The sequence below is a fragment of the Mobula hypostoma genome, chromosome 25 (genome assembly GCF_963921235.1).
Source record: "Mobula hypostoma chromosome 25, sMobHyp1.1, whole genome shotgun sequence".
Classification (NCBI taxonomy): domain Eukaryota; kingdom Metazoa; phylum Chordata; class Chondrichthyes; order Myliobatiformes; family Myliobatidae; genus Mobula; species Mobula hypostoma.
The window spans coordinates 23,938,267-24,082,445 of NC_086121.1; the positions used below are offsets into that span (position 1 = coordinate 23,938,267).

Consider the following 144,179-nt stretch of genomic DNA (forward strand, 5'->3'; position numbering starts at 1 on the left):
ATCCAGTTGTTCCAACATGGAATCCGGTGGTATGTTATCACTATTAACTCCTTACTCTTGTTTTTATTCAAAGGTTTATTTTATTGTCAAAGCATATATGCAGAATAGAACTCCATAAGATACAGAAAAACCATGGAATCCATTAATCTTGTTGGCCTTCTGATTTCAGTCAGTGTTATACCTATACCCAAGCTTTATCTGAATCACCAGAGCAGAGTTTTGAACTTATTAAATTGGGGGACCACTTCACAGGGCCCCTCCACTGCATCCGCCAAAAGTGGGACTTCCCAGCGGCCAAACATCCCATTCCAGCATTCTATTCCCATTCCAGCATTTTGGTCTATCACTCAACTTGTGCCATGATGAGGCCACCCTCAGAGTAGAGGAGCAACACCTTATATTTCGTCTGGGTAGCCTCCAAACTGACAGAATGAATATCGATTTTTCCTTCTGCTAAGAAAAAAAATTACTCCCCTCCCCCTTCTTCTATCCCCCACTCTGATCTCTTACTGCTTCTCAGCTGCCTATCACTTCCCTCTGGGTCCCCTCCTCCTTCCCTTGCTCCTATGAGCCACTCTCTTCTCCCAACAGGCTCCTTCCTCTCCAGTGCTTTATCTTTCCTACCCACCTGGCCTCACCTATCACCTTCTAGCTTTCCTCCTTCCCCTCCCTCAACCTTTTCAGTCTGACATCTTCCCCCTTCCTTTCCAGTCCTGAAGGGTCTTGGCCCAAAAATTCGATTATATATTTATTTCCATAGATGCTGTTTGACCTGCTGAGTTTCTCCAGCGTTTTGTGTGCGTGTTGCTTTGGATTTCAAGCATCTGCAGACTTTCTGGAGTTTATGAACTAAATGTAAAATAATGCTGCAGCAAAATGTTAGTAGCAGATGTAGCAAGTGTTAGGAAGACAACTGGGACATTGACCTAACTTGTAGGAGGGTCGGAACAGAGAAATATGGAAGTATTGTTCCAATTTTACAACATGCTGGGTGAAGCTACACCCGCAAAGCTGTACACAGCTTTGATCCCCTTATTGAAAAAAGGATATACTGATAATGGAGTCCAAAAGAGTACACTAGGCTAATTCCTGGGATAGGGGGTTAATTTAATGTAAGTATCTAATAAAATTTCTTAAGCTACTTACATTAGATTAACCCCAGGAATTAGCCTAGTGTACTTTTTTGAACTCCCTCCAGTGGAAGTAGCTTGACACGTACACTCATAAGTATATATATTTTTAGAGGATTTAGTATTTTTTTTGAAAGATCGGGGAATTTGTAAAAAGGGGCTGTCACCGTAGGGAAGATGAGGCCTGGAACAGATCAACTTAATCAATGTTTTTAAAATGAGAGGCCAAATGACTTATTCCTGTTACTGTTTCCTTATATTCCAATTTCTCCAGCAATTTATTTTCTGTGTTGGTTTTCTATGGAAGTCTGGCACCAATATCAGGATAAGTCAAAATTGAAATAAATGCTGTACCAAAAATTCTTTAAAGATCTGTCGGGATTTGATAATTAAATAAGATTGTCACTTTCTCAAAGGAAATTGATCAATAGGATTTTCACAATCTGCATCAAATTCTGATAACTAGATTGTTACTATACAAATAAAGAATTTTTTTAAAAAGTGTATGGAATTGATTGCAATTAAACCATAATCTTGTATTTCCTCCTCGCTCTGTATAGGAACTTTAGAGAAACCTAGGTTGTTCGGGGATCCTTTTCCTTGCTGCAACGGGTGTTAATGACAAGTTGGCCGCTGCCGATTGGTTAGCTTTGAGAACTTATGATTTTTGGAAACATATCGAAGCAACTGAGGGAACTAAAACAGACAGGAGTTGAAAATAATTGAACTGAAATAAATGTTCTGATCTGTTAGTAGTAACTGTAGGAGACGGGGAGAGCGGCGGTGACTGGGGGAAGTATTTCCGGATCCGGTTGGAGTGGCGGCTGGGTGGCTCTGGAGATGGCGGAGGGTCAGAGTAGGAGCTGGGTTGGGAAGGTTGGGAGCCGGGCCTCGCTGCCCGTATTTCTGCTACTCGCCTGCCTCCTGTCCCTGGCGAATGGAGCTGGACGGACGCTGGTGCTTCTGGAGAACATCAACATGAAGGAAACGCATTCGATATACTTCAGGAGCCTGGCGGGTGGGTGAGAGGGATACTTTGCTCATAGGGAGACGTGGAATTGCTGGAGTTGGGTGAGCGGGTCGGGAGGTGGCAGAGTGCGAGATGGAATGATCTGTAGGAACAATCAACCCACTAAATCTGCTTCACTTCATGGAATCATTATGGTTATGCCCTTTACTCCTTCTCCTTTATTCACTAAATCATCAGCTAGACAGTCCCGTGTGTTTAAAAAAAACACTCAAAAAAGAGAGGACAATGTTCTGCAGACTTCTTCGGGTTCCCCCGAGTTACTGAAAACAGTCCAAGAGGTCATCCGAAAAAGGACGCTTGCTTTTTTAAGGATGCAATCGATTCATCTCCAGCTGTGAGCAACCTCTCTTCCATTTTGAAGGCCCACACCTGGCATATCAGGTAGCAACTTGGGCGATGGTTCCGGAACTCTCATGGAACCCATCGGGTGAGGTTTGGAGAGATTGAGTGGAAATATACTCCAATGTTGCCTGCAATAGTTGAATGAGTGAAGAGAGGTTAAAATAATTTAAACAGTGTGCTTCAACATGAGCACAAGCGATTCTGCAGATGCTGAAAACACAAACTGCTGGAGCAAGTCAGGCAGAAAGCTCTCTGCCCACAACGTCAATTGTTTATTCCCCTCCGTAGATGCTGCCTGACTTGCTGAGTTTCTGCAGCTTTTTATGCGGGGCTTCAAAACGAACTGTTTTCTGCTACTGTATACAGAGGTTTAGGTTATTAATTCTGTAAGTATTGTCCTGGTATATTTCTGTGCTCACCTGTTGCTTTTTTCTTCTTCTCTTCCCCCCACCCCCCACCCCTGAAACCTCTAATTAGATCTTGGGTTCAATTTGACATTCAAGATTTCAGATGATCCTGGTCTGTCTCTAATTAAACATGGAGAGTTTCTATATGACCACCTCATAATTTTTTCACCATCTGTGGAAGGTAAGGATGTTTTCTTGTATGAGATTTTTACTTGTAAATTCAGTTTTGATAGAAGTATCAGTAAGAAAGCACTTGTGGTGTAAACGTTATTCAGTATATGTAGCTTTCTCAGAGCAGCAAGGTCATAAAAGGGAAGCCTGTTTGCTTTATTACTTCTTTATTTTTCTTGATATGATCTGAAACATCGTCTTTTAGCCAGCATTGCATGCTCTGCCCTCCATATACATTCAAATCTCTGCCACTCAGGTCCTGATGCACACCAAGTTATCATTCCTGTGTTTGCTGACCAGTCTTGGTCGCTGGTTATGCAATGTTTTTCCTCTTTCTTATCTTAGGTTTTACTCTTTCCCACCCCCATCACTCTAGAACATCAAAGCCTTACTTCCTCACTTTCTCTGCAGTCTCCTCCAGCCCTACAGTCTACTTCAGACATCTGCCTGTTCAGCTCTGATCACCCTGATCGTCCCTGAATTAAAGGTTCCTGGCACCCCAAGGTCCATTATATTTTTGATAACATCAATTGATATGTGCTGGCCAGTGCTATCATGTTTGCTGTTGTGTGCTTGGGGCAGCAGGCTGAGGGTAGCAGACACCAACGGAATCAACAAACTCATTCGTAAGGCCAGTGATGTTGTGGGGATGGAACTGGACTCTCTGCCGGTGGTGTCTAAAAAGAGGATGCTGTCCAAGTTGCATGCCATCTTGGACAATGTCTCCCATCCACTACATAATGGACTGGTTGGGCACAGGAGTACATTCAGCCAGAGACTCATTGCACCGAGATGCAACACTGAGCGTCATAGGAAGTCATTCCTGCCTGTGGCCATCAAACTTTACAACTCCTTCCTTGGAGGGTCAGACACCCTGAGCCAATAGGCTGGTCCTGGACTTATTTCCTGGCATAATTTACATATTACTATTTAATTATTTATGGTTTTATTACTATTTATTATTTATGGTGCAACTGTAACGAAAACCAATTTCCCTTGGGATCAATAAACTATGACAATGTATACAGTACACTTTGCTTTACTGCTACTAATATGACTTTGAAACATAATCCTTAAAATCCCAACTCTTTTGACTGAACAAGGGTTCCCCTGCCCTGATAGATACTTCATTGATCCGAAAGGAAATTACTGTGTCACAGTAGCATTACGAGTGCACAGATATTAGAAGAGAAGTAAGAAAGAATAAAAATGGGTCACCCCAAACAGTCTAACAGGAGGGGTCATCACTTCCTCTGCTATAGGTTGACTCATAGAATCTAATGACTGAGGGTAAGAATGACCTCATGTAGCGCTCTTTGGAGCAGCGCAGTTGTCTTAGATATTTACTAAAATTGCTTTGTTCAGCCAAGGTGGCGTGCAGAGGGTGAGAAACACTATCCAGAATTGCCAGGATTTTCCGTAGGGTCCTTTGTTCTGCCACAGCCTCTAGTGTGTCCACTTTCACTCCTATAATAGAGCCAGTTTATTGAGCCTGTTGGCGTCACCCATGTTGATGCCATTGCCCCAGCACAGCACCGCATAGAATGATGTACTGGCGACAACGGACTGGGAGAACATGTGAAGGAGAGGCCTGCATACTCTAAAGGACCTCAGTCTCCTCAGGAAGAAGAGGCAACTCTGGCCCTTTTTGTACACAGTCTCTGTGTTGATGCTCCACTGGAGTCTGTTATCCAAGTGCATTCCAGATACTTCTAGGTCCTCACCACATCCACGTCCTCGCCATCAATAGTAACGGAGTAGTGCAGTCTTAGACTTCCTAGAATTCGTCAACATCTCCTTTGTCTTACTGATGTTGAGCTGCAGATGATTCAGCCTGCACTGTTTGACCAAGTCCTCCACCAGAGCCCTGTATTCATCCTCGTGTCCTCCCTTTATACACCCAGCTATTGCTGAGTCATCAGAGAATTTCTGCAGATGACATGACTCAGTGTTGCATCTAAAGTCTGAGGTATGCAGGGTAAACAGGAGGGAGCCAATGCAGTCCCCTGTGGGACCCCCGTGCTGTTTATAGCCATATCTGACACACATCTCTGAAGCACACAAACTGTGGTCTGCCAGTCAGCTAATCCATTGTCCAGGATAAAATGGAAGTGCCAACCTGCATTGAACAGAGCTTTCTTCCCCCCCCCAAGCAAAGAAGGCCGTGTGGTATTGAGGCACTTGAGAAATCAAACAACATGATCCTCACAGTGCTGCCCTGCTTATCCAAATGGGAGTAGGTTCTGTTCAGCAGGTAGGTGACAGCATCGTCGACTCCAATGTGCTCCTGGTAGACAAACTGCAGGGGATCGAGGGCTAATTTGACCAGGGGTCGGAGGTGAGCCAGGACCACACTCTCTAGGCTCAAGATCTCATGATCTGTGAGGTCAGGGCCACTGGATGGTAGTCATTCAAGACTTTCGGTCGGCCCTTCTTGGGTACTGGACCACACGTGATGTTTTCCACGCTGTCAGGACCCTTTCCTGGCTGAGACTCAGATTGAAAATGCACTGGAGAACTCCACACAGTCGCTCAGCACACTCCTTCAGGACCTTGGGGTTCTCACCATCCAGTCCCAATGCTTTGCCGTGTCTGAGTTTCTCACCTGCTCAGTAGTGAAGGTGAGTCCATGATCACTGGGGAGGGGGTTAGTGGAAGCTGGGGGCTGGGGGAGGTGAAAATCGGGATGATAGCAGTTGGTATGTGGAGGTGTGGATGGTAAATGCAGGGCAAGGAAGGGATGTAGACAGTGGTAGCCTGTGTTGTTTGTCCACATGTTGAACTGGGGGGGGTGGACGTGGGGGGAGGCATTGGTGCTGAGGGAGTATCGGGTGCCTTGGTACCTGGACTGCTGTGCTGAGGGGGTGTGAACAGGAGGGAAATTAACTCATTAGCCCATTCATGGCTGCATTGAGACTCTACAACTAGGCTGGTTGAAGCCAATGATGTTCTTTATGTCTCTCCACTCTCCACACCTCCCATGAGCTACTCTGCCCAAGCTTGTTCTCCAGCTCTCTCCTCTATTCCTCTTTAGCCACCTTGACCTTCTTCAGCTCTCTCTGCACATGATTCAATCCCTCCCTGTCTCCTGATCTAAAGGCTCTCAGTTTGTGGTTGAGAAGAGCCTTTAAATTGATACTTGAGCATCAATTTTTGTTTTGGTTAAATTTAGCTGGCTTTTGAATGATGGAAGTAGCTTTAGGTTGTTTTATGTTAATATATGCTCCAGTAAGTAATGACTTCATAATGTGTTTAGAATATTATTTCTGTGGACGTTTCATAATTTTGAAAACATGAAACGTGACGATGGGCAGTTGTGATAATGGTTGGAAAAACTTAAGGAAAAAATAAAGCAAAAATTAAAATAGAAATTACTTACAGTTTGTGATTTAGGATTCTGTGAAATACTGAAGAAAAATCTAGCGTTGCAGTTGTAAATACATAATTGGAACTTTGATAATGAAATGACCCTTTATGCACAGCTTAGTTAATTTAAATTTAGTTCATAAGCAAGAGAAAGGCTGCAGATGCTGGAGATCCAAAGCAACACACAAAATGTGTGTTACAAAATGCTGGAGAAACTCAGCAGGCCAGGCAGCTTCTATGGAAATGAATAAATAATCAGTTTTGGGCTAAGACCATTCTTGAGGACTGGAAAGGATGGGGGAAGACACCAGAATAAAAAGGTGGAGGGAGGGGAAGGAGGATAAATAGAATGTGATGGGTGAAGCCAGATGGGGAGGAAAGGTAAAAAGCTGGAGAGGAAGGAGTCAGGTGGGAGAAGAGGGTGGATCATAGGAGGAGGGGACCCAGGGGGAAGTGATAGGCATCTGAGAAGCAGTAAGAGATCAGAGTGGGGAATAGAAGAAGGGGGAGGGGAGTAATTTTTTTTCGCAGAAGGAGAAATCGATACTCATTCTGTCAGTTTGGATGCTACCCAGACAAAACATAAGGTGTTGCTCCTCGATATGAGGGTGGCCTCATCGTGGCACAAGTTGAGCCATGGACCAAAATGTCAGAACAGGAATGGGAATTAAAGATGTTTGGCCACCGGGAAGTTCCACATTTGGCGGATGGAGTGGAGGTGCTCGACAGAGCGGTCGCCCAATTTACGATGGGTTTCACCAATGAGGAGGAGGCCGCATCGGGAGCACAGGAGACAATAGACGAACCCAGCAGATTTGCAGGTGAAGTGTTGCCTCACCTGGAAGGACTGTTTGGGAACTTGATTGGAGGAGATGGACAGTTGTAGCACTTTAGCCACTTGCAGAGATTAGTGCCGGGAGGGAGATTAGTGAGGATGGACGAATGGACAAAGGAATCACAGAGGGAGTGATCCTCGCAGAAAGCAGGGTGGGGTGGGGGAGGTAGGATCCCTTTGGAGATGGAGGAAGTTGCAGAGAATAATTTATTGGGTGCAGAGGCCAATGGGGTGTTAGGTGAAGACAAGAAGAACTCTATTACTATTAAGGCGGCTGGAAGAGTGTGTGAGCATGGATGTGTGGGAAATGGAGGAGATATGTGTGGAGGAAGGGAGGCCCATTCTTTGAAGGAAGATGACATCTCTGATGTCCTGGAGAGGAAAGCTGCGTCCTGGGAATTGATGTGGTGGACACAATAGCAAGGGAATAGCATTTTTATAGGTGACAGGATGGGAAGGGGTATCGTCAAAGATTACTGTGCGAACTGGTAGGTTTTAAAAGATGTTGGTTGAAAGCTTGTCTCCAGAGATGGAGACGGACATCAAGAAAGGGGAGGGAGGTGTCAGAAATAGTGGCTATGTTTATTTTTGGTGGCTTTTGTGGGCCAAGTAGGCAGCACTGCTATTGAGATAGACTAATGTCAGATAGCCTAGAAATTATATTGGACTAATAAATAGAGTTCTGAACCATGGGTCCAGGCAGGCAGGCAGGTGCATTTGGGTTCCACCATGGAAAATGGAATTTAGCTTCAATGACAAAATAAATCTGCAGATTTAAAAATTGCTAGTTTCAGGGATGGCACCCACAAAAACTACTGGATTGCCGTCCTTGGTCTGCCTTGGGAAACTCAGACCCACCAATGTTATTGACTAGCTGCCTCTCGTTCGGGTTCAATTAAACACGGACAATTAAAAAAAAGGTGTGTGTGTTGTATGGAAAATAAAATAAATATCCTGTGATTCATTGACCTTAAGCAGAGTGTGAACAAGTTGTTTAATGAGAGATTAGCACAAACCAATGTGACCCTTGTACAGTACTGTGGGTCTTGCAACAGTTTCTGAACAGTAAGACCTTCAGCCAGTTTTCCCTTCGTAAATGAAGGCGTGAAGATCTGTCAAGTGAATTGAAAGCAGCCAATTTAATGTTGACTAAAGATATGATCTGTCTTTGGTTTTCTATGGATTTGTGTAGCATTGAAGGTAAGTTTGATAGCGTAAAATTACTGATCAACCTTTTTTTGTGCAGTTGAACAGATTAAAAACATACGATAAACTTTTCATATGCTATTGCATTTTCCACCTTGCTCCAAACAGTCAGGAATTACATAAAATATTAGAGGCAAAGGCTTTGAACAGAGAAAGTGCAGGAACAACAGAGGATTTTAAAAGAAGTCATGTTGAAGTAGATTATATAAGACCATTGCCCTTAAGGAATTGTAGCTCTTTGTCTTGTGGTGCACATTGGCTGATAAAAGGATTATGGTATGTACACTGCCATGTATTGTCAGTGTATAAAATGTTGGATCAAGTGGAACTTCTGAAAGAAAAGACAGTTGAGAGCTGATGCATTGGAACAGGTGGGTGTTAGAGCTGTGTTTTACTTGTTACAGAACAGCTAGAAAGGATAAAAAATTGGGATTAATGGAAATTTGTTTTTGTTTTCAGATTTTGGAGGCAACATTAATGTTGACACTATTGCCACATTCATTGATGGAGGTGGAAATGTACTGGTCGCTGCGAGCTCAGACATTGGTAAGCATAAGGAATAAATACTACATCTGAAATGATCTTGGTCTGTTAAGTACTTCAACAGTGTAAATTTTCGGCTTGGTTTTTTAAAAAAAAGCCTCTATGTACAGTAAACATCATTACCTTGGGATGTTTCAAAGTTTTTGACAGTCATTAAAATACCTTCTGAGGTTTAGGCACTGTTTTAACATATGAAGCGTGTCAGCCAATTTGTGACAAAAAGGACCCACAAATGGTTTTTAAAAAAATGCTTGCTACTCACTGTTGGTTTTGACAGTGATGCACTTTGTCAGAACCTGTGGTGGTCAGTGAGATCTTTTATATCTGTTTTTTAATCAACATTTGGATTTAAATCAACATTTTAAATCCAAAGGAAAATATCTCGAACACTCTATCAAGACTGATGGTTTGCATTGAATTTGTGGGAATGTGTGTGCATACAGAAAAGGTTGCAGTTTTCCAAAAGATCAATATCTTTCTCAAATTTAAATTTATGAATTTTCAGGGTAAATGAGCTAAACTAAGGTTATAATCTTGCAAAAGGAAAATTCTGCAGATATGTTAATCTGAAATACGTAAATGCTGGAAATATTTAGAAGCTCAGAATGCATTTCTGGAGAGGGAAACAGTTGGTGTTTAATGTCAGTTATCTATCACCGGAGCATTTGACTTCTGAAATAAATATTTTAAGGTATAGAAAAAGGGGAACAGAAAAAGAGATTCTGTTACACAGTGAAGGGAAAATTACAGGACAAAAGGGTATAGTAATGGGTCAAGTAAAGAATTGAAAACATGGAGTAAAAGAAACAGCTGAAATCTTTGAACTCAGTTTTGCGATCACAAGGCTGTATTGTATTGTGCCCAACAAAAAAAGCATGGTTCTATAAACTTGCGTTAAGTCTATTGGAACAGTTTAGAAGGTCAGTGTCAGATAGGGATCTAGTTAGTGGCATGCAGCTGTAAGCTTGGGATTGCACTTATAGACTAATTGAAAGAATTCTGCAAAATAGTTACTTCAAAAAGGGGAATACCATTTTGAAAAGTGAAAACATACTAATGTGGAAGCACATGTAGGTTACTGTGTGATGTGGATGATGTCTCTGACTAGTGAAAAGGGAGGAGATAAAAAGGAATTTATTTCTTTGCTACAATTTTTATGGTAAGTTGCTCTGGGAAGAACTGGGATTGTTGGTGATTTGAAAAGTGAATCACACTGTCATAGGTCAGAATTAATTCAGATTGCTGAAGGGTGGCCGTGGTGGGAGGAAATGTGTGCTAAGTGATGGCATCTTGCTAATATCACAGAAATGGCAGACAATATGAAGACTGGTGAAGGGAAAGTAAGAACAAGGTGAATCCTGTAGGGAAGGAGTGGAGATATGGGAACATAATGGACATGGTCAAGGATGTATCACGGGAAAGGAAAGGATTACAACTTTTGGTTGCTCATTGAATAATGAAGTTGATGGTGTTGTGGAGATTGACCACAGGTAGAATTTTTAACTGAATATAATTGGAACTTGGGCTACATCGCTGATAGTGTATTTAATTTACATTTTTGTTTTTAGGGGATCCTTTACGAGAACTGGGTAGTGAATGTGGCATTGAATTTGATGAGGAAAAGACTTCAGTTATTGACCATCATAATTATGATGTTTCTGATCTTGGTCAGGTAAGGACCACTAGGGGAGAAATTTCATAATGAATAGTAGTGTCTCTCCAGCTAACTTGGTGAGATATCTGCTTGATAATAATAGAGCCCACGCTTGTGGTCATAAATCTTGGACATTTTTAGTGCACGTATGCTGAATTTTAGCTGTCAGAATAATGAATGTTACTGCTGAGGAATAGATACACTAGACCTGGGGTTCCTAACCCTTTTATGCCATGGATCAATACCATTAAGCAAGGGGTCCATGTACCCCAGGTTGGGAACCCCTGCACTAGACTGTTATAGAGTTAAAACTTGCGACTTTATTTAACACATATTTAAGATGACTTGCAATATAATTCTTAAAATCTTAATTTTGGATATTTTTAATTAATGTTCAAACAATGTTCAAAATATTAAATATTGTGAAACAATTCAAGAAATTTACAATGAAGATAATTTCATTAAGAACATTGTGTTCAGGCATATTGAGTTGATTAATGCTTTGTTGTTTCCAAAGCACACCCTGATCATTGCTGACAGTGATCAATTGCTGAAGGCTCCCACCATTGTGGGGAAGCGGCCAACAAACCCTCTTTTATTCCGAGGAGTTGGGTAAGTACTTTATTCCATTTACACCTTCTGTACAGCAAATCTGTAACAGGATCTATAAAACAGTTAGCTGCAAACTTGATCATTAAATACTTACAAATTGTGACTTGCAGCTCCAAATTACTGTACCTTTTAAGAGCTTAGTGATAAACTTGTGTTGATAAATAACTGGTTAACACTGGAATATCTAATTTTCCATTGGGAGAGACTCGTTTTTTTTTTCAAATTTAATAGTGTCAGGAATGGTGTCCGTGAACAGCTAATGTTTTCCCTCATCAATTTCAGTATCACACACTACCCAGTTCTTCTAAAGGATCTCTCACACATGAATGTTCAAAATTGAATACTTTAGCAGGGATTCTTGACAAGAACTTTAGAAAACATTTTAAGGGATTCACATTTGTGTCAGACTTGAGGAAAGATGCCCAGAGGCACGAAGGAGAGATGGATCTTGAAACTTCTGAAGGTGATTGGAGGGTTTAGGGAAATTAAGTCTTAAGAAACAGCGTGTATGGAGAGATGAGATGACTGAGAGGTCTTTTAGTAATGGAGTGTGTTGGGAATATATGGTATCTCAGAAGTAGCAGAAAACACATGAAGCATGTGTATAATGTGTTGGAAGTAGATAGGATATAGTACGTGAACCAGGGATGTAACAAGCAACAGCAACAACTAGGGAGGGGAAAATTCCTCACTTGCAGTTCAGGTGGCTAATATTTGCAAATAAATGAACATCATATGTTTTGATATATTACAGTAACTTTTCTCTAGAAAACCAATCAGAGTATTTGAATTTAAAACCTATAATAGGAGTAGATTATTCAATTATCCTTGTGGCTATATCTAGGCCCTTAACCATTTTATTCTTTTTTACTTTCCAGTATGGTTGCTGATCCTGATAATCCTTTGGTCTTGGATATTCTGACTGGATCTTCTAGTTCTTATTCCTTCTTTCCAGACAAGCCAGTCACGCAGGTAACTCTTGTGTGTGATCTTGAAGTTGTTGAATAATCTCTTTCCTTGAAGCCCTAAAGTGCTTAAAGACAGTTCTATAAGTATCCTGATTCCCTATTCAAGGTACCAATTTTTACATGAGAATAAAATTAAAGTGCGTGAGTATGTTATTTGATCAATAAATCACTACCAAGCTTAATTCTAGCATCTTTGGGCCATTTATAAAGGGTCAAAATTAGGGAAGGTAGTTGAATTGTTTCTCTGCTTAAGGCCAAAGTTGAATTATTTTGCTGCTTGTTTGAGGAAGGCTAACTCGACATACGAGACAGATTGAATGGGATTTAGGTCAAGAGAACTGCAACTTTCCTGCGTTTGGAGGATTTAGAGGAATGAACTCTAGGGAGATTGTAATTCTGAAAGCATTGAATCCACTGTAAAGTGCAGTAGTATCTGCACTTTGCTTTGTGTTTCAACCTTGGGTTAATTTCACTGCTCAATAATAAACATAGTGAGTGAAAGTGATGCAAATGTTTTCTGAAACAAATTGTGAGGCACCTTGAAAGTGTAAAGGTGGAGGGGATGTTTCCTCCCTATGGCACTCTAGAACCAACAGTCTCAAAAACATCGCTCATTTAAGACTGAGCCCGTTTTTTTCCCCCTCACTTGAGGTTTGTCAGTATTTGGAACTCTCCTGAAAGGACAGAGAAGACAATTCTTTGGATCTTTTTAAGGCAGAGGTGCATAGGTTCCTAATAAGCACAGGATTGAAAGGTTATCCCAGGTAGATTGGAATACAGAGTTGAGATTACAGTCAAATTAGCCATGATTTGAAAGGCAGGGCAAACTCTTAACGGCCAATGGCTTACTCTTGCTCCTACTTTTGTTTTTGTAATGTATTTGTAGTCTAGATGATGGGAACTAGTGAGATATGTATTAAGTGCTCTGGGTATTCTATCCTAATGCACTATAAAGCAAACTGGGAAGTTTGTGCACGGTCCAGTTAATCTCCTACTGAGTAAAAAAAAATTTAATGTTTTGGAGTTTATATTTTGAGCAATATTGCAACACCTGTTGTATAAATAAAATGCAAATTATATTTGCATGCATTTGTATATAAAATAGGGAATGGCTTAGTTATGATAAGCATCTGGATTTTCCACCTTTTGCTAGTATCCTCATGCTGTGGGGAAGAACACCCTGCTGATTGCTGGACTCCAAGCACGGAACAATGCTAGAGCTGTCTTCAGTGGTTCTATCGATTTCTTCAGTGATGCCTTCTTTGAATCTGCTGTGCAGAAAGCAGTCCCGGGCGCTGAACGGTAAGATCAGATATCAAAGGTCATGCAAAGTTTTTGTTTGCTTCTCTGACTACAGTTTATTAATTGTTTCTAGTTTGCAAAAAGGAAATGGCAAAGGCGTGTTTCTTTTATGTCCATCAGCTGTGCTGCTTGAACCATTGCAGTTCTGCAACTAACAAAATGCTTACAGTGGCATTTTGTCTAAATTATAACCATTGGCAATGAAGTCTAGTTCTTAACGGATGCTTGGAGATTACATTACTTTCAGGATTTTAATGTTCCTGTTTTGATGGTAGAATTCGATGGGAAGAGCAGTGCAGTTGAAAGCTTGCAGTATTCAGTCCTAAAAAAATAGAATGTGCTGCAGTCGCATCACACAAATGATCACTGAGTTCATGGCAAGGGCAGTAATCTGTGTCGTGTCCTGGTGATTTGATTCTGAGTTTAATTTGTTCTCTCGGTTGCCCTAACTAGGTGGGTGCTGTTTATTTCAATGAATTCTGACTGAAGCTTCATACAGTAAAACTGATTATTTTGGCAACCTTGGTATACTGGACAGGCAGATTTCATGGATTATTACATATTTCTTGTGTTAGTGCCCCAAACTTCATTTATTTACATACATGTTAGAGTAATATAATACCTTTTTCAGTGAACAAAATGAGTTTAAAGAGAGCTTAGAAGTGGAACCTGTTAAGTTCAAAGGGAGCACGGAAAACGGGACTCCGGTGAGTTTATAAAGACTGTGGGAAGTCTGGGCTTCAGTGAGTTTAAAGGGAGTGCAGGAAACGTTGGTGTGACACGAGTGGAGAGTTGTACAACATTTTTTGCTTGAATTCTTTGAATTCAGATTTCCAAAAACTGGGAATTTTGAACTGGCAATGGCACTGTCCCGCTGGGTATTCAAAGAGGAAGGAGTTCTCCGTGTTGGAAAGGTGTCTCACCACCCTGTTGGGGAAACCAATCCACCAAATGCCTATACCATAACTGATCTGGTGGTAAGTATTGATGAAAATTTATTAATTATTTAAACATTTTTTTTTCAATGGCTAACTTAGAAATTATATTGAATTAATTGCATGATACGAATTTGCAGGTACAAGTGTGGCACACAGAGGGTTCAACATTGCAAGAATTACCCAAGCAAATTCTAATTTTCTTGACTGAATTGGCAAAGGCGATATCGCACTTTGCCAGAAAGTTTCCACTCTGCCACTGTGCTGAGTTTATCTTTCTCAGCAGAGTGGCAGTACAATTGAACTCAGTGGCCTTATGCAGAACAACACCGTGCTTAAAGAATGGGAATTTCAATTGTTAAGAAAGAATTGGGAGAAGTTGAAGAATAAGGTTATAGGAGGTTTGTGTTTGTAGAGAGAGTTGCATTCTAATGAGGTTTAGTAGATAAGTAATGCACTATTACTAGGGAGTTTGCAAATTGAGTGAAGTGGAACTTCAAAAGAGATCATGGAGGGATTTGTGGGCGTTAGGATTTGCTGAGTTATGCAGCTGTTATTGTAATTTTCTTGCTGTGGACTTTATTGTGGGGAGGCTTGACGTTTGAATTATAGACTTAAGTGCAAAGAGGAAATTTTTAAATGATGTAACTGACACCATTTACCCATCCTCTTCAAGAGAGGGGATAAAAAGTTAGTTAAAGTTAGGATTGGGTGATGTCTTCCCGTTTACTTGGTGAATGTGTTTCAGCGATATCCTTGATGCTGGGACATCGCTGATGGAATTGACACTTACATTTGTGTCAGTGTTCACTTGACTCATCTTCCTCTTTAAGTTGTGGCAGCTAGAACATAAAACCCGCTTTCCCTCTACCAGTGATGATGTCAATTAACTACTCGAGCATAAAGTCAGCTTGTATTGGAAGTGCTTTCATGTATGTTTACTCGGTGGGATGGGAGCTAGTTTAAACAGTTGAAGTATTTTAAACAATTTATAAATCTTTCATAATTTCAATTATGGATCTAGTGTGGGGAAATGGTTTCATTACAGAGTGGTTTTGAAAAAAGGTTGGCATGGATGTGAGCCAAAAGGTGATTTTCTGTGGTGTAAAATTCAATGCTCTTTGACTTTGTATTGTTTCCCTTAAGATGATCTGTTAACACCTATCAATTCCTGCAGTATTTTTGGCTACTTACAGTTTGTATGGGGTCTGTTTAATTTGCTTGCAAATTGATATAATATATTAAAGTTTGCAAACCCAGATTATGCTTTCACTTCCTGAAGGTGTGCCACTCCCACCACTCGAAGATATCATGATATTCCTTGGTTTTCTTTTGAACTGTTACTTTTAGCCCATCTCTCACTGCCTTCACAGATCAAAGGATTAGTTTCATACTTAGTGACATAATCATATCCTTGGCTCATACTCTGAAACTAGAACGGATTTAGTTACAGCACTGTTGTTGTTAGGGAGTTTGGGTAAACTCTACTGTCATTTGTTTAGAATATAGCTTTACATTTTTAAGTGAGTGAAAATGGTGTGAGACAAGACCTAAATACTTCATAAAGAAATAGTACTAAGTGATGGAACATTAAAATAAATTATTAGATGCTGATTGAGTTCCTATTTAGGTCCCTGATTCTTTTATTAATTAAATATTCAATACCTGTTGTTTATTTCATTTTTTTTTGGAGGTCACATTCTGTTATCATTGTGGACTCAGCAGTAATGGTCCAAGAAATTTGTGATGATGGTAATGTTTTCTTTTGGTACAGGAATATAGCATTGTTATTGAAAAACTCTCCAATGGGGAGTGGATCCCATTTGATGGGGATGACATTCAACTGGAGTTTGTTCGCATTGATCCCTTTGTTAGAACCTACCTAAAGAAAAATGGTAAGTAGAATGACCTAATGTCAGGCAAAGTAACATGTTTCCATGCCTTTGAATTAAGAATATGATGGGTTATTGGCTGAAATGTGCCAATTTTTTTTCTGTGAGCATTTAATATCTAATTTGAATTGTTCCACCAGGATTTGCTGCTGCTCTGATGGGCCTGGGTGAATCATTCAAGAAATTTGGGAGGGGGAGGTTTGTAACCTGAGAATACAAGATGCTGAATGAGTTTCTACGTTCATAGATTACACTTCCTCGACAAAAATCCTTAAGTATGACAGTTTGGTTAAATTTTACTTGGATTGTTGCATGAGTAGTTAGGAAGCTGGAGTATATTTACATTTCTCTAGCAACACCCTCTCTGCACCAAGGAAAACTCATTCCAAGTTAAATGTGGTACTTTTGGAATTCCATCTGGGATTGGGAAATGGCTGTCATGATTTATCTTGAAGATAATGGTCACGATAGTTAACACTACCAGTAATCCAGAGACTTGCAAAGCAGTTTGGAAATTCTATAATTAGTGGTGTTTGCTTATGGAGATACAGAGTGGAATAGGCCCTTCTGGCTCTTTGACCCATGCTGCCGAGCAATTCCCTGATTTAATCCCTGCCTAATCATGGGACACTTTACATTGACCAACTAACCTAACAACAGGTACACCTTTGGACTGTGGGAGGAAACTGGAGCACCTGGAGGAAACCCATGCGATCACGGGGAGAATGTACAAACTCCTTACAGGCAGCAGTGGGAATTGAACCCGGGTCTCCAGTACTACTGTAAAGCATTATGCTAACGACTATGATATTGTGCTGTGATATTCAAAAAATATCAAAGACAGTTTTAATGAGAAGTTAGTTACTTTTGCACTCTGAGGATATATTACTGCAGGAAAATAGAGCTTTCTATTTTGGACTTTAGACACATCAACATAAAGCTCTTGATCTTCTGAATAGCTGTCTCTTTTTATGTAAAAAGGTTCCTGTTGTCCATCTCTGGTGAAGAGTTGTAATTTTAAGTTGCCTCTTTTCTAAAAGATGGGACAATGCATGAAGAGTTTCTTTAAAGCAAAAGGAAATAGGGAAAGTGTGTTGGATGGCAAGTAAGACTGAAATGCAGAGTGCTAAGACCTTCACACCCAACTATCCTGCTGGTGAATGTGCAGTGTCTGGAAAACAAAATGGAAGACCTCTGAGCAAGATTGCAGTACTGGAGGGACAGCAGCAACTGCTGTGTTCTTTGCTTCATGGAAACCTGGCTCACCCCTACCTAGGACACAGACTGCAGCCTGAGGATTTCACCATCCACCGCAAAGACAGGACAGTGGAGTCTTCAAAGATAAAGGGAGCAGTTTCATGATTAACCAATCATGGCGCACAGATGAGGCAGTTCTGTCTCAGTCCTGCTCACCTGATCTGAAACATCAGGTGGTCAAGTATCATCCATTTTATCTGCCGTGGGAGTTTTCCACCGTCATCCTGGTCGTGTTGTGCATTATACTCCTGGCCAACGTCAGGCAGGCACCGGATTTGCTGAGCACCATGATCATCAGTCAAAAAATAGCACACCCTGATGCCTTCCTGATCATTGTGGGTGATTTATAACCACAGCAGCTCGAAGTCTCTGACCAACTACCACCAATATGTCACCTGTGGAACCAGAAGAGCCAACGCACTTGACCACTGTTACACTATCATCAAGAGCACTTATGGTGTCATGCCACGTGTGCACTTTGGCACGTCCAATCACTTGGCTGTTCTTCTACTCTCAGTGTACGGGCAGAGACTGAGGACTGCAGCACCGGTGGTAAGGACCATGAAGGTATGGTCAGGGGAGGTGAGGCAGAAGAGTGCTTATAGGACTGTTTTGAATGGGTGGAGTGGATAATATTCAGGGATTCATCTTTGAATCCGAGTGAATATGCCACAGTTGTCACTGATGTAATCAAGATATGTGTACTGCACATAGCCAAAGCAAAAGCTGTGGATGAATCAGGAAATTTGCAGACTGTTGAGTTCCAGATCTGTGGCATTCAAGAACGGTGATACAGAACTATACAAGAAATCCAGGTAGAACCTACGGAAGGCTATTTTAAGAGCAAAAATCAATTCCAGTTGAAGTTGGAGATGGAATCAGATGAACATCAGCTCTGACAGGGTTTTCAAGCCATTACTTCCTACAAGGCGAAACCTAACATTGTGAGTGGCTGTGATGCTTCACTCCCAGAGGAGCTCAACACCTTTTATGCACACTTTGAAAGAGAATAAAACTGCTCCTGAGTGACCCTGTGATCTCTGTCTCAGAGGCTGATGTTAGAACATCTTCGAAGAGGGTGAACTCTTGCAAGCGTCAGACCCCAATAGTGTACTTGGTCAGGCACTGAAAACTTGTGCCAACCAACTGGCGGGTGTGTTCAAGGACACCTTCAATTTCTCAATTGGTAGTTCCCACCTGCATCAAAAGGCCAAAGATCATATATCAGTGCTCAAGAAGAGCAGGGTAAGCTGCCTCAACAACTGTCGCCCAGTTGCATTCACATCTGCTGTAATGGAAGTGCTTTGAAAGGTTAATCATGGCCAGGATCAACTCCTGCCTAAGCAAGGACCTGGACCTGCTGCAATTTGCCTATCGCCACAATAGGTCTAAAGTGGATGCTATTTCACTGGTTCTTCACTAGGCCTTGGACCACCTGGACAATAGCAATACCTATGTCAGGCTGCTGCAAATTGATAACAGTTCAATGATCAACGCAGTCGTACCATCAGTACTAATCAACCAGCTCCAAAATATGGGCCTCTGTACCTCCCTCTGCAACTAGATACTTGACTTCCTCACCAGGAGACCACAGTCAGTGTGAATCAGAAATAACAATTCCTCACTGACAATCAACCCTAGTCACCTCAAGGATGCACAATTAGCCCAGTGTTCTTCTCACTCTACACCCGTGACCATGTTCAAACACTCAAAAAAAAAGTCAACAACACAACTGATGGTTGAGGGGTAATAACTGTTCCTGAACCTAGTGGTATGAGTCCTGATGCTCCTATACCACCTTCCTGATGCCAGCAGCATGAAGAGAGCATGTCCTTGGTAGAGGGGGTCCCTATTGATGGATGCTGCTTTCCTGCAACTGTGTTTCATGTAGATGTGCTCAATGGTGGGAAGGGTTTTATCTGTGATGGACTGAGCCTTATCCAATAATTTTCAGAGGGTTTTCCATTCAAAGGCATGTTTCCATACCAGGCTGTGATGCAACCAGTCAATATACTCTCCACCACACAGCTATAGAAGTTTGTCAAAGTTTTAAATGTCATGCTTAATCTTCGCAAACTCCTAAGGAAGTAGAGGCACTGCCGTGCTTTCTTCATAATTGCCGTTACATGCTGGGCCCAGGACAGGTCCTCTGAAATAATAACACCAAGGAATTTAAAGTTGCTGATGCTGTCCTCTGATGACAGCTGTTTTGTGGACCTCTGTTTTCCTTCTCCTGAAGTCAATAATCAGCTCCTTGGTCTTGCTGATATTGAGTAAGAAAGAGGTGGTTGTTATGGCGCTGATCAGCTGGATTTTTTAATCATCCTATATGCTGATTCTTCACCACCCTACAACAGTGGTATCATCACTGCTAGCCTTGACTATTGCATTGGAGCTGTGCCTAGACACTCAATCAGAAGTGTAAAGCAAGTAGAGCAGTGGGCTAAGCACACAGCCTTGTGGTGCTGATGGAGATTGCAGAGGAGATGTTGTTGCTGATCTGAAGTGATGGGGGTCTGCAAGTGAGGAAATTGATCCAATCGCATAAGGAGGTATTGAGGCCAAGGTCTTGAAGCTTGTTGATTAGTTTTGAGGGGATGTTGGTATTGAATGCTGAGCTGTAATTGATAAAGGTCCTCTTGATGTATACATCTTTGCTGTCTAGATGTTCTAGGGTTAAGTGAAGAGCCAATGAGATGGTGCCTGCTGTGGACTGTTGCTCTGGTAGGCAAATTGGAACAGCAGATCCAAGTCACTTCTCAGGCAGGAGTTGATATGTTTCATCGGCAACCTCTCGAAACACTTCATCACTGTCAATGTTAGTGCTACTGGATGATAGTCATTGAGGCAGGTCACCATGTTCTTGGGCACTGCTATAATTGAAGCTTGCTTTAAGCAGGTAGGTGCGAAAGCAAGAAGTTAAAGATCTCAATGAACATTCCATCCAGCTGATCAGCACGGGTTTTGGCCAGGTACCCCATCTGGGCTGGATGGTTTCCCCTCCTGAAGGCTGCTCACGTGTTGGCCTCAGGAACTGAAATCACAGGATCATCAAGGACTGAGTGAGTTTGCGATGGTTCCTCCATGTTTTATGGATCATAGAGATCATAGAAGGCATTGAGCTCATCTGAATGCAAAGCTCTGTTGTCGCCCATGTTGCTTGATTTAACCTTATAAGATGTGATAATATTTGAGCCCTGCCACAACGGTCAAGAATCCTTTGTTGAGTCAAGTTTAGTTGCCACTTCACCTGTGAGAAGGTTTTCGGGTGATCATACCTAGATCAGTTGTAACTTTCTTGGTCAGCAGATTTGAATGCCTCTGATCTGGCTCTCAGCAGATTTTGGATCTCATGGTTCATCCGAGGCTTCTGGTTGGGGAAGATTCTGAATGATTTTGTGGGGACACACTTGTCTGCAACTGTTTTAATAAAGTCCGAGACAGCCATGGTGAATTCATTCAGATCTACAGATGAGCCTTTGAACGTGGCTTAGCCACCGACTCGAAACAATCCGTAGATGTTCCTCTTCCTCCTGCGACCACCTCTTTATTGTCCTAACCTCTGGAACTTTGCTCCTTAGCCTCTGCCTGTATGCAGGTAGAAGGACAGCCAGGTGATTAGATTTACGAAATGTTGTCTGGGCATGGAATGGTAAGCATTCCTTATTTTAGAATGACAGTGGTTTAGTGTGTGCAACCTTTGGTGCTGCAGGTTTGGTCTGCTGGTAACAAGCCTGGTTGAAGTCTGTGATTTGAAGCTTGTCAGGATGGCCTCTCTCTTGTTTGGAGACTGCGTCATGAAGTATCTGAAGTGCTTGATTATAGTCGAGTGCTGGTGGTATGTAAACTGTGGTCAGCAAAGTCTCGAGCAAATTGTCTGCAGATGTACCGTGGAGAGCATGCTAACTGGAGGGGCTGCTGCACAGGGTTGGAGAAAGCTGCACCGTGGACGCTAGCCTCTTCAGCATCGAGGCCTTCTTCAAAAGGCAGCACTTCAAAAAAGCAGCATCCATCATTAAGAACTTCCATCACCCAGGACATGTCTTCATCTTATTTCTACCATCAATGAGGAGGTACAGTTGCATGAAGACACACTCAAAGTTTTAGGAACAGCTTCTTCTTCTCCGCCATTCAGATTTCTGAATGGACAATGAATCCATGTACACTACCTCACTTTTTGCTCTTTTATTTGCAGTAATTTAATTATAGTTATTTTTGTAATTTATTATGTATTGCACTGCTGCTGCAAAACAAACTTCATGACTTATACCAGTGATATTAAATCTAATTTTGAGGTAATGGTTTGCTGCCTGTCTGAGCCAGTCATGTACTTTATACCTTTGATATTCTTGCCACACTGTCTTTTCAGTTTGAGAATTGCACAGTAATTAATTCAGAGCTTATTGACTTATTTTTGCAGGTGGTAAATATAGTGTGCAGTTCAAACTGCCTGATGTCTATGGTGTGTTCCAGTTTAAAGTGGATTACAACAGGCTTGGATACACCCATCTTTATTCTTCCACTCAGGTCTGTATCACATTAGGAACTTGTGCAAAAATATTACATTAAATTTAACTGTGGCAAAAGACTTTCAAGAATCAAAATTCATTTCTGGTATTGTTAGGACACTCCATTCAGCCTTTTCCTGTTTATCTTGAAGCTCATCTGCCATAAATTTGCCCCCAAACCCCTTCTGGTCTTGCACCCTTATCTTCTGCTGCAGTCCTACAGCCATCTTAGATATCTAGGCCTCCTTAATTCAGGTTGCGAAAGGAATTGGTCTCTTCCTGGGCACTAACTTCTGATATCTTCCCCAAAATAGTCATGCTCTCAACCTTTCTTCCTTTAAGAAATCCTTGTAACGAAGCTTCTCGCCATTTGTGGTATTATCACCTCAGGTAATTTGGTTTCACTTTTTGATAATCACTCCATTGAAGCACCTCAGGATAGTTCCCTTCATCCTGCTGTCACGTGTATTTTTGTTGTGATGTGTGCTAGGGCAGCAGTCTTTACTGATCACACCACCAAGAAATGCCCAGAGCAGATGTTGATGTAGATGTTTCTGTTCCTGGTCAAAGGCTGAATACAGTTTGTTCTGATTAGTATTTATTTTCTGTGATCGAACAACATCTTTGCTGTAGAGAAAGATGCACTCTTCTGGACTCTTTTTGGTTATTCCTCTACGTTCATTTCTGTGCTTTTGTCTGTAGTCTCTCCCGCCAATCATATGCAGTGAAAGGTGTGTGTAAATAGTTTAGGTACGTATGGTGGAATGAAGGTAGAGGAGTAACCAAAATGAGTCCAAGAGAGTGCATCTTTTCTCTACACCAAAGAAGTGGTCCAACCACAAAATAAATAGGACACACGTGAGTTCAGCCTTTGACCAGAAACAGAAACATCCGCTCTGGCCATTTCTTGGTGGTGTGATCAGTAAAGACTGCTGCCCTAGCACACATGACAACAAAAACACACGTGACAGCAGGCTGAAGGGAACTATCCTGAGGCGCTTTAATGGAGTGATAGCAAAAAGTGATACTAAATTACCTGAGGTTAATACCTCAAATGGGGAGAATCATCTTTGCATGCATTTCTTACCTTTTCATTGTGTGAATGGCAAGAAAAGTAAAAGTTAGTCAATTTCCTCTCAGGGATATATTTTTGCATTTATTTTAAAAAGCTGAAACATGCAACTCATTCAACCAGTTGCAATTGTTGCCGTGTTAGAAGAGTGTAAGTGCTTAGCTTTTCATTCTTTTCTTTACTTCACAGATTACTTCCCACTTAATCTGATCACAAAACTGGTTTTTGAGGATCTCTTTGAAAGATATCCAAATGTTGCCCTACTCGATTGAAACTTGGCCAAGTGACAATAAATAAAATTCTTTGTAGGGAAGGTTCATATTGATTTGAGATTACCGATACTAAAATAGAATTTAAAAAAAAGCTAGTTGAGTTGGCTCATTTTCACCCCCACAAACCCTGCCTCTGTAAAGTTGCTAACACAATAGTAGCTGTGTTACTGTGAATCTCACCAAATCTGTTTCTTTTTGTTCAAGGTATCTGTTCGTCCTCTTCAGCACACACAGTACGAACGTTTCATTCCCTCTGCCTATCCATACTACGCCAGCACCTTCTCCATGATGGTTGGCCTCTTCTTGTTCTCGGTGGTCTTCTTGCACATGAGAGAGAAAGAGAAGGCGGAGTGAGGGATTGGAGAGCGTTCTCTATTCTGGGTATCTCCAGTGCTGAGAGCTTTAAGTTGGTTTAAATTGGTGAGGGATGATTGCAAATTCTAGCCTTTCTGGAGCTTATGCCACCTCAGGAGCAACTAAACTACAAATCCCATTTATTGTGATCCCTCCGTTGATCAGAGGTTACCATGTGCTGCAGATTGCAGAAAGTGGGTGTATCAATTTGAGTGTTGATTTCTTTTGCACTGTAGAATAAATAACTTCGTTTTTAAAAAAAAAACTGCCAGAAGTGTCGGAGTCATTTTCCATTAAGAGACTAAAACCCTTGGTTAAAAATAATGGAGGAAACTGAAGAACTTCTGTTTCTTCAGCAGTTGCATTCAAAGTTCCAGAAACATAAGAACAACAAAATCTGCCAAGTTTTCCGACAGGCGAACTCCAGTTCAATTGGAAGATCTGAGTTAATAGAACCACTTGTGGTCTCTTTGGCGGGATCATATCATTTAGCAAAAGAGATTAAAATAAGTGAGCAAAATTTTATTTTCAGATCAAATTATGTTTTTTAAGAAAAATTCTCCCCAGCACTTAATTCTTGCACCTACATTGATGTAACTTCTCGATTTATGTTTCTTATCATTGGAAATAAAGTGAAACATTCCATTGATTGATGTTTTTGATTCTTTTAACATTAAAGCTGTTTGTAGTTAGGTTCATGTGTAAATCTAGTTTTACACTCTGGTTGGGGATCTGAGTCTTTCTTATTCATTGCTAAATGTGGAATTGATGGGTGATGGTATTTGTTTTCATTTGTATTGTTCTTACTGTATATCTTTGAAGTATACTGTATATCTAAAGTGTAAGCAAACACCATGAAAGACACTAAGACAGTGGATTACTGGCGGACAGCAGGAGAGGTGCATAGTCACAGCAGGAGTGAGGACTGGGCCTCAATCCTTGGTGTCCGCTGTTTACAACCACCCTGGAGAAAGGCTGTGTGGTGCGGCATCCAAGCTGGAGTCAGTTGATGTTTGCTCAGCAGAAGACAAGCCGTATTGTTTGACTACAGACTGCTGCAACATTCATGGCCTTGGGGATTTGGACTATTATTTTGTGTGTGTGACTGTATTTTACTGCTACCCTTATATGCGCTGTGTATGACAGTTTCTTTTGGCTGTATTCATGTATGGTTGAATGACAATCGAACTTGAACTAAAAACCCAATAAATTTTAAGAGTGGTCCAAGTTGAAGCCAATTGCGGGAACTTTAGAATGCTTAAAAAAAAACCGTAGGCTTATTTGTGGCGTGGTAGGCTACTTAAATCACCATTATTAGGCCGTATAAATATCGAATTATAGGGAAGCCCCGCAAAGTGTGTTTGGGATGTGATTATCCAATGAAGCACGTTTCTGTCCTGTACCTCACCATGATGGCGTGTCATTGTGACATTGAGTGTATGTCGTAAGCGCCAGTTTGCGGCGGTGTGGAGTTTTTCCGACCGTTTTGCGACAGTCACGCAAACTGCGGCGGCGCGGTCAGACAGCGCGGTGTTGGAGTGTGCTGGGGATCTGGGAAGGTGCGATCCAAGCCTCGTTTTCTGGCCGAGTTTCGGTTTCAGGCCTCGGCTGTCGGTTCGGTGCTGGGCCTCGCTGCGGAGAGCGGATCGGGCGCCGTGTCTCGGTGCTGCTGCCGGCTGTCGCCATGTTACTCACCGTATACTGTGTGCGGCGCGACCTGAGTGAGATCACCTTCACCCTGCAGGTGGACGGCAGCCTGGAGCTGGAGACCTTCCGGGCGCTCTGTGAAATGGAGAGTAACGTTCCCGCTGCCGAGAGCCAGGTGAGAGCAGGGGAGGCCTTCACAAACTGGAAGACCCAGGCAATCCCATATCCTGTTTGCCACACCCGGCTACTTATCCCGTTGAAGAGTCCCGGCCCGAAAGACTGAATGTTTATTCCTGACCAGCTGAGTTCCTCCAGTTTTTAATGGGTTGGTCTGGATTTCCAGCATCTGCAGAATCTCTTTGTGCTAATGATTTGCGGCTATACATCCTTCCTGACACCCTACTGAACGATGTCTGTGATTACACCCGCCCTGACCTCATAAACACGTAGCTCCAACTCTGTAAAGAACGATATCTATAAGCAAATGAATATATATCGGTAGGGATAACACAAATTGAACCCGTCTAAGTATCTGGACAGTTATGTAATAGAGTTGCGGAGCTATAAACTGCAGTATAAACTCCGATTCTGCTTTAGTTTCAAATGATGTGTCCGTTTTGACCCGCAGGGTGTATCTTGGCGCCCACTGCTGTGTAAATACTAATACACTTCCGCTATATAGTAATTATATTTAATACAACTCAGTTACTTAAAACCATTTTATGGGACATCTTTATATACGCATATGAGTGCAGAGGAGTGTGTGTTGATAGATAAACTCTATGTAGTAGTTGTAAGTACATCTACATTCACGAATACATATCCAGAAACCCAGATACACTGTACACAGCAGTGCTATATATACAACAGGTTTGCTATTTCTGGCTGTAATATTGGCAACATTACTCTTGCAGCCGCCACACGCTCCCTGCAGCAACATCCAATAGCTATCAGCTACAGACCGAGATACCACTGCACCTGTTTCTGCACATCCTGCATGGTGCATTTTGAAACAACAAAATGAAAGAAAACCATTCTGACTCTTAATTGACCTGAGGTTTCACTGACTAATATAGCCTGCATGTGAAATAAGAGCATGTAGTATAGGCTGTTTGGTAAGATCTTGGCTAATTTGAACCTTGGCCTCAGCTCCACTTCGTCACCATAATCCCCGATTCCCTTTTCCACCAAAAGTCTTATCTTGAATACAGTAAATGACCTGGTCTCCAAATTCCCCCGGAGTAGAAAATTCCAAAGAACCACAGTCTTCAAAGGGAAGAAAGTCCCCTGTTATATCATTTATTAAATTATTTAATAACACATAAAAAAGGAAATTATTTATTTGAAACTGTGCCCCCTACTGGTGGATTCTCCCACAAGCAGAAACATAGTTTCAACATCATCTCTTAAATCATTACACATTTCCACCTTTTATGACGGGGACGTAAGGTTAGACTTTGAAAGGTGGTGGGGGGGCGCGGAGGTGAACACTTGTTAATTGATGTTGATCCAACTGGAAGAGATGTAAGTAGAAGGGGGACTGGGGTGGTGGGATTAGTCAAGGGCCAGTTAGATCCAAATTGGAATGGCTGTTCTAGTTTAACGTTCCAGTTTAATCTAAAATTGCTGAATTCCATATTATGTCCTGATTGCTATAACTTTCCCATAGGTTTATTTCAGTAAGATCAGCTCTCATTCTAAATGAAGCATAACTACTGGAATATTTCTTTGGAAGATACCCATCTCATCTCAGGAATCAACCTTAACTGAATTGTCACTGTTCCACATATATTCCTTCTTTATCAGTAGTCCAAAACTGCACAGTAAACTACAGCATCATCAGCATCTCGTATTAAGCAGGAGCTCAGTCCTCTTTCATTAAAGGTCGACATCGTGTTTGTCTTCCTAATTACTAGTATATCGAACTCTAAATTTATGTTTTATGAACAAGGACACCCAGAGTGCTTCTACAGCCAGTATTCTGTAGTTTCTATTTAAACAATACTCTGCTTTTCTAACTTTAAAGTGAATACCTCATGTTTTCCTACTTTACATGACATCTGCCAGGTTTTTTGCCCACTCATTCAGCCAAACTATGTAGTTTTGCAGAGACAATGTATTCTCACAACCCTTAAGGAGTAGGTGCAGGATTGATGTTTATTCTGGCAGGGGTGTCCAGATAACAAACAACGGGAGTCATTTGCACTTTGGAGGTAGATTAGATTGAACTTTATTGTCATTTTGCTGAGTACAGATACAAAGCCAATGAAGTGCGTTTAGCATCTGACCAGAAATGCGAAGAATAGTGTTATTTATAAAATAACTACGAATAAAAAAAGTGCTACAGCACACAAATATAAAAGTACTGAGACAGTAAAATACGGATGCAATACCGCTTAGTGCTGTGATGAGAGATTCAGCAGTGTCACGTGAACCTTAACTGAAGCATCTGCAAAACATAAATTAGATCAGGAGTCCAGAACGCTACACAGTGCTCTGTGCATGACATGGTCTTGTCAACATCCAGTACAACTTGCATTGAGGGGTTAGGGGGTTAGTGGAGGAACATGATACTGGATTAAAACTTCACCTGTAATCTCATTGAATGTAGACAGGCTGAGGACCTGAATAACCTGTTATTTCTTGTCCTTATATTTTATCACATTGTCAGCAAATTTGGTTATGGTACACTGAGCCCATTCATCTCCATTATTAATATGTGTGGTAAATAGTTGAAGTTTCACTGAACCATGTGATACCACCTTAATTACATATTTTTCTAATGAAAATGACCCATTAATCCGGACTATTTTCTATTATTTAGCTAATCCTTTCTTCATGCTAATATATTGTATATCCCCAATAACATGCCCACTTCGAGTTATGAATACTCTTTTCCTCAGTACTTTCTTGGCTGATACCATTCCTCATGTGTGTCCTAGCCCTATTATCCCTCACAAATGCACATTTATCAGGATTCCATTTGTCATTTCTCTTCTCATCTTAACAACTTAGATTTTGGGGATTTATTTCTCTTTGAAGCCTCTATGATATCCGGTTCTAATGTGGTAAAATTTAGTAAATTATACATATAACTGCGGGAGATTCTTTAGTATGCACAGCGAATTCCTGAAACTTAGCATATTCCAAATTAAAACACAGGTTAAAATAAATTGTTGACTTAAGAATTAGAATGCCTAGTTAAAAAGTTTCATCAGGGTAATGCCATTCTACACTTTATAGTGCAGCTTTCATAGAACATTGAACATAGAAATCTACAGCACATTACAGGCCCTTCAGCCCACAAAGTTGTGCCGACCATGCAACCTACTCTAGAAACTGTCTAGAATTTCCCTAGTGCATAGCCCTCTATTTTTCTAAGCTCCATGTATCTAAGAGACTCTTAAAAGACCCCATTGTATCTGCTTCCACCACTGCCACTGACAATGCATTCCACGCACTCACCACTCTCTGTGTGGAAAAACTTACCCCTGACATCCCCTTGGTACCTATTTCCAAGCACTTTAAAACTATACCCCCTCGTGTTAGCCATTTCAGCCCTGGGAAAAAGCCTCTGGGTATCCACACGATCAATGCCCCTCATCATTTTATATGCCTCCACCAGGTCACCTCTCATCCTCCGTCGCTCCAAGCAGAAAAGGCCAAGTTCACTCAACTTATTCTCATAAGTTACACCTTCCAATCCAGGCATCATCCTTGTGAATCTCCTCTGCACTCTCTCTATGGTATTCACATCCTTCCTGTAGTGAGGTGACCAGAATTGAACACAGTACTCAAAATGGGATCTATCAAGATCTTATATAGCTGTGGCATTACCTCATGGCTCTTGAACTCAATCCCACGGTTAATGAATGTCAACACGCCATACGCCTTCTTAGCACTGTCAACCTTCACGGCAGCTTTGAGTGTTTGAGATCTCTCAGAACCCCAACACTGCCAAGAGATACTCCTCCCTGTATAAAATTATATACCGTCAGACTTAATGTTCATTTGACAAGAGTATTGTTATGACAACTTAGAGGGGATCATCTGTCCCTTTGATTCATATTGTACAAAGGAGAAGGTAGAAACTATTAAAATTACAAAAGCTTTTCCTTGAATTTCTAAATACATTCACAGGTTTTTCTTTACCTCCAATATCCTCGTGGGTCAAAGAATGCACACTGTGGTGTAGGTAAGACTGTAGTTGACAGGTCTGAAGTGTCTGCTAATGGCAGAATCACCAAATGTTAGTTAAATCTGAGTATTGTTTTTGTATTAGATAATCTTTGCAGAGAGGCCGTTAACAGATGATCATCTGACACTGAAAGCGTATGGACTGAAAGATGGTGATGTACTGGTGTTGCGACAGTTGGACAGACCACCAGTACAGTCTAGTCTACCGCTCCCAGGTGTAACAGGTGAGAGATCCTTTAGGAACACTTCACCAGTAACTTTGCTTAATAGTGTCCTTCATTTGATTGCCCTCCTCAGATTTTATACTCCCAAAAATATATAACACAGAGAATTATATGGGTGATTATGCTTTAAAAATAGTTTAGACGATATCAGTTGCTTCTTTACTTTGTTCCATAGATGATCACTCAGTTGCCATTAGAAGTCTTCTTGGGCTACCAATCCTTGATTAGGGAAAAGAAAACCAGGGAAGTTTCCTTCTCCAAATCACTGTAAAATATCTAAACTTGTTTGTGGATATTGGGTTGAATTCAGCTGTAGTGTAGTTCCATGTTGGAATGCCTTGTGAACATCTTTGCCAGGGCTTAAATAATAGCCATTAGATATGGCACAGTTTGTGGAAACCTGGTTTTTAGGAAGCCAGTGACTTGGAGAAACCTTCAAGCTGCTTGACAAAATCTTGAAAGTATTTAAAAGAAAATGTGTTGGAGCATTTCCCTCATTGTTCAAGTGAAGATGCAATCAACACCATGTCTGTACTAGACTTTTCTTGACCACCTAAGAGTTGTTGGAGGTCAACTTAATTACTGTGGGTTAGACATTTTTATGGGTTGGGAATGGAAAGCCAGTGAGTGAAGCCTGCTGGAAAATACCACAACTGACGATTTATTGCCATGGTACAGCACACGGAGAATGATTCTGGCTGAACGATGAAGATCGTCTCAGAGGAATCCAGCTTTTAACATGCTGCATGCCTCTAGTACATTGCTTTACAAAATGCCTTTGCTATAGCTTGATCACAAGTGTTTTCTTTTGACTGTTCAAGAGGTTTTATGGATCCAATGTTTTCAATAATACGTGCTGTCTTTCAGTGCTGGGATTTGAGCCTTGGCTCAAATGGCATTGTACTTTTTAATCTTGCTATTTCTGTCTTCTCCCTCCTCTAGGACTTCCCAGGATTGATTTCAGTGGCATCTCAGTGCCTAGATCACTGGGGGTCAGAAATCCAGGGTCCGGAGCAACTAACCAGCACCAACCAGTGCCAACTCCCAGTACCTCTACTGTATCTGCTCCCTCCATGACACCTTCACACAGTTTGGAAAATAATCCAGCGTTACTCCGGGACATGCTTTTGGCCAATCCACATGAGCTGTCACTGTTGAAGGAGAGGAATCCCCCATTGGCTGAGGCTCTTCTTAGTGGAGATGTTGGTGAATATGGAAATTCTGTCTTGTTCTCTATAGTGTCCCCCACCTGCTCTGTTTGTGTTGCTTCATTTCAGTTATTTGGTCCTCTTACTTGCACTGTTGTTCTCTGGATTGTCTCTCATGAGAGCTAGAGTCGTGCAACTCAGAACTGAACCATTTGTATCCGTGTTGACCATCAAGCAGCTGTTTTCACTAATCTTACACTAATCCCATTTTATTCTCCCCACATTCCCCCAGATTGTACTATGTGCCTACACAAAAGGAATAAGGTTTGGTGGTCCATTAACCTACTGAACTGCGCAGCTTTGGAATGTGGGAGGAAACTGGAAATACTTAGAGGAAATCCACAGAGTCACAGAATGACGGTGCAAATTCCAGATAGGCACCGGAGGGCAAGATTGAACCCGGAACACTGGAGCTGTGAAGCAGCAGCTCTTATCTGTCCTGTAATTGTGCTGCCCAGAATTGCTCAATGAGTTTGTTTCGGAGTATCTGAATGGATCACACATTCGGCTCTATAACTGGCTTTGCTTATCGAAAAGAATTGAAGTCAAAGTATTAGGACATCGAATTCAGTATTTGGTACTATCTAAAAGTATGCCTAGTTCAAACAAAAATCGCTGCATCAGCTGCACTGTGGCTCCTTTTCTTTATACATCTGAGGGTAGTGATTTTGTTTAAATCAAGTTCTGCTTGAGCACTGGAGGTAATATCATAGAGTGCAGGATGTTTAGGAGCTCAGCGAGATGTGCCGTTCTGTTTCTGCAGTGAAGATAGTGGTTGAGAAAATAGGTTTAAAGATGAGGTTTGTGATATTTTACGTGTTTAATGATGAAAATACACAGTGGCTATGTAATATGGAAGTGACGTGGATATGGCATTACCATCTTCATTTTTCTCATGGAATATGAGGAAATGAAAAGATATTTTGTATTTTCTGTTTTCGTGAATAATTCATTAACATCAAGATGTAAACTTTTAACCAACAAGGAAGAGAATTGCCTTGCCTTGGTGGCAGCGCACTAGCATCTTAATCAGGATGTCCAGGCCCTTCTCTAGAGACCTGAGCACACAACCTAGGTTGAAACCTCAGTGCAGTTCTGAAGGAATTTTGGAGGCTGTGGCTTTTACATAGGTGCTAAATGAAGCTCAAGGTTTTGTCCACAAGTGGAAATGTCCAATGGCACTATTGATGGTAACCCAGGTAATACTTATCCCTAAATAAACAATGCTAAAATAGATTCCCTTTGTTGTTTGCAGAAATTCGCTATATCCTTATTTGATACTTATTTTGTTGCATGGTACTAACTTGACTTTAAAATATTTTGATACATCACAACTGTGTGAAAGACACAATGTAAATGCAAGCTTTTTCTTTTATGTTCATGATGGGCACAAGAAATGTCATTGTGGGTCACAAATGCTCAATTGAATGAGTGGCATTCAATTAAACAGGTCAGCTGTGTTAAAATTGATAGTGGCAGAGCATTCTCCGCAATTCTTTAAAAGCTGCAGGAAGTTACCATGCTAATCAATATTGAGTAAAGTGCCTAATTGTATGGCTATGCTAATGATGGCTCATTCCACGTTTCTATATAATGCAGTATCTGAACAGCTAAACAATCGCTTCAGTTTCGTTTGCCTTTTCTCTCCATAGATAAGTTTACAAGAGTGCTTCGAGAGCAGCAGTTGGAACGCGCCCGCCGTGAACAGGAGAGAATCCGACTTCTGAATGCTGATCCCTTTGATCTGGAGGCACAGGCTAAAATTGAGGAAGACATCAGGTACATTGGTGCTTGAGCTCTTGAGTTTTCCTGCTTAACACTCTCACTAATCCATTGTATGGAGAACTTCAAGACAATTTGGCCGTGGTAACGTGTACTTATACTGCAAGATTCTATTAAGTTTGGTCAGAACTCCTAAGGTGGTATTGAAGCTACTTAGTAGTATTCATAAAATGTTATTATTGTTGAAAGTAACATAGATGTGAAGATCAGCCTGATTTATCAGCATAGCGTTCTATTAAGTCATTGATCTCTGATGACCTCTGCTATAGTGAATACTATGAGATGATTGGCTGGATGTCGCCTGTAGCTCTAGTATTAGGTATACCACTCCATCGGTTTGTTGTCATTGTAAAGCTATCTTTGTATTGCAGGCAGCAGAACATTGAGGAGAACATGACAATTGCAATGGAAGAATCGCCAGAGAGCTTTGGTCAGGTGGTAATGCTCTACATCAATTGTAAGGTTAATGGGAATCCAGTTAAGGCATTTGTAGATTCAGGTGAGTTCACATCTAATTAGGTTACTTATAAGAGTTTGAGGTAGTTTGTTGCAATGAGTGTAATACAGTAAAACTCTGTTAATCTAGTACGCTTGGGACTTTGGTGGTGCTGGAGCAGTGGATTTCCTGGACTTTTGAATGTTATTTTATTAGTGCTCCACCAAAGTTCAAGTTCAAAGTACATTTATTATCGAAGTATGTATACATTATACAACCTTGAGATTTGTCTCCTTACGGGCAGCCACAAAACAAAGTAAAACCCAAAAGAACCCATAAAAAAAGAAGACAGTCAAACACCCGGTGTGCGGAGAGAAAACACAGTTTTAAGTCACTTTATTTTTAGATTTTACATAATGGAATAATGAACTCAGACACAAACTTCAATCATGATTGGGAAACAAATGAACATGAGGATTGGGGCCAGGGGGTGTCAAAGTCTGGGAACTGTGGCCACAGTGAGTGATGGGTAGTGTGGGAACCAGGGCCTTGTGAGTTGAAAGGAGATGGGAAACACCCGTTAACCATGCTGTGTTAACAGGAGAGCAGGAGCCAGCATCCAGTGAGCCAATGCCAAGTGATCCAGATTTCAAAATAATATATTAACAGATTGTTAATGTTTTGCTGCAATCATAAAATTCTTAGTGGAACATGGTATATGGGGCGGGGGGGGGGGCATGCAAAGCAAGTACCTAAGGTTATGAAAAACAAAAAAACATCCAGTGAGTGGCAGTTCTGTGGCGAAAACACCTTGATAATGAGCGAAGCCAGGGGATGGCCAGACTGGTACAAGCTGACAGGAAGAGAGGTCTGGAAGTGGATCGCTGCAGCAGGAGAAGACCACAAATATAAAGTGGCCATTGAGTGTATATCTGTGGTCTTCTCCTGCTGTAGCGATCCGTTTCCAGATTTACCTTCTTGTCAGCTTGTACCAGTCTGGCCATTCCCTGGCTTCTCTCATTATCAAGGTGTTTTTGCCCACAGAGCTGCCACCCACTGGATGTTTTTTGTTTCTTGCACCATTCTCTGTAAACTCTCGTGACTGTTGTGCGTGAAAGTCACAGAAAATCAGCAGTTTCTGAGCTACTCAAACCACCCTGTCTGGCACCAGCAACCATTCCACAGTCAGAGTAACTTAGATTGCATTTCTTACCTATTCTGATGTTTGGTCTGAACGATTGAACCTCTTGACCTCATCTGCATGCTTTTATGCATTGAGCAGGTGTACATAATGAAGTGAGCATAAAATTGAATAATCAAAGTTGTATGAAAGCTTTGCATCTGACATCATGGTAAATGAAGTCAGCAGCTTGGTTCAAAGTTGCTCTTTTTTTACTGTCATCCACTTGTAGTTATTTTCTAAGCTGAGCATTGAATGTGTATTTGATTTTTTGTCTATATTATTAATATAAACATGAATACATAATCACACTTTATTGTTACATATCACAGCTGTACTTTGCATAAATCTTGTAGGTGAAGTTATTTTCACCTTCACTTATCTCAGGGCAAGGCACTGAAATGATTGAAATAGTTGTAATCTGATATCAGAACGTGAGCCAGGTGTGTTGTTAAATGTATTTCATCACTGGTACAGGAGCACAGATGACGATCATGAGCCAGGCATGTGCGGAGAGATGCAACATCATGCGCTTGGCTGACAGGCGGTGGGCAGGGATCGCTAAAGGTGTTGGAACACAAAAAATTATTGGCAGGGTCCACTTAGGTGAGTAGTTATGTGATAACTGTCATTCATTCTGAAGTTGTGATCAGAAATACATTATATATCACTTTCTATAACTAAAAAAGCATACAACGATACAGGCCTGAAGTAGGCGAATGGAATTAGCATTGAAGGACATGCTGGTTAGCTTGGACGGTGTGCCAAAAAGGTCCATTCTCCCCAGTGCAATTCTGTATTCCATGATAACAATTGTTTTATGAAGAAAATAAAGGATGTAGCGGGTGTCTTTGTACATCATTCCACAGAACTGGGGGTGATGGGTGCAGTGTTATTATGGCAGTGTTTTCTACTTCACTTTCATTTGATTTGAAGATGCTGAGAAGTGGAAGGTTTGACCAACATAGAACAGAACCCCAGTAATTCTGCACCCTTGGGACTTGGGTGGAGTTGGGCTGTCAGATTTTCTGGACTATTGGGTATCTAGTCAAGCGGAATCTAGTCACGTGCACAAGTACTGTGATGTACAGATGCAGTGAAAAGCCTTGCAGCAGCATCACAGTCACGTAGATTCAGATAAAACGTAGAATATACATTGTACAAGAGAGTGAAGAGAAGAAAGAAGACTCTGCAAAGGGTGGTCCATGGTGTTCTGTTGCTGTGGTAGGATTAGGGTTGTGCAGGTTGGTTCAAGACCTGATGGTAGTTGTTCCTGAACCTGGTGATGTTGGACTCCAAGCTCTGTACCTCCTGTTGGACGGTGGCAGTGAGAAGAGCTCAGGGCTTGGGGAGTAGGGATCTTTGATGATAGATGCCACGTTCTTGAGGCAGTGCTTCCTGTAGATGCTGTCGTTGGTAGGGAGGGGTATATCCATGATGGAGCTGACTTGGTCTACGACGTTCTTTGGCTCCTTGTGTTCCTGTGCATTGAAATTGCTGTACCAGGCCATGACACAACTCTTAACACAATTTTAATTCAATCATTTGAAATGTTACATTGTAGTAAATTTTCAGTTTAACCCAGTAAGTTTCAAGGGAGCGAGGGGAACTAGGCCCTATGTGTTTAAATGGAGTACAGGTAACAGGACCCCAATTATTTTAAAGGGGCACAGGAAAAAACCCTTGTGAGTTTAAAAGGAGTGTGGGGGAGAGAGGACCCCAATTAAAGAGTGCACAGGAAATGTGGCTTCAGAATACAGGGAATGTGACCTGGTGCTGAACAACAAGATAGCAGATTATCAGATTTTTACTGTACTGCCTGCTGTTTGAGATCTATGGTGATCTTATGATCCATTTGATTGGTGAAGGTTTTTACTTTTCATTGCTGCACCAAATAATGAAAGAAGGTGATAGAACTCTGCCTAAAAGAAAGGGGGAAAGTTAGTTAAGAAAAGGGCACCATTCTTATGTTATTTTTGACCCATGGCACTGAGTGTATACAGTTTTGTGGCTGATGTTAGTGATACAGCAGAGCACCTCCAGTTACAGGAACTTCTACAGAAAAGAGAGGGCTCTGTAGGAAAGGATTTCATACCATTTACCTCGAGGGTGCTGGTGGCAGGGTGATAGTACAATGGGAATAGAGGTGGTCATTGGGAAGTGTTAGGATGTTCAGCACTTGCTTATGGTTAGCTTTCAATCGAACTGTCTTTAATCGAAGTACTGTATTGTTCAGCCCAGATTCAGATTGAAGGTGACTTTCTCCCTTGCTCCTTCTCCCTCCTGGAAGATCAGCCAATGGATATGTTGCTTGGACTCGACATGCTCAAAAGGCATCAGGTAAGAGGCAAGTAACATTTCCAAATCAGAGAGCAGGTTGCCTGTGAGAGGAGGTTTTATGAGGGGTGGGGGTGGGAATAGTACCGTTCATAATTGGGAGCTGTAATTCCATGAACTGTCATTATTTTTATTGTTCTGGGCCATTTGCCTAATTCTACAACTGGAACTTGTATGTGCATAGTACCTCTGACATTGCAAGGCTCTTATTTGATTTTGAAGACACGCAGTCCTCTTTTATCGTCATTTAGTAATGCATGCATTAAGAAATGATACAATATTTCCTCTAGTGTGATATCACAAAACACAGGATAGGCCAAGACTGAAAAAACTAACAAAACCACATAATTATAACATATAGTTACAAACAGTGCAACAGTACCATAACTTATTGAAGAACAGTCCATGAGCACAGTAAAAAGTTCAAAGTTTCTCAAATGTCCCACATCTCACGCAGACGGGAGAAGGAAGAAAATCTCTCCCTGCCATGCCCGACGACAGTCCGACTCTGAGTCGTCCGAAAACTTCGAGCCTCCGATCAGCTCTCCGACAGCGAGTACAGAGCACCATCTCTATCTGAGCGATTCGACCTCAATCTCGGTCGCCAACAGCGGACAAAGCCGGGGATTTTGAGGCCTTCCCTCCGGAAGATTCACGATCGCGCAGTAACGACAGTAGCGAACAAGCGTTTCAGAAATTTCTCCAGATGTTCCTCTGTGCTTTCACATCTGTCTCCATCAAATCAGAATTGTCCACGGCCCCTATTTAACGGATACAATATCATTTTTCACCGGAGGGCTGCGCACACGCGGCGCGCTGCACTCTCTCCTCCCGCCGTCTTTAGGAGCCTTTATTGAATATATTTTACTTAAATTCAATGGTTCTAATTGTCCGTGCTGATTTTAAACTCTTATGTAATAAGACAACATTTTCAATGTAAGCTACTCCTGAAGATCTTCCTTAGTATTTGAAATAACCAGTTTAATTTCCATTCTTTTAAATGTTGTTCTTTATCCCCTTCCTCTTGCAGTGTTCAATTGATCTGAAGCGCAATGTACTGGTTATAGGCACCACAGGCACAGAGACACGCTTCTTATCTGAAGCAGAGCTGCCAGACTGTGCCAGGTTGGCATACGGTATGCCACGAGATGATCTCCGCCCTGAGGAATTAGCAGATCAAGAGCTGGCTGAAGCACTACACAGATCAGCAGAGGAATCTGGTAAATTTTCAAAAGAACTCTTAGAATCGATAACAATTTGTAGGCTTCTTGTCTCCTGATGCAGCCACCCCAATGCATATATAGGAAATTTCCTGTAGAGGCTTTATATGATAGATTGGGTGATGCTCTGGTCTCTTATGATTCTCAATAAGCAAGAAGGTAAGCAAAAGTTATTAGTTTCTGCTTAAAGCATATCATACACAGAATTTGTGGAATATCTATAGTATGTTGCTCTGTGTTTACAAAGACAGCTTGCATTTGCTTGGGTGCATCTCATTGCTTGTGATACCCATAAAAAGTAGCAGATTTTTGTCTGAGACTAGCCAATTTAGTATTTGGAGATTAGAACAGAGTTCAGTCCTGCTCTTGCTTCAATCTATGTGTGTGACAGGACTGGAGCTACTGGACAGTGATCAAAGACGGGAATCCTGGCTCATTTCTCCTCCAACACCAAATTTAAGTCACCTCGGACTTCTTAACAATTCTGTTCTAAGTGATTCAGTGCTCAGTTTCAGGAAGAGCCTTAAACCATTTATAGTTAAAACCACTTAAATTTACATTCTCTGTTACAATTTTAAGTTTAAAGAGAAATATCACGTCAATAATATCACTTATAATTAACAAGACACCAGTTTCTGTAGTCCACTCTTTCTATGATCAGTCCAACCTCCTTGCCAACTCCATAAGCTGAGACTACTAATGGCTATTGTTACAGTGCATACTAATGCCAAGTTATGTTTGTATGGAATCTTAATCTGTTCGGTGTATGTAGTGACCTGTAATTCTGTGTGCATGCTGCATGCTTCAGTTGACTAATCGAGTTTGCCGTTGTGGTTTGGTTTTGTGTTTGTTTTATCCTAACAGGACGCCGGCCTCACTGATGCATGTTGCACTTTTGCTGCCCTTGAAGATGATCACAGTCCAGGTATTTAACGCTCTGTTACTTTTAAGTAACTTAAGAATGTGGCACGATACCTAAATATTCATATAAGGGATCTTGCAGTCAGTTAGTCATTCAGTTCCAAGAATGTGTTTTCTTATCGTGCTCTTTCTGAACTGAAGATGAATAACACACTGCACTAAAAGGGAACTACTGTCTGAGTCATGCTTTCCATTTCAGTGGAAGACAAAATACTGAGGTGAGCTGCTCAGAAATCTTAACTATCCTACAAATTTAGAGCGGTCAGCCTTCTCATCAAATGGGGTTTTGTTTTCTGGAAAAAAAAGTAGGACAGTCATTGCTGAAAACTTAATACTATAATGTGCAGTTGGACCGAAAGTAAGAATTTTTTTTTCAAATCCTGTGCCTTTTTTTTGGTAATTTGATAAGGAAATATTACTGCAGCTCACCTCAGATATTTGTACTTTCTAGAGGAACTCATTGTTTCCAAAATAATTTTGTAATTTTGGGTCCATTATTTTTTGCTCCGTAGTTTATCCCAGATAAGGTTTAGAGTCTTTGTTACTGCTGTTTTTTTTTACTTTCCCTCAGCTGTAGGCCTTGCTATCTAAGTAGGAAAAATTCTCAATAATTTCTGCTGTAGTGGAGGCTAATGTAAACTTAGCCAGCCGGTACTGTTTTCTTGTTGGTATAGAATCAGGGGTATGTTGTTTGAAATTACTTTGTCTGTAGCTTGGATTGAATTTAGCTCAGAGACAGGCCAAACTATAAAGAAATTACATTTCTTATTGTGTCTTTTATATTTTTTGGATATTCCGAAGTATTTTATGGCCAGAAGTACTTTTGAAGTACGGTCATTATTACAGTGTATGGAATGAAGCAATCAATGTGCAGGAAGACGAGGAAATCTGCAGATGCTGGAAATCTAAGCAACACACACAAAATGCTGGAGGAAGATAGCAAGCCAGGCAGCCTCTTTAGAAAAGAATAAGCACTTGACATTTGGGCTGAGACCCTTCATTAGGACTCTCGGCTAAGATGCTGCCTGGCCTGCTGAGTTCCTCCAGCATTTTGTATGTGTTGCAATCAATATGCACTCTCTTATTAAACACAGCGTAATAACCAGATAGTTACGTGGAATAAAAAATTTAAGTCTGGAAATGGCAGTTAAATCTCTTGCAGATTTTTAAGTACCATCATGTTTTTTTTCAGTGTTACTCACCTGAAAGAATTTAACATGGAGTCTAGGACTCCTTTACTACTGCATTTGTAGGGTCAGTTTACATTTTTGTGCTCAGATCTCTGCAGTGGGACAGAGGTGAGATCATCCTAGCAAATGGCACAATTGATGCTCTTGACAAATACAACCCTTTTGATTGGCAGATCTGCATTTTGCAGGTTGAAGCACATACCATCTTTGTGTAGCTGTGTTGTGCTGTCAAGAGCAATGTTTCCACATGTAAACTAAACCCGTAATTCACCTCTATTAGGAAAAAAATGGTTGTTTGAAGAAAGAAAGCTCCTGCCCATGGAAGATATTGAAGGAATGCTGGAAGATCCCAGCAAAGAAAGGTGAATGGCGGCCTTTCACAATGACCAAAGAATGTCCCAAGGTATTTTATGTAAATGATGATGACAACACACACAAAATGCTGGAGGAACTCAGGGGGCCAGGCAGCATCTATAGAAAAAAGTATAATCGACATTTTGGGATGAGACCCTTCATCAGGTTTTGGCCCAAAACGTCGATTATACTCTTTTACTAGATGCTGCCTGGCCTGAAGAGTTCCTCCTGCATTTTGTGTGTGTTGTTTGGATTTTCAGCATCTGCAGATTTTCTCTTGTTTGTGACCGTCATACCATATTGGTTAGGAAGAAATATTATGCTAGACACCATGAAGAAATTCTGTTCCTTTTTAAACAATTCATGGATTATTTGATGTCCGTTTGCAGAAGCAGACTGTGCCTCTGTTTAATGCCTCGTTTTCAGATAGCGTGCGTCAGTCCCTCATTGGACTACCAGCTGGAGTCACAAGAGTACTGCCATTTATTCGGGGCATGGAATTCAGCCTCGCTAGCCCCATCAGATACTAGCTCAACGATCCCACCTGTTGACTCTTTATAGCTGACTCTATCACTAGATAAGAAAACTACGTAGTAGCAGAGGTCTATAATTTGTACTTCATAACCGTGACCTTGCACCCTCTTTTCCTACTGCTTTTGTTTACTTCCCTGTTTCCTTTCTTCCATTCTATATCCTGTGCATTACTGTAAGCTCACTTAACTTTTTAAGCTTTTAAGTGTCTGGTTGCTATGATTTTACATTGTTCTTCCTGTGACAGTGGGATTTGAGCTTTTTTCTTCACCTCATCACTTCCAGCATCAGCTGTCGCAAGCAGCTTCAGGAAGCTTTGAAACTCAGCTTCCTGATAATATATCTGCATATATTCCAGTGAACGTTTTGATTTTTTTTTTAGCCTTTCTATGTCTTATTCACAAACTAGTCTGAATTCTCCTTAACTTTGCAGACTTCTTAGAAGCAAAGAAGAGAAGGGAGTCATTTGTTCCGCTTTTGGGGTAGAGTTGCTTGCCAGCTTCAAGTGGCTGTGACTTGAATTCGTAAATGCTTTTGAACTTCCCTGTTACATTCTCCTGATCAATGAGGAGAGTAGGTTGTCATTATTTTTAAGTTATGAGCTTGTCAGTGATTAAAATTGAGCTATTATATGAAAGGATTATACTGGGTTTATCTAAAGGAATCAAAATGTGATCCATTAAATTGATCATTAGTATTGGCAAACCATCACCAGTTATACATTGTAGAGAAACCAGGAAATAATATTGGAAATGTTGAGAAATTTGTCTGTAAACTGTTTTGAAATGTGGTGTATACATAGTTGTAATTCTGGATTCCATTTTCTGTTTTTGTTTTAGGAAACGAAAATGGCAAAACTACCTCATTGGAGAGCCCTTCATTACCAGCACCTCATCATCTACATCTTCCTCTTCCTATTACAAGAAGTGACCTATCAGAACTTCCCCAACCCCAAAATCAGTTGGACCGCTCTTTATCAGTTCCCGCTAGCCTTCCCTCACAAAACCAGAAGAAACTTGAATTTTCAGATGCAAAAAGCTTTCAGATCCCTGAGCGCATGGAAACCGAGGCAGAAAACCAGAAGCCTTTACAATCATTAGATAATCTGTTGACTTCTCTGTCTCCAGATAGTCTGTCTGCTTCTTCTCAGGCATCATTAGGAGAAAAGCACATACCCCAACACAAAAACATTTATTGTAGTCCACAGAACAGTCTGAAGCATCCAAGTTCAGATGCTGGCAATGAATTTCTGCCAAAACGTGTATTGACAGACATGAGTTCACAGAAAACTGGCATGGAAATGTATGATGCACAGGAAGACCAAAGTGAAAGAACAAAAACTCAGCTGGAAAACCTAAACAAAGAAAGAATGGATTTGGAGGAGCCACTAGTAAGAAAAACTGTAGAGTGTTCTCAATCAGTACAATCAAATACTGATTCTATGTTTGATATGATTGTGGATAACACATCAACCCAAGTACCCTCAACTAATGGCTCCCCTAGTAGTAACGAAGTGCAGCAGCCCAGTGAAATTGGAAAGGGAATTGATGATCCAGATACCAATCTGCAGCACATCACTGTACCATCTGAAATAGACGTCAGAACAGATGATCCGTGTAGTTGTCAGAAGAAAACTGAGATTGGTGGAAGACCATTAAATGATGCTTTAATTGGGAACAATGAGATTTGTGATGCTGGAATGATGTGCTGCACAGAGCAGCAGGTAGAGAATGTGGCATCAACAAATTCAAACATCCACAACCAGGAGGAGAAAGCCCTTATTTCTGAAAAGGAACTTGAGAAAAACTGTCCAAACTCCTGTCCACTTGAGGTGGATATACCTGTTGAGTTTACAAATGATGACACGGAAGAACAGTCTGAAGTTGTTTTTGATGTTGGTAAAAAGCAAGAAGAGATACATTTGTGTACTGAGATTAAAATGTCTTCCGATCAGCAGCATCAGACTTCAGAATCCAGTCAGTATGATTCACACCTATCCCCTGTGGCCACTTTATTCGAATTGCATCGTGAATTAGTTTCTTCTTGTCAGGAAACTTCCTTGCAGGTGTCAGCCAAATTAGACGATCATAATCAGCCAGTCACAACAAATCAGGAAGAACACTTTCAGCAAATGGAGGTCTGTAATGAGTGCTTAGAGAATGATGCCTTAAATGAGCTATGTCTTAACGCAGAACTGATACCTGAAATGGAAAAGGAGCCAGAGTTGGCAGCTGAATCTGAAACTTCTAACAGAGACATACCCATCCACATGACACATGATGAATCTGAGGAAATTTTGATACAGGAAACAAAGGACATGGATGGGGATTTCATTCTTGTGTCGAAACATTTACCTAATGAAATGGAGGTTTCCCCAAGTGACAAATTGTTGGAGGCCCAAGAATTATCACTACACAATATCAAATATGCATCTGACACTGCAGTAGTTAAAAGTAGTCAGACATCTCAAAGTACTGAGACGCATTTGGTAACACATAACGTAGGTAGTTGTGCAGAGGTTTCAGGTGCTTCAGTGATGTGTGAAGAGACTGTGGAAGCCACCATGGATCAACCTGAAAGGCATTCTCTGGATAGTCCTGCTGAACTATGCTCTTCAGATTTGTCAAACCAGCTTTTCCCAGCAGCGAACATCGAACGAATAAGAACATCAGGATTTAGTCAGCAGGAAGCAGTGGAAGCTCTTGAACGTTGTCATGGAAACACAGATTTGGCTCTTCTGGTTCTTCTCGCAAGAGGAATTGTGGTTCCTACGTGAAGTAGTTCAGTATATAACAGTTGCACAATAATAAACTGGTACTGTTTAGACATCTGGGCTGACAAATGTGTGCATCTTTAATTGAAAGAAAGGAAGTTTAAATCAGAGTTCACTTTTTTAGTATTGTGTAACTGGTTTTAACAATTGATTATCATCACATACAGCAAACTTGTTACATTACGGCAGCATTTTCTGTGCCATCCTGAAGTTATTAATCCACTCCAGCATATCCACAGGTACCCATAAACCCAAACAACACACCTATTTAAATATTGTACCTAATGCTACTTAGAATTAAAAATGCCTATGATATTTTTCACTGAATATTCTCAAAGATGGTTTGCAACAGCAAGACAAAGGACATAAGCGGTGGGCTTAAATTCTTGGGAGATGATATATGCACAAGATTCATGGTGGAATCATGTTAGATTTTAAACTATGTGCAAGGTCAGAAAATGCCTACATAAGATTTGAGTTTTGGTGTTTGATTTAAGTATAGGGAGAAGTGAAAAAATTCTATCATGTTTCCTCCATAGAAGTTCAATGTACTTTGCCTTCTGAGTACAGAGTTTTTTAGAATTCTTTTACTCTTTTATAGCCTTTATCAAATCTGAGTCAGCAACACCACCTTTGCTGGACATTGGTCTTGTGTAACTGAGGCATATTCAGTATTCACACTTGGCTAAAGTTATATTTTGGATTTTTTTGTTAGGCGCCACTAGTGATGTTGCTGTAATCTTCAATGGGTGCTTATTGCAATCTCTAATCTTTTTTTTAAACCAAATAAAAAAAATTATTGCCAACAATATTGGTTTGTTTGTGCTGATGATCATACTTATGAAGATATGTGATAAAGGCTCGAAATTTGAACTGTTCCTGTTTCTTACCTCTGATAGCTGATTTCAGCTAAAGTGCCAATACTAGTCGTTAAGCCATTAGGAACAGTGCAAGAAGACGATCTTTATTCCATGCTGGGCATGTACAGTAAATGTCTGAAGCTGTTCAGCTGTCCTCAGTATAATGTTTTCTTTTTAAAAAATATTAAATAAACTTCTTTTGTCATTTGCATTCTTCACATGTTGACCTGTACAAGTGGAACTTATTAATGAGCTACTCCCATTGGTGATGTTCTCTTTTGAGAGCTGGTGCAGTCTAGTTTCCGACGGGTATAGACAGGTGCTGTTGGTTATCAGTTTCCAGAATTTCTGTCTAGCACTGATGAAAGACAGATGATATACTTCCAAGTCAGAATTGTGTGCAACTTGGCAGACAACCTGCAGTTGGTGACGTTCCCATCTATTTGTTCCCTTGTCCTCCTTGATGGTATAGGTCATGTTTGAGATATGTTAGAACATAGAACAGGAACAGGCCCTTCAGCCCACAAAGATGTTTCAAACCAGCTAAAAAGTAAATTTTTTAAAAACTCCAAAAAAACACACCGAATCCCTCCTACTACACAATGCCCATATCCGTCCATCTTCCTCATATTCATGTGCCTATCTAAACGTCTCTTGAAAGCCTCTAATGTATTTGCCTCTGTCACCATATCAGTGCAGCGCATTCTGGGCATCTGCCACTCTCTGTGTGGAAAACTTACTCCTCACGTCCCTTTTGAACCTACCCCTCTCACCTTCAAGGCATGTCCTCTGGTGTTAGACAATTCCAATCTGGGAAAAAGATGCTCCCTGTCTGTCTACGCCTCTCTTGATCATATAAGCCTCTGATCAGATCTCCCCTCAGCCTCCTCCACCCCAGAGAAAACGGCCCAGGTTTGTCCAGCCTCTCATGATAGCACATGCCTTCTAAGCCAGGCAGCATCCTGGTAAACCTCTCCAAAGCCTCAACATCCTTCCCAGAGTGGGGCTACCAGAACTGTATGCAATACTCCAGAATTGGTTTATCAGAGAGCTTGTGTGAGTAACTGCAGAGCACTTCATAAACGGTACACAATGCAATCTCTGTACCAAGTGGGAGAAGGAATTGATGTTTGAGAGTGGTTGATGGGATGCCAGGTAAGTGTGCTGCCTTGTCCTAGATGGTGTTGAACTTCTTGAGAATTGTCGGATCTATGCTCACTCAGGTAAAGGGGGAGAGTATTTCATCAGAATTCTGAGGAGTAGCGTCACTTGCTGTAGGATACCCAGCTTCTTGCCTGCTGATATGACCACAGTATTTCTGCTGCTTGTCCGGCTGAGTTTCTGGTCATGGGTGATGCCCAGGATACTGATAATTGCTAATAATCATGTCATTGAATGTCTTAATTAAGGTGGCCAATGTCTGACACATTTATGGTGCAAATATTACTTCACTTAAAAGCCAATGTAAAAACATTGTCTTGGTCTTGCCGAGAAATTGTACTATTTGTGAACAAGGCCCAAACAATCTTTCACATTATTAGTTGGATACCAGTGATGTAACTACTGGAACAGCTTGGCCAGGTACCAGCTGGTTCAAGAGCACAGATCTTTATTCCAGAGGTCCCGTGTTGTTTCATATCATACCTTTTGCTGCATCTGGTACTCAGCCATTGCTTGAAATCATTTGGATGGAATTGGATTGGCTGCGGTGTATGATGATGCTGATCTCAGAAGGAAGCCGATGTAGATCACGTGGTTGCCGCTGTTTCAGCCTCCCCTCTGCCATTTATATGATAAGCCTTGCTATTACTGAGGATAGGGATGTTTTTTGGAGCTAGGGTCAGTAAAATAGGCTCCAGGTTCAATCACCACTCACAACACGCTGGAGGAACTTAGCAGATCGGGCACCATCCGTAGAAACGAACAATCAAAGTTTCGAACCGAGACGTTTCAGTCCTGACGAAGGGTCACGGCCCGAAACATTGACTGTTCGTTTCCACGGATGCTGCCCGACCTGCTGAGTTCCTCCAGCGGGTTGTGCGTGTTGATTTGACCCCAGCATCTGCAGAGTATTTGTGTTTAAGGTTCAATTACCAGTTTCCGCTCAGTTTGTTGATCACAATTTAGGCAAAATTTTGGGTAGTCAGCTTCAAGAAAGCAGCTGCTCATTTTCAGTAACACACATCAAAGTTGCTGGTGAACGCAGCAGGCCAGGCAGCAGCTCCAGGAAGAGGTACAGTCGACGTTTCGGGCCGAGACCCTTCGTCAGGACTAACTGAAGGAAGAGCTAGTAAGAGATTTGAAAGTGGGAGGGGGAGGGGGAGATCCAAAATGATAGGAGAAGACAGGAGGGAGAGGGATGGAGCCAAGAGCTGGACAGGTGATTGGCAAAAGGGATATGAGAGGATCATGGGACAGGTGGCCCAGGGAGAAGGAAAAGGGGGAGGGGGAAAACCCCAGATGGCAAGGGGTATAGTGAGAGGGACAGAGGGAGAAGGAGAGAGGAAAAAAAGTAATTATAAATAAATAACGGATGGGGTAAGAAGGGGAGGTGGGGCATTAACGGAAGTTGGAGAAGTCAATGTTCATGCCATCAGGTTGGAGGCTACCCAGACGGAATATAAGGTGTTCCTCCAACCTGAGTGTAGCTTCATCTTGACAATAGAGGAGGCCGTGGATAGACATATCAGAATGGGAATGGAACGTGGAATTATTATATATATACTTCTTTTTCCCTCTCTCCTTTTCTCCCTCTGTTCCTCTGACTATACCCGTTGCCCATCCTCTGGGCTTCCCCCTCCCTTTTCTTTTTCCCTAGGCCTCCTGTCCCATGATCCTCTCATACCCCTTTTGCCAATCACCTGTCCAGCTCTTGGCTCCATCCCTCCCCCTGCTGTCTTCTCCTATCATTTCGGATCTCCTCTCCCCCTCCAACTTTCAAATCTCTTACTAGCTCTTCCTTCAGTTAGTCCTGACGAAGGGTCTCGGCCCGAAACGTCGACTGTACCTCTTCCTGGAGCTGCTGCCTGGCCTGCTGCGTTCACTAGCAATTTTTATATGTGTTGCTTGAAATAACAGCATCTGCAGATTTCCTCGTGTTTGCTTATTTTCAGTGTCCGTTGGCCCATGTTAAGAAGCGTGGAGGTCAAAATGAGATTATTTTAGTCACAGGTCTGGACACACCATCTCACCATATGAATTTGCATGAAACACCACAGGATACCCTGGAATCTGCATTCCAGCAATTATTTTTCACAATCATTCATTTAGATCCCTTGCATTCACCTGAACAAGCCAAAAGGCTGGATCTCATTTTCTTTCTGATGTAGGTTATTGCTGTTGAGACATCATTCAGGAAGAGCCCCTTCCCCATAGAAAAGAAAATATACGGTGGTTCATTTTCCACACCTAATTTGGAAACGATCGTGCGGAAACAAATTGAAGTATATTAACTTAGATAAATGTAAGACGCAAAAGATTGCAGACACCAGAACCTGGAGCAATACGCAAAATCCTGGAGGAACTCCACGAGTCAAGTAGCATCTATGGAGGGAAGTGGACAGTTGATGTTTCGGATCGAGACTGCAAATGAATGGATTTGATCCAAAGTGCTGCCCTTCAACGGTTATATTTCATTAGAGCTTTGAGGAGATTTGGTATGTCACCAAAGACTAGCAAATTTCTACAAATGTTCTGTGGAGAGGTTCTAGCTGGTTGCATTACTGTCTGGTGTGAGGGGGCTACTGCACAGGATCGGGAAGTGCTGCGGAGGGTTGTAAACTTAGCCAGCTCTATCACCTCGCCAGCATTGAAAAGGCGATGCCTCTAAAAGGTAGAATCCATCATTAAGCACCCCAATACCCAAAACATGCCCTTTTCTCATTGGTACCATTCAGCGTTTTCGGAACTGTTTCTCCTTCATCAGATTTCTGAATGGACAATGAACACTACCTCACAATTTCGCCCACTATTTTTGCACTACTTATTTAATTTAATTATATATCTATCTCTATCTATCTATCTATCTATCTATCTATCTATATATATATATATATAGAGAGAGAGAGAGAGAGAGAGAGAGAGAGAGCAATGATTGTATCTTATAGTTTTTAAAAAATAGTATTACTCTGTAATTCTGCCACAAAATAAAATTCAAGGCATATGCCGATATTAAACTTGATTCTGGTATTAAATCTGATCATGATCTCCCTATTTGTCATCTTGTATCATCAATGTGCAAATCAATTATTATAGTCTTCAACAACGAAACGAACTTGAGGACCGGAGCAGTGACCACACTTGTTCTGTTTTCTCCCTGCCAAATGGTGGCTGGCCCAAGTTACGACTATGTGAGAGATAAACGTGTTTTTAGATTGGAAATACCTAGCAATCCAACTTTCATTCCCTTCCCCTTTCCCCCTGAAATCTCCATCCTTAGTCACCCGCATCAAACCAAACTGAGTCTGGCATAAGGCTCGATTTCTTCTTCCAACATCAGACTTTTGGACTCAACAATCAATTAACTGATTTCATTTAGTCAGCAGTTCCAACACAGTTATCTCAGATTTCCAGCGTTCAATTCACACATCTCAGCTAATTTAAGATATTTTTCTGCCCCACCCCCAGTTACAAACCGATTTTTCTTGCACCTAGATATTATGTCATTTAACGTCAGACGTATTTGCATCATTGACCCTTTGTCTTTTATTGCCAATGTTTCTCTGTTCACACTGAACTGTTAAATTTCTTTCTCTCTGCGGGTTCCAGCATTTTTAGTTTTTGTTTCAGATTTCCATAATTTTTTTTAATAACAGTGATCGAATTGCTTAAAGACCCTTCAACATGGTGACGGGTGTCAGCACTTAATGAACAAAGTATATGAAGGATCACAGCTTGAGTAAAAGTGACTCGAGTGATGACAACGTAATAATGAAGACGAAGTGACTGGAGTTAATGGGATGTGACACCAGGTCACTGGAGAGGAGCGGCTCTCGCAGCGAGTTGGCAAGGCTGGGTCCAAGCTCTGCGTGGCGCGGCCGCCAGGTGGGGTACGTGGGCGCGCGGCTGTGACGTCCTCCGCTGCGTGCGCGCCGCCGCGGCGCTGCTGCTTCTGGCGGAAGATGGCGGATCTCGGAGAGTGAGAGCGGGAGTCGCCGGGAGGCCAGCGGCGGAAACACGGAAGCGCCGAAGGGGCACGGCAGCTATCGGAAGCAGCGACCCTTAGCGCGCTCAACAGCCGGCGCCAGGGGGAGGGGGAGCGAGCTCGGCCGGTGAGTGTTGTTTGTGGGGGGGGGGGTTGGTGGTGGTGGAGGAGGAGGAGGAGGAGGAGGAGAGGGAGGTGGTGGGAGGCCGGAGCCCCAGGGCTTGGGTAAATCTCAGCCAGGGAATGAGTGCCAGCAGCCCCTCTCCTTCCCCGGGGCTGCGGGCAGTGCGTAGCGCCCACTTCGGGCTGTGCGTCCGGCAAGGATGAAGCAACGTCTGTGCAGCCAGCTCTGAACAGGGATGTTCAGCAGGTTGCTCGCTGCGGGTTGTGGCTGCTCTGGGCCGGTATCTGGCCCTTTGTACTGGAAAGCCTCCGAGCCCAGTTAGTGGAGTTGGCCACATGCCAGTGGCAGCCATGTACGGCCTGGGTCCAGGGTCAGATGCAAACCCTTCAAAGTTCACCTTTATTGAGATCTACTTTATCCCTATTATCGAGACATAGAGCTGAATGTAGAACCACCGGCTATGGCATTAAAGAAGGCAATATCAGTATATCCTACGGTATGGGTTAAGAAAAGATGACATAGTTCATTGAATCCTATAAAGTTGATTTATTAATACCAATGCCCTTATCTATCCCATATTGTTAAGGGAGAAGAGTGAAATGGCACCTGCACCCTAGAGAATGAATAAGTGGGAGTGTTTTGGGTGTAAATTCAACTTGATGGCATATTTCTGAATCTCAAAGCATTAATAATGAATAACAATGAACAACTTGTACCCATAATGTGGTAAAGAAGTATGTATAGTATGTAAAGTAAGTCTCATATGTACAGTGAGATTATCAGTGAGAAATTGTCAAGTGGTGGTGATGAGATGTTGGGTCTTTATTTTGATCCTGTTTCTGAATAATAAAGACTTTCATAAAATTCTGTTCCTTTTCCTGTAAATATCTGCAAAACATCTCAAGGTAGTAGATGTATTTTGGTAAATTTGCTTTGAAGTTTTCACTTTTAAAGATGACGAGGATTTTCCTCCCAATTTAACCTGAAACAATCTTAGTGAATGGTTAAATTGCATGAATTTTTAGCAAAGAAGCGGAATCAGTCCTGTACAAGTGGTTTATATTAAATAGCTGGATCCTGTAAAAAAAATTGCAAAGGAATTGTAAATTGAGCAAAAGTATAGCTATTCAGTTGTTCTACAAAACAGCTCTGTATTTTGTTATTAAAAAAAAATGCATGGACGACTTGAAATGAGGAGCAAGGATTAATTTGAATCAGCCAGAACAGTATCATTTGGGTGTCAGCTATTGCTATCGATGGATTGTTGTTGGAACTGAGTCTGTACCTTGTAAGGTGTAATTATTGAAGCGGCTGTACTTGGCAGTGCTTTTACAATGGTAGTGTATAATAATGGGTGTGTGAATTGTTTGTTTAAAAAGGGAGAAGGTTTAAAGTAGATTTAGGAGGGAAACCTTATCTTTCTGAAAGTGGTAGGTGCTTGAAAGATCAGATGAAGTGGTGGCAGCAGATAAAATAGGAGCATTTAATACATGGATTCCCAACCTTTTTTATGTCCTGCACCCCTAGGGATATAGACATCGGCAGGCAGATGGGATTAGTTTGAATTGGCATCATATTTGGCGCAGGCTTTTTCCTGTCCTATGTTCCTTATTCTAAATCATGAACAACATTCAGCCATTTTCCATTGTGCACTTTGGAGGTTTGTAAAACCAAGTTGATATTTTGACTGCTCTAGGTCTCCCTCTGACTCTGGATGTTGCTTAGTTTAAGTCATGAAATAAGTAGCTTGTACTGTGCATTGTGGCTGGCCGGTGGTGTAGTGGCATCAGCACCCGGGTTTGAATCCAGCCTGCTCCTTGCATGCTTTCCATCTGTGCTGCGTTGAGCATCACACTAGCAACTTGGCCTCGTTTAAAAAAAAGACCGAAAAATGTTAAAGAACCGGCAAGTTGTCACCCGATGCCCCACAAGGAGTGGAGAGGAATAACACTGCATTATACATCAAAGTATTTGACATTTCATAGTATATTCTGTTACATCACACTGTTCAATCTCCAGAAACTTCAGGTGTGAAATAACCAAAAGGGTATTGGAGTGTTACCCTTCATTTTAAAGAGATTGGAATTTGGAAATGAGGATCTAATTTTACAGCTCTAGAAGACCTTGGTTGGACCTTAGAAAGCTCTAATTGGCTTTGAAAAGAATACATTACAGATTTGCCAGAAATATGCCAGGAATTAAATGGAGATATTTCATATAAACTTACTGTTCTCTTGAGCTTAGAATGTTGAGAGGTAACCTAACTATACTTTATTGTTGCCAAACAATTGATACTAGAATGTACAATCATCACAGCGATATTCGATTCTGCACTTCACGCTCCCTGGAGTACAAATCGATAGTAAATATTAAAAATATAAATTATAAATCATAAACAGAAAAGGGAAAGTAAGGTAGTGCAAAAAAACCGAGGTCCGAATATTTGGATGGTATGGCCCAGATCTGAGTCCGGATCCGTTCAGCAATCTTATCATTCCCATATTTAAAACGTTAAAATGGAGCAGATTCAGTCAAATTGTTTCTTCTGGTAGAGGAATGCAGAACAAGAAGGAACAATTTTGATATTAGAGCTTGAACATTTAAGGATGAAGTCAGGAGGTTCTATTCCCACAAAGGATACTGGAAGTTTGGTGTAGTATTCCTCTTCCCCTCCCACCTTACCATCCCATCAAAAAAAGATACTCTGAAGGTTTAGACTATTGTTAAGGTAGCCTTTCGATGAATGAGTAGGTAAGTAATCTAAGGAACTGATTGGTTAAAGTGTATTGAATGGTGGAAAAAGCTTGAGGGGACTTTATCTCTGACTTGATGTTATTCCTATCTAGTTGTTCATTTTAGAACACTAGAAGATAGAGCACTACAGCACAGTTCAGGCCCTTCGACCCACGATGTTGTGCTGATCAAACACAAACCTATATGCTCAGAAGGGTTGCAATAAGTTTTATTTAAACTGTTGTGTGCTAACTTAAAGGGATCTAAACCTTCTTCCAAATAACCCCAGTAAGTAAAACTTCAGAGGAACGTCAATCAAAACTCTCTTAATTTGTTGTATTGGAATAGCTGCAAGTTGCAATCAGAAAATCCTTTGAAGAAGTGATTCGTTTGGTTTCTGGTTATGAATGTCATCTGTGTAATAGGCTGGGTTGATTGTAAGGATGCTAAGAGACAGTTATAGAGCCTGAGCAATACAGCATAGAAACAGGCCCTTCAGCTCAGCGAGTCAGTGTCAACCATAACTCATTGTTACACTAATCATTTCCTAACCCATTCTAGTCTCCTCCCATTCGCATGAGCTCCCTTTCCCTACACCCAACTACCAGACTTCCCCACCACTCATCTTCCACAATGGAAGCACTTTACAGTCAGCAGTTAACCTATCAACCCTTTAAAGTTCAGACCATAGCCCATCAAGTCTGTTTTCCCAGTTGATCATAACTGATTTATTTTCCTCCTTAACCCCACTCTCCTTCCTATAACCTCTGACTTAAATATATCCAATGACTTTTTTTTGCCGTTTGCGCGATTTGTTCCTTTTTTGCGCATTGGGGCTTTGATGTTTTTCTTTAAGCTGATTCCATGGTTTCTTTTGTTTCATGGGCATCTGTGGGAAGACGAATCTTAGCGTTGTATACTGCATACATTTTTTGATAATAAATGTACTTTGAATCCTTGAATCTACAAGTCATTTCAGTCATCCATTTGATAATATGGCCGCTGAAAAGATATATATATAGGCCTACAGTCACTGCTTTATGTAATTAAAATGAAGGAAAAAAGAAGTTGAAGAATGACTTTTATAAATTAACACAAAATACAATTTGTGCTCTTTTCCTTGTGTCTTTGAGAGCTGGAAAGGTGTTGGTATTCAAAAGGAGCTGGGTCTCTCTGAACATGAGCTGTTGAAAGTTAAATGTGGGTTCAGTAAGCAAGTGATATGTTGACTTTCGTTGGAAGATTATTTGAGTGCAAAACAACTCTTGCCCCAACTATACTGAGCCTTGGTCAGGTGTCATCTGAAGTATTGCGTATCATCTGGTTTCCCTACCAAATGAAGGATATACCTGTGATAGAGTGCACCATTGCTTTGTGAGATAGTGGTGTTGTTATACGAGGTGAGATTAAGCAGATTAGATATATATTCCTGAGGTTAGAAGAATCAGTAGTGATCTCATTGAAACATACAGAGTTCTTAAGGGGCTTGAAGGGTTAGAAGCAGAATTTTGAAGTTTCTTTTAGTGGAAGTGTCTAGAAGCAGTGGTTACTGTTTCATTGTGAGGAGCTGGCCATTCAGAAAGAACGGTTCTTCAGCTTTAATGTGGTGAATCTTTTAGAATTCCCTCTCTAGGAGGGTTGGAAATGCTGAACAGGTTAGTATATTTTTAGATATTAAAGGAATTGAGGAATATCGGGTTAGTGCATGGAAGTGAAAAACAAGACACAGCAAGTCAGGCAGCATCTGTGGAAATGAATCGGGCCAAGACCCTTCAGGACTGGAAAGGAAGGGGGGAGAGGCCAGAATAAGAAGGTGGGGGAGGGGAATGACGACAAACTAGAAAATGATAGGTGAAGCCAGGTGGGTGGGAAAGGTAAAGGGTTGGAGAAGAAGAAATCTGATAGGAGATGAGAGTGGACCATGGGAGAAAGGGAAGAAGGAGGGGCACTATGGGGACATCATGGGCAGGTGAAGAGAAGGGATAAGAGGCCAGAGTGCGGAATTGAAGAAGAGAAAAGGGGGAGGAGAAAAAAAAATACTGAAAGCAGAAATCGCTGTACGTGCCATCAGGTTGGAGCCTACTGTTGTTGGCCGAATCATAGGTGGTGGCGAATTGGCATATAGGAGGGAGACTGAAAATCTGATAGTGGTGCCACAACAACCACCTTTCACTCATTGTCAACAAGACCAAGGAACTGATTATTGACCACAGGAGGAGGACACCAGAGGTCCATGAGCCAGTCCACATTGCGGGATCAGAGGTGGAGAGGATCAGCTATTTTAAATTCTTCAGTGTTATAATTTCAGAGGACTTGTTCTAGGCCTAGCACATAAGTGCAATTATGAAGAAAACACAGCAGTGCCTCTACTTTCTTAGAGACTTGTAAAGGTTCGACATGTCATCTAAAACTTCGATAAACTTCTAGAGATGTGCGGTGGAGATTATATTGAGTGGTTGCATCACAGCCTGGTAACACCAATACTCTTGAACGGAAAATCTTACAAAAAGTAGTAGATGCAGCCCAGTTCATCATGGATAAAGCTCTGCACACCATCGAGCAAATGTATATGTAAGTGCTGTTGCAGGAAAGCAGCAACCATCATCAAGGACCCCTACCATCTCGACTCTGCTCTCTTCTCGCTGCTGCCATCAAGAAGGTGGTACAGGAGCCTCAGGACCTACGCCACCAGGTTCAGGAACAGTTATTACCCCTCAACCACCAGGCTCTCGAACCAGAGGGGATAACTTCACTCATTCCATTGTTGAACTGTTTGTTTATTTGAGATACAGTGTGGAATAGGCCCTTCCAACCCTTTGAGCCACGCTGACAAGCAGCCCCCCGGTTCACAGGACAATTCACAATACCCAGTTACCCTAACAACCAGTGTGTCTTTGTACTGTGGGAGGAAAGTGGAGCTACTGGAGGGCGTGTGGACTCCTTACAGATGATGTCGTAATTGAACTATGACATCTCCAGCTGTAGCGTCACGCTAACAACTACGGTATCGTGGTGCTCCCTTTTCTTTCTGTATCTGCACAGTTAGTTGTCTTTTGCACCTTGGGTGTGGTCTTTCATTGATTCAGTTGTGGTTTCTTTGTATTTACTGTGAATGCCTGCAAGAAAATGAATTGTGAAAGTGACATAATAAAATTACTTTTTTGCTATTTAATTGTTCTTTGCTTTAGAAATTCAGATTGTGGTGTAAACTTAACTGCAAAGCAGTGGGGAGATTTGGTTCTATTTAAAATGCTTAGTAATACTTACGGTTTATATATAGTTATGGTTGACCCCATTTCCTTCTTGGCAGGGTAACAAAAATTCTTTCATCCAGTGGGTCATAGGAATTGAGAGATCTTGTACATAACCTTTTGATCTTGCAAATTTTCTGGTAATACTGGTTAAGCTTGGGAAGTATTGCTATGCTTTCTGTATGGTATTACAAAATGCAGAGCTTGTTACAATGAGGAATTCTATGTTGGCATTGCTGTAATGTGAACAGGATCCGTCACTGTTGTGATAGGTTTCATTTTTCTGTATAAGGGCCTTGTGTTGGCTGAGCATTTTGAATTGAGTAATGATGCTGGGACACAGGTACATCATGTTGTGTGTCACTTTTTTTTCTGGTGTGCCTCTTTCTGTAAGGCTTCACCAGTGCAGCTTCTACCTTTGCCTGAAAGAACTTGAGAAGTTTAGAGCATCACCCAAGAAGCTTCTGACAACTTTACTGTATTACTTTACATAGTTTTTTAAGATATTGGATGTATTATGTGACACACACAGTAGATTAAACTGTTCAAGTTGCAGATAATAATCGTATCCAAAACTAGATGAAGGCCACCTTTAAAATTTCATGGTCTTGTGATTTTTCTCAAATGGTTGAAGACACTTGGGTACTCCAAGGACGGACATGTTAGATTATGGACGCTATCATGCGCTGATAAAGGTTTAAGAGAAATTTTGAGTCCTGTCAAGTTTCTAAGTGGAAAGCTTAGTAGTCTTGAGACATGAAGTGCATAACCTTGAAGTGATATATTCTACATATAAATATGGACTTGTGTAATATGGGGAGGTAAGGACTTTTCCTAAACGTATTTTGATGTAGCTGATAAGAGTCCAAGACTGAAGAAGTAAGAGAGAAAAAGGTAAATTTGAAAGTAAATGTATTACCAAAGTATGCATATATGTCACCATATATAACCCTGAGATTAATTTTCTTATGGGCATACATAATAAATCTATAGAAAAATAACCATAACAGGGTCACTGAAAGTCTACCCAACCAGGGCGTTCAACCAGAATGCAGAAGACACCAAACTGTGCAAATACAAAAAGAAGAAACAACAATAATAAGTAAATAAGTGATGAATATCAAGAACATGAGATGAAGGGTCCCTAAAAGTGAGTCTGCTGGTTGAGCCTTGACATCAGAGATCTCAGTGGTTCTAATATTACATTATGTTGCTATCATTGATAACGTTGTGTATTCTGTTCTTTAGTCTTTTGCACTTTGTCTAAAGGTACTTAATGCAGCTGAGAGTTGTTATATTTTCAACCTACCTTCAAATTTTTTTCCTCATTTATAATACAGAGTGGCATGAGATGGCCAGCTCATCGGACAGTGAGGATGACAGTTTTATTGCCATGGACACAGAAGAAGTACTGGATGGGCCCATGGAGCAGGACGAAGAAGCTCACGTTGAATTAGAAGTTGAGGAACTGAGACATAACCGCTCAATGTTAGAATTGCCTGAGGAGGTGCTGGAATACATCTTGTCCTTTTTGTCTCCATATCAAGAGCACAAAACAGCTGCTCTTGTTTGTAAACAGTGGTATCGACTCATTAAAGGTATGCAACATGGTTCATAGTAAAATTTTGGAGTAGGATAAAAATCTGGGAGTAAAATCAAGATGCCATTTTGGACAAGATTATAATTTAAACACCACATAAGAGAAAAGAAATTTACCTTCATTTCTCAATTGGAGCTTGGAATTTCTATGAACAGGAAAAGTAATTTGTGCCAATATATTTGTTCTTTTTGGCTGTACTTAATCACTATTGGGTGTTTCTTAAAATAAAATTATTTCTTGGACCCGTTTACACCATCCTACTTATATCCTTTTCTCATAATATGACTCTTCATGAGTAAAGCATTCCTTCTGTCCTTTCTATAACTTCCAGATCTTTATCTTAGTATCCCATATATCATCTCCTTTGCCACATTGTAGAATTTATTTGTAACCATATCTTGGAAAATTTAATGAGGTATACAACCCAATTGTGTGAATGTTGGTAAAGCCCTTCAAATAATCCACACAGTTTGTTGGAGCCAAGGGTCTTTGTCCATCTCGTAATGAGCAAGGAATTCACCCTCTGGTATTAAAGCTGTGCGTCAGCTTTCTTCTTCAATGGTGCTTTTGAACATTTATGGAGAAATGTGTAGGTTTCCTATGCAGTCCCTTGGGGAATAACTTGTTTCCATTACAATTCTGTGGATTCTGAGATAACTAATGAGTCCTATTCAGGATCTGCCGACTCTGCTGTTGGTGGAGATTGATGGTTCTGGTGCGTGGGTTGATTGAGTTTCTGTATACTCCTGTGTGTTTTCCCATCAGAGATATAAGTTTGTGGATGATATGAAAGCTGGTGGTGGTGTGGATAGTGTGAGGAAGACTTTTTAGGCAGGTTATAAGTCAGATGCAAAATCAGGCTGAGCATTGGCAGATAGAATTTCATCCTGATCTGTCTTGGGAAGTCAGAATGTGTACAGTTAATGATAGCTAAGGAATGTTGTTGAATGATCTTGGAATTCAAGTTCATAATTCCCTCAGAGTGACAACACAGTTAGATATGGTGATGAAGGAAGCATGTGGCATGGAGTCACAAGTGACTGCAGATGAACCTGGAGAACAATATATACATTGCTGGAAGAACTCAGTGGCCAAGCAGCATTTGTGGTGGCAAAGGGACAGTCAGTGCTGTGGGTTATGAATGTGCATCAATTCTGAGAGCATAAGAGGGAATATGGTTAATATAGAGAAGTAAGAAAGAGGGGTTAGACTGTAGCTGGCCGGTGGGGTAGTGGTGATAATTTTGTGGTGGGGGGGTGGCAGTGTTGAAACAGGCTGGTAGGTAGTTGGTGGAACCAGGAAGATGATGGGCAGATGGAACCAGGTGGGGGAAGGGATAGGAGAGGGGAACCAAGGGAGAAGAAATCCAGGTAGATGGTTGTGTGGGTGATAAGCAGATGGAACAGAGGGTGATTAGTGAAGATAACAAGGGTGGAACGGATGGAAAAGATGAAGGAAACAAGAGAGATCCTGGCACACAGTGGAATTAGTTGAGAAAGGATGTTGACCTTGGTTTGTCAGCCATGCCAGTGAGCTTGAAGGATTTTGACTTCATATTAAATGTATTTGTCCAGTCTGTGTCTCTGGTGCATGTGGAAGGATAGGGATTGCTGCTGCTCTGTAGTCCACGTATTTGGTGCCACGTTTGACATTAACACTTTGTCAGGTGGGCAGAAGCTGTGCTTGTGCATCATAGGCAGTAGTGAACGTTATCATTGATATGTGCTCTCAATGAGAAATGTCTTCCAAGATATGGGATTGATCCTTATTCCACAGAGTCTTGGAATGGATCTTAATTATCAGGGGTGGACTTGTGTTGCTGTGGTAGGTTGATATTTTGATGGTGGCCATTGTGTCAGATGTTTGGAACTTAATGTTCAAGTGTGTACATAATTCATTTGGCACAAAAAAGGGACGAGAAGAGTATAGTAGTAGCCTTGGATGCAGAAAAAGCATTTGATAGATTAGAATGGGATTTTTTATTTAAAGTATTAGAAAGATATGGGTTAGGAACATCTTTCATAAATTGGATTAAAATTTTAAATTCTAACCCTAAGGCTAAAGTAGTGACAAACTCTCAAATTTCAACACCATTCCAGTTAAAAAGGTCAACTAGACAAGGTTGTCCATTATCACCTGCTTTATTTGTACTGGCGATAGAGCCATTAGCAGAACTAATCAGAATTGATCCAGATATTATGGGTTTTAGAGTTAACCAGGAGGAATATAAAATTAATCTTTTTGCCGATGATGTTTTGATTTACTTAATAAACCCACAACATTCGTTACATAAATTATCTTCTAGATTGGATGAATATGGGAAGGTATCAGGTTATAAAATAAATTGGGATAAAAGTGAAATTTTACCTCTTACTAAAGGAGACTATAGTCAATGTCGGTTAGCAACCCAATTTAGATGGCCGGTAAATGGTATAAAGTATTTAGGTATAAGACTTGATAATGATGTTAAGAATTTATATAAATTTAATTATTTACCACATTTGAAAAAAATTCAAGAAGATCTTGACAAATGGATGATACTACCAATAACCTTAGTAGGTAGCGTCAATGTTGTAAAAATGAACATATTTCCTAGATTACAGTATTTGTTTCAAACATTACCAATACAATTGCCACAGAAATTTTTTCAAGAGTTAAATAAATGTGTGAGAAAATTTCTTTGGAAAGGTAAAATGTCAAGAATATGACATTGGAAAAATTGACATGTAAATTTGAGTTAGGGTTACAACTTCCAAACTTTAAGAATTATTATAAAGCAAATCAACTTAGATTTATTGCATCTTTTTTCGATGATCAAAAACCAGCATGGATTAAAATAGAATTAGACAAGATAGGAGAAAATAGACCTGAAGATTTTATATATAAATGGGAATCTAAGTGGATACGGGAAAAGAAAGAATCTCCTATATTAATACATTTGATTGATCTATGGAATAAGATAAATGTTGATAATGAAATACAGAAATCTTTATTAGCAAGGAGACCTTTGTTCCAAAACAGACTTATTCCTTTTACAATGGACGATCAACTTTTATATAATTGGTACCAAAAAGGGATTAAATTTATAGGAGATTGTTATGAACGAGGTATATTGATGTCATTTGAACAACTAAAGGATAAATATAAAATATCAAATAACACTTTCTTTTGTTACCTTCAATTAAGGGCTTTACTTAAAAGGTAAGCTGGGTCAAACAATGTTTTTGCCAAAACCTAATGAAATTGAAACTTTAATTCAAAAAGGGAAAATTAAAAAATTTATTTCTTGTATGTATAATTTGATTCAAAAACAGACAATTAAACAAGGAATCCATAAGTCAAAACAAAAATGGGAAACATCTGAATATTAATATTGATGAAACAAATTGGTCAAGACTCTGTCTTGACAGTATGACAAATACAATAAATGTTCGACTTAGATTAGTACAATATAATTTTTTACACCAATTATATATTACACCACAAAAAATACATAGATTAAATTCAAATCTATCCGATAAGTGCTTTCGGTGTAATCAAGAAATTGGTACTTTCTTACATTCTACTTGGTCTTGTTTTAAAATTCAACCCTTTTGGATAAATTTAAGAGTCTTATTGGAACAAATTACTGGAACTCAACTTCCACATAACCCTGTATTATTTCTATTAGGTGATATCGAAGGGATAAAGCCGAAACTTAAATTGAATAAATATCAGAAAGAATTTATAAAAATTGCACTGGCAGTAGCTAAGAAGACTATAGCAGTTACTTGGAAATCTGATTTGTATTTAAGTATGGATCGTTGGAATAATGAAATGGCTAGTTCTATTCCACTCGAAAAAATTACTTATAATTTAAGAGATAAATATGTAACATTTTTGAATATTTGGCGCCCTTATTTACAAAAGATAGGATGGCATATTTAAGTGATCTGATAAAGATCTTAGTCCCTTGGGGAAAGTAACGAATAAGTATACCAAATTTATTTTGAATTCCATGGTGCATGTGGAAACCTTTCAATACCCAGGCGGCTCTTCTTTTTTTTTCTTCTTTTCTTTTTTAGGTAGGACTTTATATGCGGGGGGGGGGAGGGTTAAGGGGAGGGGGGAGGGTAGATATTATCTTTTCATGTATTCTTTTTGAAAATAATAAAAATTATATTAAAAGTGTGTACATACTAAGCGCTGTACAGTACTGTGCAAAAGTCTTGGGCACATGTTAAAAAATCTGAAAGTGGAGATGCTTTCAAAAATAATGAAATGAAAAGTATCCATCTATCAAAAAATACTATGAAGAGCAGTAAACAGTAAAAAAAATAAGATCAGTATTTGGTATGACCACCTTTGCTGTTACAACTGCGTTTCTGGTCCTTAATCTTGCCTGTTTGGTTGTGCTGCTTCAGAAGAGCTTGGACAAAACATCTTGAAACTCGTGTCTACTAGGGAGAGATCTTGCTGATGCAGGACGACCACCTTGTGTCTTGTTGCTGTGCTCACTCTTGCCATGGTGTAAGAATTGATGATTTGCAGATTAAACGGACACATCTGCCATACCCTCAACTTTTAGTTTGGTTGTCCTTTGCCTAGTTTGATTATTTCTATACCCATTTCTGTTCAGTTAATCTGTTTAGTTCATTCAATTCTTTATGTCATTGATCATTAGCACCTAGTTGTTATCTTTGCTTAATCTTAAACTGGGCTATATACCTAGTTTGTTATTTGAAAAGTGTTTTTTTATTAAATACGTTACTTTCTTTAATGAAGTGTAAGATTTCTCTGTAACATGAATGTTTGGAAATCTAAAATTTCTTTTCTAATGACACACTACTGCAAAAGAAACATTTAAAACATTTATATTAAAAAATAAGGTTGTCTAAGACTTTTGCTCAGTATGTATATGTACTGTAAACAGCGCTGAGGTTAGACTTTGTTCTGGAGTAGAGGCAGTGAAGGTTGAGTAGTTTGCCACTTGTCCAGTAGATAACTATGGTGAAGAGCATGCTGTTAAAGTGAAATATTGCAGAAAGGAAGATTGATACATAATTGCAGTGATCCAGCTTTTCTTAAACCTGAGCTGCACTGTTGTGTCTTTGATGCTGACAGTTGGCATGTAGCAGATAGAGGATGCTGATTAACTTTTAAGATCAATTTGAGAAGAATCTTCCATAATCTGTTTTGTGATTTGAATGGTTTTTTTTGAAGTCATAAGAAGTCTCTTTTGGAATGTTCTCCCTCCTTTATAATCCAGGATTTGTAAAGTCAGGAAAATTATACCTAATATGCATTTTTCTGGGCAGAATCAGCATTACAACTCTTCAATCACTGGGAGGGAGTATCTGGGAAGGATTCTTGAGATGCCTTTGCCTGTGGCAGACAATTGCTGTAATTGCAAGAATTGGATATTTCTTAACTTGAAAAATGGTCAAGATTATAGCATCTCTGATGTCCACTAGCATGTTCATTTCTTCTCAAGTGAGTCATAAATTTGTTCTTCAGGGGCTCCCAACCTTTTTTTTTAATGGACCCCTAACATTAACTGAGGGGTCTGGGTGCTCTTATGTTTTTGACTGTTAGTGATTTTTTTTTCCTATTCCAGAGACATTGATGACCAAGTTTGGATGGTCTTTTCAAATTACTGGTGTAAAGTAATGCTGAGATGCTGACACAATAGTGTGAGTGAGGTCAGGTGCACGTCTTGGTTCTGGAGATCTATGAAGTGCTGCTTCCAGCAGGGACTGCCTGTCTGTTCTTGATGCGGTCGTCTCTGTCCAGTCTTTTGATGTTTGGGCCACATTAGATTAGAATCCATGGGTAGGTTACTTGGTGGACACGCTGCTCTCTTTCTTTTACCCCTTAAGCTCTCATAGTGTCAAAATGCCTTGTGCTTCAGATATATTAGCTTCTTGGTTCATGATATCAAGCCAGCCTCTGTGCATATCTTCAAGGGTGCTAATTATGGTGGACTTGAGGGCAGATCAGTACAGTGAAACTATTGAGAAACCTATTGGGTGGGAGAGTAATCATGTTGGCTATTTGATTTCTTTGCCATTTCTTTGTCATTTGGTGTTGGTTTTTCCTTAGAAGCATTTCAATTGGTGGTGTTGTTTTGGGACCCGACTAATGCTGATGTAAGATTGAATCAGCCTGTGATCACTCTGATAGTCATCTGCAGTTGTCATGGTAAAAGTAATGTAGATGTCTATGTGGTTCCTTGCTAGTACATTAACACATTCTAACGGGTGCTAATGCCTGGAGCAAGGATGTTGCCATGAAATATTTTACTTGTCTCACTGACAAAGTGGTGTGTTGTTAATTGTTAGTTTTAATCATTTATGCAGGGCGGACTTCATTGGAGTTAGCTTTCCCTATTTCCCTTCCAATTGTACTTTTCAAAAAGGCTATGTTCATTTGAGCACTGGCACTAAATCTGAAAGTATTTAGTGAAATTGAGCACATCTCCCCAATCAAATAGTGTCAGATATTGCTCGAGTAGAATTGTCTTTGCTATATTAGGCACATGTATTGAAGATGGTAGCTAGATGATTCTGTGATGAGTGAGCATTTATTGGTCACTTGGGTACCAAACTAGCTTGTTCTTGAAACCACATTCATCTTCTGATTTGCATTGTCAGTTGATGTGTTCTCCACCTTGCTCGTTTTGCTAGCCGCCTTTGGCCAGCAAGAGCAATATTAAGATGTCATGAGTTCCTGGGCTATGATGGTGTTGCAAAGTTTCTGGTCTATTGGTGTTACCTGTGGTGGTTTGGACCTTTGCAGCCTCAATGGAATTTTATGGTCGAAAGGGAAGGAGAGTTGGAGACATATGCATGTTTGTTGGTCTTCATCTGCTTACATTGTAATCTCACGCAGATATTCTTGCCAGCACACTTTTTATCAGTGTCTTTCCATCACAGCTGTAGAAGGAGAGTGAGGTACTGAAGGAGCTGGGAATCAGAGTAGAGATGTGTTGTGAGACTGTAGAAGTACTAAATGGAAAGGTCCATTGTCAATCCATTTATACTGTTCAGTTTGGTGGCTTTTTCTTGTAGCTGCCTTTGCAGCTCATTCGTTTTCCTAACTCTTGTATTCAAAGTTCTAGTTCCATCTTCAGAATCAAAAAGAATATTGCCATGTAATATACATTTTCACAACCTGCTAACAGTTCTCAAGCTTTGTAGGTAATTGAAAAAGAATTTCTCATGGGAATCAGGGTAAATAGATGGTAAATAGATTTATTACCAGGTATATAAATTAAGCCACTAAACTTCTGTATCCCTTTCACATCAGGTGTGGCTCACCAGTGTTATCATGGTTTTATAAAAGCTGTTCAGGGAGGATATATTCAATGGGAGAGCCGAACCTATCCATATCCTGGGACTCCAATTACCCAGCGCTTTTCGCACAGTAAGTAGAATTTCATGATGCCATTGCTTTAGCCTGGGTGGATGATATTTATTAAAGCAGTGATTGTATTGATGTTTTTGATCCTCAAGAGTTACATCTTCAATTTGTTATGCATAGGCAGCAAACCTGCATGATTGTGCTAATATGTGTGAATTTTCACTTGGATGCAGTTTCTGCAAATGTGTCATCGGAATGAATGATTAATCTTGAAGAACACTTGCTTGGCTTCATCTGCTGTCTTTTGACCTGCAGACAACATATTCCTTAGCAACACAGACAAAATGCTAGAGAAACTCAGCAGGTCAGGTAGCATCTATGGAAATGAATAGATGATTGACATTGCTGCCTGACCTGCTGAGTTCCTCCAGCATTTAGTGTGTGTTGCTTTGTATTTCCAGCATCTACAGAGTTTTTCATGTTTAACATATTCCCTATGTGACAATCATTCCTGATTGTCAGGAATTGTTATCGAAGATTTTTGGGGAACAATTGTATCCTTCACTTTTTTTATCCCTACATTTTTCCTCTAATGTCCGAAAATTGCAAACTGCTGCTGGGATTTGTTCTGGGGTGTTAATTCTTGACCTTGGATTGCAGCAGATGGTAACCCCTAATATCTATTGTAATTTTTCAAAAGCGTGATGTCAACAATCTTATCTGTCCTTTTCTCTTTAGTGAGTGATCCATGTTTGTGAAGTGATAAACTTGGAGGGGGAAATTGAAAGGGTGTTAACACTGTGTTGTAGTGCACGGTTAATTAAGTACTTGTAAAGTGTAATAGTTGTTATGTACAAAACAAAATTACTACTTTATGCATAGCATGTTTCCACATTTAACAGTTTACCTGGAAATGTTTAATGTCGTATTGTCTAGTTGATCACAGGTAATCCTCTGCTGCTCTTCAGATAAAACCTTTAGTTATTTATGTCCACCTGACAGGGCAGATGGGGTGATTTAAAATCTCAACCAAAAAGGCTGACCTCACCTAGTGTCAGCCTAGATTTTTGTCTACAAGTCTCTGAAATAAGACTTGAACTTTTAAGCTACTGGTTGAACAAGATATTAACATCTGAATCATGGACAATAGAATTGCCTATTTTCTGTAAGTTCTTTAATTCTTAGTTTCATTCTTAGAATGTGCTGTTTTAGCTGATCGCAATCAAACTACATTTTGGAGCACAACAGGACTTAGTAACCCAGAGTCAAGGAGAGGAAAGCTCAGGTCATGATTCCCATCAAGTTGCTTGTGCTGGGAGTTGGACTTTTACTAAAGCAGCATTGAAGTTTGACTGGCATGCATATCCTGAGATCACAAAGTTGAAAATGGTTGTTGTTGGGTGAGAGATATTGGAAGGAAAGCAGTTTTGATTTTCATTAAACGTTAGTGCCTTTGGTGAAGTATGGGCACAAGATGAAATTTGGGGTCCCTGTAGACAGGATTTTTATTTTCTTCCATTTGCAGCAATTGGAATATAGACTCTAACCATATTTTTTGAGGTCTTTAAATCAATTGTTTTATTCCTGACAGGTTTATTTAATAGATGTCTGAAAACTTCTAACTCCGTTGAAGTTTTTAAAGAATTCGCTATGTTGAAACAATTCTTTTAGTCATAGTCATAGTCTTACTTTATTGATCCCAGGGGGAAATTGGTTGAAATAAACATGCAGGAGCAATGTGTGGTTAAGTGCCTTGCTCAAGGACACAACACACTGCCTCAGCTGAGGTCCGAACTCGCAACCTGCAGATCACTAGTCCAACGCCTTAGCCACTCGCCCACGCACCAACTTAATTCATTTACATCATTTGAGCATCAGTGATAACGTTTTGCAGTAGTCCTGAACCATTTCAATACTTTCCCAATGTAAGACGTCACTTAAAGACCTGGGAAACTGAAGTGATTCACTTTGGAAGGTTGAATTTGAAGGCAGAATACAGGGTTAATGGCAGGATTCTTAGCAGTGTGGAGGAATAAAGGGATCTTGTGGGTCCTCAAAGTTGCCATGCCAGTTGATAAGGTGGTTAAGGCATATGGCGTGTTGGCCTTCGTTAGTCAGGGATTGAGTTCAAGAGCCATGAGGTAATGTAGCAGCTCTATAAAATCCTGATTAAACACTTGGAATATTGTGTTGGCTGCCTCATCATAGAGGGCATGTGGAAGCTTTATAGAGAGTGCAGAGGTGATTTACCAGGACACTACCTGGATTAGAGAGCATGTCTTAATTAATTGAGCGAGCTAAGGCTTTTCTCGGGAGTGAAGGAGGATGCACAGTGACTTGATGTACAAGATCAAATGGATAGCCAAAGACTTTTTCCCGGAGTGAAAATGGCTAATACAAGAGGGCATAATTTTAAAGTGATTGAAAGAAATCATAAGAGTTAATGTCAGAGCTAAGTTTTTTTAAAAACTCGGACTAGTGGGTGTGTGGAATGCTCTACCAATGGTATATGTAGAGGTTGATTCATTAGGGACATATAAGAAACTCTTATATACCTCATGCACATGGATGATAGAAAAATGAAGGGAAGAGAAGGGTTAGATTGATCTCAGAGGGTAAGAGGTCAGCACAACATCATGGGCTTAAGGGCCTGTACTGTGTTCTGTACTATGTTTCAATGAAACAGGGAAGCTGGAAAAGGCAAAGATGCTTGAGCCTTGACAGCTACTTAAGTCTGTCTGTTCACAATGTGCTGCCTTGTCATAGGTTGTCTTGCTGCAATTAGGAAATATTTTCAAGTTCTTTTCTGTTTTGTAATAGTTTATTGATTGTGACTTGTATTTGGAACTTATCATTCCTTGACTGATGTTTGTACTTGGTGTAGTGTCTCAAAAATTGATTTAAAATCAAACAAAACAGTTGCCTCCTACCTGCGACCTTGTGTTATACTTGTGTGACACGCCCACAGCCCCAGTCATTGCTCCAAAGAGTCAAATTCCTTATTTTGATTCTTTATTAGTAGTTAGCAAATATACAATTAAACATTATTGAGCCTTATCTCAGCAGTCAGTAAAGAAGTGACCTCTGCTGGCCCCAAGCTACAGACTGACGCAAAATAAGCATGAATACAAAATGTTTTCCCTCTGCCGTTATCATGCCCTCACTTACATGACTAATTACCATAATACACATAATAAGTGCACAGCACAGAATGCATGAGCCCTACACTTGGGGAACAGCATGTTCATGATCTTCATGCCTGGGCTCTATTTATACTATTAAATTCCTCATGATTGTCATTTAACCCCCTAGCTTTATGACATCGTCATCCTCTTTACTTCACTTGTGATTCTATTATTGTTCATGAACAAATAATGTAAAAATTTAGTGCAGATTCCTGTGATTATCCATTAATTATTGGCCTGCTAGTCAATATGTGTTCAACTTACCTTTTCAACTGAACGGCTTCAGCTTTCTTTTAATGACACTTACCATAGGATATATTCAGAAGATCACATTCAGTACAGTGACCTTACTTAGCCACTTTATTTTCCAGCTCAATCAATAATTTCCCATACCTCAGACATAGTTTGATCACCTTTTAAATTTATGTTGACTGCTGCAATCTTTGGATGACATTGATCTTTGCACAATCTTTGCTGAACCATCTTCCCGAGTGCAGGGTGTCCTGAGGTTATGAATGCCCAAATTATCGTCACAAATGAGCTCTCATGATATTAGTAAAGTCAAATGGACTTTTATACATTATTTTCTATGCCATCCCACCCACTCCCTTGCCTGCTGAGATGTATCCTGTTTATTACCTGGGGATGGCCAGTACTTAGCAGCAAGGAGAGAAGGAAGAAATTGGCATTTCATATCGATGACCTGTCAGAATTATGAAAGGTCACTGACCTGAAATATGAATGTTATATTCCTTCTTGCAGATACCGCTTTATCTGGTATGTTTCCATTGTGTTCTGTTATTTCTGATTTCCAGTATGCAGAACAAATTTTCTATGAATATTGGTGTTTTTCTTGCAGGTGACATTATTTTCCCACAGCATGTGCTTAAGTGTGAAGTGCTGTGTCTTCGATTGCTGATATAAAACGAGAAGTTGGAAGTCCTGCTCTTTTTGTGGCAATTTTTGTATATTTTGTGTGTACTTTTTCACAACATAAACTTGGTTTTGGAATCTTGTGTGTTGGAAAGAATCTGTTTGAAGCATGAGACTATTTGGCATTTTATAGCTGTTTTCAAATGCAAAATTGCATATAGTGAATCACAGTCTAGGTTAACCTTTAAGTGAAGCCGAGTTAAATGATGGATACTGATGATAAAAAAAAGCATTGCTGATGTTGGAAACAAACCCTGGAACCATTCAGCAGGTCAAAGGCATGAGACAATAACTTTGCTTCCCTTTCCCCTTTGTGCTACCTAACTCACTGTGTTTTCAGCATTTTCCATTTTTATTTTGAATGATGGGTAATTGAATCAGTGTTGACAAATGTATCCTTACTTTAAAATCCTACGTTTTGTTCTTTTTGCCCTTTTTCAAGTTTTAATGAGAACTGTTTTTGTATATTTTGTGCTATATTTACATCCTTCTACAATGGTAGAATTTCAGAATTCCTGGCATTGATAATATGAGGCAGATTATTGTGATCAGTTGCTCTCATTATGAACAATAGAATTTATAAAGGCAGACGTTGGTGTGTGCAAGCTTGTATTTTTAAATATTGTATTTTTTAAGCTTGAACTTAGCATTAACAGTAAACACATTTCTATCTCTGTACAGCTTTGTATCTTTGGAGTCGTATTTGCTGGAATTCAGTATAGCAATAGAATATAATTAAGACAGTATAACAGCTTGGATATACTTCAGGTGTATTATTTCTACTCTTCCTCCCTGTCCCCAGCTTTTGCACACCGCGCTGAAGTTAAACTCTTGCATGTTTAATTCCAGGTGCTTGTTACTATGATGCCAACCAGTCTATGTACGTCTTTGGGGGTTGCACTCAAAGCAGTTGTAATGCAGCGTTCAATGACCTCTGGCGGCTTGACCTCAATAGCAAAGAATGGATCCGACCTCTGGCTTCAGGTAGGTCCTGAAACAAAGAAATGAATAATGTGAGACTAACTGAAGTATAACATTGATTGCAATTTAATTTATCTGCCAAGCAAAAGCAAGGAAGGGTACCATAATTTGATACATTGCTTGACAGATTTGGTGGTGGTTCAATGGCTTTCATTCAGGGCAGGTAACCCCGTTGAGTTGCGTCAATCAGTAGAAAACAGTGGTCATACAAAAGCTATTCTTTTATGGTGCAACAGCAGCAGAATGGAATTGCTCTCTGAGATTTCAAGGAATGTTTCTCAGTGACCCATGGGAAATGCAGTAAGTGGGATCTGTTCAGTTGTAATCAATGCAGCTGATCTCAAGACAACATCTTGGCAACCACTTTTGTCTAAACACCCCTTGAGCTTGGAGAGCCAGAGTTCCGAGTGATAACTGGTACATTTGATTTTGCTGAGAGATGATGGGATGGGTGGGAGGAATTCAAGGGTGGTACAATATTGACCTTATTTTTCCTCTTGTAATTTCTTCTTTTCCTACAACACAACAGATCATTTGAAAATGCTGAAAGGCATAATGATGTAATTGGGTTAATGTAATTTGAATTGTGATTACAGAACAAGGACAGAAATACAAAATTCTGAAGTGAATCTAGGCATTAGACCGACTTTTTCACACAGCAATTCAGATGCACTAATATGGAACAAACTGATCAAAAACAGCAAATGCTAAATACTAAAAAGAAGCTGGATGGATATCTGGTTAAGGATGGAATTCATGGTTCTGAGAGTAAGTACAGGCCTGGGCGGTCAAATACTACAGGGAATTCAGTGATTCCAGTCCTCGAGGCCATGGGGAATTCACCTGGAATGTAGCAGCTTAGGATATCAGTAATGCAGTTTGTAGCATTTTAGTGATGGTTTGGCATTCTCCATTGTAGACAACAAAGAAAAAGAATTAGTTTGCTCAGAGAGGTTCAGCTTAAGCAACTGGTGAAATTCAGATTTCTTAATAGTCTGTTGAGCTGAGGGAACTTGGCCATCCTTTAATAATTTTTATGTTTATGATATTATATTGTTTTTCTCAGGGTGCTTTTTCTATGTAGTGCTTTCTTATGTTGAATATTTCAGCTGTAGTGCATTAGATTTTGTGTATTGTGTTGTGTTATATTCTGTGGTCCTTCGTGTTTTATGTTTTTGTGTTTATCCTGCATTGAAATAATTTGAGTTTATTTAGCACTGGGTTAGGTTTTAGTTGTGTTAGATTTTATACTTCATTATGATTGTGTTGGGTTTCCCAAATGTAGTACTCAGTTTTTTTTTTCACAGCTGTTGAATGTTCTGAATTCTGGAGCCTTTCTACTAAATTGTGATGGATTTTGCATTCAGTATTTTGGTGGATAGGCTGTTCTGCAAAACTGCAACCGAAAGTAATAGAAAATACGTCATGTAGCTTAATTTACATTTAAGAGTGCTATTCCTTGTCAACTGCTACATGGTGATTTATTTGGCAATTACCCAATTACCATCAGCATTATAACCTGTAGCACCAGAGGTCTCAACACACTAGACCACTGCTATACTAAAGTAGGGTTCCATGCCCAGACTGCCCTTCGGGAAATCTGATCACTTGGCTGTCCTTCTACCTGGATACAGGAAGATGCTAAAGTGGAAGACTCCAGAGATTAGGACAACAAAGAGGTGGTTGCGAGAGGTAGAGGAGTTGCTGCAGGATTGCTTCAAGTCGGTGGACTGCGAGCTGTGTTCAAAGACTCGTCAGTGGATCTGAATGACTACACCATGGTTGTCAGAGAGTTTATAAAAAACTGTTGTAGATAAGTGCACCCCCACAAGATCATTTTGAGTCTTTCCCAACTTGAAGCCTTGGATGAACCATAAGATCTGCAATCTGCTGAGAGCCAGAGCAGAGGCATTCATGTTTGGCGACCAACCAAGTTACAAGAGGTCAAGGTACAATCTCTGGAAAGTCATCTCACGGATGAAGTGGCAATTCCAGACTAAACTTGAATCCATGAAGGATGCTTGACAACTGTGTCAGGGTTTGAAATCAAACAACATAGGTGGCAACAGTGCTTTACGTCCAGTTGAGCTCAGTGTCTTCTATGCTCGCTTTAACCATCTAAACATAGAGGAACCATCATGAACTCCCACGCCCTCCGACAATCCTGTGATTTCAGTCTCTGAAGTTGATGTGAGAACATCCTTCAGGAGGGTGAACCCATGGAAACCATCCGGCCCAGATGGGGTACCCGGCTGAGTACTAGAGACCTGTGCTGATCATCTGGCTGGAGTGCTCACTGAGATCTTTTAACTTCTTGCTTTGGCAGTCTGAGGTACCCACCTGCTTTAGGCAGGCTTCATTTATACTGGAGCCTGAGAAGAATGCAGTAACCTGCCTCGATGACTATCATTCAGCAGCACCTATATCCACTGTGAGAAAGTGTTTTGACAGGGTGGTGATGAAGAAAATCAACTCCTGCCTGAGAAGCAACTTGGATCCACTCCAGTTTGCCTACTGGCACAACAGGTCCACAGCAGATGCAACTTCATTGACTCTTCACTCAACCTTGAAACATCTGGACAGCAAAGCTGCACACATCAGGATGCTCTTTATCGACTACAGCCAGGCATTCAATACTATCACCTGCTTAAAACTAATCAAAAAATTTCCAGACCTAGAGCTCAATACCTCCTCAAGCAATTGGATCCTCGATTTACTCACTTGCAGACCCAGTCAGTTTCCCCCACAATCTCCATCTGCACAGGTGAACCACAGGCTGTGTGGAACAAACTGCCCGCCCTGCTCTACTCAATTTACACTTAAGACTCTGTGGTTAAGCACAGCTCCAATGTCATATTTAAGTTTGCTGAGGACACCGCTGTTATAGGCTGAATCAAAGATGGTGATGGATCAGCATATAGGAGGGAGATCGAAAATCTGGCTGAGTGGTGCCACAACAACAACCTTTTACTCAATGTCAGTAAGACCCAGGAGCTGATTATTATCTTCAAGAAGAGGAAATCACAGGTCCATGAGCTAGTCCTCACTGGGGGATCAAAGGTGGAGAGGATCATCAACTTTACATTTCTCGGTGTTATCATTTCAGAGGGACTGTTATGGGCCCAGCACATAAGTGCAATTATGAAGAAAGCACAGCAGTGCCTCCGCTTCCTTAGGAGTTTGCGAATTTTTGGCATGACACCTATAACTTTGACTAATTTCTATACATCTGTTCTGTAGAGCATATTGACTGGCTGCATCACAGACTGATATGGATACAGCAATGCCCTTGAATGGAAGATCCAGCAAAAAGTAGTGGTTATGGCCCAGTACATCACGGGTAAAACTGTCCCCACCATTGAGCACATCTATATGGAGTGTGTTGCAGGAAAGGAGAATCCATCATCGAGGAACCCACCACAGAGGTCATGCTTTCTTTTCGAGGCTGCCCTCAGGAAGAAGATACAGGAGCCTTGGGACTCTCACCACCAGGTTCAGGAACAATTATTACCCCTCAACCATCAGGCTCCTGAACTGAAATGGATAAATTCACACTCACTTACCCCACTACTGAACTGTTCGCGCAACCTATTGACTCACTTTGAAGGACACTTCATGTCATGTTTTCAATATTTATTATCTCTCCATCCTTTTTCTTTCTTTTTGTATTTGCAGTTTGTCTTTTGCTCACTGGTTGGCCGGACCTGTTGGTGTGTTCTTTCATTGATTCTGTTGTAGTTATTGGATTTATTGAGTCTACCTGCAAGAAAATAAATCTCATGGTTGGTTTTGGAGGCCTCTGTTGGTCAGGGTCGACCATGGATATTGCATCCTAACTGTCTAGAAATGCCAGCCAGGGCAGTACAATATAGAGAGCAAACTGTTACCCATGCAGCAAGCTCCCCCTCTCCATGCATCTGATGAACCTAAAGGAACGGCAGAGACTGATACAGTTTGGCACCAGCTTCTTCGCAGGAGTGAACAGTCAGTGTTGAATTTGATGTAGGACTGCCTTAGGGACTCCATCTCCAGATTTTTTTCCTCGGGGTTTCCCTGAAGCCTTCCCCATGAGTGGGAGTAGCTGCAAGGCAGTGGAGGTTTGAGATAAGAGTTTTCATTAACCATGGTTGATGAACCCCATCTGCCCAAAGCAACTGGTTTTAAGGTGCCAGTAACCTGCCTTTGACCCTTCTGATGGCAGAAACGGTTCTGCCAGGCTTAGTATCTAAGTCATATGTGAAGGCCAGGAGCTGGACTTGGTTATCAGAGGCTATTTGAGGTGCACACCATTGGGAGCACTTATTAGATAGTGGGAGCTTATCTCCATTACCACCGCAGACTATAACATTCTTAAGGAACCAGGTTTGTATATGATGACAGATATATACTTTGATACAGGTGTCCCCTGCTTTTCGAACGTTCGCTTTCAGGTGTTTTCACTGTTACGAAAAAATCAGCGTGTGATAAAAGGCAGCGCGCGCCCCGAGCGGCTGCTCTCCCCGGGAACGGCATTCTCACTGGCATTGCTTTAACATGTGCCTGTGAACAGCTGTTTGCAAGCTGAGTTCTATGGTATCGGAAAAGCCTAAAAGAGCTCGTAAGGGTGTTGCACTTAGCGTAAAACTAGACATAATTAAGCGTTTCGATCGTGAACATAGCACGGACAAAGTGAGTTTGGCTTGTGGAAGCTGACAAAGATGATGTTGAAGAGGTTTTGGCATCCCATGACCAAGAACTGATAGATGAAGCGCTGATGCAATTGAAAGAGGAAAGGATAACAATCGAAACCGAATAAAGTACAACTTTAATTTTGAAAGGGTATGTCGGTTTAAGGCACATTTGCAAGATGGTTTGAGTCCTTACAAAGAACTGTACGATAGAAAAATGCGCGAGGCTCGGCAGTCAAGCAAGCCTTCCACATCAGCCACAGCAGACGACGAACCTCGACCTTCGACATCGAGGCGGGCAGTCATAGGAGAAGATGAGCTGCCTGCTCTAATGGAAACAGACGATGAGATGACACCCCAGTGTCCCACCACCCCAACACCCAGGCCACGGACAGATACCGATTCGCAGAGAATGCAGCAGTAGCCAGGAGGCACACAGCATATCTTTAAGAAAAAAGCCGAAATAAACATGCTAGTTAATTAGGTGCCGCCCGACACGTAATCATCGGCCCAGATCGGAGATGACGCAATTGGAAATTGGCACTGATCTGAGCTGACAATTACGTGTTGGGTGGCACCTAATTAATTAGCTCGTTTATTTTGGATTTTTTCTTAAAGATGTGCTGTGTACCTCCCGGCTACTGCTGTACCCCTGTGTGCTTCGTGGCAATATATCGGTTGGCGGCCTGGAGGGTGGGGGCCACTGCACCGCCCAACCTGCGACGACTCAGTCTAACACACCATCATCAGTGTGCTTGGCGCTGAACCAATTCCAGTAAGTGATACTACACTGTACATACATTATTTCTACTTTATATCGGCTGTGTATCTTTACGTGTTATTTGGTATGATTTGGCAGCTTCATAGCTTAAAGGTTACTGGAGAGCCCTTGCGCCGTGTTTCTGCCGACAGCGCTTGCGTGAGATTTTCGCTACGGAGAACAGTGCAGTAATGATTGTTGAAAAGTATTTCTACTTTATATAGGCTGTGTATTTATCATATCATTCCTGCTTTTACTATATGTTACTATTATTTTAGGTTTTATGTGTTGTTTGGCATGATTTGGTAGATTATTTTTGGGTCTGCGAACGCTCACAAAATTTTCCCATATAAATAAATGGTAATTGCTTCTTCACTTTATGACATTTCGGCTTACGAACTGTTTCATAGGAATGCTCTACCTTCGGATGGCGGGAGAAACCTGTAATTTAGTTTGACTTTGAACATTTATGATGCACTGTGCTTTTATGGTACAGTTTTATTTTGTATTGTGATATTGAATTCCGTCAACTTCCTTTTACTGATAGTAGCTAAATGTGAAAATTAGAAAAGTGGAAGTTAAAATCTCTGGTTTCTGTCAGTCTTTTGTATTCCTCTGTACAAAAGTGAAAAGTTTTCATTTGGTATCTTGAAAATTGGTAAACTCTGAGCAGGATTCTTAATGGTGTATTTAGTTCTGATCAATTTGATAGTTTTTTCATTAGTACTTATGGGTGTTTGAAGGAAAATGAGCTTATGAGTATGTAAGGTACCCAGAGTATGATATAAGTTGCGAATTTAGTGGATGGTGTAGATTGTTGTGAAATTCTTGAACTTAATGAGGTGAATCTGACTGCCTGAACAATAACACATCTTTCAATGTACGTATTCCACTGTGATAAGAATGTGGTATTCCTAAGTACTACTCACATTGGAAATAATGCAGAAGTATTTTGGAAAGATTTTTATGTTTATCCTGAAGTGATAAACTGAGTTATACTGAAGTTATACTGAGAAAGAAGGATCTGGAATGTATCTTTCAAATTTGAGTGAAGAGCCTCTGTAAAATTACAGTGTATTGGCCTTCAGCACAAACTCCCTAGAGGTGTACTAGTGATTAAAGGGTTCAATTATATGTTCAGGTTGCAATATTTGGTTCCATTTCTTTGAATTTATATTTTTAAGAATGATTTAATACTGATGTTAAAATCAATTAAGGGACTCAGTGCAATAGAAAGTGAGAAACTAATTGTTCTCACTGGTGAGTTGTATGACTTGATACCTTTCCAAATTATTTCCAAATTCCTTGAGGATTACGACATAATTAGTAAGAGGACCTTGTTATTATTGAATTGAATTTTTTAGGCTTATTCCCGTTTCATCTTGACAGCAGATATTCAGTATATTATCACAGTGAAGATGTATTAAATTTAATCCTAGTGCTTTAGCAGCCAAGTCTAATCACAGTCCTCACCTGAGATATTACTGACTAAATATTGAACTGTAAACAATGGTTGTTCTTTTTATCTAAGTCTGATATTTCTTCATATGGTCGTGAACTTGGTCCTCATCATCTTCCTGGTTGATATCAATTAGCTGAGTACAGAACACATATCATGCCATAACTCTTCTGATATCTGGGTATGATACTAGACATTGCATTTGCCCAAAAACGAACTAGACGTCAGCTGAACTGAGTCTTGGTCTGAAAGATCGACTGCCCATTTCCCTCCACAGATTTTGCCTGACCTTCCAAGTTCTTCCAATGGTTTGTTTTTGCTCCTGATACTAGCATCTGTAGTCTCTTTGTGTCTCCAGTGAATTTGCCATTCTAGCCATGGAGGCATTGGTACAAGTTGGGATAGTGCCGACATCTGGCCTTCTCTCTCTAACTGTCATCTCTCATTCCATTATATTTTGTCTATTTGAAGCCACTTTTCTTCTCTCACTTATTCCACCATTTGATCAGACCATGGCTGATCCAATTCTTAATTCCACTTACTATTCTTAATATTCCACCATATTGTTTCATTGTGTATGCTCCAAAGTGATTTCTGACATTGTTCAACTTCTGGACCTAATCTTAATTGCATTCCAATACTCTGGATGTTGCACTTGAGAAAGTAATTTTTATCTATCCCATCATAACTGATCTTTTAATCACCTCGAACACTGAAATTATCCTATAATCTTCAATATTCAAAGGGATACCAAAAAAAGCTCTGCAATCTGTTGTCAATTTAACCCTTTGAGTCCAAATATTCAGACCAGAAGACATTGGAGCCGAATTAGGCAATTCAGTCCATTGAGTCTGCTCCATCATTCCATCATGACTAAATTACTATTACTATTCCTCTCAACCCCATTCCCCTGTCTTCTTCTCATTGTCTTTGATGTTCTCACTAATCAAGAAACTATCAACCTCCATTTTAAATATACCAAATGACTTGGCCTCCACAGCCTCCTGTGTCAATGAATTCCACAGATTCACTACCCTTCAGCTAAAGAAATTCTTCCTATTCTCTTCTAAGTGGCCATCCTTTTATTCTGGGCCTATGCCCTCTGATCCTAGACTCCCCATACTATAGGAAACATCCTATCCACATCCACATCATCTAGGCCTTCCAATATTTGATAGGTTTCAATGAGATCCGCCCCTCATTCTTCTAAACTCCAGCAAGTATCGGCCCAGAAACATTAAGTATTCATCATACATTAACCCTTTCATTCCCGGAATCATTCTCTTGAATCTCTTGTGGAGCTTTCCCAATACTAGCACAACTTTCCTTAGATAAGGGGCCCGAAAGCTGCTGACAGTACCCCACATGTGGCCTGACCAATGTTTTATATAGCCTTAGCATTATATCCTTGCTTTTATATTCTAGTCCTCTCGAAATAACTGATCTGTTTAATTTACTCTGTACCTTTTCAAGATCAGTATCTCATTCCTGAAATGTGGTGTCCAGAGCATAATGCAATTCCAGAGGGAATCTAATCATTTGGACCAGCTGTAATTCCAGCACTCAAGATAAAAAGTTAATATTCTGTTGGCCATTTTAATGTTTAAACTCCAGCTTGTGAGACAATGCCAGGTTGAAATGTTATACCATTAGAATTATTCCAATTTTCTGATGCTTTTCTGTCATCTTGTTTTGGAAATGCCATTGGAGAAAATTATTTGTCTACAGACTAAGAATTCTGCTCCCCAAGAGGTAATGCATTTGAGGGGTCTCTGCTGTCAATCATTGAGTATTGATTTATTCATTAAAGAGCAACTGAGATCTAGAAAAGTTATGGCTGTTTCTGTTTATTTGAGAGACTGAATTAAACATCCTCCTGAGGGGTATTTACTGCAATCTGAATAAAACTTCAGGCTGTGTTTCGGTAGATGGAGGCAGAGCAAAGAGGTGCTGAATTCTTAGCTTCCACATGGCCAAAGTTTGCTTTATTTGCACTCCTGATTTTCAGGTGTTAACTACTGCTTACCAACAGTTGCATACAAAGAATTCCCTTACAAATTTCTAAGATTTGTGTACTTACTGTTTATTTTTGTGGAGATGAGACTGAACCTGGAAAATTGTATGTTTTTTTTTAAATGTCCGTTACTGGAAAGTTGTCAGTTTTGACTTGTTCTGTTAATGTCTGTAAAATGCTGGTCATTTGGATCTGAAAAGAGGGAACTCCAAAATGTTTTCTATTCTGTAGGCACTTTCCTTTTTACTTCCCACTGTGAAAGCTAGGAAGGAAAATGTAGTAAAAATCCATTTAGTATCAAGCAAATGTTTCACCAGATATTTGCATTATTCATTGGATATTCATAAACACTCTGGGCGATTCTCCAGGAGGCGCTCGTGGAGTGAGGTTAATTTTGGCTTCGCTCCATTACCGTTACTTTTTTTTAAACCTGTGATCACCCTTATTTAATTTATTTTTACCTACACTAAAAAATTTATACTATTGAATTAACTTTGAGCTTTGACTGTGAAAAGATCTAAAATACGAGATACTAAAAATGGGAAAGATTCCGACGGTAATGGGAGGAAAAAAAGGTGAACCTAAGCAAACTGAATTAGCTTATGATACACTGTTGAATCTTTTAAGTGTAAAATTTGAGGAACAACGGCAAAGTTTTAAAGAATACTTAAAGTCAATTAAGGATTCTTTGGAATTGCTTGGTTACGAAGTTAAACAGCAACAAAGCAAAATTGCAGAATCGAATGATGAAGCTCAGAAGAGAAATCTGAAAATTGAGTTTGGAACAAAAATTGTCTTCGACGTCTAAACAGCTGGAGAATTTTAAATGCAAGATTATTGATCTTGAAAATCGATCCAGAAGACAGAACTTGGCGTATAATTGGTCTCCCCAAGGATGTTGAGGAAGGGGACCCTTTAAAATTCTTTTCTCAACTTTTAAAGGATGTGTTTAGTGCTGAATTTCCGGACGACCCTCCATTGCTCGATCGTGTTCACCGTACACTTCGTCGAAAACCAGGCCCGGGGTCTGAACCGAGACCAGTGGTTATCCGTTTCCATTATGTTCACGTTAAAGAGCATCTCACCGGAATTGCCCTTCAGCAAGGTATGATTAAATTTCAAGATTATCAATTCCATCTCGTGGAGGATTTTAGTCCAGAAGTGATGAAGGAGCGGCTGGCTTTCAAATCTCCATGATGTCAGAATGTTACCAAAAAGGTCTCAGACCAGCTCTATTGTACCCTGCGCGTTTAAGAATTTCTCCTCCGGAAGGACCACGCCGTATTTTTTATTCCACAAGTGCTGTTCAAAGTTTCTTGGATGAGCACTATCCAGCTGCTATGGATACTTCGCTCTAATTAATGTATGGCTCTCGGAGTATTGGCTCTGTTTTTATGTGCTTCTTTTTAAAGTCTGTAATTATCTTATGAAGATGGACCTTTATAAATTCAAGTTTTTCGTTTTTGGTTAGTAGTGTAGGTATTTTTCACATTTCAGTTAAAGTTTTTCTTTGTTGATGAATTCTTTTTATTTTGCTAATTTCAAACTTTGATTTTTGAAATTGTTATTAATGGTTTGATGAATTTCTATTACACTGGAGGAATATCTTGTGTTTTTTTTTGCTTTGTATAATTAAGATGGCGGTTTGTTCTCCTTTCTTCATAATACATTTTTTTACTGCGCCATTTTTTGTGTTCCTCTTCCCATAATTCCTTTCTTTTGAAGTGCCACTTTTAATTGTTTGTGTTTGTAATTGACTAATAATATGTATTGGTGCTTACTCTTTTCTCTTATTTTAGAAACCACAATATGAAGACCTCTTATTTTTATTGTATATGTTCAATCTTTGTGTTTTTCTTTTTTTTCTTATAGTACAGTGTTTAATTTTCTTTTGGATTTCGGGTGGTTCTCTTTTCAACATATATCTTTGGAGTCCCCTTGTGGAGAAATGGGGGTAGATTTAGTGTTAGTTTATTCTCTGACCTTTTTCTGGCTTAGTTTTGGGTCTTTGTGGGTGCAGGGTGGGGGGATTTTTGCTATTAGTTTTTTCAATTGGGCTGACTTAGAACTACAAAAATGTCTCAGTGTCGTGACTTGCGGTTCCTTTCTGAATTTTTGTTCCTCTTCCGATTTCATGAGTTTACATTATGGTTAACTCTTTATATACCAAAGGGTTGATTCTAGGAAAATATGGCTCAGATTATTAATTTTGTTTCTTGGAATACAAACGGTTTAATCCATCCGATTAAATGGAAAAAGATTTTTAAAGTATTCCAAAGACTGAATGCTCATATTATTTTTGCACAAGAAGCTTGTGAGGAAAGAGGATAATCAGCGTTTCTGTAGGTTTTGGAAGGAAGAGCAGTATCATTCGAACTCTCTGGCCAAAGTGAAAGGAGTTTCAATTTTTATAGATTCCTCTGTTACATTTGTCCATCATGACATCGTTTCAGATCCGAATGGCAGAGTTTTGTTAACTACTGGGTTACTTTTTGATTTTAAAAAAAGTTGTTATGGTTAATGTCTATGCTCCAAATGTGGACTATCCCAAATTTTTTAAGCATTTATTTACTTCTTTTCCTAATTTAAATGAATATATGTTGATAATGGGTGGTGATTTTAATTGTTATTTAAATCCCTTGATGGATAGATCCATATCTAGTCAGGCTTTACCGAATAAGTCGGCTACTCTTATCAACTCTTTTATGATTGATTCTGGAATTTCAGAAATTTGGAGATTTCTATACCCTAAGGATAAAGAGTTTTCATTCTTCTCACATGTTTATCATTCTTATTCTAGAACTGACTACTTTTTTATTGACTCTCATTTAATTCCATCTGTGATTGACTGTAACTATGCCATTATTGCAATTTCTGATCATGCGCCAATGAAACTTTCTATTAAGTTAATGGATACATCTAGTACTAGACAATGGAGGTTTAATTCCAATCTGCTTCAAGACTCAGACTTTAAGTTTATCAAGGAACAGATTGATTTCTTCTTTTCAACTAATATTACAGAAGAAATTTCCAGCGGGACAGTATGGAACACATTTAAAGCATATATCCGTGGACAGATTATTTCCTATTCTGTTGGTTTGACAAAACGTATTAAGAATGAAACACTTCTGTTGGTTGATAGGATTAAAGAAATTGATAATAAATATTCCATTGCTCCTAGTAAGGAGCCTTATAAACAGAGAGTCGAACTTCAAATGGAACATAGCTTATTACTAACATCCTCGATTGAAAATCAACTAATGAAAACCAGAAGTGAGTTTTATATACATGGTGATAAATTGGGGGTAAATTATTAGCTAATCAATTGAAAACTGCTTCGGTTAAACATCAAATTATCAAGATTCGTAGACATGATACCTTGACAGTTGATCATGACGAGATAAACAAATCTTTTCAAGGGTTTTATACCTCTTTATACCACTCTGAATTTCCTCATGATCCCGATAGCATGCATGACTTTTTAAGGAAATTGAACTTTCCAAAATTACCACCTGAAGAACGTTTAACATTAGAAACTCCTATTACGGATGAAGAAATAAAGGGTGTTATTTCCTTAATGAACTCTGGCAAAGCACCTGGTCCAGATGGCTATACGGTAGAATTCTTTAGGTATTTTTTCCTCTATTCTTTCTCCTTGGTTATGTAGAGTTTTTAAAGAAGCAGTTAGATCAGGTAAGTTACTACAATCATTTCATGGAGCTTCGATTTCTTTAATTCTTTAAAAAAAATAAAGGTCCTACTGATTGTGCATCATCTGGACCGATATCCCTGCTGAATGTAGGTTCTAAGATTATTTCTAAAATATTAGCAACTAGGTTAGAGAAGGTATTGCCTCAAATTATCTCTGTGGATCAAACTGGATTTATTAAAAATCGTGTGCTTGAGAAATTTAATTTTAGTCAACACTAAGCACATCTTTCCCTCTCCACCCTTCTCTGCTTTCCGCAGGGATCGATCCCTCTGCGACCTACTTATCTGCACGTCCATCCCCAAGGATCTCCCACCCGACACTTATCCTTGTAAGCGTAAGTGCTACACCTGTCCCTACACCTCCTCTCTTGCCACCATTCAGGGCCTCAAACAGTCCTTCCAGGTGAGGCGACACTTCACTTGCAAATCTGTTGGGGTCATCTATTGCATCCGGTGCTCCCGGTGCGGCCTCCTCTACATCGGTGAAACCTGACGCAGATTGGGGGACCGCCTCATCGAGCACCTCCACTCCGTCCGCCACAACAGACAGGATCTCCCGGTAGCCACCCACTTCAACTCTGCTTCCCATTCCCATTCAGGTATGTGCATACATGGCCTCCTCTACTGCCATGATGAGGCTAAACTCAGGTTGGAGGAGCAACACCTCATATACCATCTAGGTAGTCTCCAGCCCCTTGGTATGAACATAGAATGCTCTAACTTCCGGTAATTCCCTCCCCCTCCCTTCCTCTATCCCTATTTCACATCACCTCCCTCATAGTTCCGCCTCCTTCTACTACTGAGCATTGTTCTCCTGCCAATCACCTCCCTGCTTCCCCTCCCCCACCCCTTTGTCTTTCAAATTACTGTTTTTTTCAACTACCAGCATTCTTCAAACCCTCCCCAAAGTTCTTCCTTCAGTCCTGACGAAGGGTTTCGGCCCGAAACGTCGACTAATCTTTTCAACTGATGCTGACTGACCTGCTGAGTTCCTCCAACGCATTGATGATTGTATTGCACAGGGTGTCTGCGATAGCAGGATGTGGTAAACAGAGTTCTAGTAAACTTTATCTGTCTTTAATCCAGATTATCATCATACCTAAAGATTTAACATCTATCTCGTTCAAGATAGTTTACATTTTTAATAAATGAACCATTTAAATATTGAGCCAGCTGTCATGGGGTTTTGACTATTTCCAGGATTGACTGGCAACTGGTAGCTAACAATTTTGTCACAGGTATCAGACAATGAAATATCAAATAAGGGAAGTATAAGAACTTCCCACTCGCCTTCATCCCTGATTTTTGTTTGGTGTAAGTTTAACATAGAGGTCTTCTCTTGTACCTCAACCATGGAACAATCCTCACAAAGACTAGACCGTGTGGACAGGTAATTTTCCTACAAAGAACCTTATCCTACTCTTGTTCAATTTTTGCGCAGTTATTTGACTGAGGGAAAATCAGTGTTTATTGATTAGTAGCTTGGACTTCAGTTGTTTTACTTTTGTTTTTTTTTAAACTTTTTATTTGCCTTTCGTGCCCAAAGATTGGTCAAGCTATGTATACCAACTCTGTTCCTGACTCAGACATAATATGGGCCAAGAACTATTTGTGCAATTTCACATTGCCTGGTACAGCAGATTAATTTTTTTTCCCCAATACTTTCTAAGATGCTTTTCACAGAAATATTGTCTTTTTGTCAACCCATGCAAATTGCTGGAGGAACTCAGCAGGCCAGGCAGCATTTTTTCCACAGATGCTGCCTGGCCTGCTGAGTTTCTCCAGTATGTTGTGTGTGTTGCTTTGGATTTCCAGCATTTGCAATTTTTCTCTTGTTTATGATGGTCTTTTCCTGCCCATTTTTCTTAGGTTCCTATCCATCTCCAAAGGCTGGAGCTACACTAGTTGTGTACAAGGATCTTCTGGTGCTGTTTGGAGGTTGGACTAGACCAAGTCCCTACCCTCTGCATCAACCTGAAAGGTTTTTTGATGAAATACATACTTACTCGCCTTCTAAAAACTGGTAAATAATTTATTATTGTTTATCTTGTTATTACCTTTTTGAAATATTTTAAAACTGGAATTTAATACGAGAATTACAACAAATGTCATATACATTCAGTGCCCACTCTATTTGGTACACCTGTACACCTGCCATAAATGCAAATATTTAATCAGTCAATTATGTGACAGCAACTCAATGCACAAAAGCATGCAGATGTGGTCAAGAGGTTCAGTTGTTGTTCAGAACAAACATCAGAATGGGGAAGAAATGTGATCCAAATGACTTTAACCATAGAATGATTGTTGGTGCCAGACAGGGTGCTTTGAGTATCTCAGAAACTGCTGATTTCTTGGAATTTTCACTCAGATCTCTCTCTGGAGTTTACAGAGAATGGTGCATAAAATCAAAAATCATCCAGTAAGTGGCAGTACTGTGGGCGAAAATACCTTGTTAATGAGAGAGGTCAGAGGATAGCCAGACTGGTTCAAGCTGATAGGAAGATAATAGCAACTCAAATAACCATGCATTACAGCAGTGGTGTGCAGAGTACCACCTCTGAACACACAACACATCAAACCTTGAAGTAGATGGGCTACGTGGAGGAAGTCTACACTAGGTTCCACTCCTGTACCTAATAAAGTGGCTACTGATTGTAGTTTAAGTGAATACACTTATTTGATTAAATATAACTTAACAGGTTATCCTTCTGTCTTGCCTGTTTAAGTAAAATTTTTACTTTCCTGGAAAATTTCTTTATCTTGTATTTTGTATTCAGTAAATGCCTAAGCGTAAAATTAACTCAAGGGAAGATTGGAGTTAAACACATTCATGGTGTAAGGATAAATTTGTTGTTTAGAATGCATCCAATGAACAGAGGAATCAGTGGTACCCAGTCCAGAGTATTCCAGGATGATTAAACAAGTAAACAAGGCTCTTTTTTGCAGTTACTTTATTTAGATCAGGGGTTCCCAACCTGGGGTCCACGAACCCTTTGGTTAATGCTAAGGCTGCATGACAAAAAAAAAGGTTGGGAATCCCTGATTTAGATGGTAAAAAAATGAAATTATGCAGAATTGGGGAAGCTTAGGCCACAAAAACCAAAAAGCATGTATGTCAGGGAGTTGCAGGATATTTGTCAGGGTTTGGCTTCCTTTTATGGACTTAAACTTATGATAACCACAGCTACTCTTGGTGTTTGCAATACTTCTATTAAAGAAGAGTAGTTTAGTTTTTCATTTCTGTTGTGTCAATAGTAAAGTGTATGAGATTTTATCAAAAAGGAATTTAAATTAGTGGAGTGCATCGTGAGTTGGGATTTGATTTTTGCCTGAAAATTTGCAGCTGAAATCACTTATTATATGGAACCCAAACTTATTCTTGTCTTAGCCAAGGTGCATTGAATGCTATTTCAGCATTTTGCTTTCAGTCCTGGTTAAGAAGCACTGGGGCCTGAAACAAAATTATTTGAATGTTCCTTTGTTCTGGTTTTTGGTTTGCAAGAACATGAGACTGAATTGTGAATATCTTCATTACAATATTGTAAATCTCTTCTTTCTTTTCCCTTTCTCTGAAGGTGGAACTGTATTGTCACAACTCATGGACCCCCTCCAATGGCTGGCCACTCATCTTCTGTAATAGGAGATAAAATGATTGTATTCGGAGGTTCATTAGGCTCTCGACAGATGTATGTGTATATATACATATTTATGAATTTGCTAATAAGTTAGTTGAAAACTATGCAGTGAGATCCTGTACTTGGGTTACTCTTGATCTGTGTGTCCCAGATTTTGTTTTGGTTATCTCTACCATATGTATTGTGTGATCTAGTTCCTGTTTTCAGGAAGAATAAGTTTGCTCTTGAATTTATTCCCAGGAGATCCTAGAGTTGCTTCATCTGAAGCATCTAATTTTTCTTCCTTCATGGAGTGGCTAAGCTTTGACACCGCTGCTGCCATTCCTGGACCGAGAGATCACTTGATTATGATTTTGAAATGTCGCTTATAATTTTTCTGTTGTAACTTTTTTTTTATTTAGGAGCAATGAGGTCTGGATTTTGGATTTGGAGCAATGGGCCTGGTCTAAACCGGCAACTTCGGGTAACGTGCCTCACCCGAGGGGTGGGCAGTCCCAGGTGAGAGGGGACAAAGGTTGACTTTTCTGCTTTTTATTTTTGGGCTGCTCTTTTCAAATGCAATGGGAAATGTACGATGCCTTTGAGATGTTTATATTGGTGCCACTGCATCAGGAATTTGGTGCTGATTTATCAGGGATGGATTGGTCTCTAGAATAGCAAATGGCCTTTTGAGGCTAAATATTTACTGGAGCAAAGCTGATTCAACCTAGGCTTGAGTTATTTATGATTTGACTTTTAACGTCCTAATTGTGAGTTGCTGACCTAGGTAACTAGTAAACTATCCATAAGTTTTGTGAAGATTTTCGTATGACTCATGATGTAGGCTGGTGGCGCAATGACATCAGCGCCGGACTCCAGAACGGAGGTTCCTGGATTCGAATTCAGTGGGGCCGCTCCCGAGTACACTTTCCGTACGTGCCGGGTTGAGTGTTGAGCTTGCAGCTCGACCTCGTAAAATAAAGAAAAATACTGTGAGATGTCTGCGTGAGGAGTGGTGCCCCACACAGCCTTCCCATCCACGCCTTGTAAGGCATGAAAATGCCCGACGCTGGCCTCTCAGGCCTGAGTCGACGTCGTCATCATCATCATGTAACAGGATTTAAATTTTCAATGTTTACATGTAGTGGTAACAGGTTCTAAAATAATCCGACTGTGATCCACCTTAGACTTCATTCTATTTTACCAAGAATTCGTATTCCTCATGTAATTTGTTTTTTTTTACATTTCTTGACTTTTTAAAAAAAAATCTTTATTGCTCTTATTTAGTATTTATTTTCCTTCAGTTTTTCCAATTTTATTTTCACCTTTTGTAATAATTTTTATTCTTTAGAAGAAAGTAAATTGCTGTGTGCTGTTTCTCACTACCTCTAACCCTCCTCTCCAAACAGTGGTATATTTTAATGGTTGAAGTTATCATCCTTGATAGTATTTATGCCTCAAAGCTGAAAGGATGTAGATTCAAATCTCACCTTGAACTGAAAATTAAATCTGTACCTTTATTGCAGTTCTAAACCAGTGCTGTGTTGTCAGAGATGCTGCTTTTAGCAAGCAATGTCTACCTGAGGCTTTGTAAATATGTATAAAAGATTCTATAGCATGATTTGAAGATCTGCACACTTTATTGTTGGACTGTAAGCTTCAAAAGAAATAATGAAATTCACAAAATATTTGTAAGTTACTCGTTTTATTGTGAAGAAGTTGAAACTCTAATCCAGCATCCTTAGTGCTATACACAGAAAATTCAGATCACCGAAATTGCCTTTATCATCATCCTTTGAGCAGAAAAACTCTTAAGTATAGACATTCCCTGGGATATGTCAGATTACTGTGTACTGTCCTTAACCCAAAGTCCCCATAAGTGGGAAACAAGTGGGAACCACAAAGCTTGCACCGATAGGTTAATTAGCTAAGGCTAGTATAGATCTCAGTTAATTTTAGATACTCATTAATTAATATAGATCTGTAATATAGATTCAAAGTATGCTGGACCACAGAATGCTGGTCTAGAGAGTTTCAACCTGTACGTGGAATATATTGCTTCTGTGGTTCCTCTAAAGCAAGATAGTTTTAACATTCAGGGAATAATTTGCTAGTGCTAGTTTGCATAATTATTGCATGATAGCAGTTCACTCTTAAATTTAATTAGGTCATCTGGTTGACACAATGAGTGTATCCTGTATTTTAAAAGTACAGTTTTGAAGGAACATTAAGAAGAGTATCAGTAATCCTATACCAAAAATGATTTATTTTTTAATTTTAGATTATTATTGATCATGAAACTATTCTGATCCTGGGAGGTTGTGGAGGACCCAATGCAGTGAGTATTAGCATTGTACATTGTACTGAATATTTTCTCCATATGTAGTATTCTTGGGGCTATAATCATGACTAGTGAAATAGCACTGCAAATTTTGCCAAATGTAATTGGGGGAAAAAAGTACTTTTAAGAACAGTTACATAATCCTTTTAGGAGTTTAAAGCTTTGTATACATTTGGAAATTCTGTGAATTAGTTAATGAAATTAGCACATTCTGAATTGGTCGATAACACAGGGATCAGATGGCTGTCAGAGAAAACTCATTTAAAAGTAAATGTAGAAAAAAATATTTGACCTGGGTGTGAGAGAATGTTGAGCACATAACTCCAGGGGCCCCTTTGATACTGAATAGATGGAGTTGTTTAAAAAGGTATATTAGAAAGAAGAATAAGTGTTTTGGAGAAAGTGCAACTGGAAAAGGATAAAAAATTGAGGTGCTACAGCTAACTCAAAGATAGAGCAGAATTTGAAAAGCTCTCCTTTTACCAGTATTTTAACCTTACCATACTAACTGTTACTCTACGTGGTATCATATCATGTTGCATATTCTGACAGTTGTATTGCTTTAAGTGAAATAATATTTAAGGCAACTTTATAAAATTGCCTTAAAGTATACATCAAAACTGAATTAAATAGAGGTAGGAGTTCCCTACTGTATTCACCTGTGTAGTATATTAACTGGCTATGATACTACATTTAAAGACTACTTTCAGTTCTCCTTTGTAAGCTTTTAATGCATGAAAGCATTAAAGTTGAATGCTGGGATCTGAAGAATCTATAGATTTTAAACTACCCTTCCTCCTGATCTTCCTATAGAAGAAGAATGTATAGCATAACCCAGTAAGATGGTAGAATTGCACCTTGTTTAAAAAGTTACTTTTCAGCACTTTGGGTATAATCTTCTGCTTGGAGTTGAATTTGGTTGTTCGTCCCTATTTATAAGGTTTGGGTTTAAGGTTTAAGGGCAGTGCAAGAGACTGCAGTTTCTAGAATTTGGAGCAACAAGCGATTAACTGCAAGCTGACCATTGTTGTAGAGGCATCTGCACCAGACTTCGAGGCAAGTAGTCCTGGGTTCGAATCTGGCTGGCTCCTTGCATGCTTTCCATCTGTGCTGAGTTGAGCGTTGAGCTAGCAACTCAACCTCATTTAAAAAAAAGGCAAATGCTAAAGAAATAACAAAGGTTGCCGCCCAATGCGCTACAAGGTACAGAGAGGAACAATAAACAATGTACTGTAGGAACTCAGTAAATCGAACAGCATCTGTAGAGAGGAAATTTTGGGTGGAACCCTGCATCAGGACTAAGTGGAGAGGTCAGATGGCCTGTATAAAGCGGGAAAGAGGAATAGTGATGCAGGAGTCTGAGGTGATTGATGGACTGAGGAAAGGACAATTCCTTTACTCCCACAGGCAGTTCAACCTGCCGAGTTCCTTCAGTTTGTTTGTTGCTTCAGATTAAGGGTGTTATGTGGGGAATGTTAGTGTTTGAATATGGCTATCCTGAAAATGACTTTGAGATGCCTTTTGTATGTTAATTGTTGATCATTGTTCCAAAAAAGCTGTTTAAAGATGCATGGCTGCTACACATGAACATGACCCCTTGGACGTGGCAACAGCTAAAAGTGGAGAATGAGGAGCATGGAGCACCAGAGTTATGGTGCCATCCAGCCTGTAGGGTAAGCCTGTGCAATAGGTTACTTAGTCAAAACAGACATTAGATGGGTGGTGGTTCAAACCAAAATTGATGGAATGGATCAAAAATATCCTGGATAGGATCCATGCTGAATTGGCTGATTTCATCTGGGGTCTGTAGATTAGTATCATGTACTTCAGTACTAAATATCAAATTAACCAGAATATTTATTTGCAGTATTCCATGTATGAAGTGAAACTACTTCAGCGATGATGATTGTAATTGAATAGCTCAAATCCTGCCCTTGACACCCTCCTTTTTTCCCTCTTTCTTGTTTTGCTGGTACCCTGTTCCCTCTTACTCTGTGCCCCTGATTCATTTTGTCCCTACCATACATCTTACACCAAACTACTTCTCCCATATACCTTCCTCTTGTTTTCCCTTTCCTGCTCTGACCTCTCTTTCCCTATCCTCTCTGGGCAGCAGCCCATTTTCTCTTTGATCCCAAATTGACCGTAGCTTCCGTAGGTCCTATAGATCAGATTGACTCCCTTCTTCCAACCGAATATTTAATATTAGTGTCTGTTTGTATCTTTGCCATCATATTACCAGTTGTTTGCTTTGAATACTGGTTGTTGTTGGTGATCCTTAGTTCAGGTCAAAGTGTGACCAGTGCATAGGTTAGAAAATAATTCTTCTCTTCATAAGCTGCTTAGCTATTGGTAGATCCATTGTGCAACTCACAAGAGTTGCATGTCACTAGTGAGGGCTAAGATCTCAGCAGTAGCTAGCCATAACCTTTTTCAGAAAGTCAAAGCTTGTGATAATTTGATTTTAGCTTCAAATGGACATGGTTCTGTTTTGGCAGTTACATGTACACATTTTTAAACATGTTAATGTGTTTGGTTTCAATTTTGTTTATTCTTTTAATGAAGGAAGATAGAAAGAGAATTGTTTGTGAGTTTAAATGAATTAATTGTTTATTGTGTTTTTTAAAAATTATGTATTCTATATATAAATGAGATTACCTAATCTCTCTTTGATTTCTAGGTTGGTCAATGTGTGGTAGTGTTCAGCCAGGCTCCCAGTGGTAGAGCCCCTCTGAGCCCCAGCTTACATTCCCGGCCATCTCCTATCAGTGCCACACCACCGGCCCTTGGCGCAGAAATGAGAGAACATCGTTCACAATCCCCTGTACGGAGTACTGATGAAGTTCCCTGTGTGAATGGACGTTGGGGCACATTGAGGCCAAGGACGCACAGGCCAGCTGCATCCAGTTCTCGGGAAGGCAGCCTATCTCCAGCGAAAGGAGAAAGGTCACCAGTGTTAAATGGTGGAACATTATCCCCAGTATCCTTATCTGGTTCTTTGGATAGCCCAGTGCAGCCGGGATCTCCTATCCCATCATCTGTGGTGGAAGGATATGATCTTCGAGGTTCAATTGGAGGACTTCCCCATGTCATGAGACAAAGCACAGCAGCGGAACAGAAGGCTGAATCAGGATTAGATTCATATAGGTCCCAGGATTTGGTAAATTGGGATTCAAAACCCTCTTCCAGCCATGGAGTAGAAGATAATGGGACAAGTCCAGGAACTGAGATTAGTGTTGGGAATGTTTCAGAGCAAACAAATGGAATTCACACACCACCTCATGTTGCGACTGCTTCTCCGGGCCCAGTTTCACCAGGAGCACTCCGAAGAGGGCTGGAGGCAGTGAGGGATTTCTTACCGCAAAGTTCGATATCCGCCGTGCCAGCAAGCTCAAGTTCGGCTCCTTCATCTGTGTTGCCCGGAAATCATGGTCAAAGTTCAAACAGTACTGATGCACCACAACGTCCTGCACCTGCCCAGGCAGATGGACATGCTCTGCCACCAATTGCACGTCGATTAGGCCACCACCCACCTCAGTCTCTAAATGTAGGCAAGCCCTTATACCAGAGCATGAACTGCAAGCCAATGCAAATGTATGTGTTGGATATAAAGGATGCAAAAGAGAAGGGAAAAGTTAGTTGGAAAATTTTCAACAGTGGCTCAGTCGTAGGCCCGCCGGAAACCAGCCTCCACACAGTTGTGCAAGGAAGGGGAGAACTGATAATTTTTGGAGGACTGATGGACAAGAAACAGAATGTGAAGTACTATCCAAAAACCAATGCATTGTATTTTGTGCGAGCTAAGAGATAATGCACCGCCTGCAGGTATTTCACATTACCTGACGCACACCCATAAGCTGTGAATTAAAAAAAAAGATTTATCTGTAAAACTACTCTGGAAGTGGTTTAAAGTTTGCTAGTTAAAAATTTTACTCCATTCCAGTGAGTTGGTTATATTCAGACTTATCTATCTTAATTTGATTCTCGCTATGTTCTCGAAAGCTTCTGCTGCTTTCAATACTGATCGGATAAAGAAGTGGTGCGTGAACACTTCCTGTTGCGGTAACTTGTGTGGTATGCTACAAGTTAGCAAACTTGCTTTAGCTAGGTGAGATCTTACTATAAACAACTACCGTTGCATTGGCAGGGCACAGTGAGTCTGCAGGAGTACGTCGTGCCTTGTTTGAAGTTACAACTTCAAACAGGAGGAAATGCCCAGTTCATTAATACGGGCAATTTTGTAATTCAATAATGTGGTTGCAAACTTCAGTCTGTCCTGTGACATTTCTTTACCAAATCAGCTAATTGACATAAACCATTAATCCAAGAATTGCACATGCTGACCCCAAAGCCAGCTGAGTTGACACATTCATACAGGTCCGTGAAAGGTGTTGTAAAGCATTTCAATTTTCTTTTATTGCAGTTTGTCACTTAATTTATTTTTTTAAAGAGAAATGATGTAGGTAGTGTATCAAGAGAAAAGTTTAAGTATGGACTCAATTATTGTACTCATTCCTCTCCAGAAGTCGAGGTATACTTGCCCAGCTAAACATTGAATAGCTCATACCTTGTTGTACTTTTCCATGTTGGGAGGAAAACACTAAACTTCATTGCTTACAAGGACATCTGTGTATCTATCCTATTATTATCGGGAGACAGAAAACCAAGCAATATTAGTGTTCCTGATGAAGATGCAAAATTGCCGTACAGCCGAGTCTACTGCCCATTAGGATAAATTCAGGATAAAAGGAGGCCTTCTTTGTTACTGACTGAGTGTGGTAATATTCAGTTAGATTGTGCAGAAATTCAATGTTATATTAAAGTCTGCCTGTTGTCTGTCATGGTAAACTGCTTTATTTCAGTTCAGACAGAACAGAAACTGTTATTTCTGTATATTTAAATATCAGAGAGCTAATTGGTTCAGCTGTCTTTGGGAGCATTTCCCATTCTGCTGATGTCAATTAACTTTTTCAGTGTCATAAGTATTCATTAGGAGATGACTTTTTCTTTTGTGAAACACGTATTTTACTTTTTGACTTCTGTTTTTCAATTATAGCTATTAATTGGCATCATGCAATGGCCTTGTTCACCAGTTTTATAGTGGTGTCTGTTTACACCATAAACAGTGGATGTGGTATTGAAGTCACATTGGAATTTGCTTGTAATTTCTTTTATTCACCTATTGCATCATCTAATTTATAATTGCCTCCAGTAATTGCCTGAAAGGCTAAGCTGCCATGAAGAAATGGGTATTGAGCTGCAAATCTGGATTAAGGGCATTTCTTGAACAATTTTCTTTGTTTATTTTATTATTTTAGTGCTGATATTGCATTCTCCCTCAGACACCATGTCAGTCTAACTTGCTGACATTTTATTGCCAGCTGCTGTTTCTGTTACATTGCTTTTAGGGTTGCCAGTATGGTGAGTTGCACATGTAATTTCCCACATGTATGGGAAATTGCCTGTATAATTGTGTTGTATTTTGGGTAGCAGCCAAGGTGAGTCTGCAAAGGAGAAAACCAAGACAGAATTAACCTACCTCTGCTCTAGGCTGTATAGTGTCCTTGCAGCTACTTTGAATGCTAAGATAGTCTTGCCTCCTAATTTTACTTGCTCACCCTGTCTCCATTTTCAAGTTTCGGTGGGAGGACAGGTAACAACATTGAATTCCAGCTCTTGTACCGTAGTGGCTGTATTTCGGACTAAAGATGAAATTGAGGGCATGTGTGTTCAATCCCCTCGCTGTAATGTATCGCGTCTTCTAAAGTGAGACAATTTGTGGGGGAAAAATTGTCTTCTTGTTTCGTTCACCTTATTACTTGTTTAAATGTAACAAACTGCTGATTATAAAGGATGCAGGAGCTTTTGTAAGATTTAGTCAAGAGCTGTAAAAAGCAGAAATTGCATCTTTTCAGACTGAATGGCAGCAAATGCAAGCCATCAGTTAAAGAATTTGCTCCAGGATCTGGGGGCTAGTGACTGAAGATTGTAGTTTTCAAATTAGAACTCATGGTCATCTTGAATTTTGATGGACGAGGTTTCGATTACTAATAAGTATTTGTGTAACCATCCATATATTATCGAGGGTTTAGAGGAACTGCATTCCAAATCTGGTCATTACACAGTAGAGAAGAATATCCAGTCCAGTTAATAAAAGTAGTGGTTCACACTGCCTCTTCAGCCGACTTTGTTGTGTGATGGTTTGGAGCTTGCTGCAAGCAAAGCATCTCTAGAATACACAATATTTTATGTAATGCGACATAGTCGAGAGGCCCAGGTGATTTTTATACCAATTTGGTTTCTCTGCAGATGCCAGATCCTTTCAAAATGCAGCAGTTCAGTAATTGTAAAGTGTTGATAGTTTCCCCTAAACCCACAGAATCCTCTGCAGTCCTTGAGGTCACAGGGAAGCCACTCTGGAGAAATGTGAGCTTGTCACAGCTCTAGAGTGGTGCAAGTTGCTGAAAACCCGTGGCTGTATTAAGTATGCGCAGTAGTGCCCTGCTGTCCAAGGTGAAAAAATATGTTGAAGGCAGTAATGGGCTTGCACAGATTTGCACAGATATAATCCCTTTGCCAGACCTGCTGCTTGATTTATTTTCTACAGATTTTAAGAAATATAGGAATGAACTAAAATGCTGCTCAAATTTGAATCCAGTAAATATAGCTGGTGTGCAAACTTACTTTTTGATGTGTTACAGGTTTATGATATGGCTGTTGGTGGTATGGGTATATATCTGGTGAATACATCCTCAGTTCATTGAATTTATGCCCTGCTTTGATAAGGTCTGTGGTGCCCATGTGTTTGAATCTTTCCGCAGGTAAAACCACAGCTTTGGTGCTATTTATGTTGGCCTCTTTTCTGACGAGATTGATTCAGAAAATCCTTGTGTTAATAGTAAATTCTATGCAATGTTTTTATCCCAAAACATGGTTGTTCAGATTAGTATGATTCATCCCTCCTCTGGTTCTTAGAATGTTTGAGAATCCATCCCTTTTTATGCAGTTATTGTGTAGGTTGTGTATCTACTGCCTCTTTAAGCTTGATGTGGCTCCAGGATTATGTGCCTGGTGAAAGGTGTTTTGAACCAGGTAACTGTTGCAAATTCTCTGTGATAACATAACTAAAATAATGCAATATGGCTTGTTAATGGCAAACCATCTGTTCTCAGTCATGGTTCTTGATGGGGTGGCTCTTTGCTGGGGTTTAGGATTTTTTCACTGATGGCCAAAGCATTATTTGTTAGTCTTGTCCAGCACAAACAGTAGGAAGCCCACTAGTAGTATGTGAATAAGTTGTTTTAGCCTGTTATGAATCAGCATGTATCCCTATCTACTTAACTTTGTTCTGCCAATCCGTGCCTATAAAGAAGAGGTCCATGCCATTTTGGATCCATTCATTCTGCAGTTGTAGTCTGATTCAAAGACTCATGTAATTCTTGCCGTGTTTCAAATGCCAGATTGTATAGTTAGCAATACTGTACATGCAGTTCCTGTTTGCACATCCTGGCCTTTCTGGCCTGATTTCATTATGTATGTACTTGGTCAATCACCTAATTATGCTTAGAGATTGCCCAACTTTTGACCCCCCGCTTCCCTTGGCCTTCAGCTGTTAGCAGTACATTTGATAATTTCATAAATTCAGCTCTTGTGAAACTGAACCTCAATACAAATCTACACAATAAACTCCAAATGCAAAATTACCACTCAAAACTTGAATTTGACTACTAATAATCTCCTCCCAATATTCTGTCCATTGCTGTATTTAACAGAGAACTTGAGGGCAACATTAACTTTCCTTTGCAGGTTTCCATCATTGCCAACAGGAAGTATTTTCACCAATGTAAGAGTTTATCTATTTCTCAAATCTGAAGTGGCACATTTGACTTCATGAGTTTTCTTCATATCACTTTTCCACTATTTCAATTTTATACCCATTGTAATTTGTTTAATGATGAAATAGTGAATAAGTTCTATTTTAGATATCATGCTTGCAGGTTAGTGCTATTTCCAATACCTCACCTTCACAAGAGCACTTTTTTATATTTACTCTCCATTACCCAAATCAGGATTATACTTTTCTGTGATTGCTCCCCCTCGATGGCCAAATATTTCACATGGGATTATTATACTCAACAGACTTGGAGAATTGTTCTATTAATCTATGAGGTTATATAATAACTTTAACATAATTTAGGATTGTGACTGATTTAGAGAAGGAACCCTAATTAAAAGAAGCACGAGTACACACAATGTTGTCAGTGCTTCTTAAAAGGCTTTGTATTCAATTAAATACTTTTGAAACTCATTCACTTAATAGACAAATGAAAACAATTAGCATAAACTTAGTATAAACTTCTACAATGTTGTAAATGCGACAAATGACGTACTTTGTATTTTCTCTCTCAACACTCCATTAAGGGAATAATCTAGGTTATGGTGTGCTTTAGACAACACATCAGTAAATTTGGAATGCTTAAGAAACAAGAATAAAATAGAAACTGGATTTTTTTTAAAGAAATGCTGCATATGCTCACATTTCAAATGAGTTTATGCAGTGGTAGAATGATATGGTTCAGAAAAAGGTCATGGGAATTTAATTAACCTTTGAACTTGTGAAACAGCAGAATGATCTATAGTAGCAAAATCTCTTATTTTTAACTCATATGAACAGATGGGTTTATTTTTAGTTTCAGTTATCTGCATAGTTTCTGAGGCTTATGCAGTGGATATCATCTCTGTAGTGTTTTTTTGCCCCTTCTGAAATGCCATTGCTGCTTTGAATACTTCAGGAATTTTTAATTGGTATTGGATAAATCTCTCTGGTTTACATGCAACGTGCCTGTACTCATCAGATGAAAAACATTTGAAAAGGCATAATCTGTGATTTCTGGGGAGCAACTGGTAGAGCAGATTTTCTTGAGGTTAATTGACTTACCATTTCTTTATACTGTTTAAAAGTGCAAACAAATTTGGATCTTTTTTCAAAAATCTAAATATACATTTTATACTAATGAAAAATAACAAAAATAATATCTTGTGCCTGATGCATTTCACTAACAATCAGGTAATTTAGCACTGACAGGCATGTCTGATACAAAACATAGGCACAAGCATGCGTGGCCAGTATTGAAGATCTTGCACTGGATCTTCAAGTGCAGCACCGCCAATGACTTGCTCTTTGTTATTTTGTCTACAAACCATCTGTTTGATTTTTAATCATTTCTTTGTAAATGATTTATTATTGAGTTATGGAGTTGCACTGTGTAGAAACAGGCTCTTCTGCTGACTGGGTCTATGTGGATCATCATGCCTGTCTATACAAATTCCACGATTTCTTAGCCCTCTGTGCCTTGGTCATGCAAGTATTTGTCCAGATGCCTCTTAAATTTTACTGTTATAGCTCCTGATTCCATATTCTAGCTCCTCTTTATGTTAAATCTCATCTAAACCTATGCCTTCTGGTTTTAGACATCCCTACCATAAAAACAGATTTTATCTTTCTTATCCATGCCTCTCGTACTGCTCAGCCTCCTTTGCTCCAGAGAAAACACACAGCCCACCCACTCTCTCCTCATAACTTAAATCCTCCAATCCAGGCAATATCCTTATGAAACTTCTCTATACCTTCTCTAGCTTAAAGACTTCTTACCTGTAGTATGGTAAACAGAATGGCACACAATGCTTTGTACAGCTGTAACATGCAACTCTTGCACTTAGTGCTTCAACTTTTGAAGGCAAGCATGCCATAAGCCTCCTTCACCACCTTGTCAAACTGTGTTGCTGCTTTCAGTGAACCAAGAACAGCTTCCCAGAACCCTACCTCTCACTAAAGTATGTCCTGCTCTGGTTTAACTTCCAAAATGCATAACTGAGTTCATTTCCATCTACCATTCCCTTGTCCACCTGCCTAGTCAATCTGTATCCCATTGGAACTTAACCTCCTTCATTGTCTACTATACCATTAATTTTGGTGTTACCTGCAAACTTGCTCACCAAATATATCTTTGTCCTAATCATTAATATTTATGATAACCAACAGAGTCCCAGCACTTATACAGACATCCTATGAAAAACAACACTCCACTGCTTCCCTACCTCCAAGCCAATTCTCTATCCATTTGGCTAGCTTGCCATGTGTCCTAACTTTCTGCACCAGTCTACAAAGCTGGACCTTGTCAAAGGCCTTGCTAAAGTGCATGTATCGAATATCTATCCCTCTATCCTTGTCGGTCCTCGTGGAAGTAAGAAATTATCTGTCTCCCCGTCTTCCCCTCTTCCCACCTAACAACCCCTTTGTACACAACACACTCATGAACCCAACGCATCTTTATTCGTCCTAAATTTTTGTAATGTTCAAAGCACACTTGATTTCAAAATTTCAAGGCAAGCTTTATCAGTGGAAAGATAAAGTTTAAGAGCAATTTGGAGAAATTTCAACAATGGTCAATTTAATGTGAGTGGTAGAATTTTGTAAAACCTGCTTTTGTTCTTAAATTACTGTTGTGATGATTGCATGTAATTGAATCAGCTTTGGTAAGCTGTGCTAAATTGAGTTTCACCCCGTCAGTACAATTTCTATTTGTGTCAGAAACTTTTTATTATACAGTGGTCTTGTGTGAAATCTGCATAGCATTTCCACACAAATGCAACAGTGCTTTGCATATTGAGCTGATCAGGTGTGTTCCTGAGTCCATGATTTGGAGTGTAATGGAAGTTTTGTAAAAAATGAACCAATTTGTAATTAAAAAGATGTTGCTTAAAGAAAGATTGGAATTATTATTGCTGCTGAGCAAAGTACTGCCCAGACTGGGTAATCCTAATACTCCATGCATTTGAGTCATTATCAAGGAAGGTCCCAGGTTAATTTGCTGATTTGATTTGCTTCAACTGATCTTGGCCAGATTAGCTATAGGAATGAATGGCACTGTCCTAGTAGGAAATATAAACTACTGTTCTTCAGATGGAAAGTGCATGTTTATAGAAGTTGGGATGTCCTTTGTGATTATATAGCCTTCCAACATACCAAAGTAACTTACATATGATGAATGACAATTTTGGTAACATGCTAGAGCAGGGGTTCCCTTGCTTTACGGTATTGGTTCATGGCATAAAAAAAGGGTTGGGGAACCTCTGTGCTAAGGGATACCCAGCTCTTCTGGAACCTGTTCCCCAGTGAGGGTAGCAATTGGAAAAAGCAGGGAAGTGGGCTGAGCACAGTGCAATGGAATGGAAAAAACATATTTAGTTGAACATATGTCATCTATATGCCATGGTTAAGCTGGAATAGTGTAGATATAATGGTGATGACCCACTGTTAATTAAATTTGGATGGGACCCCTTATTTTCAACATCGATTATATTTACACAAAGCTACTCTGTTTCACTAATAGAGTAGAATGATAGGTTTGGTCAAACTTGGATGTACTGATCTTGATGTCCTAAAGCTACCTCACCAATGACTATACAGCATATTGTGTAACATTTATATTTGTGCTGGCTAAAAGATGTCAAAACTTTAAATGTCAGGTTTTACTTAAATTGATGCTTTTAGAGTTTTTTGTTAGAATTTTATTTCCAACTATATACAAGCAGATGATTTGATTGATTTTCACCTAAGATTTATTGAATTGATAGTCATTTTCAATAGTGGTCAAAGTAGTTTTATCTCCATTTTTTGACAAAGCTGTTTCTAAAGTGAGGCTCATTTGAAAGTTCATGAAGTTAATGAAAAATATGGTTATGCTAGATGTCCCTGTGAAAGAAATTATACAATTGATTTTTTTCAGGTGTTTCCCACAAACCATTTAACATTGGTTCATGTCCAGAGTGATCTGATATCTTATAACATTAATATTTTGCTTCTTTCTCAGGCTGTAAAACAGACTTAGTACTACATTGTTGGAAGTTACAGACTGATCTAAACAATTGCAGAATATACACGCAGTGTGCCTGGTAGATTGGCTGGAAGCCATACTCATCAAGAATACAATAAAGGGAAGTCATGGCAAGTAACTACAGTTTCACATACATCAGAAGCTAAGAGTACAAGGCCTTTTTTTTTATTTGGAAGTTACCATTTTAAGTGCCTGGCATTAACAGCTCCAAGACTTTGAAACCAGCTTACTTCTGCTTATCTAATGCTCTATTGATTTCCAGCAAGGCACCCATCTATTTTAAGAAATGACAGAGACTGCAACAACTAATGCAAAATCATGGAACCTTCAATTATGTTTCTTGGCATACTTAATGCCACGCAGAGTGGGCATTGGGGATCGATGTACCTCTAACTAGAAGGGTGAATGTTTACTGGACAGATGAGCTCAGGCTGGGCCAGTTGTGTACTCCCATCACTAACTCTTAATAATTTCAATCACTTTCTTTCATAGTGCAAGATTACTGAATACAGTGACCATGTAGGCACCTAAGTATATGTTGAGCAGCAGCAGGAACTTTTACCTCAAGTAGGTCTCAATGGACACAGTTTCTTCAGTTTCAGAAAACTGGTAAATTTATGTTTTGCTGCTGAAATGAAGGTAGACTCCTTAGTTTGTTTAATGTAGGACAAATATCTGCTGCCTTACCTGATCCCATTAGGAGACTGATCAATGCAGATTTCTATTTTAAAGCTATGAATAGTGCTAACTCTGCTGCTATTTATAAAAATCTATTTGGTAGTTAATTACATACTCGTTTGTGAAAGTTGCCTCACTGACTCTTAAGGATGCGCAAGGAAAATTACAATATTTCAACACATCATTAAAAGAGCTGGAAATCTGAAACAACTAGACCTACTATTTGCAACAGTTACCAGCATTTGCTTAAAAAAACAAGACATCAGTGTTTGACCAGTTGTAATAAATTATTTTGTGAAGTTCTCAGTTCTCTTAAAAGGAAATACTTTTAGCCAGAAAGATCGCCATTTGCCCACTGGTCAAATACATAATCTATTATACATGCAGGCTAAAAGGCCTTATTTTAAGTGATGATGTTCTTGGTGTAAGGAGAGGGCAATGGTCAACATAATTCAGTGCCTTCAACAATAACTTACATTTTGTATATCACAATTAATGGAGTAAAGTACCCCGAGGTTCTTAACAGGGCTGTACCAAAAAATCTACAGTAAATATACATGGCGCCCAGTTTGTTTCTCACAGGCTAAGTGACCTGTTAAGTCTCTTGTATTGGGCTAGTTATCACAGGACAAACTTTGCCTGGGGGGAAAAAAAAGCTTTGAAAATTGGAGGTGGTGATGAGATAAAAGGTTCTTGCTGGTGCACAGGACTACAACCAGAGGCACAGTGTATTCACAAAAAATGATTAGGAATCGGATTGTTTGAAATATGCCGTATAATTAAAGAATCAAAAGTTCTCTCAAATTATTAATTTGGAATCCATAACTATGTATAAACGGGACTTATAGTTGCTCCAAAGAACATTAAAGGTATGGAAATCAAGTGAGGAGAGGAATAGACTGAGTTGCTTATATAGAAACTACAATGAAAACTTGGTACCTAACTGGGATATTCTAAGAACATGAAGAGACTTAACAGTGTAGTTTCTTCCTACAAAATAATTGTGATGTGCCTTCATTAATAAATCTCAAAAATGTGGGAATTGAATATTAAAGATGAATCTTGCTGACACTGGCTATCCATCCTAAGAATTTGTTGTTGAAGTGGCGAAGAGTCTTTACTTGAACAAACTGGATTTAAAAAATGGACATCACTGTGTCTGTTTTCAAGACTGAGGCACTGCAAAAGTGTATCCAGACTAAATCTGATTCCAGATAGATGCATATAAGGAAGATAAAAGTGTGCAATCATTCCTATAATTACCGTGAAGTGAGGAATAATTATACCTGTAGTTACATTGTATAGAGACAAAATACTGCATATGGTGTCAATATTTGAGGGAAATAAGTTGAAAGGATTTGGCAGATCAAACAGCATGTGTGTTGAGAGAAACAAGATTTTCTGGTTGGTGACCTTCTAATGGATGTTGGAGGCGATTAGCTTTTAAGCAAGTACATTGCTGGGGAGTAATGGGTTGGATGGTGCAGTGAAAACCTGTTAAGGTTTGCCATGGGGATGGCAAGGATGATTAAATAACTTGGTGTAGTGGAAAGGGGCATGTGGGACGTGTGCAAATGGCAGGTTTTAAAAATAAATTGTGTTTGCAGTCTAGCACAAAAGAGCAGTGGGAAGAAAGATTAGAAAATCTAACGTATCAAGAAATGATGGCCTGGTCAAGAGAGTGGTAAAAAGGAAGTAAATGTTAAGCCAGAGTATTAATCCAATGAAATGCAGCAATGGGCTATTCCTATCCCATGTATCAATTCCAAATGATTTTGGTGCAACCAATGTCCTCATCAGCACATATTATCCAAATGAAAAAAGAAGTCAATACAAGCACAGAATTAAGAGGGAAAAAAAAGGCCAGAAAATACTTAATGTGCATACTATTTCTAGAATTTGTCTAAAGAATTGGAACAAGCCATGGATTCTGTTCCATCATTCCTTAAAATCGTGACTAAACCTCAATTTCAGCTTCCAATATGGTCCTTGTACATTTATGTGTCCAAAAATATGCTAACCTAACCACTACTAAATGTCGACCACCTCCTCATTCTGTGACCACAATCCCTTTTGGAACTCTCCAGTCTTTGATCCCCTCAAGCTCATTTAAGAACACTTCTTGTCTAAAGAGGATATAGGTCCATTTTATCCTATTTCCCATGTTGGACAACCTTCTCGTTCTATGGGATTTGATTTACACAAAAAAGTGCAAAGCTTCTGGTTGTCATTTTATCTGAATAATAGTGGTCATAGTGGTTTCCAAGTTTGGTATTGGAGTGTTAGCCTGAAATATTGATAGAATATGCCTGGTCAATCTGGTGGTGCTTTACACACCAACACAATACTAACCAAATCATTTTTTCTGTATCCAGGCTCCAAGGGTCTCTAACAACAAGTGATTGGGTGATTTTTAACTAATCATCTGGAATTATCTAATGAAATTTAAGATTAAACTTAGATTATTTACATCATTCTATAGAAAAATCACATTGATATCAGTAATTATGCAAAAATACTTGTTTTAACACCGCTGCCAACAACATCTTACAACTATCTCTGAAATGGTAGTTTATAAACACTCAAACTTCTGGCTTATCTGTGGAGTATGGGTATGAGTACTGCATTGATGGGGATGATACCACTTAAATTAGCACCAGAATCAGACAGTTACATTTAATTAATGTTTCCAGTATCTTTCTCAGTTCATAAAGTAAAAATGGCTGTTTTTAAAAAAAGGATCATTGTGTCCCGTTTCACTGTCTAAATTTCATATTTGGGAATGGGTAAAATGAAGGATATTTTGTGTGTATTGTTTGTCCTCACATTAGTTACAGGTGGAGTATGAATATGAACAAAGTTTCAGATTACTTCTATTTCAAGTAATAAAAATTGTTTAAATGTCCAAATAGAAAGGCCAGAATTGTTCGATCTTAGCTCCTTTCTTGCCTGCCTTGACCAATAAAGATGTTAGAGTAGTGAAAGACTCCAGGGCTTTGTAATATTTGTATTTAAATGTGCACTAACATTTTTTTCTACTTTTGGGAAAAATGCCATTCCAAATTTACTTGAAGTCTTTTGCAATTAGGTGTTTGTTACTTTCTTGAGTGAAGTCAATGTGACAGGTGTTCTGACCTCAGCTTGTATCTGTCCTGTGTTAAGTGTCTGTAAAGTCCTGCCTGATCAGATCATGGTACAAAGAAGCTGTTTCTTATATTAAAGTCATTTTGTAAAAAAAAAACATGCTTGTCTTATTACTTATTAAAAAAAACTTAAATCTTACGGTTTAATAATCCAACACTCGTACCTCTCACTATTTAAATATGCTCTTTTGCATTTGCCGTAATACAACAATTCAGTTATTGAGAGCTGACGAGAAGCTCACCTTTTCATTGAAGACAAGACAAACAAGGATAGGGCCATCTATTTCAAGAAAGTTATTTCATCGTAATGCTAGAGAGTCAGTTTGATTTTATTAGATTGGGTCCTAAGCTAATAAAATCAAACGGGAAAATGAAAAATAGGAGGGGAATGCATCATTAGCGAAAATAAGATGGAAAAGTAAACAATTAACCTCATCCGTGCAACACTTAATAGTATTTAGGCTTTGCTGTAGCATTCCCATAATGCACACAATCTCTTTAGAGAAACACTAGGCGAAAATTGGATGTAAACTACCATATATATTTTTCCACTTTCGATAGTTTAATTGCTCTTTTTCACTCTTTTGCCTTCTAGCAATAACATTTTAACCTTATTTTTAAATTTGTCACGATATTGAGTATTTTTACCACTTTAGCCTTCTCCAACTATTTAACTCTTCATGAAGTTTTCTTGCTCCATTTCTTCTATTTCCTCAATTTCAGAAATTTATTGGCGGAGGCAGCTTAAGCTTGATTTATTTGGTAATCATCAAATATTAATTTACTACTTGCGGCAACTTATTTGCACAAGGCTAACGAATTTACGGTCCAACAACACTAAAAATAACACGGTCCTGTGGATTTGAAGGACGCTGTTTGAGAATAATCCGAATTGGGGAATCACTAAATGTCACCCTGCGGATCGCGGCTACTTGGTGATGACGTACGAAGGCGGCGGGGGCTCTGACGTCAGACGTAAGGTTGTGCGTGGCTGCCTTGGTAATACAAAGAGTGGTTTCGGTTAATGGCGCTTCTCCCTGTCTGTAGGTCTTACGTGGAGTCGCAAAACAATTATCACCGGGCCCGGGTGCAGGGAGCAAGCGGGCGGGTGCTGTGGGGCAGCAGAGTGTGACCGGGCCGGTTGTGTAGAACATCAGAGTGTAACCGGGCCAGTTGTGTAGAACATCAGAGTGTAACCGGGCGGGTTTTGTGGGACATCAGAGTGTAACCGGGCGGGTTTTGTGGGACATCAGAGTGTAACCGGGCCAGTTGTGTAGAACATCAGAGTGTAACCGGGCGGGTTTTGTGGGACATCAGAGTGTAACCGGGCGGGTTTTGTGGGACATCAGAGTGTAACCGGGCGGGTTTTGTGGGACATCAGAGTGTAACCGGGCCAGTTGTGTAGAACATCAGAGTGTAACCGGGCGGGTTTTGTGGGACATCAGAGTGTAACCGGGCCAGTTGTGTAGAACATCAGAGTGTAACCGGGCGGGTTTTGTGGGACATCAGAGTGTAACCGGGCCAGTTGTGTAGAACATCAGAGTGTAACCGGGCGGGTTTTGTGGGACATCAGAGTGTAACCGGGCGGGTTTTGTGGGACATCAGAGTGTAACCGGGCGGGTTTTGTGGGACATCAGAGTGTAACCGGGCCGGTCCTGTGGGGCATCAGAGTGTAACCGGGCGGGTTCTGTGGGACATCAGAGTGTAACCGGGCCGGTCCTGTGGGACATCAGAGTGTAACCGGGCGGGTTTTGTGGGACATCAGAGTGTAACCGGGCCGGTCCTGTGGGGCATCAGAGTGTAACCAGGCCGGTCCTGTAGAACATCAGAGTGTGACCGGGCCGGTTGTGTAGAACATCAGAGTGTGACCGGGCCGGTCCTGTGAGGCATCAGAGTGTAACCGGGCGGGTTCTGTGGGCCATCAGAGTGTAACCGGGCGGGTTTTGTGGGACATCAGAGTGTAACCGGGCCGGTCCTGTGAGGCATTAGAGTGTAACCGGGCGGGTTTTGTGGGACATCAGAGTGTAACCGGGCGGGTTTTGTGGGACATCAGAGTGTGACCGGGCCGGTTGTGGAGAACATCAGAGTGTAACCGGGCCGGTCCTGTAGGGCAGAAGATAAAGTCGGTATACGAAGTGAGTGGCTGTTGGAAAATGAACAGAGTTTAAAGTGGCTGTACTGAAGGGAAAGATAAAAGATTAGGGATAGAAGATAAGCTAAGCAGCGATTACTGAAAGCAACACTGGATGGCCTTTCTGAGCTTTGTTTTTGGCCTTTTCTGTTTTTTTTAACAATGGTGAACAATCAGCTTTACTGCTGCAGCCACTTTTATGTTATTTTCTGAAACTACTATTTAGATATTCTTGAATATTTGACCTGACTGATTTTGAATTCTTACTTCTCTTACGTAAGGCACAGGAGCAGAATTAGGCCATTCAGCCCATCAGTTCTGCTCTGCCACTCCATCATGGCCAATCCTGGATCCCACTCAACCCCATTTACCTGCCTTCTCACCATATCCATTGATGCCCTGACCAACCAGGAAGTGATCAACTTCTGCTTTAAATATACCCATGGACTTGGCCTCCACTGCAGTCTGTGGCAGAGCATTCCACATATTCACTACTCTGGCTACAAAAATACCTCCTTAAACCTCTGTTCTAAAGGGTCACCCCTCAGTTTTGAGGCTGTGCCCTCTAGATCTGGATGTAGTCTTCATCCATGAAGTTTGCATGCTTTAGTCACTTCTTGTACTGTGTTAGTCCAAATTGGTGCTGGTAGTCCAAAAGAAAAACAATGTGAAGAGAGCTTGTCTCCTTTTTCCAGTTGTGATGAAAGGTCTTGGATCCGAAACGTTACTGTGTTTCTCTCTCCATTATTGCTACCTGACCTGTTGAGTGTATTCTCTGTTTTTGCTTTGCTTTCTTCAACATTGCCCACCTTGGCCTGCCATGCACCGCTTAGTATAAAGTTAAGCTTATCCAGAGCTCTGTATTCAAACTCAGCCATATAGCCTGCACACTGATATTCATCAGCTCCTGAAGGATCAACAGCATTGAAGCCCCAGATGCTTCTTGACCTGCAGTGGTGCCAGATACCAGAGACTTAGAGTAGAGCCTTCTCAATTATTATAACACAATGCAGAACCTGTATCTGCTAAGCCATATAGCAAAAAGCATACGATGAACTGAAGATTAAAGGAGTTTCTGTAGCAGATGTGTGGAAAGCTTGATATAATGTGATTTGTTGCCAAGTGCCAAGGTTTTGGGATAAGGGTGAAAATGTAACTTGCAAGTTGATCGTAAATTATTGTATTTGGAATGTGAGTCAATGACAGTCCTAAAGGCCAGAGTGACCTAAGCCTCTATTGTTTACTGTTTATACATGTGTATCATTTCTAAAAGTATTACAAGGATAATATCTAAAGGATGCAGGAACTTGGGAGTCTGAAAACGGCTGATAACTGGTTTTGCGACAATCCATGACTTGCTATGGGATTTGTAAATAGGGCTTTGTGCTGTGGGCTGGTGCCTATGAGAAACTCCTGAAATTCCTCTTCCATGGGATTCAATTTTATGCAGCTTGCTATCAGATGGAAATCAGAAGATCTTGAACTCCCAACGTCAGGAAATGGCAATTATTGTGAAATCAGGCACTCTAGTAACAGCAAATTGGATTAACTCTGTGGAAGCCCGAGAATATCTGGCTAGCATTTTACGTAAAAACAAGAGGAAAGTGTTCGGTGAGTGAAGATTTATCTTCCTTTTGAACAGAATGAAGAATTGATGGTCACAAAGCATAGGGATGTTTCTAATAATTTTACTTTATGCAAACCTGGGTAAAGACAGTGAAAGACATCTTGTTCAAAGATTGAATCTGTTTAGTTAATTTCCATGGTTTTCTTTACCTGGGAAGCATGCTTAGTATACTTTTGTAATCCCACTTCCTATTGTGTTGATCTTGCCATTTGTTCTCTGAAGTTGCTATGGTCTCTTCAGTTCCTTAGAAGTATCCTTTCTGTTTACAATAATTGAATACATTCATCTATCCCCCAGAGCTAGAATCCTTATGATGTACTCCCAAATCTGAAACAGTAAATGAACTATTGCTGAAATTTTAAATTTGAAATATTTTTGTTTTGCTTTGTGAGTTGACATAGCTTGAGCCAGAATCAATTGTAGACACTGTAGGTCAAGAAATTAGTTCAGTTGATGTCAACATCTAATCTGGTGATGTCAACGTGAATCTGTTTGTCTCTAGGATTACTTGAGCGGCCAGTGTTCTCTCCACAGTCAGCACCCGATATTGCCAGTTACAAGATCTTTGTGTCTGGGAAGAGCGGTGTAGGGAAAACAGCAGCAGTTGCTAAGTTTGCTGGTGTAGAAATCCCCAGCCTTCATCATGAGACCACAGGTGAAGTCCGAGCCTATTTTCATCTGTATATCTCTATGCATATCATTCATACGTGTGCAGTTCTTAGCTGTATCTACAGTATTGTGTAAAAGTCTTAGGTGCATATTTGTAGCTAGAGTGCCTAAGACTTTCGCGCAGTACTGAATATTGGTTAAAATAGGAAGGTGGATGGGAAACAGAAATAGGAGTACTTAGCTTTGTGATAGTTTGGAAGTATTAAGTGTTATTTGGCAACTAGAAAGACATAATATACAGTACTGTGCAATCCTTATTGTATTTTCTCTGTAAGTCTGTGAACAGCAAGTACTGTGCTAAACTGCCTATGTTGAAATACCTACATTGAACCGGAGACTGAATTTTGTTGAGAATTTATAAAGCAATATAAAACAATAAAAACCACTTATCTCGGCATTCTGGTAAAATACCTTATTTCTTAAGAGCATAAAATGTTTGTCTTGATTATAGGAATTCAGACAAGGACAGTTTATTGGCCGGGAAAGCTGGTGGAGAGTGGTCGTGTGATCATGTTTTGCTTTCAGTTTTGGGATTGCAGTGAAGCTTCCCTGAAGAAGTTTGACCACATTCTTGCTGTAAGAACACATCAAAGACATTCAATAAAGAAATGTGCAGTGTAAATCTAAGTACATTCCTCGTGTTATGCACAAGAAGGATAAACAACAACTGATTTGGTATCTTTGCAGTGCAGTCTCAGACTTGCCCTTTCTTGCCCATGAAATTAAATTAGTTGCTCATTGAATTTATCTTCTCATACCTTGACTCTATCTTGTCCCCCTTCATCCAGTCCCATCCCACCTATATCTAGGACACCTTACTTGCCCTCCACCATTTTGAGATTTTCCAGTTCCTTGGTACCCACTGTCTCATCTTCACATGGACGTCCGGTCTTTATACATGTCAATTCCCCATCAGGAATATCTTAGACTCTGCTTCCTTCCTGATCCAAGATCCAAACCATTCTCTTCCACTAACACTCTCGTCTGCCTGGCAGAAGTTGTTACTGCCCTGATTAACTTCACTTTTGCTTCCTCTCACTTTCTACAAATCAAAGCTTGTAACCATGGGCACTTACAATGGCCCTAGCTACACCTGATCTATCATTGGCTACGAGGAACAGTCTTTGTTTTAAGCCTGCTCTGGCACCACTCTCTAAATCTTTCTCTGTTACATCGATGACTGCATTGGTGCACCCTGCTGCATTTGTGCAGAACTTGTCAATTTTATGACCTTAAGTAGTAGTTTCCACCCTGTCCTCAAGTTCATTTGAACTATTTCTGACACCTCGCTCCCCTTTCTATAGCTCTCTGCCTCCATCTCAGGAGATGAGTGGTGACATTTTCTATACTTCCATTAATTTTCACAGGTTCCTTGACAATACGTCCTCCCACCTGTGTCTTTTAAAGACACTGTCCCTTTCCCTCATTTTCCACCACATCTGTTCTCAAGACGGGGTTTTCCATTTCAGAACATCTGAAATGTCCTTTTTCAGGAAACATGACTTCTGTACTGTAAGCTCACATTTCCTCCATTCCTTGGACCGGTTCTCCCAGGAACGGAGATGGAGCTCATCCAGCAAATCATCCTTCAAGTTTTCCACTAACTGCGGAATCCTACTGCCAGTCACATTTTATTCTTCCCTTCCCTTTCTGATTCCTACAAGGACCACTCTTTATGTGATTCCTTGTCTTTCTTGTATCTCCCCACCCATCCCTCCTTGACCTCTGGCATTTTCCTACTGCAGCTATAGGAGACAGAACAATTATTTTGGTATCTCCTTCTTCCACCTCCATCTTGGACCTACACAACCCTTCTAGGTCATTTGCATACACCCCCTTCAACTTGGTGATTTGGAGTACCTGCACCTGATCTGTAAAGGCCAACTTGAGCTTTCGGTTGCAAGCCATTTCAATTCCCCTTCCCATTCTCATTCAGAATCCGTCTGTCCCCAGTCTTATCCTCTGGCAGGTAATGCCAAACATGAACTAAAAGAACATTCATTTCCATAGATGCTACCTGACCTGCTGAGTTTCCCCAGCATTTTGTGTGTTGCTTTGGTAATTTCCAGCATCTGCAGAATTTCTCATGTTCACATCATATTCTGCCTGCAAACAAGAGAAAATCTGCAGATGCTGGAAATCCGAGCATCTATGGAAAAAAGTACAGTCGACATTTCAGGCTTGAAGGGTTTCAGCTCGAAATGTCCACTGTACTTTCTTCCATAGATACTACCTGGCCTGCTGAGTTCCTCCAGCATTTTGTGTGTGGTGCTCATATTTATAACCCAGTGGTATTAATATTGACTTTTCAAGTTTCGGGTAATCTTGTGTTCCTTTCTTCTTTTGGTCCACCCAAGTTTCCTCATCCCTTATACCCAACCCCTGTATCCCAGCTCCTGTTACGTAGTTTCATTACCTTGCTCTGCCCATTATCCCTCCCTTATCTGGTTCTAATTGTCATCTTCCTTACTTATCAGACTCCAGAATTTGCAGCCTCGTGTTTCTTCACCTAACTGCTTTCAGCCTCTGTCCCTCACATCAGCCTTCTCTGTTACCTCCTTATCTATGTTACCTCCTTATCTATGTTACCTGTCATCCTACAGCCCCTCCCTCCCAACTCCTCCTCCCCTTCCCTCACATCACTCCATCTGCCCAATAATTTCTCTTTGCCTGGTTCCACCTACTGCCTGCCAGCCCCTACCTCGCCCCTCCCTCTCACAGTAAACTGGATATTTCCTCTCTGAAACATCAACCATCTCTTTCTCTATTAATGCTGTCTAATCTGCAGGGTTCCTCCAGCAGTTTTTTCTTTACACTCTAAATAATGCTATAGTTCAGTTGGTTTGAACTTTTATTATAGGTGTTAATAGTTGGGGTGATACAGTAACATAGTGGTCAGTACAACACTTTACAGTACCAGTGACCCACGTTCAATTCCCGCTGCTCCCTGTGGCTGTGTGGGTTTTCTCCCACCATCCAAAGCCACACTGGTTAGTAGGTTAATTGATCACTGTAAATTGTCCCGCGATTAAGCTAGGATTAAATAGGATTTAATGGTGCATTCAGAAGGGCGGACGGGTCTAGTCTGCGTTGTATCTCAGTCAATAGATAGATTGATTTAGTGGTTAAACCTGGTGGTGCCCCACATTTTATGCCTTGTTTGTGTTACTTGTTTTCAGGAGGGATGGCTTTTCAGACTCTACAATCACTGCTTAATTATCGGGCAGCTCTACACGGATAACTGTAGTTCAGTGACCAGTCTGTAAGAAAGCTCCAAAGGCACTGTATAAAAATAGTGTAATGGATTCATTCAGATCCTGCTTTTGGTGTGTTTATTCTGAAGTTAATGTGGCCTGTTCTGTTCATTAGTGTATCTTAGCTGCACACTTTATCCTTCCTGAAATGGTCCTTAGCTAAGATCAAGAGGTTCAACTCTAGCATCTTAAAATTAAAAGTCTTCTGAGTCAGTACATTGTAGATTTACAAATGAGATTCTGCTATTTGTCAAACTATTGTTAGTATCAGAGTCATAGAGAAGTACAGCACAGAATCAGGCCCTTTGGCCCATCTAGTCACTGCCAAAACATTTAAACTGCTCACTCCCATTGACCTGAACAGGACCATAGCCCTAACGTCCATAGCCCTCCATTTCCCAACTTCTCTTAAGCATTGAAATCAAGCTCGCATGTACCACTTGTGCTAGCAGCTCATTCCACACTCTCACGACCATCTGAGTGAAGAAGTTTCCCTTCAAGTTCCCCTTAAACCTCTCACTTTTCACCCTAATACCATTACTTCTGGTTGTAGTCTGACCCAACCTTATTGGAAAAAGCCCGCTTGCATTTAACCCATCTATATTCCTCATAATTTTCTATACCTATATCAAATCTCCTCTCAATCTTCTATGTTCTAAAGAATACTAACCTATTAAATCTTTCCTTATAGCTCAGGTCCTCCAGACCTGGCAACATCCTTATAAATTTTCTCTGCACTCTCAACCTTGTTTACATCTTTCCTGTAGGTAGGTAACCAATACTGTACACAATGCTCCAAATTAGGCCTCCCCAACGAATTGTACAACTTCAAGATAACATCCAAATCATTTACTCAATTATGCAGACCAATGTGCCAAGAGCTTTCTTTACAACCCTATCTACCTATGACGCCACTTCCAACGAATTATGTACCTGTATTCCTAGGTCACTTTGTTCTACCACTCTCATTAGTACCCAACTACTCACTGTATAAGACCACCTTGGTTGGTCCTAGGATGTGTTATAATCTACAACATATCAAGGTCAACAGATTTGAAGGTGCAGATTTGAATTTTTTTAAGACTTCTACCTGTTTTGATTGGGTTTCCAAATCTAATGTACCGATTTCAATGTATGAAGATTTTTGTTGGGATCATTTGTCTCCTTTAGGGAAATTCTAAGGAAATTCCCTAGTTCTCGGTTGGCTTATTATATTCTCCTTGACGTGATGTACCATTCTGAGGCCATACATTTTAGATCTTAACAATTTTTCAGGAGGAAACAAAATCTCAGCTCCCTTTCAGATATTTTTTTGGCAATTATCTTAAATCTCTATTCACCTGGTTATCAACCCCCACCCACCCACCAGTGGAACCAATTTCTCCTCATCTTTTTTAAAAATAGCTTGAGCACTGCTGAATCTCTTTTTAAGTTTCTCTTTTTTCAGGAGAATATCTTCACTTCTCCAATTTCTCTGTGTAACTTAACTCATTCAGCTTCTAGTAAATCTGTCCATACATGGACACCAGCTTTAGTTGTGGTGATCAGAATTAGGACACAATATTATTATGCTGAGGTTTAACTTCAGTAAATCATACCTACACGAGGCCCAACGTTGGTCAGGATCAGCCATGGATATTGTGTCCTAGCTGTCTTCGTGATGCGCAAGCCAGGACAGTACGATATGGAGAGCAAGCTGTTACCCATGTAGCTGGTGAATGCAAAGCAATGGCAGACCATAAACCGTAGCTGGCTTGGTTAACGAGAAAACATGACAGATACATTATATAGTCAGGGAAAGTGTTTACTGATGGGATATTATACTTTTAAGAGCCCCAAAATATGGAATTTTAAGAAATTTTTCTGAAATATCAAGTGAAATATTTATATCCTTTAGTCCTAGTGTTAGCAAATTCTTCCACGATATAGGACTGGGCTATATTTACAGAGAAGTCTCAACCAGACCACGTTGCTTGTTCATAAATTGGATTGCTCAAATTCTGTGTTAAATCAAACATAGTTTCTTCCCTGTGGACTTATAAAAACAGAATCACTGTTTTATTTAATGTTATGATATTGCAATCTTTATATACTTGCACAAAACTGCGGGATATCAGTGCATTTACATGATATTGAATAAACTCTGACAAGTACAGTTTATAGTGAGTAATGCTCCTTTTATTTTTCTCAGGCCTGCAAGGACAAGGCTGATGCAGTCCTGTTCCTGTTCTCTTTCACTGATCGATCATCATTTGATGATTTACCTAGCCAAATGTCACGCATCCTTCATGATTCTGAGAAGATTGTGAAAATTATTGTTGGCACAAAGTATCCTTCAGTTATAAGGTCACTTCAAATGTTAACTGTTCCAGCTGTTGATATTCTATAAACTTTCTTAGATTCTAAAGCAAGATGCAATTCTTACAAAGTATTTTATTGTATTTATTCATTGAAAATATGTAATCTAACTATTTTATTCAGCAATGCAGCATGGAGTAGACTCTCTGAGCCACACTGCCCCAGCAACCCCCTAACCCTGATTAAGTCCAATATAATCCTGGGGCAATTTACAGTGACCAATTAACCTACCCGGTACGTCTTTGGACTGTGGGAAGAAGCAGGAACACCTGGGGAAAACCCAGGCATACCGTGGGGAGGACGTACAGAGACTGTTTACAGAATGGCACCCGAATTGAACTCTGAATTCGGGAACGCCCTGAGCTGTAAAAGTGTTGCACTAACCGCTTTGCTGCCTTGGTGCCCCAACATATATTTTCCACATCCCATTCCCATTCTGACATGTCTATCCACGGCCTCCTCTACTGTAAAGATGAAGCCACACTCAGGTTGGAGGAACAACACCTTATATTCCGTATGGGTAGCCTCCAACCTGATGGCATGAACATTGACTTCTCTAACTTCCGCTAAGGCCCCACCTCCCCCTCGTACCCCATCTGTTACTTATTTTTATGCACACATTCTTTCTCTCACTCTCCCTTTTCTCCCTCTGTCCCTCTGAATATACCTCTTGCCCATCCTCTGGGTCCCCCCCTTGTCTTTCTTCCCGGACCTCCTGTCCCATGATCCTCTCGTATCCCCTTTTGCCAATCACCTGTCCAGCTCTTGGCTCCATCCCTCCCCCTCCTGTCTTCTCCTATCATTTTGGATCTCCCCCTCCCCCTCCAACTTTCAAATCCCTTACTCACTCTTCCTTCAGTTAGTCCTGACGAAGGGTCTCGGCCTGAAACGTCGACTGCATCTCTTCCTACAGATGCTACCTGGCCTGCTGCGTTCACCAGCAACTTTGATGTGTGTTGCTTGAATTTCCAGCATCTGCAGAATTCCTGTTGTATATGTTTTCTGTGTCTATTTTTAGATTCCGATTCATTCCCTGTCTGATGAAGATACTTTGTCCTTTTAGTTTGATTTTAAATCTTCTGTACTTTCTTTGGCCAGTGACTGGACAGTTGTAGATGTACCTTTCAATTGTTTTTCCTGTCTCCATCTTTTTTTTAAAAAAAGACACCAACCTTGTGGCCCTTCTTGCTTAAGGAATGACTTTACGCATGTAAGCTGAGTATTGACCACTTGATTGTGGAGGCATTTTGACTTGCGTTGATCCAATGCCTATATTTCTGTTTCTCTAAGCAAAATATAAAGAAAACAGTTTGAAATAATACCTTTACCCAGTGTGTTCAAATGTAATACCCTTCCAGTAATAAGTGGGATTTCAATACTCTGTCCTGCTTTCTATGATATCTTTTGTAGGTAGCATGATGTTTCACCATAGTTTTGATAGCACAATGACCTAAACAATAAATGTAGTTTATTTCATTGACTCCTTTGCTTCGTGCGCAACAGGCAGAATTTCCTGTTGGCCAACCATTTTAATTCCATTCCCATTTCCAAGTTGGTCCATGGCCTTCCCTCCTGCCATGATGAGACCATTCTCAGGTTGGAGGAGCAACATCTCATATTCCAACTGGGTAGCCTCTAACCTTCTGCATGAATATTGATTTCTCTAACTTCTGGCAATTTCTCCCCCTCCCCCCTCTCCTTTTCCATTCCCCATTCTGGCTCCCCTCCTACTCCTCTTTACCTGCCTATCACCTCCCTCTGGCACCCCTTCCCCTTCCCTTCCTTCCATGGTCCACTTTCCTCTCTTAGCATATTCCTGTTTCAGCCCTTTACCTTTTCTGCCTGTCACCCACCCCCAGCTTCTCACTTCATCCCTGCTCCCCTTCCCACCTACTTTCTCCCTCATCTGGCTTCACCTATCACCTTTCAGCTTGTACTCTTTCTCCTCCCCCCCCACCCCCCCAACACCTCTTTCTGATTTCTTCACCCTTCCTTTCCAGTCCTTATGAAGGGTCACGGCCCAAAATGTCAACTCTTTGTCCCCCTCTGTCGGTGCTGTCTGACCTGTTGAGTCCCTCCAGCCTTTTGTACATGTTACTTTGGATTTCTAACATTAGCAGAATCTCTTGTGTTTATCATGTATTTTTTTAATTATTTGTTTACAAAATAAGGAATATTACTTGAATTTACCCATTTCCTTTAACAAAATGTGACAAGATTTGACCAATACATGCACACCGATGTCACAGAGAGGGAAGTCCGTGCTTTCCAGCAGACATGGCACCTGCCTGTCTACAAAATTAAGAGTGTCAATGGTCCACGGTTGTCAGATGGAAAAACTCTCGATGGCAAAGTGGGACTTCTGGAGGTAGAGCACATACTGAATGGAATAGCTGAACATCTGTGGTACCAAGATCAAGTGACAGCAGGACTTGCCCCTGCTGTGCACCACCGCTGAGAGCCAACAGTCCTTTCTGAGTCCTCTGCAGACCCTTGTCTGATGACATTCTTAATCTTTGTTTGCTCACAGGTAGTGACTTGTACTTGTTGGACTGAATATGTTTGATTGGTACCACAGCCATTATCAGCTGCTTTAATCAACACTCAGAAGCATGTGATAATTTCCTCCATTCTGTGAGCCATTGGCATTTAATCAACTTTCTGAGGAAGGAAAACTAATTTCATTTCAAGGTAACAATGTGACATCAAACTTATTCAGCTTGGACAAATGTTGAAAGAGTCCTTATCTACCACAAACCTCAGAACCGGTTTCAGACTGCTAAAATCAAAGTCAAGTTTATTGTTATATGCACAAAGTACACATAAGCTTTGGTGCAATGAGAAACTTACAGCAGCCTCATAAACACATGGGATCACATAAGTAGCATTCACAAGAAAAACATCAATTTTTATAAGTAAGCATAACTAGAACAAAACAAGTCAATTTTAGTGCAAAATTGTCATAGAAATTCTGAATTATAGTGATTAGCTAGTTGATTCAAGAACCAAATGGTTGAAGGGAAATCTCTGTTCTTGAACCTGGTGGTGGGGGACTTCAGGCCTCTGTATCTCCTGCCCGGTAGTAGCCGTAAAAACATGGCATGGTTCGGGTGGTGAGGATCTTTGATGATAGACATTGCCTTCTTGAGGCAGCACCTCCTGTAGACGACGAGGGATGTGCCTGTAAGTAATGGGCAGAGCGCACTACGCTGTGCAACTTTTTACGTTCCTGCACATTCACATCACCATACAAGACCAAGATGCATCTCGCCGGGATACGTTCAGCAGTACATCTGTAGAAGTTTATTAGTGTTTGATGACAAGCCAAACCACCTTAAACTCCTGGGAAAGTAGATGCTGGCACACTTTCCCTATGATTACACCTAAAGAGATTTGTTGTGACGAGAAGAATCACGTTCTCCATATCTCTATTCATTTTACTACCATCCACGTTGGTTAATGGAAGATACGTTTGCAGGTTGTAGCATGTGAAGCCAAGTTTAAAGGTGCAGGTGTGACTCAGTCAGGGGTAAAGCTGGTAATCTCTGGAAAATCTGGCACATTTCACACCGGTCACGAGGACTGTGACATCTTGTAATAACTGAGATGAGTATCCTAAGGTATGTATTCCAACTGAATCATCCTGTGGACTTGTAGATCCATGATACAGCAATTATCAGAGGTCATATTCTGGCGATTACTACAGGTATATTAATTAATTTACTACTGAGAGTCACTGACTAATGATAGTAAACGGTGCCTCAGCTGAAACGGGCTATAGCTTACCTAGTCCTTCCATGCTGTGGACAGGGCATTCTGCTGTGAACAGCATCACAGCCAAACCTGATTTATTATAGTATAGTAAAAGACTGGAACTTGACTCAGCCTGGTGACATGGGTCAAACCCAAGGTCACCCAACCCAGCATAGACTAGCATTTAATTTGGTACTCCTGCACTGTAAAGTCAGCCTTAATATTTAACTTAGCCATTAGACAATCAGGAAGGTTTAATTTCTTGCTGGTTTTAACTAAAATTCGATAGATTGCTGCAGTGCCAACAGAAATGTTGGATGAATGAAAATGAATCCAGTCTGTTTCCTTTGTGAAGACACAGTTAACGACTTCAGCCAGTATGTAGAAATGCAGCTGAGTAACTGAAAGTATACGGTATTGGGGGACAATCTGTTTGACAATAATTTGACTTTAATAATTTTCAAAACAATATCAAATAAAAGGTACTTAGCAACTGCATCCAAAAACAATTCTTATCTTGCCTAGCACAAGTGAAAGCTTGAAATCAGGACTGCATTGGTACCATAACTTTTAATCTCATTATCCTATCCAGCTGAGGTTTCATAATTCAAATTAATTTGCTTTACAAATATTTGAGAAGAGATCAGTTTCCAAGTGCAGGACACAGATTTTAATAAACACGAGATTCTGCAGGTGCTGGAAATCCAGAGCAATGCATACAAAATGCGAGAGTAACTCAGCAGCTCAAGCAGCATCTATGGAAACGAATAAATTTTCGATGTTTCGAGCCAAAGCCGTTCTTCAGGGCTGGAAACGAAGGGGGTAGACACCAGATGTGGAAAGGAGAGGCAGAAATCTGAAGGGAGACGAGAGTGGACCATGGGAGAAATGGAAAATGGAAGAGAAGGTGATAGACAGGTGAGGAGAAGAGGTAAGAGGCCAAAGTGGTAATGGAAGGGGGAGGGGAAATAGGATTTTAATGCTGTGGGGATCTAATAATTCTGCTATTCATAAAAAAGAATCAGATGACAATGAACACCAATAAAATCTTATCACTCAGCCCAGCCAGGACCATGTCCTCAACCAGTCCTCAGATTATGGATGGTATACTTAGGAGGTAGCTATTTCCAGTGCTCAATAAAGGGTTCAACAATTGCTGAATGTTGAATCTTCCTTTGCTCTAATACTAAAATAAACTGATCCATGATCTGTCTTTGGTCTTTCAGATATTCTAGTACCTCCAAGGTAAGAGTTGTTTAGAATAGGAGATTAGCACTGAATAGAAGAACCAGTGCTGTTTGATCATGGCAAATGATCTGGCTAACCTGTGAAATCAGATGGGCAAGGCAGACTTCAGTATACGCTATTTGTAATTAAGAATGTAACTGTGGTAATTAGATTGAAACCAGTTAACCTGATGTCTTGGAGATACAAATTCAGATACCAGGGCGACAAATAAGTTTAAATTCACTTAATCATATAAATTGGAATACAAAGTCAGTGCTAGAGATAGCGACCATGATTACTAGTTTGTACTGAAACCATCTGTTGCGTGAGTAGTCTCGGGGAAACAAAACATATCCTCTGTTTTTAGCCTATCTCATATATACTGGAAACATAAAAAACCTACAGCACATTACAGGCCCTTCAACCCACAATGCTGTGCTGAACATGTACTTACTTTAGAAATTACCTAGGGTTACCCATAGCCCTCTATTTTTCTAAGCTCCATGTACCTATCTAGGAGTCTCTTAAAAGACCCTATCGTATCTGCCTCTACCACTGTCGCTGGCAGCCCATTCCATGCACTCACCATTCTCTGCGTAAAAAAAAACTTACCCCTGACATTTCCTCTGTACCTACTTCCAAGCACCTTAAAAGTATGCCCTCTCGTGCTAGCCAGAAAAGGCCTCTGACTATCCACACAATCAAGCCTCTCATCATCTTATACACCTCTATCAGGTTACCTTTCATCCTCTCCCGCTCCAAGGAAAAAAGGCCAAGTTCACTCAACCTATTCTCATAAGGCATGCTCCCCGTTCCAGGCAACATCCTTGTAAATCTCCCATGCACTCTTGCTGTAGTTTCCACATCCTTCTTGTGGTGAGGTGACCAGATCTGAGCACAGTACTCCAAATAGGGTCTGACCAGGGTCATATATAGCTGTAACATTATCTCTAGGGTCTTAAACTTAATCCCACAGTTGATGAAGGCCAATACACTGTATACCTTCTTAACCATAGAGTCAACCTGCGCTGCAGCTTTGAGTGTGCTATGTACTCGGACCCCAAAATCCCTCTGATCCTCCACACTGCCAAGAGTCTTACCATTAATGCTATATTCTTCCATCATGTTTGACCTACCAAAATGAACCACCTTACACTTATCTGGGTTGAACTCCATCTGCCACTTCTCAGCCCAGTTTTGCATCCTGTCAGTGTCCCGCTGTAACCTCTGACAGCCCTCCACACTATCCACAACACCCCCAACCTTTGTGTCATCAACAAACTTACTAACCCATCCCTCCACATCCAGGTCACTTATAAAAATCAAAAAGTGTAGAGGTCCCAGAACAGATCCCTGAGGCACACCACTGGTCACTGACCTCCATGCAGAATATGGCTTGTCTACAAACACTCTTTGCCTTCTGTGGGCAAGCCAATTCTGGATCCACAAATCAACGTCCTCGTGGACCCCATGCCTCCTTACTTTCTTAATAAGCCTTGCATGGGGTACCTTGTCAAATGCCTTGTGAAATCCATATACAGTACACTACTGCTCTACCTTCATCAACGTGTTTAATCACATCCTCAAAAATTTCAATCGGGCTTGTAAGGCGTGACCTGCCTTTGACAAAGCCATGCTGACTATTCCTAATCATATTATGCCTCACCAAATATTCATAAATCCTGCCTCTCAAGATCTTTTCCATCAACTTACTAACCACTGAAGTAAGACTCACTGGTCCTGGGCTATCTCTACTCCTTTTCTTGAATAAGGGAACAACTTCTGCATCCCTTCAATCCTCCGGAACCTTTCCTGTCCCCATTGATGATGGAAAGATCATCGCCAGAAGGCTCAGCAATCTCCTTCCTCGCCTCCCACAGTAGCTTGGGGTACATCTCATCTAGTTCCAGAGGCTTATCCAACTTGGTGCTTTCCAAAAGGTCCAGCGCATCCTCTTTCTTAATGTCTATATGCTCAAACTTTTCAATCCGCTGTAAATCATCCCTACAATCGTCAAGATCCTTTTCCATAGTGAATATTTTGAAGCAAAGTATTCATTAAGTACCTCTGCTATCTCCTCCGGTTCCATACACACTTTCCCATTGTCACACTTGATTGGTCCTATTCTTTCATGTCTTATCCTCTTGTTCTTCAGATACTTGTAGAATGCCTTGGGGTTTTCTTTAATCCTGTTTGCCAAAGCCCTCTCATGGCCTCTTCTGGCTCTCCTAATTTCATTCTTAAACTCCTTCCTGCTAGCCTTATAATCTTCTAGATCTCTATCATTACCTAGTTTTTTTTTCAATCTTTCGTAAGCTTTTCTTCTTGACTAGATTTTCAACAGCCTTTCTACACCATGGTTCCTGTACCCTACCATCCTTTCCCTGTCTCATTGGAACATACCTATGCAGAACACCACTCAAATATCCCCTGAACATTTGTCCACACTTCTGCCGTATATTTCTCTGAGAACATCTGTTTCCAATTTATGCTTCCAAGTTCCTGCCTGATAGCTTCATATTTCTCCTTACTTCAATTAAATGCCTTCCTAACTTGTCTGTTCAGTGCTCCAGTGCTATGGCAAAGGAGAGAGAATTATGATCACTATCTCCAAGATGATCTCCCACTGAGAGACCTGACACCTGACCAGGTTCATTTCCCAATACCAGATCAAGTACAGCTCCTATTGTAGGCTTATCTACATAGTGTGTCAGGAAACCTTCCTGAACACACCTAACAAACTCCACCCCATCTAAACCTCTTGCTAGGGAGATGTCAATCAATATTGGGGAAATTAAAATCTCCCACCACCATAACCTTGTTATTATTACAACTTTCCTGAATCTGTCTCCCTGTCTGCTCCTCGATGTCCCTGTTACTATTGGATGGTCTATAAAAAACACCCAATAGAGTTATTAACCCCTTCCTGTTTCTAACTTCCACCCACAGGGACTCAGTAGACAATCCTTCCATGACTTCCTCCTTTTCTGCAGCCGTGACACTACCTCTGATCAGCTGTGCCATGCCCTCACCTCTTTTGCCTCCCTCCCTGTCTTTTCTGAAACATCTAAAGCCTGGCACTGTAAGTAACCATTCCTGCCCCTGAGCCATCCAAGTCTCTGTAATGGCCACAACATCATAGCTCCAAGTACTGATTCATGCTCTAAGCTCATCCGGTTTGTCCATGATGCTTTTTGCATTAAAATAGAGACATCTCAAACCATCGGTCTGAGTGTATTCCTTCTCTATCACCTGCCCCTCCTCCCTCTCGTACTGTCTCCAAGCATTCTCTGTTTGTGAGCCAACCGCCACTTCGTCCATCTCTTCAGTTTGGTTCCCACCCCCCAGCAACTCAGTGATAACTTTGTTAGGTACCCCTTGTATCTCATCAAGTACCCACTATATATGTTTATGGTCCTCTGTTGCTGTAGCCCATTCATTACAAGGTTTGATGTGTTGTGTGTTCAGAGATGCTTTTCTGCGCACCACTATTGTAACGCATGGTTATCTGAGTTACTGTTACCTTCCTGTCAGCTTGAGTCAGTCTGGCCATTCTCCTGTCATTAACAAGGTGTTTTCACCCACAGAACTGCTGCTTGCACCATTCTCTGCAAACGCCAGAGACTGTTGTGTGTGAAAATCCCAGGAGATCAGCAGTTTTTGAGGTACTCAAACCACCCCGTCCAGCACCACCAATCTTTCTGTGGTCCAAGTCATTTAAATCACATTCCTTCCCCATTCTCATCCTTTGTCTGAACAGCAACTGAAATTCTTAACCATGTCTGCATGCTTTTATGCATTGAGTTGCTGCCACACAATGAAATGGAAGTCATTTTGTTGTACCAAACTAGTCCAATAAAATATAACGGGAATAAAATTAGGTTAACCTTCAAGTACTGACAAGGTATCAGGCACAGACATTGGTGATAACAGGCTGGTAAACTATTGTTAAGAGAGTGTGATCCTTTATACTGACAATGGATCCAATGCGCTGTTAGGCTGTCATGCATAATACAAGCAGTGCTGAATGTCTCCCACTGCATGCAACATGTGCCTTCCTGCTGACAAATCAGTGCTCATGTTAATTCTGATACAGCAAAAAGAACACGGAATGGGTGAGTGAGTTGATTTCCAAGAGCGATGCAGTACCAACGCTACATTCTGAGAACTGAAGGACAAAGTTTCCAAAATGCACCTGTAGAAGCTGTGAAGGAAACAGGGAAACATCCTACTTATTGTTGCCCATCCAGCAGCCACATATAGCTGTCCATTTAGCATTGATCATCTTATAGCAACGAAATCCAGTCTTCATTCTGAGGCACCCTTCTTTGTAAAGTAGCTCTGCCGCCATGCAGGATGGAAGAGATTGTCTGACAATGGTCAAACCAAAACTTTAGTCTTGGCTCATTTAGTCAGATACAATGCAATCAAAGAACAGAAATAACATCTAACTTCATCTCTGCCTTGCATGTGAGTGAAAAAGACAAGGTGTTGTTAATGAGTGGTTGACCCATCTCATGATCCTCCTGAGGTCCAACCATCATTCAGACAATTTGATTAGTCTACATAAAGTAACAGGTTGCAATATATGCAACAGAGGAAAGGATCCCCAGAGCTACGATCACACTTTTATTTTAGAATCCACTCAAGGATGAAAACGTTATCAGTCCTGTCCACATAAAGCAGGTGAAATGTGATCTAGTTGCCCATATTCTTAAAAACCTTCTCTCTGTCATTTACTAACTTCTGCTATGATGGATGTTACCAAGGCTACCCACTCTCAGTCTCATTACAGTGTAAGCGTGGAGAAAAGATCTAAATGTTGGATGAGTGATTTAAAAGTCAAAGCAGCAGCAACAAGGTGCCCTGGCTAATTTACAGTGAATGAGAATCAATGGGAAAGCTTCTCTGATTGGAATTGTACCCACCACAAGGAGGTTTGCTTTGGGTGTTTATGGCCATTTATCTCAACCAGAGAGAAAGCCAGTGGGAAATGCATCAATAAGACATGTAAAATCTGCTTCTGCAGCTGTCAATGGGTCTGGGTGTTGAGGAGAGACTCCAAGAGAAAAAGAGCCAATAAACCTTGCTCCTTACCTCAAGATCCATCACAATCGTCTTCAATCCAGAGTCTACTGCACAGAGCAGGATGAACCATGCTCACAGAGAGGAGACGTTATAATCAGTAACCTTAAGGAAGAGAGCAAGTGGTTGTATGATAGATCTATAAATCTGATGCTGGCCTATACAATGAAAAGGCCCCAGACAGCACAACCTCCCTCAGACAGGTTTCAAACATTGGCAAACAGTCCCTGACCCTGAAGGAACTAATAATGTCTCATTCCTTTGAACCCTATTTGGCTCTGTGGGACTAAATCAGCCCAGAACTGCTGGGAGTACACAGCGATAGCTGCAGAATATTAGGATCCTTGAGGAAAGGAGGCGTTATGTTCATATACAAGCAGCCATGGGGGGTGGGGAGAGAAGACAGCAGAAATTGATGACTCAGTTGGACCACACAATATTAGCTGTTTTTAATGTAAACCACTGGCAGATCTCCTTGACCTTAAGTCAATGGGGTGTTAGTCAACATAAAATATAATCACGGGTCTCAGGGAGAAGGAGATGATGTATCTTATCAAATAGTTCCCTGAACAGACTGCCAAAGCTATTTGCAAATTGGCTTAACACCAGAAATTTCAAATAAATGCCAAGACTCTGCTTTGCTGGTGAGATGGGGTTTCTCATCAGTTCTCACAGTTCTGATGTCCTCATCCCACAGCACGAGGCAGCTGTGGTGTGGATGAGATAGACAGTCATCCATCTCCTTGTGAACTGTCTGTAAAATAATGCAGAGCCCCCTCCCCAATCCCCAGCAACCTGGCTTCACCTATCACATTCTCGGTTGTCCTTGTTCCCCTTCCCCCTCTGTTTTATTCTGGCACCTTCCCCCTTCCTTTCCGGTCCTGATGAAGGGTCTCAGCCTGAAACATCAACTGTTTATTCATTCCCACAGGTGCTGAGTTCCTCCAGCATTTTATGTGTGTTGTTCCATATTTCCAGCATCTCAGAATCTATAAAATGTGAGTAAGGGAGAAAAAGGAGAGAGAGAAATAAAAAATGTGTGTATAAGGCATCTGTTAGTCTTGAGAGACCGTGGATCTGCACCTGGAATGTCTTCACTCTCCAGGGCCCAGGCCTGGGCAAGGTTGTATGGAAGACCAGCAGCTGCCCATGCTGCAAGTCTCCCCTCTCCACAACACCAATGTTGTCCAAGGGAAGGGCATTAGGACCCATACAGCTTGGCACCAGTGTCGTCGCAGAGCAATATGTGATTAAGTGTCTTGCTCAAGGACACAACACTTTGCCTTGGCTGGGGCTCGAACTCACGACCTTCAGGTCGCTAGTCCAATGCCTTAACCACTTGGCCACGTGCCCACACTGGCCATGTGCTCCGACAATGTGTGTATATAAATGAATAAATAATGAATGGGGCACAAAGTCCTGATGAAGGGTTTCGGCCTGAAACGTCGACTGTATTTCTTCCTATAGATGCTGCCTTGCCTGTTGCATGCACCAGCAACTTTTATGTGTGTTTCTCAGAATCTCTTATGTTTATGACAATTGGATGTCAAGTTGACATAATGCAGATATTGTTAGTGGATACCCTGATATACATGGTACAGTGAATTAGAACATTACAATGTTCTGCACTGCTTAATTTTATATTTAGTGCAGAAGTAGAAATTGTTAAGAATATTCTTAAAGACACTCCTAAGTCTAAACATCAAGGTTACAGTGGGCTGTCTGTTCATGTTTGCACAAGATTCTGTTCCACCACAACTTCTCAAATGTTGCAAGATGTAGTTTAGGGTCAATAAATGCAACATTTGTCTCATTAACGACCATGTCTCAAGGATGAAGAAAATGGAACTAGAGGTAGCCACATAGGTGCAATTGTTATGCTTATGGTGGAACTTGAGTGATATGGATTGTTAAAAGCGGAGATTTAGAGAGAAACCATAATATATTCATATCTGCACTGACACAGTTCCATCAGACAGGAGCTGGATTAGGCCATACATCCTATTCAGTCTGCTCAGCCATTCAATCATGGCTTCTTTATTCTTTTCCTCTCAAACTTATTCTCCTGCCTTCTCCCTGTAACCTTTGACACCCTTACTCATAAAGAATCTACCAACTTTCCCTTCAAATGTACCCAATGACTTGGTCTCTGCAGCTGCATATGACAATGAATTTCACAGATTCACTACTCTCTGGCTAAAGAAATTCCTTCTCAAACCTGATCTAAAGGGATATCCCTTTATTCTGAGACTCTGCCCTATGGTTCCAGACTCTCCTACTACTGGAAACATCTCTCCATGTCCACGCCATCCAGGCCTTTGAATTTTCAGCAGATTTCAATGAGGTTCCCCTCAACCTTCTAAACTCCAGCGAGTACAGGCCCATCAAACACTCTTCTGATGTTAACCCTTATATACCTGGGATCCTTACTGTTAACATCCTCTGGATCCTGTCTAACACCAGCACACCCTTTCTTAGACATCCTTCCTTGGATTCTTGATTGGTCATGGGATGAAGGGATATGGGGAGAAGGCTGGAGATTGGAGCTGAGAGGAAAATTGGATCAGCCATGATGAAATGGCAGATCAGACTCGATGGGCCAAATGGCCTAATTCTGCTCCTATATCTTGTGGCCTTATAAGAACCCCAAAACACTCACAACACTTCAAATATGGTCTCACCAACACCTTATAAAGTCTTAGCATTATATCTTTTTATGTAATCTAAAAGGACTTAGTATTCTAGTCCTCTTGAAATGAATATTAACGTTGCTTTCCTTACTACTAACTCGACCTGCAAGTTATCTTTTACAGAATCCTGAATGAGGACCCTGAAGTCCCTTTGCACCTCTGATTTCTCAATTCTCTACTTACTGATGCCCTGGTTAAGGAAATGAAGAAGGGGTGTAATAAAGCAGGTATAGACAGGAAGGAATAAATAAGGTACTTGGGTTTAAGAAATGCAAGATAATACTTAAGGAAATGAAGAGGACTAAAAGAAGGCGTGAGGTTGTTCTAGCAGACAAGGTAAAGGAGAATCCTAAGTGATCCTACAGATATATTAAGAGCAAAAGGGTAGCAAAGGGCAACGTTGGTTCTCTTGAAGATTGGAGAGGTCATCTGCGCATGGAGCTGAAAGAAATGAGGAAGATCTTAAATGGATTTTTTGCATCAGTATTTACTCGGGAGATGGACAGAGTCTATAGAAGTGATGTAAAACAGCATTGAGGTCACGGACTGGAAGTACAGTGTCTATAAAAAGTATTCACTCTGCCCCTTCCCCAGAAGTTTTCAGGTTTTATTATTGTAGAACATTGAATCACAGTGAATTTAATTTGGCCTCTTTGACACGAAAGGAAAAGATTCTTTCGTGTCAAAGTTGAAAACAATCTCTGCAAAGGGATCTTAATTAATTACAAATACAAAACATAAAATAATTTCTTGCATAAGTATTCACCCCCTTGAAGTCAGTGTTTAGTGGCTGCACCTTTGGCAGCAATTACAGCCTTGAGACTTGTGTGGATAGGTCTCTATCAGCTTTGCACATCTGGACACTGCAATTATCCCCCATTCTTCTTTACAAAATTGCTTAAGCTCTGTCAGATTGCATGGGGATTGTGAGTGAAGAGCCCTTTTCAAGTCCAGCTGCAAATTTTCAATTGGATTGCAGTCTGGACTCTGACTTGGCCACTCCAGGATATTAACTTTATTGTTTTTATGCCCTCCTGTGTAGCTTTAGCTATATACTTGGGGTCATTGTCTTGCTAGAAAACAAATCTCCCGAGTCACAGTTCTCTTGCAGACTGCTTCAAGATTTCCTCCAGGATTTTTCTGCTTTCATTTTACCCTTTACCTCCACAAGTCTCCCAGCCCCTGCCACGGTAAAGCACCCCCACAGCATGATGCAGTCACCACCATGCTTCACAGTAGGGATTGTGTGTTTTTGATAATGTGCATTGTTTGGTTTACACCAAACGTAGCAGTTAGTCTGATGGCCAGAACGCTCAATTTTGGTACCATCAGACCATAGAACCTCCCTCCAATTGACTTTAGAGTCTCCAACATGCCTTCTTGCAAAGCCTAGCCAAGATTTCTTTTGAGTTTTTTCAACAGTGGCTTTCTCTTTGCCACTCTCTGTAACTGGTGAAGCACTCGAGCAACACTTGTAAGTGCAGTCTCTACCATCTCAGCCACTGAAACTTGTAACTCCTCCAGAGTTGTCATAGGTCTCTTGGTGGCCTCCCTCACTAGTCCTCTTCTTGCACAGTCACTCAGTTTTTGAGGACAGTCCTGCTCTAGGCAGATTTACAGCTGTGCTATATTCTTTCCATTTCTTGATGACTGATTAAACCGTACTCCAAAGGATATTCAGTGACTTGGAAATCTTATTTGTGCTTTTCAATAACCTTTTTGCAGAGTTTCTTGGAGTGTTCTTTTGTTTTCATAGTGTAGTTTTTGCCAGGATACTGACTCACCAGCCTTTGGACCTTCCAGATACAGGTGTATTTTTACCATAATTAATTGAAGCACCTTGACTGCACACAGGTCTCCAAAAACAGATCTGTTTAACTAATTATGTGACTTCTAAAACCAATTGGCTGCATCAGTGATGATTGGCTGTGTTACATTAAAGGAGGGTGAATAATTATACAATCTTAAATAATAATACTTAAACAATAATTTTGAGGAAATTACAAGTAGGCTAGACAAGGGAGATGCAGTGGATGTTGTATATTTGGATTTTCAGGCCTTTGACAAGGTGCCACACATGAGGCTACTTAACAAAATAAGAGCCCATGGAATTACGGGAAAGTCACATATGTGGATAGAGTGTTGGCTGATTGGCAGGAAACAGAGAGTGGGAATAAAGGGATCCTATTCTGGTTGGCTGCCGGTTACCAGTGGTGTTCCACAGGGGTCCGTGTTGGGACCACTTCTTTTTACATTGTACATCAATGATTTGGATTCTGGAATAGATGGCTTTGTGGCTAAGTTTGCTGACGATACAAAGATAGGTGGAGGGGCCGGTAGTGCTGAGGAAACAGAGAGTCTGCAGAGAGACTTGGATAGGTTGGAAGAATGGGCAGAGAAGTGGCAAATGAAATACAATGTTGAAAAGTGTATGGTTATGAACATTGGCAGAAGAAATAAATGGGCAGACCATTTTTTAAATGGGGAAAAGATTCAAAGTTCTGAGATGCAACGGGACTTGGGAGTCCTCGTACAGGATACCCTTAAGGTTAACCTCCAGGTTGAGTTGGTGGCAAAGAAGGCGAATGCAATGTTGGCATTCATTTCTAGAGGAATAGAGTATAGGAGAAGGGATGTGATGTTGAGGCTCTGTAAGGCGCTGGTGAGACGTCACTTGGAGTACTGTGGGCAGTTTTGGTCTCCTTATTTAAGAAAGGATGTGCTGACGTTGGAGAGGGTACAGAGAAGATTCACTAGAATGATTCCGGGAATGAGAGGGTTAACATATGAGGAACATTTGTCCGCTTTTGGACTGTATTCCTTGGAGTTTAGAAGAATGAGGGGAGACCTCATAGAAACATTTCGAATGTTGAAAGGCATGGACAGAGTGGATGTGGCAAAGTTGTTTCCCATGATGGGGGAGTCTGGTACGAGAGGGCATGACTTAAGGATTGAAGGGCGCCCATTCAGAACAGAAATGTGAATAAATTTTTTTAGTCAGAAGGTGGTGAATCTATGGAATTTGTTGCCACGTGTAGCAGTGGAGGCCAAGTCATTGGGTGTATTTAAGGCAGAGATTGATAGGTATCTGAGTAGCCAGGGCATGAAAGGTTATGGTGAGAAGGCGGGGGAGTGGGACTAAATGGGAGAATGGATCAGCTGATGATAAAATGGCGGAGCAGACTCGATGGGCCAAATGGCCGACCTCTGCTCCTTTGTCTTATGGTCTAATCAATTATTTTGTGGTTTATATTTGCAATTAATTTAGATCACTTGTAAAAATCTGGTTTCACTCTGACACAAAAGAGTCTTTTTCTGTTGATCAGTTACAAAAAGCCAAGTTAAATCTACTGCGATTCAATGTTGTGCAAAAATAAAACATGAAAACTTCCAAAAGGTGTGAATACTTTATTTAGGCACTGTAGATTATAGAGGAGGAAGTGCTTCTGTTTTAAGGCATATTAAGGTGGATAAATTCCCAGGGCCTGACAAGGAATTCCCTCAGACCCTGTAGGAGCCTAGTGCAAAAATTGCAGTGACCCTAGCAGAGACATTTAAAATGTCCGTAGCAACAGGTGAGTTGCCCGAGGATTGGAGGATAGCGAATGTTGTTCTGTAGTTTAAGAAAGGCTCTTAAAAATCTGGGAATACAGATCCATAATTCCTTGAAATTGGTATCACAAGTAGATGGGTTCATACAGAGAGCTTTTGGCACATTTTCCTTTGTAAATCAAAGTATTGAGTACAGGAGATGGGATGTTATGTTGAAGTTGTATAAGATGTTAGTGAAGCCTAATTTGGAGTAGTGTTAGTCACCTACCAACAGGAAAGATTCCCATAAGATTTAGAATCATGTTTAATATCACCGAGATATGTTGTGACATTTGTTAACATTGTGGCAGCAACGCAATGCAATACAAGATAAATAAACCAAAAAAAGCTGAATTACAGTATGTATATATGTGTATTAAATAGTTAAATTAAGATAAATAGTGCAAATAACAGAAATAAAAAAGTAGCAAGAGCGTTCATGGGTTTTAATGTCAATTTAGAAATTGGATGACAGAGGGGAAGAAGCTGTTCTTGAATCACTGTGTACCTCCTTCCTGATGGTAACAATGAGAAGAGGGCATGCCTTCAATTATGGGGGTCCTTGATGATGGTATCCGCTATGATGTCTCCCCTCTTGCTGTGAAATGGGGACATCATTAACGTATAACATGAAAAGTAGCGGAACCGACGCTGACTATCCCAGCCATCTCAGAAACTGTTTACTTCCTCTCTCCATGTTCTGTTGATAGTGTCTATGTGTCTGGTTAACTTATCTCCCAGCCTCAGACAGCCTAGTTTATCACCATCCTGATCTGGGCTGTTGGCAGATTGGGTGATGAAAAACCGATCTAGGTCCTTTGGGTATCATGTTACAAGAATTAAGATCCTAATCTTTCTGTGTTGAGGCCTGCCTTTAGAGACTTAATTCTCATGCTCTCCCCTCTTTCTAAATATTACCAGCATTACATAATTAATACTAACTATCAACCCAAAATACTTTGCTGGTTTAGTTGTAGTGGTTGTGTTCCTCAATAGTAATCCACTTCACAGAACTCTTTGCTCTGAACCATGAAGTTTAATACAATATCTAGGCGGATCATTCAATGCAAGAGTGAATCATTTATTGGAAAGAGGATATGCATCCAACAATCACTAGTTGGTGAAAAGCTGTACACCCTTGCAGACAACATAAGTAACCCCACTCCTCTGAAAGAATCTAACTCAAGCTTGTGTAGATATACCAATATATACAGACATCATATGAATAGAAGGTTAACTGTTTTATGAAAATGTAAGAGATTTCCTTTTGGGGTTAATGGAATGTAAAGATGAAAGACAAAATTTATATTCACTTATCTCACAGAAAGTGACAGATACTTGGAAATCTGTTACATAGCAAGTGAAGAACATCTGGTGGTAAGCCGTAATGAACATCTAGATGAGGGTTACATTACACAGAGTGACAAGCTAAACATTCATCACAAGCAATATATGTGTGGATTGAGTTACACAGAGAGTGAGGCACTTTAGGTGTAAGTTACACAGAGACAAATGAATCTTGTGAGAAATTTTAAGTGGAGTGACAAACAGCTACCAGACTTTTGTTTTACAAAATGGACGAGAATGACTATTGAAAAGGCCGGGAATGACTGTTTCCATGAAAACGTACGTGTATTTGAACATAGAACATACTGTAGATTAGGATCACAGTATTGTGATGAGCCAATTAAATTAGTGATCAAATGGCCATCTAAACTAATCCCTTCTGCCTACAATGTCGATATCCTTCCATTTCCCACCATTTCCCTCACCTTCATGTACCTATGTAAACATCTCTTAAGACTCCCTAATGTATCTGCCTCTACCACCACCCCAGGCAGCTCATTCCAGGCACCCACCACTCTCTGTGGAAGAAAACTTGCCCCTCACACCTCCTCTGGTTTTAGACATTTTGACCCTGGGGAGGGAAAAAAAAAGATATTGTCTGTCTTTTCTATGCCTCCACAATCTTATAAACCTCTATCAGACCTCCCCTGAAGTGCAAAATAAAGACAGAAAATTGCTGGGAAATCTCAGCAGGTCAGGCAGTATCTGTGGAGAGAGAAACAGAGTTTGTGTTTCAGATCTGATGTCCTTTATCAGATGCTGGCAGGGCGAAGTTGGTGAAGGGTTGTTATCTGAATTCATCTTCCTGCAGGAGGTATAAATAGAAGGAGATGAAGGTGAATAGCAGGGAAAATATAAAGAGTTAACTCAGTATTTTTTCTCCACGGCCTGACCATTTGGGTAGTGTTAGTATTCTCTTTTATTTTAGATTTCCAATGTATATCACATATGCAGCATTATTTTTTCTTTACTCCTTTTTCATTCATCTCCCTGCTCTATTTACATCCCAGATTACTTCACTTAACAAAGCTTTCACCACCATCCCTCATCTGCGCAATGTATTCGTCTTGCTGTCCAGTTTATCACAAATATTCTTTCTATTCCCTTTACCCCTCCCCCTTCTCAGTAAATTAAAATATGCATGCTTTTATTTTAACTTGCCCTGGTTCTGATGAAAGATAACATTAACTCTGTTTCTCTTCCCATGGATGCTGCCTGATCAGCCCCACATTCCCAGCATTTTCAGTTTAAATTTCAGATCTTCAGTTTTTCATGTCACAATTCCTTTTGCAGAATTAATGGTTTTTTCCCAAGCTGGATTATGTGACACCAAGAGAAATAAAATGTGAATTGCTTTTTTTTTGCAGAGGGTGGTTTAAAATGGAGGGTAGATATGCAATATTAGGCATGTCAATCACACACAATAAAGTGAAATGTAATACCCATGTTGACTCTTTGGAATAAAAAAAAAGCAGTTTCCTTTGCACAATTGTGTCTCCTCCTCCTCCTCTGTGTGCTGCATGTTTACATTACGTTATTAATTTTTTTTGTCAGTGCCCTCCTCTATTTGTATTTCTGTAGATTAGGGAAGGGAGAGCAGCGAAGCAAATGCTGAATATTAAAGGCAGTACTGTAGCAGAATCTAAAGTGCTAAGAGCCCCCAGAGGGTGTTTCCCAAGCCAGCTAAATGGGAATGCTGAAGATTAAATGCAGCTCAATACGCCTGTGCACAGCACATCTGTATCAGCAGCAAAGGGATTCTCTGTTGCACTGATACATATCCCCAGGTTTGTGGCTGTAAAACGCTGAGATCTCATTTTAATAACAGAGCTGAAGTTCTTTCAGACTCAAAGCATCATTAAGAGTCTTCTTGGTTAACGTTTTTGCATCCACGGCCATATTTGATGTGCTTTGAGACTGAAGGATGCTACAGAGTGGGAGCTTTGCGACTCAGGAGGATCGGAATGTGTTAACATATGTAGAAAAAGATGCATCCCGGATTTTGATGGACACTTATGGAAGCGTTCAGAATGGAGGCTATCGCTCTACTGTCTATGTAAGTTACCTTTTCTATTCCACTACAAATTACAATTCTGTTAACAGTATCCTGCTTCCCTGTCTTGCATGTACCTAACTTTCAAATTGAAGGTTGCTTCAAAAATCCAAGCTAATAATTTGTGCAGACAGTACAGTAAATTATTTCAATACAACTGATCCTTGCAGAGGGGAAACGGTCTAAACCTGTCATTTTTATAACGCACTTAGTGCAGCTTAAATGAAAACATGCAAAAACATAAATCATTAAAAAAAATTCTCATTCACATGATCCACTCAATTTTCTTGCACTCTGTTATTGATTTTCCTTGTACTACCTCAATGCATTGTTGTAATGAATTGATCTTCATGGACAATATTTCATTGTACATTGTACATGTGACAATATTTTAAAAGATCAATTTACCATTCTCTTGAAATTTTGAAATGATTATTAAAATATCTATATTTCAAAATTATGATTAATTAATGTGGTAGCCTCACACATCACTTCTAAGATTCCCTTGAATAAAATTCATCAGCCGAGCAGACTCTGTGGTCAGCATATGAATTGGTTCTCTCCCTGATGGCAGACACAAGAGAGTAGCTTGTGCCACGAGAACTTTTAACTTGATCTTCGATCTGAGCCATGGGCTGTGGTTTTGAGGTGAGCTTCTTCCTTCATTCAGATGGTTTGGAGCTTCAGTTATACTCCAGAGTCCTGAGAAACCACTTGAGACAAGACAGTCCAGCCTAGTGCTACTGCAGAGGGTACACGCTTTCAAATGAGTCATTAACAGGGATCTCATCCGGGTGTAAGTTACCTCACACGAAATGCTGGGGGAACTCCAAAGGCCAGACAGCATCTATGGAAAGCCAATGTTTTGAGCGAAGACCCTTCATCAAGACAAAATGGCCCAAAACTTCGGCTTTTTATTCCTCGCCTAGATTCTGCCTGACCTGCTGATTTCCTCCAGCACTCTATGTGTGTTACTTTGGATTTCCAGCATCTGCAAAAGCTTTTGTGTTTATGGGTGTTCCTGGCTATCATCGAAAGGGATTGTATTAGTATCACCAGAAACAGATCGGAGATGATCACAGTTCTCCTTGTTGAGCTTGCTGTAGTTCAAATGTACTTATTATTCAATGTTATCTTAATCAAAGATTTATTTTCTAAACCTCATCACTATTTCTGTTTCCATCCTAAACATGTAACACTCTGCACTTACGACTTCTAAACAAAGGTCTTATCACTGCATTTTCTTATCACCCTCCCCCCCCACACACACACACCGCATCCCCACACTCTTATGTATCACCACATCATCAACCCTCATTCCCCACAGACTCATCACTGTATCCCCTCATCACCCCAACCTTCACCTCACGCCCCATCTTCCAAACCCCCATCGCTATCCCTACACCCCCCTCCCCACACTCACATCACTGCATCCTCTCATCATCAAACCTTCACACCCTCATCATGTCACATCTCCATTCCCACTCACCACACGCAAAATGCTGGTGGAACTCAGCAGGTCAGGCTGCATCTGTGGGAAAGTGTAAACAGTCGACATTTTGGGCCGAGACCCTTCTTCAGGACTGGGAGGAAAGGGAGAAGACACCAGAATGAAAAGGTGGGGGGAGGGGAAAGACGGTACCTGGAAGGTGATGGGTGAAGCCAGGTGGGTGGGAAAGGTCGGGCTGGAGAAGAAAAAATCTAATAGGAGAGGAGAGTGGACCATAGGAAAAAGAGAACGAGGGCAGCACTGTGGGGGGGGGGCACGGGGGAAGTAATACGCAGGTGAGAAGAATTGAAAGGTCAGAGTTGGGAATGAGGGGTGGAACTTGAAATCGATATTCATACCATCAGGTCCCCGTCACTGCACTCTCATCAGTGTGTCTCCACATCAATACATTCCCCCTCTCTGTATTTTACTCATCATTGTATACCACCACGCTCCTCGTAAAATTCCCTCAAGGCCACTCCTTTCAGCTGCAGCAATACTCGAGGCTTGTTTGAAAATAAAGTGGCGATTCTGGTGAAACATCTGGCCCAGATTAGCCTACCACTTTTTAAAAAATCCTTTACAAATCCCCTGTACCCTTTGCTGGCTGTGTTTTGTAAAACAGGTTCAGTAGTGCTGCTGCCTCACAGTTCCAGCCATTTTACAACTGTGTGCTGCCACTAAACCCACGGTTACAGTGATGGTACTGCACTAGATTTGCAGTTCATGTTTAAAGTGGGATTTTAGTTGCCTTTGTTCCTTCTCTAAAAGCACATTGTCTTATATAACAATAACGAGTAATATCAGCTCTGATTAACATCTATGCTTGCTGCTTAGTTCCAATCCTGTTTGATAATATTACATCATACCAATAAATCCCACTGTTTGGTAATAATGGCCAAATTTGCTGGTTATTCCTGATGCTCAGCAGTAAATTAATACCGGTATTTGTATGTTGACGAAGACTTCAACACGCCTCTGTTTAATTGCTCAGCTTGGATGCTTTTACAGTTGTGCTTTGATTTCAAACAGCTCTGTTTGCTTGCTGCCGTTCATCCTCACTGTTTAACCCCATTCTCTCGGGTTAATGCCCCATTATGAATGGTGGAGTGAAGGTGCAGCTCGTTAAACTGCCGTCTCACATCTCCACCAAATGAAATCAGAATCAGGTTTAATATGACTGGCCCGTGATGTGAGATCTGTTGACTTTGTGGCAGCTGTACAAAGCAATACATAGTAATAGGAGAACAAAAGTCATGAACTGCATTAAGTACAGGTGTGTGTTTATGTGTGTGTATATATATATATATACATACACACACACACATATATATAAAATAGATTAAATACGTAGTGAGGTAGTGTTCATGGGTTCAACGTTTATTCAGAAATTGAATGGCAGATAGGAAGAATCGCAGAGTGTGTGCCATTAGGCTTCTGTATCTCCTTCCTGATGGTAGCATTGAGAGCAGGGCATGGCCTGGAGGATGGGGGTCCTTAATGATGGATACCACTTATCTGAGGCATTGCTCCTTGAAGATGTCCTGGATACTATGGAGGCCAGTGCCCATGATAAAGCTGACTAAATGTAGAAGTTTCTGCAGCTTACTACGATCCTGAGCAGTAGCATGCCCTCCCCCACCCCCACTCCCCCATACCAGACAATGATGCAGCCAGTCAGAACGCTCTCCACTGTACATCTGTAGAAATTTGCGAGTGTTTTAGGTGACGTACCAAATCTCCTCAAACTCCTCATGAAATATAGCCACTGTTGTGCCTCCTTTGCAGCTGCATTGATATGGAGGGCCCAGGATAGATCCTCAGAGATGCTGACACCTAGGAAATTGAACTTGCTCACTCTTTCCACTTCTTATCCCTCTATGAGGACTGGTGTGTGCACCTTCTCCTCACCCCTTCTGAAGTCCACAATCAGTTCTTTGGTCTTATTGACGTTGAGAGCAAGGTTGTTGCTGCGACACCACTCCACGAGCTGGTATATCTCGCTCCTGTATGTCCTCTCATTATCATCTGAGATTCTGCCAACAATGTTCTGCCACCATCAGCAAATTTATAGATGGCATTCGACCCCGTGTGCTGTCTGTGTGGAGTTTGCATGTTCTCCCTGTGACTGTGGTTTCCTCCAGGAATTAAAAGCCATCGAGTCATGTAGCATGTGAACTGGCCCTTCTGGCTGACCATTATTTACTGGCCCTTTTCAAAATTCTTCCTGCATCTCAAGGATTTGTGGGATAACTAGCCACTGTAGGTTATTCCTCGAGTGGATAGGTGAGAGGAAGGCCTATCACGGTGACGAGGGTAGGGGTGGGAGTGTGTCAATGGGAATTTGAGGAGAATTAATAAGGAATAAGTGTAAATGATGGTCAGCAGGGATTCAATGGATGGAAGGGTCTGTTTTTGTACTATGCAAATCCACGACTTTTAATTCAGCTTCTGGGCACAGGCCTGTTCTGTTGCCTATTCAATTGCCCTGCTAAAGATACACAGTGGTTAAATCATTTTTGCAAGAGAGAAAAACAGAACAGGAAATAGTTGGTTGACACCGGTGTTCATTGTTAATGCTTCTGTTCACAATGTAAATCTCTCGCTGACTGGTTCATGACCCTTGACTCCTGTGCTGGCCAGAGAGCACCAGAGTCTGGTTGCTTAATATCTGGTCTCGTTGGTTGATGTCTGTGATTTCTTGCTCACATCTGTGTCCGCAAAGTAATTCATTCCATTGGTGCTTTTGTGCTGCAGGGTGATGAGGATGATGATGGCTTGTCTATAAATTCCAGTAGTGGTTACAGCCCTGATTGCAGAGGGAACTATTTCAAGGATGGGATAACAAAAATTGGTAAGAACCTCATTTCTGTCTGTTTGTCACTGTGAATATATTTATACATTTCAATCCCTGACTTAATTCGACTAAAGCTAATCTTTATCTTTCTGAAACTGCTGCATTCCCAGGGAAATCATTCATCAGGGAGCAGAGTTCTCTGTGACCAGCAGGGTGTGCTACCGTGCAATTGGAGAAAGCAGTCCTGTGAATTTTCTGGGGCTGTCTGTCATAATTTCAGTGAGGAATGGAAATCACAGTGGATTATTAAGGACGTAACAGGCAGTCTAAGTAGATGAGTGTGTCTTCTGAAAAATATGAGAACTACAGATGCTCAAAATTTGAAACAAAAGAAGAAAATGCTGGAGAAAACAGAAAGGTAGAGTTAATGTTCCGGTTGAAGGCCTCATGAAGATTTTCCTTCCACAGAAGCTGCATTTTCTTTCCACGGAAGTTGCCCATCCTTCATTTTCTGCTTTCTTCTGATATCTCTTTACTTGTGCAAGAAACAGATTCAGAATGGCACCGCGCGTAACAATATCACCGAGCTCATCTGGGTGCCTAGTTCATTCTGAAGAGCTTGCATCGAAGTCCCACACTGTGATGAAGCTGGCACTGTTAAAATGCACAGAGGAAATGTGCATTATTTTCAAATGAGACCAATATAATGGGTGAGACAAATGTTAAAAATTGCACGGCACAGGTGAAGGATGAGCAGGATGTCCTTCTGTTGCCCAGGCTAACATCCGTCCCCCAAATAATACTCTCATACCACAACTTAATTCAGTTTATGTCGCTGTGCACTGAAAAACTGTCCTTCCTGTCTACGCAACACTAAATATTGCTTTATTGTATGTAATCCACTTTGAGGTTTTCCTTTCAAACTGTGATGGACATCAGAAGCTAACCAGGTTTGTTATCACTGAACCATGTCATGAAATTTGTTTGATTTGCTGTAGCAGTACAATGCAAGATATAAAAATTACTATGTTTGCAAGAGTATTGGAAGCAAATATTTGAGGTCCTATCGAAGGTACTAAAGGTTCAGATAATATCAGACCCCATTTTAATAATTTTTGGAACTTCTGCGACGTCAAATAGATTCCAGGCTCATCATCATCATCACCGTCAGGTGCCGTGCCCAGTTTGAGCTTTGACTGCCATGGCCCACACACTCCTGTTTTGGGTCAAGTGGATCAATTCATTGGTATTCATTTTCCGTTCTCTGGCTGCTGTCTCCATCATCATTTGTCTTTGTCTTCCTCTTGCTTTCTTCCATTCAGTCTTTCCCATAATTACCATGCATTCTAACTCCTCTTTCCTAATCACATGTCCAATGAAGTTACGTTGCCTTTTCATGATCTCATACATCATTTCTCTTTCTGTGTTTGCTCTGTTCATGATGTCCTCATTAGATATTCGTTTCGTCCATGATATTCTGTGATGGACATCAGAAGCTAACCAAGTTTATTATCACTGAACCATGTCATGAAATTTGTTTGTTTTTCTGTAGCAGTACAATGCAAGATATAAAAATTACTATGTTTACAAGAGTATTGGAAGCAAATATTTGAGGTCCTATCGAAGGTACTAAAGGTTCAGATAATACCAGACCTCATCTTAATAAGTTTTGGAACTTTCCAGGCTACCCAGCAACAACTCCTGACCTATGGCATACTGAACGGAAAGAAACTTATACTGATGTTCTGGAAAAAGAAGGAAACTCCATTACTCAGACAATGGCTATCTGCATTAATGGATAGACCATAAGACAAAGGAGCAGAAGTCGGCCATTCGGCCCATCGAGTCTGCTCCGCCATTTTATCATGAGCTGATCCATTCTCCCATTTAGTCCCACTCCCCCGCCTTCTCACCATAACCTTTCATGCCCTGGCTACTCAGATACCTATCAATCTCTGCCTTAAATACACCCAATGACTTGGCCTCCACTGCTGCCCGTGGCAACAAATTCCATAGATTCACCATCCTCTGACTAAAAAAATTTCTTCGCGTTTCTGTTCTGAATGGGCGCCCTTCAATCCTTAAGTCATGCCCTCTCGTACTAGACTCCCCCATCATGGGAAACAACTTTGCCACATCCACTCTGTCCATGCCTTTCAACATTAAATTGGATATTCTGCATCTAGACAGGATAAGATACGTTATCAAGGACAGACTCAAGGAATTTGAAAAAACCTGGCAACCATTACTGTTGTATTTAGAAGAGACTGACAGCTGAACTAAGTGTGGAGGGGCGGTAGGACCTAAACTGCACATACGGGAGGGGTGAGGGGAGGGTAGGGCTGGGAAGGGGAAAGGAGACGGGGTGGTAGGGTTTCCTTTGCTTTTTGCTTGTTTACTATTCATACATTCATTTGACCTTCATTATGTTGTTATAAGAAAGAAAAGACAAAAAAAGCATTGTACTTTAGGACATTGACAGTTGTGGTTAAGCTGATGTTGCTTCACAATAAAAGCATTTGAAAACCAGAAGTTACTATGCATAAATGAAAATCAATAAAATACGAGTGCAAGCGGGCAGTATTCATAGGTTCACAGGAGATCTGATGGTGGTGGTCCTAAAACTTTGAGTGTGGGTCTTCGGGCCTCAGTACCTCCTCCCCGATGAGAACAGGGCATGTGAGGGTCCTTAGTGATGGACACCGCCCTCTTGAAGCACTAGTTTTCCAAGATGTCCTCAAAGTGGGGAGGCTTGTGCCAGTGATGGAACTGGCTGAACCAACCACCCTACCCTCTGCATCTTTCTTCGATCCTGTGCATTGGGCTAGAACAGGACCGACTGAGACTACCCTCAGTTTTTGTCCATGATTTGGTGTGGGGATTCTTTGAAACTGGTTTTGGTTCAATAAATAAAGCTGAACTAAACCTCTTGGGGGTCGCTGTTGCAAGGAATACAGCAACCTGCATTAATATAGCAAATTCTTAGGGCTTCTGCCAACACATTTATTGGGATAATGTCTATGAATTCCTGGTGATAGTCAATAAGTCACGTCCTTTGAATGAACCTGCCCCCACCATGAATGTTGTCAGTGAATCTGTCAATAAATCCCAGGAATCTTGCCAATAAATTCAAAGACCTTCATCAATGGTTCCCCGGGATGCTGTTAGTAAATCCACAAGAGCAGACAGGAATACCCTTTGTAATGACGACAGCCATTTCACTGAAGGAGTACGGATATGCCCAAGGATATGATTAGTAAATCACTGCAGACAGCGTCAGTAGATCTAGGCTTCTAGGGAAATGCGGATGGTTTTGAATCTAGTTGATGCCAGAGATTTCTTGGCTTGATCAAGTTACCAGCAGTAGATGAAGTGGGTCAGAGGTCCTGGGAATGCCACCCTGTTCATCAGAAGCAAAACAGCATGCTGTTAACACCCTGCGGTTCTCCTTTCAGATTTTGTACTTATCTGGGAAGTGAAGAAAGCAACACCAAAGAAGCAGAGGGGGCGAAGCAAGTATCAGGAAATGGGAAAAGAAGAGAAGGATATGATGAAGCTGAACCTGCTGAGCAAGCATGAAAAATGGAGGAACAAATTCATGAAGAATTTACAGAATGTAGGACTATTGATGGAAAAGGTAATAATGTCTTAGAAAGTCCAGTTCCAGATTAGTGAATACTTTAGCCAGAATTTCTCTTCTCTATGGGATGTTCATTTTTCACTAATTTAAGAAAAATAGTTCTAAATAAAAACACACTGACAGAAACATTTATCAGTTGGAGATGAAGCAGATACACTGCACCGTGCGTACAAGATGCAGGGCATGTAAGGTACACGAATCCCCACAGTGAGAGATCTGCTTGGAAATGAGATTGTGAATCTGGTTCAAAATGTAGTTCAACAAGCTAAATGAAACTACTTAGGCTTATGATTAAATACCTTAATTACATTCTTTTATGGTTAGAATATACACTGATACGAAAAAGATGACCTTGGGTGGGAGTGGGGGTGTGTCTCTTTAGGAAATTCCCTAGCTTTAGTCATGTGGTAACAAACCATTGGATAAACTCACCTTCTGTGCAGTCCCAGTGGGCAAACATATTCTAAGGAACGTGCTTGAAATACAGCCTCGGGAATGAAGTGTTTTTTCTCCGATCTGCCTTCCCTGTGAGTGGGTTGGTGCCGCAGGTTATATTTGAAAATCGATGTCAGGAAGAGGAGTGGTAAAATGGGGGTTGGTAAGTAACTGGACTGTGCCAGCTAAAGATTTGGCAGGATCCGGTTCCATTGGGAATTTCAAAGGAAGCCAAACATTTTTGTGTAGACTAGATTATGGAGGAGAAGAGGAGGTTAGGATTGAATTAGCCAGCTCTTTTGAAAAGGTGGTACCAGCGCATAGGGACTGAACGCACTCGTTCCAGTTGAAAGCTTCTGCAGATGTGAGTGCAGTAACTCTACTGCATCATGAGTTACCCGAGTGCAGTGTGCTTCTTAGGGTGTGTGTAGTTGGGAGCAGTGTAAATGCTGTGTATGTGACAGGCTCTCTGCATGTGCAGCTGCTTTCTACTTGGTGGTGAAATGTCTCAGCTGTGTGCTGTGTACTTACTCATCCGGTGTTTCAGGATGAGACTGTCAGTGAGAAGAAGAGCATTCATTACATGAAGCTGAGTGCACCCTGGGACGTGCTGGTGTACTATGCCGAAGAGTTGTATATGCGAGCACCTCTGCAGGTCAGTTGTGGACTGTACGCTTCCGACGCGTGTACCGTGTTCTTCTTACCTGTTCTGACACACTATCGACTGAACATTTGCACCTTATTACGTACAGCTGTCTACTCAGAACTATGTTGAGTCAGACAAACACTCATCTGAGAATCTTGTCCTGGCATGCTGAACGCCATGGTACAGTTTATGCAGTCTGTGATATCATCTGATCACATGAAAAGCACCTTTAAACTGATAGCTGCAGTCAGAACAACACTCACATCCCAAAAACATTTAAGTCACTAATAGTTTTTTTATGAGAACATGATGAATAATATAGACCAGAGCAGTGCCAGCTTTTACTTGTGCTGAGTTTGCTGACCTTACATTAAAAACACTTAGTCCAACCTCACTAATGCTTGCTGAATGAATGCTAAAACACTGGGTGCACTACTTAAATCCATGAGTTTGTTTATTTCTTCCACTGACCACCTCGCTCTCCCTCCCAAAAACAAGCTCCAATCAATAAAATGGTCCTGACGACGGGTCTCGGCCTGAAACGTCGACTGCACCTCTTCCTAGAGATGCTGCCTGGCCTGCTGCGTTCACCAGCAACTTTGATGTGTGTTGCTTGAATTTCCAGCATCTGCAGAATTCCTGTTGTTTGTGTTCCTGAATCTGATGGTTACTCTCTGTGTGTACAGCCCCCCTCAGCCTCTTTAACCTGCCCCACTTCACTTCGGGAGCTCCTGCGCTTGCTCCCTTGGCTCCCTTTGGGAATTCTCCTGCTAGGCCTTTCCAGTTACCCAGCTGTACGCAAGCTTTGTTTCCTGACCATTTCGACCATCTCCTCTGCCTTCTCCATTCTGTCCATAGGCACAGCCTAATCCCTGTCTGAATTCGTCTGAGGAGATCCTGAGGAAGCTTGGTATCCCAAACATCCTGTCCGAGCACGTTGCCAATCGGCCTGTGGACTACTACACCTGTGCCTTCCGCAAATCTAAACTCGATAAGTAAGCACTTGGGAGGACGGGGGAGGGTTCTGTATGAGAGATCCATAGGAAGGAGAGGCCCGGGAGATATGGACCATGACCATCAGGAAGTGGGATGT

The 144,179-nt window shown here is 40.6% G+C and overlaps 5 protein-coding genes across 10 annotated transcripts in view; all 5 read left to right on the plus strand.

Annotated features, from left to right (window-relative positions):
• The first annotated feature begins 1,933 nt into the window (after positions 1–1,933).
• ddost (dolichyl-diphosphooligosaccharide--protein glycosyltransferase subunit (non-catalytic)) lies at positions 1,934–24,505 on the plus strand. The gene is made up of 11 exons (XM_063033049.1): positions 1,934–2,148; positions 2,980–3,090; positions 8,947–9,033; positions 10,599–10,702; positions 11,202–11,296; positions 12,175–12,268; positions 13,418–13,566; positions 14,396–14,543; positions 16,276–16,396; positions 22,071–22,177; positions 23,707–24,505. The coding sequence occupies exons 1-11, from the start codon at positions 1,971–1,973 to the stop codon at positions 23,854–23,856; spliced, it is 1,344 nt and encodes a 447-aa protein (XP_062889119.1). The 5' UTR covers positions 1,934–1,970; the 3' UTR covers positions 23,857–24,505.
• An 856-nt stretch (positions 24,506–25,361) lies between these two features.
• Positions 25,362–44,865, plus strand: ddi2 (DNA-damage inducible protein 2). Of its 3 annotated transcripts, none has more exons than XM_063032980.1 (10): positions 25,362–25,678; positions 29,786–29,924; positions 30,867–31,130; positions 32,785–32,911; positions 33,286–33,413; positions 35,008–35,136; positions 36,767–36,870; positions 37,898–38,087; positions 38,952–39,012; positions 41,923–42,060. In XM_063032980.1, the coding sequence occupies exons 1-9, from the start codon at positions 25,541–25,543 to the stop codon at positions 38,966–38,968; spliced, it is 1,236 nt and encodes a 411-aa protein (XP_062889050.1). In that variant the 5' UTR covers positions 25,362–25,540; the 3' UTR covers positions 38,969–39,012; positions 41,923–42,060. The 3 variants fall into 3 exon arrangements, with proteins under 3 accessions (XP_062889050.1, XP_062889051.1, XP_062889049.1); XM_063032981.1 differs by lacking the exon at positions 41,923–42,060 and adding an exon at positions 40,479–40,497; XM_063032979.1 differs by lacking the exon at positions 38,952–39,012 and having other exon boundaries at positions 41,923–44,865.
• A 4,960-nt stretch (positions 44,866–49,825) lies between these two features.
• Positions 49,826–104,367, plus strand: fbxo42 (F-box protein 42). 2 transcript variants are annotated; one of them, XM_063033433.1, is made up of 11 exons: positions 49,826–49,986; positions 57,308–57,565; positions 64,855–64,971; positions 69,876–70,010; positions 84,488–84,641; positions 86,197–86,307; positions 86,658–86,754; positions 88,517–88,573; positions 90,133–90,249; positions 91,257–92,401; positions 100,450–104,367. In XM_063033433.1, exons 2-10 carry the CDS (start codon positions 57,319–57,321, stop codon positions 92,385–92,387), a joined length of 2,166 nt encoding a protein of 721 aa, XP_062889503.1. In that variant the 5' UTR covers positions 49,826–49,986; positions 57,308–57,318; the 3' UTR covers positions 92,388–92,401; positions 100,450–104,367. The 2 variants fall into 2 exon arrangements, with proteins under 2 accessions (XP_062889503.1, XP_062889501.1); XM_063033431.1 differs by having other exon boundaries at positions 91,257–104,367.
• Positions 104,368–105,287: 920 nt separating this feature from the next.
• Positions 105,288–119,223, plus strand: cplane2 (ciliogenesis and planar polarity effector 2). Of its 3 annotated transcripts, none has more exons than XM_063032847.1 (6): positions 105,288–105,293; positions 107,876–108,036; positions 108,555–108,707; positions 109,173–109,297; positions 114,167–114,303; positions 116,551–119,223. In XM_063032847.1, the coding sequence occupies exons 2-6, from the start codon at positions 107,925–107,927 to the stop codon at positions 116,789–116,791; spliced, it is 768 nt and encodes a 255-aa protein (XP_062888917.1). In that variant the 5' UTR covers positions 105,288–105,293; positions 107,876–107,924; the 3' UTR covers positions 116,792–119,223. The 3 variants fall into 3 exon arrangements, with proteins under 3 accessions (XP_062888917.1, XP_062888915.1, XP_062888914.1); XM_063032845.1 differs by lacking the exon at positions 105,288–105,293 and adding an exon at positions 105,307–105,337; XM_063032844.1 differs by lacking the exon at positions 105,288–105,293 and adding an exon at positions 105,318–105,337 and having other exon boundaries at positions 107,803–108,036.
• Positions 119,224–133,927: 14,704 nt separating this feature from the next.
• Positions 133,928–144,179, plus strand: part of ano11 (anoctamin 11) — a 51,355-nt gene continuing 41,103 nt past the window's right edge. Inside the window, exons 1-5 of the mRNA XM_063032875.1 lie at positions 133,928–134,082; positions 138,326–138,422; positions 141,821–142,002; positions 142,988–143,095; positions 143,945–144,081. Of these exons, the coding sequence (XP_062888945.1) occupies positions 133,951–134,082; positions 138,326–138,422; positions 141,821–142,002; positions 142,988–143,095; positions 143,945–144,081 (656 nt within the window). The 5' untranslated portion in view covers positions 133,928–133,950. The remainder of the gene's footprint in view (positions 134,083–138,325; positions 138,423–141,820; positions 142,003–142,987; positions 143,096–143,944; positions 144,082–144,179) is intronic.

Coding starts and splice junctions, on each gene's coding strand:
- ddost (XM_063033049.1), top strand. CDS start 1,971: ATGGCGGAGGGTCAGAGTAGGAGCTGGGTTGGGAAGGTTGGGAGCCGG. Junction 2,149..2,979: donor ATACTTCAGGAGCCTGGCGG/GTGGGTGAGAGG, acceptor ACCTCTAATTAG/ATCTTGGGTTCAATTTGACA. Junction 12,269..13,417: donor CAGACAAGCCAGTCACGCAG/GTAACTCTTGTG, acceptor ACCTTTTGCTAG/TATCCTCATGCTGTGGGGAA.
- ddi2 (XM_063032979.1), top strand. CDS start 25,541: ATGTTACTCACCGTATACTGTGTGCGGCGCGACCTGAGTGAGATCACC. Junction 25,679..29,785: donor TTCCCGCTGCCGAGAGCCAG/GTGAGAGCAGGG, acceptor TTTTTGTATTAG/ATAATCTTTGCAGAGAGGCC. Junction 32,912..33,285: donor AAAATTGAGGAAGACATCAG/GTACATTGGTGC, acceptor TTTGTATTGCAG/GCAGCAGAACATTGAGGAGA.
- fbxo42 (XM_063033431.1), top strand. CDS start 57,319: ATGGCCAGCTCATCGGACAGTGAGGATGACAGTTTTATTGCCATGGAC. Junction 64,972..69,875: donor TACCCAGCGCTTTTCGCACA/GTAAGTAGAATT, acceptor GTTTAATTCCAG/GTGCTTGTTACTATGATGCC. Junction 86,755..88,516: donor CGAGGGGTGGGCAGTCCCAG/GTGAGAGGGGAC, acceptor TTTTAATTTTAG/ATTATTATTGATCATGAAAC.
- cplane2 (XM_063032847.1), top strand. CDS start 107,925: ATGGCAATTATTGTGAAATCAGGCACTCTAGTAACAGCAAATTGGATT. Junction 108,708..109,172: donor CCTTCATCATGAGACCACAG/GTGAAGTCCGAG, acceptor TCTTGATTATAG/GAATTCAGACAAGGACAGTT. Junction 114,304..116,550: donor AAAATTATTGTTGGCACAAA/GTATCCTTCAGT, acceptor AAATGTGACAAG/ATTTGACCAATACATGCACA.